Genomic DNA, 120,179 nt, shown 5'->3' on the forward strand with positions numbered 1-120,179 from the left:
AAGTCATTTAGTGGTTTCATATAAAATGGCTTATTGCAGAGAAAGTTACAGACTGGGAACCATGTGCCCATTATTATTATTATTATTATTATTATTATTATTATTATTTTTGTTGTTAAATTTGTTCTGGAATGTATAAATGTAGTATGTATGTAATGTTTGTATGTTTATAAAATAATATACAATATATATACATATATATATATATATATATATATATATATAAAAATAAGTGATACCATTATGTATCCTACATAGAACAAAAAAATTAAATAATGAAAACAATTTAATCACTAGAATTTTTGCTATAAATAATGTTATGTTTTAAAATTCCCTTAAAAATATTTAAAAATAAAAGATTTATTAAAAAAAAAAATGTAGGTAAAATTTAAAAATACGTATTATGCATCCTACATCTTGAGACATCTTGGGATGTTATTATTGCCAAGGCATCTTAAGATCTGTGTCTATAGACATGTCTCAAAGACGTCTTCATTTCTTAAGACATGCCTCAAGATGTCCTAAGACGTCTTCATAATGTGTCTTTAGACATGTCTTAAGACATCCCAAGACATGGTAATGGCTGGGTATGTGGTCCAACAAAATATAAGAGTGTGTGGCTTTTTATTGGCCAGGCAGTGTATACGTATTTAAGCCGGGGTTACGACTTTTACCCCGATTTTAGTCCCGATTCTCAGTCTGGTTGAGTCTGTCCAAATTGGCTGTAGACTGCAGATTTTTTGGTCAGTCTGAGTCAAGAGTTGGAGAGAGACATGAGTAGTGTGTGAGGGCCTCAGCCTCCCGATGGTGTTTCAGACCAGTCAGAGTTTATTGAACATGTTTGATTTTTCAACCCGACTCTGAGCCTCATCTAGTGTAACTGATCTTTGACTCAATCTGAACAGACTCCTATAGCAGCCAATGAAAACTGAGAGTGCGAAAGAAGAAAATACAGCAAGTAAACAAAGAAAAATAGTGAAAAGCCTCTCACGTGTGGAGCAAAGCTTTTTAATGAGCTGAGTTTAAGGCACAATCATGTTCACGTACGTTTAAAACTGTAAAACATACCACACTGATCACATCTTTAAAGCCATGATCCTCACTTAAACATGTTTACCTGCTGCTTCTTTACTGTGTCAGAGCAAACAGCAGCAGCCGCTACATGTTTATTTATTTGCGTCTCTGAGTAACGGGAGAACGTGAGAGTTAGTGTGAGTTCACGCGAGTTCAGTGAGTTTCATTTGGTTCAGCAACAGCTTAAAAGTTGAGCAGTGTGTGATCCCTTATCAGTCAGTGTGTGATCCCCAATATTTCCAATTCGCCCCAAAAAACTAGTCGGTGGTTGTGATAGTGTGAGACGCTCAGTCTCTTATAATCTGTTAAGACTTTAAAAGTCATGTAGTGAATCCAAGGCTTTAGATTGTCCCTACCTATTCCCAAGAATGTGCATCGAATATTGTAGTCCAGTTGGTGATGAGAGATAAAGGATCCAAAATAAAATTATATTAATGTGCTTACAAGCAAACAACTGTGGAATCATAATATATCTTATTTACCATAAAACACATTAAAAATACTGACAGTGTCAATAAGGATTTGCAGAATTTCACAGCTGAATAGATTGATATGTCCTTGACCCTGATTCTGTGTGTTTGTAGATAATTTGTAAAAAGCAAAACAAACTTTTCTTTTTTAATATATAATCATAAAGTACGGTAGTAATGAAATACATAAGCAACGATAAATAAAACAGTCCACAATACACACAAACACAGTTCCCTAGCTGGTGGGTGAGAAACTCCTGAGGCCACCTTAAACATGGGTGAAGGTTCCTCTCAGCTCCTTGTAGCTTTGCTGTAGTGGCACTCGAACGGTCAGTCCAGGCAGACTCGTAGCTGTGGCGTCAAGTCGCTCAAGTGGACAGATGGGGAGGCCTCATATGTGTGATGTAGCGTCACTTAAATGGTCAGCCCAGTAAAACCTCTTAGCAGTGATGTAGCATCACTCAAGCCGTCGGTCCAGGCAGCCTCGTCGCTCTGGTGTAGTGTCGCTAAAGCAGCCACTCCAGACAGCCACAGAGCTGCAGTGTTGCATCACTCAAGTCGCCAGTCTAGGCAGCCTCATAGCTTCGGTGTTGCATTGATCAAGCAACCAGCACCTATTTTATTAGAATGTTTATATATTATATACATTTATGCAATGATTTGTAGAGATGCATCAAGAAAAATCAAACTAATCAATATATTTAACATAGTAATACATGGAAAAGTTAGTTTAAACGTAGCTCACTGTGTCACCTCCTAAAGTGGCAGGCAAACACTTTCACTTTCATTTCCTGTTTGGAGTGCAGTGACGAAAATGGTAATTAAAACAAGACAGACTCTGTTTATCACTCATAAATGAGACGAATCACAGGATTGTGACATTGGATTTTTCACTTGTTATGCTTAAAAAGCTGCTTATCTGCTTTTTGTTTGTTTTCTTGCTTGTTTTTATTTTTATTTTCATTTCAGGTCTTCCTCTGACCCATCAACCTGCCACATCTAGCACTAATTGTCTATCCCAGACTTTGTTATTCACATATTCTGCTCTACATATGGATTATTATTGGTTTAATTCATCAGCTGGATGAGTTTATGTACCAACATTTCAGCGTGTTTAATCAGTTACCTAATCTTTATCTTGGTGCATCCCTATGTAAGTCTTCCTGGCTCTTTCCAGCTATCATTAATGTTACAATGCTGACATCTAGTGTTCAAATATACAATCACAGGTAACAATTTACCAAAACATGTGGCATTACAGGAAAAGCATACACTCATTTATTTATAAGGATGCAGAAGGTGGAATAATGTATTTCTGCAACCCAAATTGGGTGACACAGTTCTGATCATTGCTAAGGAGATATTTTAATTACACAAATTTGATTTATGGCCAAACCAGCTTCAAGTAAAGTAGATTGTAAATACATACATACAAGCCCACAGTGCACTTCACCACATATCTGGTTATGATTTTCCCCTGTTTTTATCTCAAAAGACAGGGCCGACATATCTTAGAAAGGTTGAACACATCACATTGTCAAGCAATTACTTTGCAAGTTTTATTAAATTTGTTCATCAATATTGTTTCACATTATTCTGAATTTCTGTTGTTGTTTCACAATTTTTTTTAAAACAGATTCAGATGGATTAATATTGTTACAGTCTAAGATTTTTTCTCTTATTATTGTCTAACTTATAAATAATAGACTGTTAATCAGTGAGAGCCAATTGGAAAAAGTGACGCAAGACAATCCAGATACAGGACAAAGTGAATTAAATGTGCTGCTGTGTCAGTCTGCATTGTGGATTCCCACCAAAACATAGTTTTCAGGTACAGTCATTCTTGTTCTCAACCACCAAATGCTGAGTTTAACTGTTTGCTGAACTGTAAATTCCCTCATTTGCAGATTCTGTATTTTAAGGTGATTTGAATATAATCATACAGTAACATGCAAATGTTTGGTGCCCTGGTAAAATCATATGATTAGTTGATTTTCTGAAAATAAGTTAAAACAAATTGAAAACACAGCTCTGCACATTTTGATACACAATTATGGTTTATTGGCTGAATGTAACATATCGCTGGTGTCAGAAGAAAACCTGGTATCTCTATTTTTATCATATTTTCAGTTTTAGATATAATTAGAAAATGCTTATTGCTGTTTACGTTGTGGTAAAATTTCATGATGAATGGATGAAAAGAAATGACTTGGAGAACGTCTGGTTCCATTGACTTACATTAAAAGTAAAGTAGGTTTTTTCCTTTCATGTAAAGTTACCATTTTGGAGATACGAGGTTTTGAACTGACAACAGCGAAATGTAAAACCAAATGTGTCCTGTTCCAAACCTATGGCACATTTTATTGTGCAGGAAAAATGTCATTAAATTTCTTTCTTGTGGAGGATTTTCACTTTGAAAATGATCAACTTCATCTTGAATTGAAAAAGATACGTCTTATTATCATATTAAACAAATACTGATGTGCAATTTACATCATCTGCAAAGATTTAATCATTTATGGTAGTGTGCAAAAGACAGAGACCCCCCCTTTAATTTTCTTTCTTTTTTTAATTTCCAGCGCAAATGGCCTTTTTTTTCAGAAAAAAGCAGAAAGCACATTTAACAGACATGTACACAGAAGCCTCATCGACTAAATCAGATATCAGATTAAATCAGGGTTCAGTGAGTCTCTCTTTCTCTTTATTCTAGCTGCCATTCTTTTCAGGAGACTCACTTTCAGTTTCTCAAAGAATCTGCAGACACACCTCCAAAGTTCAGTCTTAGAAGCTGGTTGTACTTTATACTCTTTCAAAGGACTCGCAATCATCACATTCATCCTCTGATGGTAGGGGTGCAACGCACTATAACTAATGCAAAAGCATATAAAGCATGACTGATGTGCTAAATGTTCTTCCACACTCTGCATGCAATTCCAAATCCACAAAATGTGCACAAAATGCTGAAAGTTTATTGTTGTTGTGATAAAGTATGTCACAATCTGCTTTTTTGACCACATCGGCTGATGGTGCAATGTTGAGTGTGAGTCTGCGTTTTTCATCGTAATCCTTGATGAAAATGAAAGAGTAACAAAGAACGAGTCTAAAAAAAAAAAAGCACAAGAAATAAGATGTTTAAGATAAAAGAAAACAAAAGACTGAGAAGATACAACCACAAACACTAAGCAAGGCCTGGAAACAACAATGCAAAGGCAAGACAAACCACCAGGGTATAAATACACTCAGAATGAACTAGAAACACCTGAGACTAATGAGTGGGTGGAGCTACAGTCTACACACAGATGGGAACACTAATGGGAAGTTGAGGGAGCAGCGCAGAGACAAGGCCAAAAGCTACAACAAGAGTGCATGATAGCCAATGACACAGTAACTGGCACAGCAGTTCTTGACAGATGCATCTTGTCAAACAAATACATCTCAGAAAAACTACATATTGTGATGAACATCGTGTTTCAGTAGTGACTGTTTCGGTAGTGACAATTGTAGCTCATTCTGTGCAGAACTCAAACACGAACAGCTGTACACACAAAACATCATAATATTCTTAATATCCTTCTCTAAACTTCTCCAGACCTCTGCTCTTTCTGATCTTACTAAGCTGTCCTCTCCTGAAGAATTTGTCACATGCTACAATAGCACTGTCTTTGAAATACTCAATACTCTTGCCTCCTCTCAAGACTAGATGTGTTCCTGCTACTCGTACCTGGTCCAGCACTGCTGTGTCTGATCCACTCAGACCAGCACAACACACACTAACACGCCACCACCACGTCAGTGATCCGCCACCCAAATAGTACCTGCTCTGTGAGGGTCCATGACCACCGAAGAACAGGGTATTTATAGTATGAGGAATATATATATATATAGTTGTGTGTATGGACGGGCAAAACTGCTCATGAATTGCCCTCTTTGGGATTAATAAATGAATCTGAAACCTGAACAATAAGGCTGTGTTAGGAAGGACCATCACAAAAGACTTTGATCGCTCACTGCACTCTTTCTTCAGTTTACTTCCATCAGGCTGGATGTATGTAGTCCTCATGTGTTTAAATCTGCTTTATTGATGGGTCTTGTTGTCTGTTCTTTATGTTGGTCTTGATGGTCTCATGTCCCAGAAAACATGTATGAGTAGCAAAAATGTCCTCTCTGGAGGACATAAAGAATCTAATCTAAATTATTTTTCTGCATCATTTGAGCTCAGAAGCTGTTCTTTACACTGCATGAAAGTTTCATGAAGAATAGACTGATACAGCTGCTTCAACACTGCTTGGAATAAAATCGTTTTACATTAACTCACATTAAAAGTTAAGAACTTTTTTGCTTTCTCCTGTAAAGTAACCATTTTGGAGATACTTACTTTTCTTTGGACAGTGATGAAATGAAGCAGCTTACTGACTTTAATTTCTGGATCATGTTTATACTGGAGATGAGAGAGCTGATCAAAATGGAGGTGGAGAGATCATACCAAAATTAATGTGGTTCCTGAACGTCAGTTAATTTTTGTTGACCATTATGTGTTTATATGAAGTTTTCTGAACTATAAAGGTTAATGTGCCATATTCTTTGTTTAATCTTGTGAAAATGTATTATGCATTTCCAGTATTTTGTAAGCAGCCTTCAGGGCTTAAGTCCTGCATGTCGCTGCTGTCGGAACAAAACTTTATATCTCCAAAATGGTAACTTTACTGGAGAAGAAAAAACCTACTTTACTCTTAATGTACGTCAATGGAACCAGATGTTTTTCCAAGTCATTTTGAGCCGTTTATTTTTGGTCCATTCCTCATGAAATTCACACACAATGTAAAGAGCAACAGGCATTTTCAAATTAGGCCAAAAACTGAAAAATGATAAAAATGGAGATACAATGTTTTGTTCAAAAAGCAGCGATATTTTGATGCCAGCCCTGAACAATTTGTCCAGCCCACAGTTATTAATGCATTTTTTTTTTTTCTAAACCGCCTTTTTTTAAAAAAATTACATTACATAACAGCAACCCAAGTAGTCGAGTCCTCACCCTTTCTAATGATGTATCCAAGAAACGTTTCCATGGGATGCATGTGACTAAGTCCTGAATCTGTTGGTTTAAATTATATCCTATATTCGGCACTAAGGGTCCACATGACATTGGAGATACATATGTTGGTATCACACAGCAAATTCCTTACATGTACTATCCTACATTTGTCTCTCCCAAATTGTAGCCAGTAAATATATGTGTATCATACACAGAGTCACACATGCTTAATCTTTGATCTGCTGTCCCCACTATGAACATAAAGTTGAGCTTGTGCAGTTTACTTCTGTGTTTTCTGTTCTTCAAATGTACAGAGTCTTACAGTGCATTCCCTTCTGTAAGAGCCAGATGTCGATTTCCGGGTACATGCATCCCATTTTCAGCTGAACCCCTCCAGTTCCCTCCTTTCCAACTAAGCCTGATCACATTTGAGGTAGACAAATTAGATACACTTTGTAGATGATCAACAAACTCTTAACTGAGTATCAGTAACACATCAACAACACACCAGTGAAGTAGCAGCAGTGAAGCATCTGAATACACTGAAGTAAATATCTTGTAGATGTTCTGTTGATACATTACTTACATTAAGTAGATGTGTTGTTAATATGTTGCTTGCAAGACCCAACTTTATCAACCTTACCCACAACCTAACTTTCACCCTGACCCTAATCCTAACCCTAAACTTAACCTCAACCCAAAACCTACTCTTAGCCCTAACCCTGGGCTGGGATTAGGTTAACAGTTTATTAATCATCTACAAATGACCACTCCACATACAGTATTAACATATAACTGTATGGGTGGCTGAGGATAAACCACAGAAGATTTTAGATAACAGGGTTTCTTATGGGAGAACCAAGATGCGTGGCCAACTAAGATAGTGTGGGACAATTCCATTATTTAGGATGGAGAAATGGCAAATGATTATGCAAATCTTCAGAATTTGGAGGAGGTTTGGGGGCAACAGAGCTAGAATACGAGTGAAGAGGAACTACCTGATAGTGTCTAGGCTTAACCCTCTACTGCACGCATTATAAGAGCAATTTAAAATATATATATATCCGATTCACTTTTCTTGCATAAAATTGACCTGATTATAGAATTCAATTTTTTAAAATAATAACCTGTGCAGGGTCCTTTTGGGATATGTTGCCTTGAGGCAAATTTGTGCGACAATTGGACGAAATGATAGAGATCCATGTTCCCTGAAGAGGTGAGAACTGGCTTGTGACTGGCTAAATCCACCCCACTGTTGCACAATGTTGCTTCTAGGCAAGAAAAATATTTCTGCAATTTCACATAACTGAGAAATGATACTGAATGTTAAACAGAGGTTTGAAAGTGCCCTCTAAGAGACAGTATGACCAAAAACGTGCTTTTTTACTGACTCACTCAAACTCTGCCCTTTCTTCTTAACCCTGTCAGTGTCCTTAAATATGTATAATGCTATTGTAAAGTGAGGAGAATGTTTGTTGTCGATTTATTGATTTTGAGTCATGCTGAACTGTAAAACATGAAGTACATCCACAGTTTCAGCATTGATGTGTGAAACCATGCATCAGCTTCTGGACAGAAGGTGTTAGCAGTGTAAGATAATGCTTCACTAACACAAGTAGATAGTTTGTCTATCATTGCTGACTATTTGACCCCTTATAATCCCAAGTCTATTACACACTAAGTTTAATTATGTAGTATTCAGTAACTACAAGGACTGACTGGCCGAGTTATTTTTGGGTAATAGAAGTTTAAATAAAACTTTGGGCCACTGTAAACACAGTAGAACTACATTTAAATGTCAATTCCAGAGAGAAAACCATAAAGAGGTCATTATTTTTACAATAGGAACTGGAGTTTTTGTTTTTGACTTGTAACAACAACCATAAAGAACCACACAGTTCTGCTAAGAATTTAGACATGGTTTCATTGTATACAGTGGTGCTTGGAAGTTTGTGGACCTTTTAGAATTTTCTACATTTCTGCAGATATTTGACCTAAAACTTTATCAGATCCTAAAAGTAGATAAAGAGAATCAAATTAAACAAATGAGACAAAATAGTATAAAATAGATCTATTTAGTTTACTTTTTTATGTTTGGAGAAAGGAAAGCACTGCATTCCAGCATAAAAACCTACCCTATCTGTGAAACATGGTGGTAGTAGTATCATAGTTTGCTGCATCTGGGCCTGGACAGCTTGCCAACACTGTTATACCAGCAAATTCTAAAAGGAAATGTCAGGACAGCTGACTGTGAGCTGAAACTCAAATTGTGGGTCATGCACCAAGCCGATGTGCAGGACTAATTAACAGTTATCAGAGAAATTTAGTTGCAGTTATTCCTGCACAAGTGGGTCACACCAGATACTGAAAACAAAGGTTCACACACTTTTGCCACTCACAGATACACTATACTGCATATATATGCAGACTGCTTCTACAAACATTAGTGAAAGAATGAGTCGCTCTCAGGAGCTCAGTGAATTCCAGCGTGGTACTGTGATAGGATGCCACCTGTGCAACAAGTCCAGTCGTGAAATTTCCTCACTACTAAATATTCCACAGTCAACTGTCAGTGGTATTATAACAAAGTCAGCCATGAAGTGGTCGGCCACGTAAAATGACAGAGCGTCAATCACTACAGAGAGAGTCAATCACTACAGACCTCCAAACTTCATGTGGCCTTCAGATTAGCTCAAGAACAGTGTAGAGAACTTCATGGAATGGGTTTCCAGGGCCGAGCAGCTCCATCCAAGTCTTACATCACCAAGCACAATGCAAAGTGTCGAATGCAGTGGTGTAAAGCGCCGCCACTGGACTCTAGAGCAGTGGAGACATGTTCTCTGGAATGATGAATCACACTTTTCCGTCTGGTAATCCGATGGATGAGTCAGGGTTAGGCGGTTGCCAGGAGAACGGTACTTGTCTGACTGCATTGTGTCAAGTGTAAAGTTTGGTGGAGGGAGGATTATGGTGTGGGTTGTTTTCAGGAGTTGGGTTCGGCCCCTTAGTTCCAGTGAAAGGAACTCTTAATGCTTCAGCAGACCAAGAGATTTTGGACAATTTCATGGGAAGAGTTTGGGGACGGCTCCTTCCTGCTCCAACATGACTGCACACCAGTGCACAAAGCAAAGTCCATAAAGACATGGATGAGCGAGTTTGGTATAGAAGAACTTGACTGGGCTGTACAGTGTCCTGACCTCCAGCAGACAGAACACCTTTGGGAGGAATTAGAGCCGAGAGTGCGAGCCAGGCCTTCTCGTCCAACATTTAACCTCACAAATGCGCTTCTGGAAGAATGGTGAAAAATTACCATAAACACTCCTAAAGCTTGTGCAATGCCTTCCCAGAAGAGTTGAAGCTATTATAGCTGCAAAGGGTGGGCCGACGTCATAATAAACGCTATGGATTAAGAATGGGATGTCACTCAAGTTCAGATGCGTGTGAAGGTAGACGAGCAAATACTTTTGGAAATATAGTGTATATACTGTATATATGTATATATATTTTGCAGCTTTCCCCGTCCATACACACAACTGTATTTACATACTGTATATATAGTTGTTTGTATGGACGGGGAAAGCTGAAAATGAATTGCCCTTTTTGGGATTAATAAAATACTCTGAATCTGAAACCTGAACAATAAGGCTATTTTAGGAAGGGCCATCACAATAGTACAAGACCCAGATCGCCCACTGTACTCTTTCTTCAATGTGTTATGCATTTCCAATATTTTATTTCTCACAACAGGTTTTGTAAGCGGCCTTCAGGGCCTACGTCCTGCACGTCGCTGCTGTCGGAACAAAACCTCCAAAATGGTAACTTTACAGGAGAAGAAAAAAACCTACTTTACTTTTAATGTACGTCAGTGGAACCAGATTTTTTTCCAAGTCATTTTGGGCCGTTTATTTTGGTCCATTCATCATGAAATTCACACACAATGTAAAGAGCAACAGGCATAAATTAGGCCAAAAACTGAAAAATGAAATGAATGGAGATACAATGTTTTGTTCAAACAGCAGTGATATTTTGATGCCAGCCCTGAACAATTTGTCCAGCCCACAGTTATTAATGTAATTTTTTTTTAAACCCCTTTTTTAAAATTACATTACATAACAGCAACCCAAGTAGACGAGTCCTCACCCTTTCCAATGATGTATCCATGAAATGTTTCCATGGGATGCGTGCGACTAACTCCCGAGTCTGTTGGTTTAAATTATATCCTATATTCAACACTAAGGGTCCACATGAAAGTCGAGAAACATATGTTGGTATCACACAGCAAATACTTTACATGTACTATTCTACATTTGTCTCTCCCAAACTGTAGCCAGTAAATATATGTGTATCATGCACAGAGTCACACATGCTTAATCTTTGATCTGCTGTCCCCGCTATGAACATAAAGTTGAGCTTGTGCAGTTTACTTCTGTGTTTTCTATTCTTCAAATGTGTCCACAGTCTTACAGTGCATTCCATTCTGTAAGAGCCAGATGTCGATTTCCGGGTACATGCATCCCATTTTCAGCTGAACCCCTCCAATTCCCTCCTTTCCAACTAAGCCTGATCATATTTGAGGTAGACACATTGGCAGCACTTTATTTGGAGGGGTCCTTTGTAGATGATCAACAGACTCTTAACTGAGCATCAGTAACACATCAACAACACACCAGTGAAGTAGCAGCAGTGAAGCATCTGAATACACTGAAGTAAATATCTTGTAGATGTTCTGTTGATACATTACTTACATTAAGAAGATGTGTTGATAATATGTTGCATGCAAAACCGAAAGTTACCAACCTTACCCACAACTTAACTTTCACCCTGGCCCTAATCCTAACCCTAAACTTAACCTCAACCCAAATACTAATCCTAATCCTCACCCTGGCCCTAATTCTAACCCTAACCTTAACCTCAAGCCAAAACCTACTCTTAGCCCTAACCCTGGGCTGGGATTAGGTTACCCGTTTATTAATCATCTACAAATGACCACTCCACATACAGTATTAACATATGACTGTATGGGTGGCTGAGGATAAACCCCAGAAGATTTTAGATAACAGGGTTGCTTATGGGAGAATAAGAGATTCAATAAGAGAGATTCATGGCCAACTAAGATAGTGTGGGACAATTCCATTATTTACAATGGTGTAATTATGCAAATCTTCACACTTTGGAAGAGGTTTGGGGGCAACAGAGCTAGCACACAAGTGAAGAGGAATTACCTGATCGTGACTAGGCTAGACCCTCTACTGCACGCATTATAAGAGCAATTTTAAAAATATGTATCCGATTCACTTTTCTTGCATAAAATTGACCTGATTATTGAATTCCCAACATTTATTAAATAAAAACCTGTGCAGGGGTCCTTTTGGGATATGCTGCCTTGAGGCAACATTGCGCAACAATTGGACGAAATGATACAGATCCATGTTCCCTCAAGTGGTGAGAACTGGCTTGTGACTGGCTAAATCCATCCCACTGTTGCACAATGTTGCTTCTAGGCAAGAAAAATATTTCTGCAATTTCACATAACTGAAAAATGATACTGTTACGACCCCTGGTTGTAATATACCTTTTATCTGCCTTGTGTTGGCATTTTGAGTTTTCCCCTGTTGTGTGTCCCCTTATGTGCAGGTACATGATTGGCCAGATGGGGGCGCACAAAGGTATAAGAGGTCGCCGAGCCACCATCTTGAGAGACGTTCAGGGCTCTTTCCCCTTTGACCCGACCTGGAAGAACACCTGTCCAGACCAGCCCGGCGTTCATCACTTCTGTCTGCTTTGCTTTGTGACTGTTTGATTATGCTTTGAGAGCTTGGGGAAAGTAGGGGACGGGTGCCATATTATTTTGGTTACCTTTTCTCCAGTTTAAGGTAGGGAGTTAGGGTAGCCTATATGTCTTTTGTTTCTTTTGTTTTTAGTTTAGTAAGTATGAAATCATTAGTTGTTTTGTTTGTTATTTTGGCGAGTGCTCGTCCCTGAAGCCACCACCTAAACTTGTCCAATCTTTGAAGAAAATAAACCTGTCATTTTCTGGTTTAAATGGTGTCCGGCGTCTGGTCTGGCAGCAGGTCTGGGGAGAGAGCCCACTCACTCTCTGTTACGGCCTGACCCTAGACTGGGTCGTAACAATACTGAATGTTAAAAGATGTGTGAAAGTGCCCTCTAAGAGATAGTATGACCAAAAACGTGACTCACTCAAACTCTGCCTTTTATTGCTAAACCTGTGTCCTTAAATATGTATAATGTTATTGTAAAGTGAGGAGAATGTTTGTTGCCCTGAGGCAACATTGTGCAATAGAGGGTTAATGGATGTATCAGACAGCTGATAAGACCCAAATGAATCATAAACTATAAAAGTGTGTGAAAGATTTCACTGATGGCCCAGAAGGACGTTTAAATTGGTCACTATGCTGTGTTAAGGACAGAAATGTAGGGCTTGGTATATCCTTTCACTACTCCTTCTCGAGGACATTTCATTTCTCAAGGAGTTGATTTATTGATGTTGAGTCATGCTGAACTGTAAAACATGGAGTACATCCACAGTTTCAGCATCGATGTGTGAAACCATGCATCGGCTTCTGTACAGAAGGTGTTAGCAGTGTCAGATAATGCTTCACCAACACAAATAAAGAGTTTGTCCATCATTGCTGACCATTTAACCCCTTATAATCCCAAGCCTATTACACACTAAGTCTAATTATGTAGTATTCAGTGATTACAAGGACTGACTGGCCGAGTTATTTTTGGGTAATAGAAGTTTAAATAAAACTTTGGGCCCAAATTTGACCTAAAACTTTATCAGAACTTTAAAGTAGATAAAGAGAACCAAATTAAACAAATGAGGCAAAATAGTATTAAATAGATTTTTTAGTTTACTTTTTTATGTTTGGAGAAAGGAAAGCACTGCATTCCAGCATAAAAACCTATCCTATCTGTGAAACACTGTGGTAGTAGTATCATAGTTTGCTGCATCTGGGCCTGGACAGCTTGCCAACTCTACTGTACCATCAAATTCTAAAGGGAAATGTCAGGACAGCTGACTGTGAGCTGAAACTCAAATTGTGGGTCATGCACCAAACCAATGTGCAGGACTAATCAACATTTACCAGAAACATTTAATTGCAGTTATTGCTGCACAAGTGGGTCACACCAGATACTGAAAACAAAGGGTCACATACTTTTGCCACTCACAGATACACTATACTGCCAAAATTATTTAGTCACTGATCCAAAGTGCAATGCAAAGCATTGAATGCAGTGGTGTAAAGCGCTGCCGCTGGACTCTAGAGCAGTGGAGACGTGTTCTCTGGAGTGAGGAATCACGCTTCTCCATCTACCAATCCGATGGATGAGTCTGGGTTTGGCGATTGCCAGGAGAACTGTACGTCTGACTGCATTGTTCCAAGTGTAAAGTTTGGTGGAGGGGGGATTATGGTGTGGGTTGTTTTTCAGGAGTTGGGCTCGGCCCCTTAGTTCCAGTGAAAGGAACTCTTAATGCTTCAGCAGACCAATTTCATGCTCCCAACTTTGTGGGAACAGTTTGGGGATGGCACCTTCCTGTTACAACATGACTGCACACCGGTGCACAAAGCAAGGTCCATAAAGACATGGATGAGCGAGTTTGATGTGGAAGGACTTGACTGGCTGGCACAGAGTCCTGATCTCAACCCAACAGAACACCTTTGGGAGGAATTAGAGCGGAGACTGTGAGCCAGGCCTTCTCGTCCAACATCTAGCCTCACAAATGCGCTTCTGGAAGAATGGTGAAAAATTCCCATAAACACTCCTGAACCTTGTGCAAAGCCTTCCCAGAAGAGTTAAAGCTATTATAGCTGCAAAGGGTGGGCCGATATCGTATTAAACCCTGAATCTAATGAAGCTTTAGGTCAAATTTATGCAGAAATATAGAAAATTTTCAAGGGTTTACAAACTTGAAGGCACCACTGCATAGTATTACAAGTGACAGCCTCATATCGTCTATCTGGACTATAAATATACCAAATTTTATCAATGCTAGATTTATTTTGTCTACATATAAACAATGCCTGTTGCTCTATTTCGTAGTATGAATTATTTTTATGCCTCCCAGAAAGTGAAGCTATCAAGGTGGCTCTTATTTAAGAGAAAATTTATATAAAGCTCCTTTGGCAAAATTAAGAACTCCATTAACACAATTACTGTCTACTTGATACTTATTAAAAATCCATTGCAAAAATTAAATACTACAACCTACTAACTATTTATTTTTGCTAAATTTATGAATAGTCATTGTTTGTGTAACAATTACTTTCAACATCAAAAATCCATTCTTGATCAGGAAAATATTCAGTTTTCGTTTAATTATTTGCATTATCTGGATTGCTACTGCATATGACAACTGGAGGGTCCCAACATGCTAAAAATGGGGGGCACTTAATTAGGTACGTGTTGGAAGGACGAGATAAATTATAATTAAAATGACTGCAACTATCATTAAAGTCAACATGAAGGTCATAAGACAGAGTATCTGAACAGTCTTCCATTGTTCCCTCTCAATTTCCTGAGGTACGCTGTTTGAAGAGGGTCCATCGTCATCAGACTGGACCTGCTTAGAATTGAATCATTTACATGTTAAGGGTTTAAGTTGGAATGTATACCTTCGTCAGACACCATCAGGAGTGCTGAGAAAAGTAACAAGTGATATAAAGATTACTCTGAACAGTATTTCCACTTACACCACAGTGCATGCGAGGACAGTTTACAGATCATAATCATAAAACCAATTTCTATATTGCCTAACTCAGCTCCTTGACTTGCAGCATATGCACTGCGATCCGAGTGTTTCCATATATGGTGTATAGAGTAACTCAGAATCTTATTGTCTCTATTCCTCATAAATAACCCTGTACAACCTTTTGCTACATATGCTGAACCTAATACTGATCTCACTGCCCAACCTGTCCTTAACTCAGTAGGTGTGAAACCTGTTGGTTTGTGTGGGGCCATCCTTGGTCTCATTAGGACTGCAGGTAACAATGATGTCCAGCTCTTACTCTGGAGTCAGATTTTTCTTCTGGTTGACATACCAGTCAAAACTCTATCATAACTCTCAATCACATCAATGCAGTTATCTTGGACTTTATTAGTCCCTTTGCCTTGGCCTTTTACATCAGGCATTCCATTATAACCATGTAGAGGAATTTACAATGCCATGGTTTCAGTCACCATTTGATTCCTTTTTTCAAATTTGGGTAATGATCATTATGTAAAAATCTGTAGGAAATAATTGGGTAGTTTTAATATTTTCAATCAAATTGCCAGTGTCCTTAAAAAGCTGGCTGTAAAGAACAGATATAAAGAACATTGCTGCCAGTCTGCTGTTTGCTAAAGATCACATGGACAAGCCAGAAGGCTATTGGAACAATGTTTTCTGGACAGATGTTGTATAGATCATTGATTTAATGAGAAATGTTATGTTTGGAGAAAGGGAAACACTGCATTCCAGCATAAAACCTTATACCATGTAACATGGTGGTGGTAGTTTTATGGTTCGGGCCTGTTTTGCTGCATCTGGGCCAGGACGGCTTGCCGTCACTGATGGAACAATGAACTCTGAAAAATACCACCAAATTCTAAAGGAAAATGTCAGGACATCTGACCGTGAGCTGAAACTCAAGAGAATGTGGGTCATGCAGCAATACAACGACCCTAAGCACACAAGTCGTTCTACCAAAGAATTGAGAAAGAAGAATAAAGTTAATGTTTTGGAGTGGACATTATATAGAAATTGGGCAGTTTTAATATTTTCAAACAAATTGCCAATGTCCTTAAAAAGCTGTCTGTAAAGAACAGATATAAAGTGGAAATGGAGAGTTTCATTTCAAATGAAAGCTCTCTATGTATGGATGGACCAACACTCAAGTTCCTTGGAGATCTACTGAAGAATCTTTAGCAAAACCTTATAGATTACAAGACTGATTGTTTACTGGAAATGGTAGGACAAATCATAATGTCTAACTCCCTGAGTATCTGGAGAAAAGTGGAGAGGTTTCTGGGTGTTCCACACCAAATCTGTTTACAGACTAGATGTGTTTACAGCAATAATTTCAAGAATTTTATTAGGGATAAACATCCTATAATCCTTTTTGGTCCTCTAAAGGTATAAATACAGTAGAGGACAGATGCGGCGATAGTGGCTTGCTGTCATTTCAGGAGCTGCAGATGCTTTTTAATCTTTCAGCTTCTTCATATTTTGTTTATTTACAACTTTGTTCTGCACTTTGAGCCTATGGAGTTTCCTGGGGCAGCACTCTCAGCTCTCACCCCTTACCAGACTGGATAAGGCCTTTGGACAATAAATGGGGCAGAGTATTGTTTATTTACAAAACTTTGGTAGACCACCATATAAAGCAACAACTGTGGGAGTGAGAGATTTCCTGTACTGGTCCTTCCTAGGATTGGAACACTATATGGGCTAATTTAAGTCAAAAATCTGTTTATCCATTCTAAAATACACCGATCAGGCATAACATTATGACCACCTCCTTGTTTCTACACTCATTGTCCATTTTATCAGCTCCACTTACTATTTAGGTGCACTTTGTTGTTCTACAGTTACAGACTGTAGTCCATCTGTTTCTCTGCCTACTTTGTTAGCCCCCTTTTACCCTGTTCTTCAGTGGTCAGGACCCCCACCACCACGTCAGTGTTACTGCAGTGCTGAGAATGACCCACCACCCAAATAGTACCTGCTCTGTGAGGGTCCATGGGGGTAAAATGATAAAATGGACAATGTTCTGGGAATCTAGCAGATATATGGACCTCTACAGTAGATATGTTACCTGAAGTACTTTATATCAGTTTTCCACCTTCGCCACATTTATGTCTTTTAAATGACTCAGCTCTTCAGTTTTCTTTGATTCAGCGAAGGATGGTGATGGCAGATTTTACAGCTACCACTTTGGATCACCCCACAGCTTTCAGTTATGAAATTCCAGATATCTAGTTTTCAAAGGCAAAACAGTCAACAAAAAGAAACTGGAGAATTTATATGGCTCTACTCAAGAATTTTAGTTTTCAATTAAATCATGTAATGTTGTTTAGTTGTGTCGTTGTTTATGTATTTTCTTAGTTTTATTGTTGATTTGTGTGAATTCCTAAAAATGCATGTCACCATCCTGCTTTTCCCCACCCCTTTACCTTTTCCCACGCTTGATGTAAAACGTAATAAAAAATGCAATAAAAAGTTTATCACCAAAAAAAGAAAGGGGAGTTTTCTGTTTCTTAACAACAACAACAACAAAAACAACAACAACAACAACAACAATAATCATAAGAAAAATGCATTTTACTAATGAGCTAAATAAATCGTTGGTTGAATATGTTGCTTAAATATTACAATGTTTATATTACATATAACCATTGACTGTGTTTATTCAACAGGACGTTTATTAGCCATGTCATTTCTTGGTTCATGCATCAAAAAAGGACTTGAATATAGATTAAATGTGTATGATTTTAATTGGATCTGTGTACATAATTTAGGATATACAAATCCCCTCACTGCCCCCACTCCTCCCAAAATCTGTCCATGCCACTGGTAAGGTCTATATATAAATGGATCCAGGGCTTTGTGGATTTGGTGTGGAGCCCACTGGAATTGCTTTTTGGGTGTTTGGCTTTGTTTAGTGTCAGGGGATGCATGTTTGCCAAAGCTCCTAAATCTGTTGGTTCAGCTTTTACTCTGTATTCAGTGCTAAGAGTACAGATGATGCTTAAATGCATCCTACAGGAATTAGAACAGACATTGGAGGAACATATTGTAGCACCACTGGGAAAGAAGAGGCAGAAGAAGCCACGATTTGCCACAGAAAACAGGAACAAAGCACTGAACAGGCAGGGGGTCATCGGTGTTGTGAAGCCTTATGTTAGTGGTGACCTCTCGCCTGTTCAATACTGTATGTTCCTGTTTTCTGATCTGTTTGATAAATTCACTGCGAAAACCCAAATGCCAGACACAGAATCACACATAAAACATGTACACATACCTAATCAATAGAACAAGCAACACTGACAAGACAAAACAACCCCCTCATGTCTTCCACAAGTCTCTGTGCTGCAGAACACCACTTTATGTTGGTATCATATAGAATATAGCAGAATGCCTTAAAGGTCAGCTGTCCAAGTGACACACATTGCCTAAGCAAAGTCTTCCAATTACACCAGAAGGCATTGCCACCGCCATGGTCTTCCTTGCAGCAGGGGTCTCAGAATGTCCACTGTCCTGGTCAGCACTGGCACCAGGGGGCGGGGTGTCCTTTGAACTTAGCAAACTCTAGCGCATACCTCCACTCTGCTCATCACTGTTGCCCTCCAAAACATTAATTTCCTGCCAGACGGTCATTCTTCGACCTTGTGTACGACCCTCAAGGATCAAACCAAAGGCTCTAGCACTGCATCTTCAGCTCCTCTAGTGCCAGAAGCTTCACCCACGAAAAGCCGTGGGACCCTCAACCTGACAGTCCACCACGTTGTGCACTTGGTTAAGACCTCCCAATACAATCAGGAGCTGCTTCCTCCCTCTCATGTCGCCTTGACGACTGGTAATGGAGCCGAGTTGGATGGTAGTAACCTCCCAGCCGTCCAGCCTCCCTCTCGTGGTGTACCTCTCATGCCCAGCTGCAGCAGAGAGATAGTTGAACCTGTGTCAGTGAGCACGGTGAGCCATTCACTGTCAATACTGCACTCTATCCTAAGTCCATCAGAGGCTGCCTTTCTCAGTGCCCATCAGTGCAGTACTGTCTGCATAATCTGCCTGTTTTAACATTTTACTCCTTATAGAATGTCTTACTGCACCTGTAGCACAAGCTGCTGCTAAAAAGACAGATGAACAATACAATAATACAAAGATACACTAAATTGACAAAAGTATTGGGTCACCTACACATTAAATCTACAGGAGCTTTTCTGACATCCCATTCTAAATCCATAGGCATTAATATGGAGTTGGTCCCTCTTTGCAGCTGTAACAGCTTCCACTCTTCTGGGAAGGTTTCTACAAGATTTTGGAGAGTGTCTGTGGGAATTTTTGGCCTTCATCCAGAAGAGTATTTGTGTTCAGAGTTCAATGCGGTTGAGTTCAGGGCTTCCTCAAACTGTTCCCACAAAGTTGGAAGTGTACAATTGTCTGAAATTCTCTTGACTGTAACTAAGGGTTCTAGACCAACCCCTGAAAAACAACCCCATATCATCATCCCTCCTCCACCAAACTTTACAGCTGGCTCAGTGCAGTCAGGCAGGGAACGTTCTCCTGGCAACCGCCAAACCCAGACTCGTCCATCAGACTGACAGATAGAGAAGCGTGACTCATCACTCCAAAGAAAATGTTTCCACTGCTCCAGAGTCCAGTGGCGGCGCTTTACTCCACTCCATCCAACGCTTGGCATTGTGCTGGTGATGTAAGGCTTGCATGCAGCTGCTCAGCCATGGAAACCCTGCCTTGAAGCTCCCAGCACACAGTATTTGTGCTGATGTTGAGGCCAGAGGAGGTTTGGAACTCTGTTACTGAGTCAGCAGTGTTGGTGACGTTTATGCTCTATGCTCTTCAGCGCTCGGCGACCTGCTCTGTAACTTTACGTGGTCTGACACTCCGTGGCTGAGTTGCTGTGATTCCTAAACCCTTCCACTTTTCAATAATACCACTCACAGTTGATCATGGAATTTCTGTAAGGGATGAAATTTCACAGTTTGTCTATCAGTCAGTCAAAATGGATGCGTGATGCCACACTTAGTCACAGAGTTCAGCTTCTGCAATCTTCTTTTTGTAAGTGTGAAGCCCTACTTCTGCATTTTCTTCTCCTGAAGTGTGTGTGTGTGTGTGTGTGTGTGTGTGTGTGTGTGTGTGTGTGTGTGTATCTGTGTGTGTGTGTGTGTGTGTGTGTGTGTGTGTGTTTGGCATCTCTGTGCATGTTCCACTATATAAGAATCAGATGCTGATCGTCTGTTACATTCACCCCATTTTCAACTGAACTCTTTCACTCTGCACACGTCTCAAATAAAACATCTCAGGATGAGGGTCAGTGTGGTTCTGCTTTGGTTCTGCTTGTCTTGTGTTCAGCTCCAGAGAGCTGATGACCAGCTCACAGTGGGGGATGAGCAGGGGGAACAGCTCGAAGTGGGGGACGAGCAGGAGGAGCAGATTGAGTTCACTCAAAGCCAGATTGAAGAGCTGAAGAAACAAAACACAGGTAAATCAAATGACTTGAAAGATCCCCAAACAACCTTTTTTCACAATTGTTTTGAATTGTTTTGCTTAAGACCGTAATCCTGAATGAACATCTATGAAGGTCAAACAATTCCACAAGTTTGGAAAATTGAATAAAATTGGTTTGAAAGATTCAGATAATTTTATTCTGCATTTTGTTGCTTGTTGTTCTACATTGTTTATGCTGTTTATAAAGTTTGTAATGACATAATGATCCACATACATTTGTACTATTTAAGTACGTTTTGCTTTAATATTGTTTGTTATTTTTATGTTACAGCCATAAAAACAGTGCTGAATTAAATTTGCTGCTGTGTCATTAGTTTTTAGCTTTTTACAAACAAACAAACAGTAAATGAGCAAGGAAGAATTATTATTTAAAGTGTGGGATGGGGGGGTTGTCTAGGGCATACTGCACAGCTCTGCATACTGCACCCCTAAAGCTCCTCTCCTGAGACTGAAGCCAGTGGCAGCTCCCACAATATATCAAGTTTAAGACTGTTTTCTAATGTTTTTTAATTCATTATTTTGCTAGGAAATACACAACTGAATAATGTATATAAAATATACATAGATATAATTAATAATAATAATAATAATAATAATAATAATAATAATAATAATAATAATAATAATTATAATAATATGCTGCTGGTATACATCTAGCAAAAAATATTTTATTTTTAAACCTACTCAAAATTTCAAAACTGGGCTTTGAGGTTGTTTGTTTAATTTTTCTGCTTCTGAATTGGGTTATAATTCACATGATAGATATTAAAGAGAACAGAACTGGAATAAATAACACAACTCTGTGTTTATTAAATGCCACCATTTAATTATTTATTTTCATGACCTGAAATCTTTCATCTTTGAAATGTATTTGAAATGCTAAAACAGCAAGTTATTCTCATGTATATATATATATATGTGTGTGTGTGTGTGTATATATATATATATACACATATATACATATATATATATATATATATATACTATATATATATATAGAGAGAGAGAGAGAGAGAGAGAGAAATTGGTCCATTTGGTGTAAAATCTGACTGTGTTGTTGGTTGGTTGGATTATTTTTGTGTGTTTCACAGTTGCGGAGGGGAGTGCGGACTCTGTGGAAGCAACAGGAGAGGAGAATTCAAGTAAGACTTAAATGTGAAAGAAATCATAAACATGTGATGTATGTAAATATAACAAACTGAGTTTGTAGTCAGGCTCCATGTGCAGAGTAGTTTTACTAAGGGCAGTCCAGCTCTGCCAAAGCACAAGAGGAGCTGAACATGCAGTGCTAGAGCCTTTGGTCGGATCCTTAAGGGTCGTACACAAGCAGCTCATCCGCCAACAAAGACGGCCTGGTGGGAATCCAATAGGTCATCACAGGCAGGGGTCAAAAATAGGCCAGCAGGTTTTCACAAGGAAAAAGGATTAGTGAAAATCAGGGGAACAGGCAAGAGTCACACATCAAGAGTCAGACTGTGTAAAGCCAAAGGCCAAACAAAGAAGTTTATATATGCGAAGAGGTAAATATCTCCATAAACTATCAGCAGGGGGGTGTAATGATGGAGGGGTGGAGCCAGGGAGGAGCAGGAGCTGGAATGAGCCATTTCAGACTGAGCAGGTCCAAAGGAAGTCTCCTCAAAAGGAGAGGGGGGGTGGGGGTGGAAGCATAATTACTGAGTGAGGAGAATAAAAACAGGCTTAAATCTGGTGTGTGTGCTGCTGTGAGTCACATTGTAAACTAATCTTAATCTTAAATTTAGTCGATATATCTAACATTCCCATTTTGAGATGGTTGTGCACTTATTATAAGATTATTTAGCTTATTTTCAGAAATATTTAGGTCATTTCATTGAGTAAAATGATCTCACTATACTGGCAGATGATTTTGTTGGTGTCAAGCACATTTCTAGAAACAAGCAAAATGATCTGCCACTATAGTGAGATCATTTTACCTGATAAGATACCACTTTTTGCAGTGATCAGGTCCACACCACAATGTATATCACTCTTATGGAAAAAGATCAAATTTGCCCTGAGACTGTACATGTTTCTGTTTGCAGTCAGGCGAAAGGTGGCGTTCTCATACGCTTTAGGCCTAAATGGCAATCTTGGGCCTCACAGCAATGGTGTTATAGTGCCTTTCCGCAGAAGAATCACAGATGTTGGAAAGACGTACAATACAGTCACAGGTAAATGTACAGTCAGTACAGAGACAGTGTCTGATGTCTGGTTTGGTTCTTCTCTCTGCTGGTGGTGTAGAGACTCTGATGTACTGATCCATCTGTTTCTCCTTCTGCAGGTGTTTTCACTGCTCCATTCAGAGGAGTCTATTACTTCAGGTTTAATTTACGTGGTTCCAGCTTTTTTTACAGTCTGGCTGTATGTTTGTACAAAAATCGTCAGAAAATCTTAGACGTGACCAAATCCCCAAGAGGATGGTATAAGTACGCCGTTGGTGGATCCACTCTGCTGCTGCGGAAAGGAGATCATGTGTATGTTGTGCTCAGAAGTGGCAGTCAGATTCATGACAACAGTGACAACCATTGCACTTTCACTGGTTTTCTGCTGTTTCCTATGTGAAGTGTTTTTACTGGTGAGGACAAATGTTGCATTCTAAGTTCTAAGACTATATTTCACAATATGCTGCCTTCGGCTTCTGTAGCTGATACTTTTTAGAATACATATAAAATGTGACCTGCATTTAAAACTTTCGAGAGATTATTAAACAATAAGTAACATATTAAGTGCCAGAAATCATTGAACAGGGCAAAAACAACCACTATAAGTATATCAGAATACAGAACAACTATGTAGCTTGATGCTTTCTTCTTTACTTGAAATATATTAATACTTTCTTTGCTTTAAGTTCCTCACCATTCCTTGCCATTTTCAGCATCGCAAAAAATGTGGTAAAAATGCTTCATAGATATAAAGAATCATTTTGTACTGCACAAGTGTGTTGTGTTTATTTCCTAAAGTGATGTCTGTCATTGAAAGCAAGTGGCACTAAGAACTTTCAGAGAGATCATGTGATCAAAATGGCTTCAGTCAGGTGATGTCATTAAATTGTGTGTAGTTATTTTAAGGAAACTGAACAGAACATACAAGGACATTTTACCCCTTTAATTCATTTGGTATAGTGTAGTTGGTAATATTACTGCCATTCTCATAGCAGACTGGGGTTTGATTCTCTGTCAGACCAAGCACACCATGCTATACCAATAAGAGGGAGATGTAGTTAATGTACACGTGCTCACTAGAAAAAGACTGAAGAATCAGGATGCATCTTAATTATCATGAAAACACATATCGCTGTTGATGATATTTCCAAAATGGTATTTTCACAGGAGAAGGAATTTATTTTCAATGTAAGTCAATGGAACCAGAGTTTGTTCTAAGTCATTTTGGCCCATTTCTTTAGGTTCATTTATCATGAAACAATGTAAAAGGCAACAGGCACCTTCAAATTATGTCAAAAACTCAAAAATGACAAAAATGGAGATACAACGTTTTGTTCCGACATCAAGCGTAGACAATTAGTAACAGTGTCAATAAATAATCACAGAATATCACTTATTAAAGCAGCTGAGAACATAAGCAACTGAAAGGCTTTTGATCCTGACCCTCATTCATTCATTCATCTTCTTAAACCGTTTGATCCAGCTAGGGTCACGATAAAAATAGAGAAAACAGGTCCCAGATGACAGAGAGTCCCCTGTAACTTCCTCCAGCTCATTCTGGGGGATCCTGAGCTGCTCCAAGGCCAACTTGGAGATATAATCCCTCCAGCAAGTCCTACGACGACCTCTCGTCCCAGTAAGCCATACTTAAACTAAACCAAAGGCAGGTGGCCAGGGGGGCATCCCAATCAGATGTCCGAATCACCTCAACGGTCTCCTCTCAATCTGGAGGAGTAGTGGCTCTACTTTAAGCTCCTCCTGGAAGACTGAGCTCCTCACCCCATCAAGTGGAATGTGGCCTTGATAAGCTAGTTCAATGTAGAATACTGTGTCACCTCCTACAATGGCATACACACACTTTAACTGTGAACTCCCGTTTGGTGTGTAGTGACAGAAATGATCATTAACATAAACACAGATTCTGTTTATCCATCATAAAGGAGATAAACTACTGGATTTGTTTTTGTTCCAGATCTTCCTGTTACCTGCCATATCTAGCACTACTTATCTTTCCAGGACACAAGTTGTGCTCTGCATATGCATTATCATTGGTTCAATTTGTCATTTGTTCATGCATAACCCAAAAATTTAATGTGTTTAATCATTTCCCTGATCATTATCTGATGCATCTTTGAGGTTTGGACAAGTGTTGCCGGCTTTTTCCAGCCATTATTAATGTTATAATACAGATGCCTGGTGTTCACATATACAATTACAGGTAGTATTTTACCCAAAACATGTAACATTACAAGAAGACAACACCTTTGTTTTCTTGGTTTTATGAAAATGCCGAAGATATGATAAATGGTTTAAGCAACTCAAAATGGGACACAGTGACACAAGACTGGTCATGCTAATGGTGTAAGGAGATGCTTAGGGCAAGTCCTGCCTAGAAGACTCCAATGCTGTCACTCATTCATTACTCAGACCAATCACTGATTGCCACCTGTCTTTACAATGACTCAACTTGCCTTGTACCTGTTCAGCTGTTTTCAGGTGACGACATGTCGACATTCCGTCATTTTGATACACGTAGCTGCTACGTCTCCAAGAGAGATTGCTGATATTCAAGTTTCTGATTCCGGCAGTGAGCTTGTTCCTCCGTCTCTGATGACTTCTTATGCATTGCAGTGCTCACATCCACAGCTGTGAGTCTTTATGGTCTTCTTGGCCTTCCAAGCTTTTGGGTGATAATGGCATTCCGGCTGCTAATTCTCTGAGCAGCCCCTCCATTCCTCCTGCAGACTTTCTCCTGCTTCTCCCGCAGCATCAGCTCAGCCAACGAAGGTTGGGAGGAAGTGTTTGGCAAAGTTATCCTCTCCTCACCCAGCAAAAAGTTCCTGTAAGCACCCTGCTCCTCTGCATTCTCCCCATCAGCTGCCCTGGATCTCTAACTGCCGTAAGTCATCCAGAGTCTCGCAGACTCTGCTGTAAATTCAGCCAGTTTAAAAGACAGTCTGACTCCACCCCTTGGTATGCTGTGCTGATCCATGATGCCCTGCTGTTCCTGCCCTGCCTGCTTTAGTAACTCCACTGCTCTACCTGCGCAAGCCTTGGGTAGGCCACTCATTCCTCCTCTAACTTTAATTAGGCCTCCTTGCTCGTCCATCCATCTTTCGTTTTTTCTTAAAATGTCTAATCCTAGGCTGCAGCACAATCTCTCCTTTGGGGAGTTCGTTGTCACGTTTGACATTTATGGAGATGTTTTGTTTCAAGTCTACCCCGAACATTGGGAGGAACTGGACCTGTACTTGACCATGATGGTTGACTTTAGCCAGTGATATGAGGGTACGCTGTTTATTGAATATCATAAATAATTTTTGGCCAAGTCTATCTTGCTGTTACACCACCCTCCGTTTCCACTGACACTACCTCCCAGCCTCCCTAATAGAACACCTCACCTGATCACATGACCTCTGATCTCCCTCACATGACTCTCCACAGGTCTGCTTCACCTGACTACTGATTCACCTCACCTGTTCCTTGTTTCTTGTGATCTGTTAGTTTAGTATATAAGCCCAGGCTTTAGCATGGATATTTGCAAAGTGTAGCCTTTATTTACAGAGCTTTACTGAGCCTTCTAGTTTGTTTGTTTGCTTGCTTCACCATTCATGACCATTGTCTTGTTTGTTTTTGACCTTGCCTTTTTGCCTAGCCCTCTCAGTATTGTTGTGATTTCTGGTTTGACCTTGTTTTCTGGATTTTGGACTTTTTGGAATCCGAGCCTGACTCTGGCTCATTACTCTCTACAATTCCAGACTGGACTGGTTGTTTATGGACACAGAATTTCAGGTTCATCACTTCAGCGGCCACCATGCTCTGGTCTGTGCCATGTGTAGCTCCCGCTGCCACTCCTCTGCCCGAGGGCCTACACTGGCAAAGCTGCATCTACTGTCCATGGTGCTGAACCTGTAGGTGCTTTTCAGGATAAGCATGGTGGACCTTTTGTCAGTTTTAATGTGAATGTTTTGTGCAATGATGCAATCATTTCCATGAATCTTTATGCACCTTTGCTAATTAAAATAATCTGCATATCTGTAGCTTTTTCAAGGACCCCCACACAAAATCCATTCGTCCTCATCACTGGATGAACCTGGTGTTGTTTCTGCTCTCTTGGCTAAAGAATTGAATAAAGATTATGTGGTTGGCCCACAGTCTCCACTCTCAATTTGCAGAGTGAGTAAAGCTTAAAATAATATCGTTAGCCCAACGCAAATTTATCAAAATTGACTGGAAACCCGCATAAAAAGCAACTTGATACTTGCCTGGTGCCTCTGCGAGAGACTGACCCTGAACGTCCAGTGTAAAGTCTTTACACTCTTTACTCGTATTAGTGCTGATCATGACGCTCAATAATGCTTTAATGAAAGTGATTCATTTCATCAATAATCTGATTCTGCGTTTAGCTGGTTGGATAGTTATTTATTTGTTGTGTTTGTCTCACAGCTTTGGAGGGGAGGGTGGTCTCTACTAAAGCGGGTGTGGGAGCACTGAGAGAGGAGAATGCTTTTTTTATAAGTTTTATCTCTGAGATAGAAATATCATTTTTCAAAAGCTTTATTAATAAAAAAGCTGAGCAACATGTACAATTCACCACATCAAAACAGTATCAAAAATTACTTATTAATTTATTTGTTTGTATATTAATTCATTCATTCATGCAGACAGACCAAAGGTGGCGTTTTCATCCGCTCCAGGCTTAAAAGGCCACCTCGGGCCTCTCAATGTGGACACCATACTGGTTTTCAGCAAAGAGATCACAAACATTGGAAACGCGTTCAGTCCAATCACAGGTAAACTCTCCACTCAGGAGTCTATTACTTCAGGTTTAATGTACTTGGTTCCAGCAGGTCACACATGCTGGCTGTATGTTTGTACAAAAATGAGAATCTTAGACGTGACTGAATTCCCGAAAGGATTGAATAAGTACTCCGTTGGTGGAGCCACTCTGCTGCTGCAGAAAGGAGATCATGTGTATGTTGCACTCAGAAGTAACAGTCAGATTAATAACAACAGTGAGAACTTATTGGTGTGATGGTGCAATACTGCCCCCTACTGGTTCCATTACCATTCTTTTCTGCAAATCTGCAGAATCTTTTAGCTTCTCAAAACATGTGTTAAGTATCCAAACGGAAGTAGAGACCACTTGCCAAGATCTTTTAAAACAGTGTTTCCATTTCCAGTAACATTTTTCAGTGAAAAAAAAAAACACCCACTTTCAGTAGCTTTTCTAATCAATAAAAACAGGACATCATAGCCATTTACATGTACAGTAACGCCACTCTTAATAATGATTTCTGATCAGACTGATAGTGCTTCCAAAATTCATGTTTCACTAAAATGTCAAATACCCACAATTCTGTCCTTTAAAGCACAAAATATAGTGAACAATTGAGTAATGATATTATTATTATTCTCAAAGACAGCTGTTCACTCAAATGATAAAAAACAGATACATTTGAAAACACCTTTTTCAACTCCTCCACACCTCATTGGCTGCAAGCAGAGCAAAGGGTCACCAAGACTGAGACTGGGAAACACTGCTCTGTTCTAAAGTGAAGATTTCTAATTACCATGTACTAAGAAGGTGTTAATTTCTAGTGATTTGGCTTTGTTTGAACATCAACTGTGCTTATTTACAGTTTCTAGTAGTGTTGTAGCATCTAGACCAGTCTTGAGATGGTAAATGAATGATCTCGTTCATTAAGATAAACTGGTAATTTGGTCAGCTGAGTTTGACGCCTCCATTTGACGTAACCAGAAGCTGACATTTTTGATCGCTTGTGAATATCGACAACACCTAGGTTCCAAGGTTTAAATTGGCTTCTATGGGTGGTTGATGTATTGTATTGATGTATAATGTAGTAGCTCCCAAATGATGGAATACCCGCCCCAGTTTATTCAGGATGCAACCTCTCTATCTTCATTTAACTCTCTGTTACAGACTTACTTGTTTCACTGTATTATTGTTTACCTTGAATGTTTACCTGTATTGCCCTCTTGTTTAATGTGTTGATGTTTAATGTGTTGATGTTCTTTGATTGTAAAGCGTCCTTGAGCACGCTATACAAATAAAAGTGATGAAGAAATAAAGTGATGATGACTCTCATCAGGTTTTCTTAGCGACTCACAGGTTAAATGTCTTTGTTTCAACAAAAAAATTGCTTGTGTGTTCGCTTTGTTTATGGTTTGCAATTTTGTACTTGTTGTTATTTGGACACACGCAATCAGCTAGACAGCTAGAAATACTACATATTGCTGTTGTTGAAACAAAATCTCTTATCTCCAAAACGGTAACTTTGCAGGAGAAGGAAAAAACCTACTTTACTTTTAATGTAAGTCAATGGAACCCGAATGTTTTTCTGAGCAATTTTGGGCTGTTTCCTTTGGTCCAGTCATCACGAAATCTACACATAATGTAAAGCACAACATGCATTTTCAAATTATGTCAAAAACTGAAAAACAAAAATGGACATACAAGGTTTTGTTCCATCAGCAGCGATAAACAATTAAACAATTACACTTCCTCCATCACCGTGTCACAGAGAGAAGAGCAGGAAGCCACCAAAAGTGTTAAAGTTGTTGTAGTCATCATAAACCTGATGGTTGGCTGTAAGTTTTATGAATACAACATCGCCCTTCTCCAGTGACAGACTGATGTCTCTACTGACAATCACATGGTTTCCATTGGGAAGGTCAGATATTGTAAACATTATATCTTCATTACGGAAAAACCTCATGCCCGTCCAGTGGTCACTGTACTTCCCAAAGATGGTGGCTGTGAAGTGGTAGACCCCTTTGACTGGTGCAGTGAAGACACCTGCAGAGGAAAAACAGCTCATCTCAACACTTTGGGGACAGAATACAGAACAGGATTGTCTTTGTTCAGTATATTAATGAGGAACTACCTGTGACTGGATTATAAGCGTTTCCATTATTTGTGAAGACTTTTTTGAAGCTCATTGTAACATCGGTTGTGAAGGGCCCGTAGAATCCATCCATTCCCAAAGCAGCTGAGAACGCTACTTTCATGTGGTCTGAAATCAAAAATGCACTGATTTCCACATAAACCCCTTAAACGTCTGCACTTGGGTCCACATTCATCACTCTCATAACTTCAGAACTTACACATTAGTAGCTACTAAATCATTTACACTATAGAACAGCTGCTTTTTTCTTTTCATTATTCACGTTGCATTGTAATTTCACACATTTACAAACATTTTCTCCAACACTGCTTTTCTAGAAAGGCACACTGATTACTTACCATCATGCGTTTTCTCAAATCCCTCAGTCAGGGGTGGATCCTGCTGCATCTGAGCAGCTTCTTCTAGCTGAACTTCATCCTCTGCTTTAAGCTGAAGAATCCCAACCCACACATACAGAAGCAGAGCTAGGGTTGCTACGGTGGCCTTCATTGTTGAGGATGTTGAACCACAAGCTCTCATTTTTCACTTTTATAACCGTAGCAGTTAAACATTACCTATGTAGGAGTACAGAATTACTGGCATCCCCTATGAAAACGGGCCAAAATCTATATATTAAGTAGGTCATAGTCAAACTCTAACTTAGTTTGATAAAGGTTCTGTCTGTGGGCCAATCAGCACTTCGAATACACACAAGAGGTTCTGCTTCATGTCATGTTGCTGCTCTGCTCAATGACTGCAGGAAAAAGTTTAGAAAATTGTATGAAACATGAAAACATGTCGCTGAAACTCCACCTATTGTCTTACAGATCTTTAAAAACTCTTATTGTCTTAAATTTCATAAATATTAAGCCTTAAATTTAATCAAATAGTGAACATTTGAATTGAATCTAAAACTGATCTGTGCACTGGACAAAATATTTAGCACTGACCTTTATACTTAGTCTGCAATGCTTTTTTGAATGAGAAAAAGATTATTTGTCCTAGGACAAGAAATAAATCTCATAAAAATAACTAATAAAAATAAGTGTCATAGAAAGCATTACATTAACTTTGAGATACATGTAATCACTCTGCTTCAACAGTAATTGGGATTTCAAAATCAACAGTATATCATAAAAACATTCAGAGAATCCAGAGAAATCTGTGTATGCAAAGGACAAATCTGAAAACCAGTACAGTATGGCCATAATTGTCAGGCCCTCAGACGGCATTGCATTAAAAACAGACATGATTCTGAAGTGGAAATGACTGCATGGAGTCAGAAACACTTCCGAAAACCACTGCTTGTGAACACAGTTTGTCGCTGCATTCACAAATGCAAGTTAAAACTCCACCATGCAAAGAAGAAACCATATATAAACAGGATCAAGAAACACCGCCGCCTTCGCTGGGTCCAAATTCTTTTTGGAAATCATGGACGCCGTGTCCTCCGTGGTAAAGAGGAGAAAGACCACCCAGCTTGTTATCAGGCACAGTTCAAAAGCCAGCGTCCATGGTGGTATGGAGGTGCATTAGTGTACATGGCATGGGTGAATTGCACATCTGTAAAGGCGGCATTAATGCTGAACGATATAAACAGGTTTCTGACAAACATAAGCTGCCATCCAGATGACGTCTTTTTCTGATAAGGCCTTGCTTATTTCAACAAGACAACACCAAACCACATTCTGCATGTATTACAACAGCATGGCTCTGTATTAAAAGAGTCTGGGTGCTAAATACAACAAAGAAGACCTCAAACTGTTGAGCAGCTGAAATCCGAAATCAAACAAGAATGGAAAAACATTTCACTTTCAAAACAACAGCACTTTATCTCCTCAGTTCCCAAACGCTTACAGAGTGTTGTTAAAAGAAGAGGTGATGCAACACAGTACCTGCCTCTTTGCCCCTTGATGTCCATAGTGCCCTTTTTGAATTTTTTTCCCTGCCCTTTAAGGAGGGTGTCAGTGATCGCCAGATCAGTTGCTGATGCACTTAAGTTAAGTAAGACTTTGCCCCCCAGGAGAATCCGACTATCTTCTTGTGCACACGTTACACAAGCATTTGGACACTATAGATTACATTTGCGATTTGAGTTGTTTCTATGTGTAAATAACGATTAATGTATAATTTCTTTAAGAGTAAACAGCAGAACAGGACCTAAGGTCAAACACAGAGTCTCACAGTGAAAGCTTAACATATGATATTAATATCTACATATCAATGGTTAACAATCATAATAATCAGTATTACTAAAATACTTAAAACGGTTCTTTAATTAAGTCTGGAGCAATAACACACTTACTATAAACTGTTCACATCTGACCATGTGACGCTGCAGTATTACCTTTGTCTCATCATTTTTGGACAAGTTGACTTTCATTTCTCTTTTAATGAGATCTTGGAGAAGTAATTTTCCAATGAGCTAAGTGATATCTAGCTAGGATAAATCTAGGGTGCCTAATGAAGTAACTTACAAACATGTATACACTCAACACAGCAGTTATTAGATGGAGTATCTGAATAATTGTCCATTGTTCTTTAATTTTCCTGAGAGATGCTGTTTGAAGAGGGTCCGTTGTGATCATTTTCAGACTGGAGCTGCAAAGAATCAAGTAATTTACTTATTATGTGTTTAAGTTGGGAACTTATGTCTCCACCAAACAACATTGAGACATGTGATGTTGTAGAGATTACTCTGAACTGACCTTCCCACAGTGACCACAGTGCATGAGATGACAGTTTACACATCAGAACCATTAAGCCAATCTCAGTCTTGTCTAACTTAGTTGCTTCACTTGCGCTGTCTAGTAGCAGCAGCAACAGATCCTGTCTGCTGATCCTGATCACTTGATACAGCAGCACTTTTAGCAGCCACATCTGTATGGGAGTTGCCTCTTGTTTCATATGAACTGTATGCTGTAGCATTAACATCACCCTTCACTGGAACTAAGGGGCCCAAACCCTGAAGAACAGCCTCAGCCCATCATCCCTCCTCCACCAAACTTTACTGTTGGCACTGTGCATTCAGGTAGCTAGAGTTCTCCTGGCATCCACCAAACCCAGATTCTTCCATCAGACTGCCAGATAGTGAAGCTGATTCATCAGTCCAGACAACACATTTCCACTGCTGCAGAGTCCAATGGCAGCATGCTTTACACCACTCCAGCCGACGCTTGGCATTGTGCAGAGTGATAGGCTTGTGTGTAGAAGCTCGGCCATGAACACTCCTTTAATGAAGCTCACAACTCTACATGTTTCAGCACTTGTTGTGAGTTCATGTGGTCTGTTGCTTTGTGGCTAAGCTGTTGTTGCTCCTAGACACTTCCATTTCACAATAATAAGATTTGCAATTGACCAGGGCAGATCTAGCAGGGCACAAATTTCGCAAACAGAATTGACAGTGCCACATTTGAAATCACCAGTTCTTCAGTGAAACCTATTGTACTGCCAATGCATGACTCTGTACTTGATTTTATCCACCTGAACTCAATACTTCTGGGCAATTTATTTATATCCTAAATTTTATTTATAATCCTAAATGTATCTCTCCTAACTTGTAGCCAGTAAATATATGTGTGTCATGCATAGAGTCACGTATGCTTAGTCTTTGATCAAACATTTTCTCCTAGTTTGGTCCGTTTTTGACATGTGAACACTCCACCCATATTCAGGACCATACCAAACAACTGAACTTTGAACCAGTGACCCCTGCTTGAGTGCACTGCTGGCGGGAATGCATTTTTACGATGGTCCACACCTAACGAGAGAACTGAACACCAAATACTGCCTTTTAACTTTTTACTTTTGCAGACGTCTTATAGTCACTGCAGCATGAGCTGCCACTCAGATACTCAACAGATAAGCAGTGAAATAAGCAAATATATGTTTTTAATTTTGGCGCCTGGATTGCAGAACATATTTTTGGCTAAGCATCACTGACCTCGTTGGTTGAATTCAACTTGGTAAACCAATCATAAAGAAGCAGAAATTATTTCATTATCCGTTTTTATGTATATTTTTACATTTTCATGGTGGTCAATGTGAGCACATGGTGAATCCTCACATCCCTGGAAAACTTCTGACCAACAACCAAACACCTGTTTGTCTGATTTGGTTCACTTTAGCCGTTGCGCTGTGAAACCAACCAAACCTAATGAGTAAGATTCAGTGTCACCTAACATCTCATAATGAGTTTAGAGAGGCATGTCATTAACATGTGTTACATCCTGAGGACGTATGTTTTCTGTCCTGCTTGTTTCTCTCCTGCTCTCTTTCTCTCTGTTTCTCTTTCACTTATTAGAAACCTGCTCACTCGTGTGTGCCATTGGCTGGAGTCCCATGACAATGTGTACATCTGAGTGGCTGGCTGCGAGTGCATGGGGTATTTCATCTGGACCAGGGTGTAGAAGTGGGTGCCATTTCTTTGAACTCAGTGTTTTCTCCTGTTTTTGGCCTAGTTAGGGAGTAAGGGAAGACTATGTATTGGTGTTTCTTTATTTTGGTGTAGGTAAGTTAGTTCTCTAAATTCTCTAGCTGGACTAGTTATGTTTGTTGTTTTGGCACATGCCCACTTTGTCCTGTGTTGGTGTACAAAAGAGCAGCAAAAGAAAAGAAAATAACACAACTTGATCTGTTTAAACGCTGAATGACTCTCTTTTGTCTTCTGTATTTTAGGTCCATCGTAAAACCCCTGGACAGGTTGTAACACATGACATGAACAGTAATTTTAGCTACTCAGTCAGTGGCCTAGTCGCATTTTGGGGTATTGAGACATGTGATGTTGTAGAGATTACTCTGAACTTACCTTCCCACTTAGACCGCAGTGCATGACATGACAGTTTACACATTAAAACCATAAAGCCAATCTCAGTCTTGCCTAACTTAGTTGCTTCACTTGCTTTGTTTTCTGGGTGTTTCCATATATAACGCTCTGTATCCTGAACTGAATAACTCAGAATCTTTCAGTATTGAATCAGGTCCTCATGAATCATTGCTGGCAAACTTGTTTGCATTTGCCTCTAATAGGTCATGTACATTTTTCTTAAAGTAGCAGCAGCAACAGATTCTATCTACTGATCCTGATCACTTGATAGAGCAGCACTTTTAGCAGCCACATCTGTATGGGAGTTGCCTCTGGTTTCATATGAACTGTATGCTGTAGCATTAACATCACCCTTCACTGGAACTAAGGGGCCCAAACCCTGAAGAACAGCCTCAGCCCATCATCCCTCCTCCACCAAACTTTACTGTTGGCACTGTGCATTCAGGTAGCTAGAGTTCTCCTGGCATCCACCAAACCCAGATTCTTCCATCAGACTGCCAGATAGTGAAGCTGATTCATCAGTCCAGACAACACATTTCCACTGCTGCAGAGTCCAATGGCAGCATGCTTTACACCACTCCAGCCGACGCTTGGCATTGTGCAGAGTGATAGGCTTGTGTGTAGAAGCTCGGCCATGAACACTCCTTTAATGAAGCTCACAACTCTACATGTTTCAGGACTTCGTGTGAGTTCATGTGGTCTACTGCTTCGTGGCTAAGCTGTTGTTGCTCCTAGACACTTCCATTTCACAATAATAAGATTTGCAATTGACCAGGCCAGATCTAGCAGGGCACAAATTTTGCAAACAGAATTGACAGTGCCACATTTGAAGTCACCAGTTCTTCAGTGAAACCTATTGTACTGCCAATGCATGACTCTGTACTTGATTTTATCCACCTGTTAGCAACAGTAGTGACTGAAACACCTGATCTCAATAACTAGGACGTGTCCACAAACTTCTGGCCAATTATTTACACCCTAAATTTTCATTTATAATCCTAAATGTATCTCTCCTAACTTGTAGCCAGTAAATATATGTGTGTCATGCATAGAGTAACATATGCTTAGTCTTTGATCTGCCACCAGGGTCACTGGAAACACCGGGGCGACAAACTACACAGAGCGATGGCCAACACAAACAAAGAGAATCAAACCCACTAGCAGAACCAATCACAATCTCCATTTCAGCTGGAGGGTGAGACATTTCCCAAACAGTGAAGCCTTTGCGAGTTGGAGTTCAGTGAGAGGAGCTGCAGCTCACTAATCCAGCAAAATGTTTTACTGCAATACACAAAGTAAAGCACTGGATCCAGCTTTGAATTTACTGTCAGTTTTAATATTTCTTACTGCTATCTTGCTTTACTAAGGTCGCTGTCACTGGTACCATGTTTGGTGTGGACCTGTTAAACATTTTCTCTTAGTTTGGTCCATTTTGACATGTGAACACTTCACCCATATTCAGGACCACACCAAACATGTGAACTTTCGAACCAGTGACCCCTGCTTGAGTGTGCAGCTGGTGGGAATGCATTTTTACAATGGTCCACACCAAATAAGAGAACTGAACACCAAATGCTGCTTTTCTCAGGGTGCTGTCTTCATTTTCTGCCTATTGGCCTAGTTAGGGGAGTAAGGGAAGACTATGTATTGGTGTTTCTTTATTTTGGTGTAGGTAAGTTAGTTCTCTAAATTCTCTAGCTAGACTAGTTATGTTTGTTGTTTTGGCGCCTGCCTACTTTGACATTGTCCTGTGTTGGTGTACAAAAGAGCAGCAAAAGAAAAGAAAATAACACAACTTGATCTGTTTAAACACTGAATGACTCTCTTTTGTCTTCTGTATTTTAGGCCCATCGTAAAACCCCTGGACAGGTTGTAACACATGACACGAACAGTAATTTTAGCTACTCAGTCAGTGGCCTAGTCGCATTATGTCACTCAGCCAGTCGTGTTGTTTTTTTTTTTTTTTTTTTCAAACCACAGATTTTGTCCTAATGCTTTTGAAGGTGTGGCGCCATCCCTGGTCACCACTATGAACCCAGAGCTCAGCTTCTGCAATCTACAATCTACTTCTGCATTTTGCTTGAAGTGTGTGTGTGTGTGTGTATCTGTGTGTGTGTGTGTGTGTGTGTGTGTGGCACATCTGTGCATGTTCCACTATATAAGAATCAGATGCTGATCGTCTGTTACATTCACCCCATTTTCAACTGAGCTCTTCCACTCTACACACGTCTCAAATAAAACATCTCAGGATGAGGGTCAGTGTGGTTCTGCTTTGTTTCTACTTGTGTTGTGTTCAGCTCCAGAGAGCTGATGACCAGCTTCTGCACAACAGTCATGTGGAACGATCAGAGCCAGACCAAACCAACGTCCAGCCTGATGTGCGGACCGAGCTGAGAGACGTGGTGGTGGAGCAGAGGGAGCAGCTTGAGTTCACTCAAAGCCAGATTGAACAGCTGAAGAAACAAAACACAGGTGAGTCAAATGATCTGAAATGAAAAAGTTCCAAACACATTTTTCACAAAATTTTAGAATATTTTGCTCAAGAAAAAAACCCTAAATGAACACCAATTAAAGTTAAACAACTCTGCAAATTTGCAGACTTCAACAAAATTAGAGAAAATTGGTGCATTTTTAATCTTCCATATTGTTCCACATTGTTTCAAGGTGTTTATGATGTTTGTAATGATTCACTGACACTCATACAGTATAAGACCATTTCACTGTAATGTTGTTTCTGGTGTCTCTATGTTAATGCCACAAATAAAACTGCAAAAATTGGTGTCTTGTCAAGGAAAATTATCTTAAATATAGATTAATCTCACATTTCTCCTGTTGAGATTGTTGTAAGCTTAATTTAAGATTATTTTCCTTATTCTAGACATTTTTACTTGTTTTCAGTAATTGTATTAAGTAAAATTGTCTCACTGCAGTGGAAGACATAGTGAGATAATTTTACTTAATAAAATGACTGAAAACAATTGAAAAATGTCTGGAAATATATTAGATAATAAGTGCACAACCATCACAAAATGGGAAATATTAGACATATCAACTAGATTTAAGATCATTTCACTAAACAAGATCCCATTTTTTGTAGTGCTAGAGTTGACAAGTGAATTCTGGTAGGAAAAAATCTTTTATATCAGAACCATAACTTTCTAAATCAAATCTTAACAACAGAGTTTAACTCATCAGTAAATGACAGACCTTAAATTTGACCTCTTTTGCTCAATCTATATGCTCCATAATGCTTCACATACATATTACAAGCATCTTGGTGAAGAAAAAGAAACAGGATCAGCCAAAATTTCTGCTGCGAGAAGAGCTCTTCATTACAGCTCTTTATATGCAGAAAAGACACAAACACAACAGCCCATTTGCAGAGAGGTCATTCTAGCCTTGCAACTCTACTTCATGGTAGACGCTTAACCCCCCCCCCCTTACTAAACCCACACCACGACAAAATAACACACATGCAACATATACACTCGCTTTAAACCGAAGAACAGGACATTCACAACATTGAATAACAACATTTCACATCCCTTTGTTTTTTGTTTGTGTTTGACAGCTTTGGAGGGGAGAGTGGTCTCTACTGAAGTGGGTGTGGAAGCACTGAGAGAGGAGAATTCATGTAAGACTTGCATGTGTGGCTCATCATCATTTCTCAAATACTTGAGCAACATGATGTTTCTGCATAAACCTCAAAAATAAACATATGCCAGTGTAATGAAATGGGTTTGTACTCAGGCTGCAAGTGCAGAGTAGTTTGATTAAGGCTTATAGTACATCACAGGCAGGGGTCAAAAGACAGACAGGAAGGTCCACACAAGGAAAATCTATTAGCAAAAATCAGCTAATGGTCAAACGTAGAAAAATACCATCACTAAAATTTCCAGTACTATGGAACACGGCTCAGAACTCGAAATGCACAGAGATTTCTCAAAGCCCAAGGCCAAATAAAGATGTTTATATACATTTTTCAAGAAATAATTTGTTATTATTGATAATAATTGATATAAACAAGTATTCCGCCAGAAAATTTAGTTCCTTTAGAGTTTAGTGTCTTTGCCAACCAACCATGGACAGCTGAATGAGGAGAACGTTTGGTCACCCATCGCTGTATATTGCGGTCATTTTATGAATGTTTTAACTTTTTGTCATATAACAAAAATTGGCTTTATTAGTACTTTTTGGTCAGTAAATTACCACCTTATTATTACCAGTCTTATTTATCACCAATCCAGCAGTGCTTCTGTTCATACATTGAATCTGGGCTGAATCTCAATTGTCCCCCTGCTCCCTACATAGTACACTACCTAAGGATTTAAATACTGGATCCTGCAGCCCAATGGTGCATAACGTAGCTAAGAAATAGTCAGCTGGGATTCAGCCACGTCCGCACTGGATACATGATGCACTATTGTGTTGTAGAGGCTAGAATTTCTAAACTTGCACACTATTTAGAGAATACAGGGCCGTTTGGGATTCAGTCTGGGTTAGACACTATTTCTGACTGAAACACGGGTGACTGAAGCATGTAATCCATTCAGGTGACATTTTTGACTTTTACACTGCCGTTTTACAGTTAATGAATCTGTAACTACATTAATTCAAGCCTGTGGTATTAATGATGGAGGTGTTTAGGCTGTTGGCTCTTTTAGCCTGTTAGCTGACTGACCAGCCTGGTTCTAGTTAAGAACATAAGTTGTCAGCCCCTCAGTTTAAACAAAAAACAGGTTCTTACTTCATCAGTACTCGCGGTGGTCCATGTGAGCAGCACTAGAGTCAAAGATTATTCCATTAAAGGCACAAGGGTTGTTTTGTGCTGTGGCACAATAATACACAATTCAGTTGTTGTGAAGTGGATGTTAAGTGATTAGGTGACCCTTATTAGTCCCACAATGGGGAAATTTCACCTCTGCATTTAACCCAACTGTGCAGTGAAACACTACATACACACTAGTGAATACACACACTAGGGGGCAGTGAGCACACTTGCCCGGAGCGGTGGGCAGCCCTATCCACAGCACTGAGGGAGCAGTTAGGTGTGCGTATATCGTGGATTTTACCACGGCTTCAAGCATAGCTCAGTCAATCAGATTTTAGGACCGGAACTATCCGTTTTATAAATGTCCATAAACTATCTGCAGGAGTGTGTAATGATGGAGGGATGGAGCCACAGAGTGGAAGGAGCTGCAATGAGTCATTTTCAGACTGGGCAGGAATAATCATTTAAATATCAGAGGCGTTGAGGCAGGAGTTTTTACACCACTTCGCATATCCTTACATATTAATGTCACATGCACAAACTCAAAAAGAAGGTGAGGCTCGATGTTTAGGTGTCAAAAGATCTCAATCAACATTATACTGATGAAGATACAATGACAACAGTAGATAATTCACTCTCATTCTCAGAAGTTGCTCCTTCAAGTTTTGACTTCAAGTTCTCTTTGAATTCTCTTTCAATCATCTGATTCTTCTACTCGGTGAAGGGGGCCAAAGCACAGCCCATGCTACAAAATGTTCTTACATGTTTCCATCATGTCTTCAAAATCCCCCAAACCCACATAGTCTGAGTCCTTTAATATATATATAAAAAAAGATCAGATTCAGCCTGACACTGTCCATGTTTCTGCTTGCAGACAGACCATGGGTGGCGTTCTCATTTGCTTCAGGCTTAACCAACAGTCTTGGGCCTCTCCCCATTGACACCATACTGGTTTTCCGCAAGAAAATCACAAATATTGGAAACGCTTTCAGTCCAATCACAGGTAAATGTACAGTCAGTACAGAGACAGTGTCCGATGTCTGGTTTGGTTCTTCTCTCTGGTGGTGTAGAGACTCTGTACTGATCCATCTGTTTCTCCTTCTGCAGGTGTTTTCACTGCTCCACTCAGAGGAGTCTATTACTTCAGGTTTAATGTACTTGGTTCCAGCAGGTCACACAGGCTGGCTGTATGTTTGTACAAAAATGAAAAGAAAATTTTAAACGTGGCTGAATTCCCGAAAGGATCACATGAGTACGCCGTTGGTGGAGCCACTCTGCTGCTGCAGGAAGGAGATCAAGTGTATGTGAAGCTCAGAAGAAACAGTCAGATTTATGATAACAATAACAACCATTGCACTTTCAGTGGTTTTCTGCTGTTCGCGATGTGAAATGCTTTTAGTGCTGAGGGAAAAGAGGAATTAGTACAGCGCTAAACATCTCATAATCATCATATAGAAATACATAGCATGTATTTTCATTTTTTACATGTTAAAAGTCTTTCATATATGTTGTGTTTCAATAAAAAATGCATTCCATGTTCTATTATAAATTATTTTTCATGACGTACTGCAAATGGACTGTGTACCAAATACTTAGACTAGATTTAAAACGTGATCTGCATTTTTAATATAGTCAAGATAATTTAACATTGGGTATCAAATTAAGTGTCAGAATTCATTTAACAGGGCAAAAACACTGTAAGTATTTCAGAATACAGAAAAAATTGTGCTTGTTTGATGCTTTCTTCTTTATTTGATCTATTTTGTGTCAATATTCTCTTTTGCTTTGCCATTCCTTGCCATTGTCACTGAATGTCACACACATATTTTGGACTGCTTATGTATATCGGGCCACGCTTTATTTGGATGGTCCCCTACAGATGCTCTACAGATACCTAAATCACTAACAAACTTTCTGGTTATATTCAGTTGATTATCGACAACAGTATGGTTATGGCTAGGGTTAGGAGTAGGTGTAGGTTCTGCCTTGAGGTTAAGGTGAGGGTTAGGTTTAGGGTTAGGAATAGATTTAATAAACGCTTTCAACTTGAAGTTCAGTTACATTTAATAGATATTTAGTTGAATTATACTTAAAGATTTACTGAGCATTTACAAAGTATCTACAGTGGAGCATGCAAATAAAGTGTTACCGTGTATTGTGTTTATTTCCTAAACGGATGTTTGTCATTCAAAGCTAGAAAACTTTCTGAGAGATCAGGTCATCAAATTGGCTTCATTCAGGTGATGTCATTAAAGTGTGTGCGTGGTTGATTTCAAAGAAAGGTGCACAATAAATACAAAGACACTTTACCCCTTTAATTCATTTGGTATAGTGTAGTTGGTAATAGGCAGCCTCATAGCTGCAGTGTTGCATCACTTAAGTAGCCAATCCAGACAGCCTTGTAGGGTTGCGCAAGCATACCACCCCAGGCAACCACAAAGCCGCAGTTTTGCATCATTCAAGTGGCCAGTCTAGGCAGCCTCATCGCTGCAGTGTTGCATCGCTTAAGCAAACAGCACCTATTTTATTAGAATGTTTATGTATTATATACATTTATGCAAGAATCTCTAGAAATGCATCAAGAAAAATCTAACAAATTGATCTATTTATTAGATCTATTTGGAAAAGTTAGTTAAAATGTAGCTTGCTGGGCCTCCTAAAGTGGCAGGCAAACACTTTCACTTTCATTTCCTGTTTGGAGTGCAGTGACGAAAATGGTAAATAAAACAAGACAGACTCTGTTTATCACTCATAAATGAGACAAATCACAGGATTGTGACATTGGATTTTTCACTTGTTAGGCTTAAAAAGCTGCTTATCTGCTTTTTATTTGTTTGCTTGCTTGTTTTTGTTTTTATTTTCATTTCAGGTCTTCCTCTGACCCACCAACCTGCCGCATCTAGCACTTATTGGCTTTCCTGGACTTTGTTATTCACAAATTGTGGTCTACATATGCAGTTTAATTGGTTTAATTCATCAGCTGGATGAGTTTATGCACCAACATTTCAGCGTGTTTAATCAGTTCCCTAATCTTTATCTTGGTGCATCCTTGTGTAAGTCTTCCTGGCTCTTTCCAGCTATCATTAATGTTACAATGCTGACATCTAGTGTTCAAATATACAATCACAGGTAACAATTTACCAAAACAGGTGGCATTACAGGAAAAGCATACACTCATTTTTTTTTTTTTATTATTTATAAAGATGCAGAAGGTGGAATAATGTATTTCTGCAGCCCAAATTGGGTGACACAATTCTGATCATTGATAAGGAGATATTTTAATTACACAAATTTGATTTATGGCCAAACTGGCTTCAAGTAACGTAGATTGTAAATACATACATACAAGCCCACAGTGCACTTCACCACATATCTGGTGATAATTTTCCCATTTTTATCTAGAAAGACAAGGCCGACACATCTTAGAAAGGTTGAACACATCACACTGTCACATCACAAGTTTTATTCAATTTGTTGAGCAAAATTATTCCACATTGTTCTGAATTTCTGTTATGTTTCACGATTTTTTAAAAAACAGATTCGGATGGATTAATATTGTTACAGTCTAAGATTGTTTCTCTTATTATTGTGTCTAACTTGTAAATGATAGACTGCTTGTGCTCGTGAGTATATTTTGGTTTGTCTATCTGAATTTACATGACCAAATCATAAGGCAACTTATTCAGTTGCATGAAATTGCATGAAATAAACGTATTTTTTTTTATTTTATTTATTGTAAAAGCTTCCTCAAATGAACAGAAGATGTGTTTTGATTATGAGACCCTTATTAGTCTCACAACAGGGAAATTTCAGCTCCACATTTAACCCATCCATGAAGTGAAACACTACATACACACTAGTGAACACACACACACACTAGGGGACAGTGAGCACACTTGCCCGGAGCAGTGGGCAGCCCTATCTGCAGCACCCGGGGAGCAGTTGGGGGTTAGGTGCCTTGCTCAAGGACACCTCAGTCATGTATTGTCGGCTCTGGGGATCGAACCGACAACCTTCCAGTCACAGGGCCGGTTCCCTAACCTTGTATTTTTTTATAAAATATAATTTTTACAGAGCAGATCACTGAAGAGGCGCCATCTGTTTATAGTTTATAGCCCAGATTTGTGGAAAAATGCTGTGAGTTCAGCTTCTTTTATTATAAGGGTTTAAAATTACATCACCCGTCTATTTGACTGGAGAGAAGACAGTTACAGCCTCATATGACCCCCACCTTTAGAATGTAGCTTATGAAATATGAACGTTATGAAGAATATGACAAAGTGTGTTTTGGAACCATCGGTTAGTCAGTGAGAGCCAATTGGAAAAACTGATGTAAGACAATTTAGACAGAGGACAAAGTGAATTAAATGTGCTGCTGTGTCAGTCTGCATTGTGGATTCCCACCAAAACATAGTTTTCAGGTACAGTCATTCTTGTTCTCAACCACCAAATGCTGAGTTTGCTGAACTGCAAATTTCCCTCATTTGCAGATTCTGTATTTTAAGGTGATTTGAATATAATCATACAGCAAATGTTTGGTGCCCTGGTAAAATCATATGATTAGTTGATTTTCTGAAAATAAGTTAACACAGATTGAAAACACAGCTCTGCACATTTTGATACACAAATATGGTTTATTGGCTGAATGTAACATATCGCTGGTGTCAGAAGAAAACCTGGTATCTCTATTTTTATCATATTTTCAGTTTTTGATATAATCAGAAAATGCCTGTTGCTCTTTACATTGTGTGTAAATTTCATGATGAATGGACTAAAAGAAATTACCTAAAATGACTTGGACATTAAAAGTAAAGTAGGTTTTTTTCCTTCTCCTGTAAAGTTACCATTTTGGAGATTTTGAACCGACGAGGTTTTGAACCAACAACAGCGACATGTAAAATAAAATCTGTCCTGTTCCAAACCTATGGCACATTTTATTGTACATGAGAAATGTCATTAAATTTCTTTCCTGTGGAGGATTTTCACTTAGAAAATGAAAATCTTGAATTGAAAAGGATATGTTTTATTAAAACATTACACAAATACTGACATGCAATTTAAATCACCTGCAAAGATCACTGTGCAAAAGATAGAGACCATAAAAAGCATATAAAGCATAACTGATGTTATGAATGTTCATGCAATTACAGATTTTCACCAGAGGGGTCCAAATCCACAAAACGTACACAGTGAAGTGTGATGTGCGCAAAATGATGAAATTTTATTGTTGTTGTGATAAAGTATGTCACAATATGCTTCTTTGACCACATAGGTCAAAGGTGCAATGTTGAGGGAGGCGAGGGGGGTAAGATGCAAGTGTGAGTCTGGGTTTTTCATTGTAATCCTTGATGAAAATAAAAGAAATCCACAAGAGTAACTAAGAACGAGACTAAAAAGGCACAAGAAATAAGATGTTTAACCTAAAAGGAAACAAAAGACTGAGAAGATACAACCACAAAAACTAAGCAAGGCCTGGAAACAACAACAACGCCGAGTGAAGGCAAGACAACCCACCAGGGTATAAATACACTCAGAATGAACTAGAAACACCTGAGACTAATGAGTGGGTGGAGCTACAGACTACACACAGATGGGAACACTAATGGGAAGTTGAGGGAGCAGCGCAGAGACAAGGACAGAAGCTACAACAAGAGTGCATGAAAGCCAATGACACAGTAAATGGCACAGCAGGTCCTGACAGTTGGAGCTTATCATACAATTAAATCTCACAAAAACTAGATATTGTGTTGAACATCGTGTTTCAGTAGTGACTGTTTTATATATATATATATATGATGTTGGCCCCCCTTTTGCAGCTTCAACAGCTTTCCATCACTATTATACCAGCAAATTCTAGAAGAAAATGTTAGGACAGCTGACTGTGAGCTGAAACTAAAAATGTTTGTCATGCACCAAGCCGATGTGCAGGACTAATCAACAGTTACCAGAAACATTTAGTTGCAGTTATTGCTGCACAAGTGGGTCACACCAGATACTGAAAACAAATGTTCACATAATTTTGCCACTCACAGATACACTATACTGCATATATATGCAGACTGCTTCTACAAACATTAGTGAAAGAATGGGTGCGAGCCAGGCCTTCTCATCCTACATCAGTGTCTGAACTCACAAATGCGCTTCTGGAAGAATGGTCAAAAATTCCCGTAAACACACTCCTAACCCTTGTGGAAGGCCTTCCCTGAAAGAGTTGAAGCTGTTATAGCTGCAAAGGGTGGGACGACATTAGCATTCCCCGTCCATACACACAACTGTATTTACATACTGTATATATAGTTGTTTGTATGGACGGGGAAAGCTGTAAATGAATTGCCCTTTTTGGGATTAATAAAATACTCTGAATCTGAAACCTGAACAATAAGGCTATTTTAGGAAGGACCATCACAATAGTACAAGACCCAGATCGCCCACTGCACTCTTTCTTCAATGTGTTATGCATTTCCAATCTTTTATTTCTTACCACCAGTTTTGTAAGCGGCCTTCAGGGCCTACGTCCTGCACGTCGCTGCTGTCGGAACAAAACATCCAAAATGGTAACTTTACAGGAGAAGAAAAAAACCTACTTTACTTTTAATGTACGTCAATGGAACCAGATTTTTTTCCAAGTCATTTTGGGCCGTTTATTTTGGTCCATTCATTATGAAATTCACACACAATGTAAAGAGCAACAGGCATTTTCAAATTAGGCCAAAAACTGAAAAATGAAATGAATAGAGATACAATGTTTTGTTCAAACAGCAGTGATATTTTGATGCCAGCCCTGAACAATTTGTCCAGGCCCACAGTTATTAATGCAATGTTTTTTTTTAAACCCCTTTTTTAAAATTAAATTACATAACAGCAACGCAAGTAGTCGAGTCCTCACCCTTTCCAATGATGTATCCATGAAATGTTTCCATGGGATGCATGCGACTAACTCCTGAGTCTGTTGGTTTAAATCATATCCCATATTCAACACTAAGGGTCCACATGACAGTGGAGAAACATATGTTGGTATCACACAGCAAATACCTTACATGTACTATCCTACATTTGTCTCTCCCAAATTGTAGCCAGTAAATATATGTGTATCAGACACAGAGTCACATATGCTTAATCTTTGATCTGCTGTCCCCGCTATGAACCCAAAGATGAGCTTGTGCAGTTTACTTCTGTGTTTTCTATTCTTCAAATGTACAGAGTCTTACAGTGCATTCCCTTCTGTAAGAGCCAGATGTCGATTTCCGGGTATGCATCCCATTTTCAGCTGAACCCCTCCAGTTCCCTCCTTTCCAACTAAGCCTGATCATATTTGAGGTAGACAAATTGGATACACTTTATTTGGAGGGGTCCTTTGTAGATGATCAACAAACTCTTAACTGAGTATCAGTAACACATCAACAACACACCAGTGAAGTAGCAGCAGTGAAGCATCTGAATACACTGAAGTAAATATCTTGTAGATGTTCTGTTGATACATTACTTACATTAAGTAGATGTGTTGTTAATATGATGCTTGCAAAACCCAACTTTACCAACCTTACCCACAACCTAACTTTCACCCTGGCCCTAATCCTAACCCTAAACTTAACCTCAACCCAAAACCTAAACCTAATCCTAACCCTAAACTTAACCTGAACCCAAAACCTAATCCTAATTAGGTGGGACAATTCCATTATTTAGGATGGAGAAATGGCAAATGATTATGCAAATATTCACACTTTGGAGGAGGTTTGGGGGCAACAGAGCTAGAATACGAGTGAAGAGGAACTACCTGATAGTGTCTAGGCTTAAATCTGTCTGGAAAGCAATATAAGAGCAATTTAAAAAATATGTATCCAATTCACTTTTCTTGCATAAAATTGTTTGACCTGATTATTGAATTCAAATCATTTTTTAAATAATAACCTGTGCAGGGGTCCTTTTGGGATGTGTTGCCTTGAGGCAACGTTGTGCAATAAAGGGGAAAAAATGATATAGATCCATGTTCCCTCAAGTGGTGAGAACTGGCTTGTGACTGGCTAAATCCATCCCACTGTTGCACAATGTTGCTTCTAGGCTAGAAAAATATTTCTGCAATTTCACATAACTGAAAAATGATACAGAATGTTAAAAGGATGTTTGAAAGTGCCCTCTAAGAGATAGTATGACCAAAAACGTGCTTTTTTACTGACTCACTCAAACTCTGCCCTTTATTGTTAACCCTGTCAGTGTCCTTAAATATGTATAATGCTATTGTAAAGTGAGGAGAATGTTTGTATGCAATAGAGGGTTAATGGACATGTCAGACAGCTGATAAGACCCAAATGTATCATAAACTATAAAAATGAGTGTGTGAAAGATTTCACTGATGGCCCAGAAGGACGTTTAAATTGGTCACTATGCACTATTCTTTTTTGCCGTTCCACACTTCAACAACCGATGTGTGAAACCATCCATCAGCTTCTGCACAGAAGGTGTTAGCAGTGTCAGATAATGCTTCACTAACACAAGTTTTTTGCCATCATTGCTGACTATTTAACCCCTTAAAACCCCAAGTCTATTACACACTAAGTCTAATTATGTAGTATTCAGTAACTACAAGGACTGACTGGCCGAGTTATCTTTGGGTAATAGAAGTTTAAATAAAACTTTGGGCCACTGTAAACACAGTAGAACTACATTTAAATGTCAATTCCAGAGAGAAAACCCTACAGAGGTCATTATTTTTACAATAGGAACTGGAGTTTTTGTTCTTGACTTGTAACTACAACAACCATAAAGAACCACACAGTTCTGCTAAGAATTTAGACATGGTTTCATTGTATACAGTGGTGCTTGGAAATTTGTGAACCATTTAGAATTTTCTACATTTCTGCAGATATTTGACCTAAAACTTTATCAGATCCTAAAAGTAAAAAAAGAGAACCAATTTGGACAAATGAGGCAAAATAGTATTAAATAGATCTTTTTAGTTTACTGTTTTATGCTTGGAGAAAGGAAAGCACTGCATTCCAGCAAAACATCTGTGAAACATGGTGGTGGTAGTATCGTAGTTTGCTGCATCTGGGCCTGGACAGCTTGCCAACACTATTATACCAGCAAATTCTAAAGGAAAATGTCAGGACAGCTGACTGTGAGCTGAAACTCAAATTGTGGGTCATGCACCAAGCCGATGTGCAGGACTAATCAACAGTTACCAGACACATTTAGCTGCAGTTATTGCTGCACAAGTGGGTCACACCAGATACTGAAAACAAAGGTTCACATACTTTTGCCACTCACAGATACACTATACTGCATATATATGCAGACTGCTTCTACAAACATTAGTGAAAGAATGGGTCACTCTCTCCTTCCTGGATCGGGGCCTTGACGTGGCGGAAGGGCTTGTGTGGTCTAGGGATCTTCAGTGCCAAGTTGTTGGGAGCAATATGCTTCTGGTAGGGTTTGCCAACCCAGTTTACATCTGTTTTGTGGACTTGGAGAATATCTTGTGGGAGGTCCTCTGGAAGTATAGGGTGCCAGGGCTGCTACTCTGGGCTATTCAATCTCTGTACCCCTGAAGTAAGAGCTGTGTTCGTGTACTCGGCATTAGGCCAGGCTTTTTCAGTGTTAGCGTTGGACTCCACCAGGTTTGTGCCGTGTCTCCACTCCTGTTTGTGATATTCATGGACAGGGTGTCAAGGCGTAGCCGAGGTCAGAAGGGCATTATGTGTGGAGGCCAAAGGGTGGCATCTATGCTATTTGCAGACGATGTTGTTCTTTTGGCTGGATTGCATGGATGCCTCCAGCGCTCACTGGAGTGGTTTGCAGCCAAGTGTGAAGCGGTTGGTATGCGAATCAGCACCTCCAAGTCTGATTCCACGGTCCTAGCCTGAAAAAGGATGCCATGCCCACTCCAGGTAAAGGGAAAGGACTTGCCCCAGGTGGAGAAGTTTAAGTATCTCAGGGTCTTGTTCACGAGTGACGGGAAGAAGGGATTGTGAGATCGACCACAGGCTGGGACAGGCGGCAGCAGTAATGCGGTCACTGTACTGGAGAAGAGGAAGCTGAGCCATAAGGCGAAGCTCTCTGTTTACCCGTCGGTCTACATCCCGACCCTCACCTATGGTCTTGAGATGTGGGTAATGACCGAATGAATGAGATTGCAAATAAAAATGGCGAAATAAGCTTTCTTCGCAGGGTGGCGGGCTACACTGTACTTAATAGGGGGAGTGGGAGTTAAGAGTATGTTGCTTCCATTATGCAAAACCCAACCTTACCAACCTTACCAAAACCTAACCCTCACCCTGGCCCTAATCCTAACCCTAAACTTAACCTCAACCCAAAACCTACTCCTAGCCCTAACCCTGGGCTGGGATTAGGTTAACAGTTTATAATCATCTACAAATGACCACTCCACATACAGTATTAACATATGACTGTATGAGTTGCTGAGGATAAACCACAGAAGACTTTAGATAGCAGGGTTTCTTATGGGAGAACCAAGATGCATGGCCAACTAAGATAATGTGGGACAGTTCCATTATTTAGGATGGAGAAATGGCAAATGATTATGCAAATCTTCACAATTTAGAGGAGGTTTGGGGGCAACAGAGCTAGAATACGAGTGAAGAGAAACTACCCGATAGTGTCTAGGCTTAAATCTGTCTTGCACGCATTATAAGAGCAATTTTAGAAATATGTATCCGATTCACTTTTCTTGCATAACATTGACCTGATTATTGAATTCAAATCATTTTAAAATAGTAATGTGTGCAGGAGTTTGTTTGGGATATATTGCCTTGAGGAAACATTGGTTGACAAAGGGACAAAATGATATAGATCCATGTTCCCTCAAGTGGTGAGAACTGGCTTGTGACTGGCTAAATCCATCCCACTGTTGCACAATGTTGCTACTAGGCATCAACAATATTTCTGCAATTTCACATAACTGAAAAATTATACAGAATGTTAAAAAGAGGTTTGAAAGTACCCTCTAAGAGATAGTATGACCAAAAACATGCTTTTTTACTGACTCACTCAAACTCTGCCCTTTATTGTTAACCCTTTCAGTGTCCTTAAATATGTATAATGTTATGGTAAAGTGAGGAGAATGTTTGTTGCCCTGAGGCAACATTGTGCAATAGGGGGTTAATGGACGTATCAGACAGCTGATAAGACCCAAATATATCATAAACTACAAAAGTGTGTGAAGGATTTCACTGATGGCCCAGAAGGACGTTTAAATTGTTCACTATGCACTATTCTTTTTTGCAGTTTCACACTTCAACAACCGATGTGTGAAACCATGCATCAGCTTCTGTACAGAAGGTGTTTGCAGTGTCAGATAATGCTTCACTAACACAAGTTAGAGAGTTTTGCCATCATTGCTGAACATATAACCCCTTAAAATCCCAAGTCTATTACACACTAAGTCTAATTATGTAGTATTCAGTAACTACAAGGACCGACTGGCTGAGTTATTTTGGGTAATAGAAGTTTAAATAAAACTTTGGGCCCACTGTAAACACAGTAGAACTACATTTAAATATTAATTCCAGAGAGAAAACCATAAAAAGGTTATTGTTTTTACAATAGGAACTGGAGTTTTTGTTCTTGACTTGGAACTACAACAACCATAAAGAACCACACAGTTCTGCTAAGAATTTAGACATGGTTTCATTGTATACAGTGGTGCTTGGAAATTTGTGGCCCTTTCGGAATTTTCTACATTTCTGCACAAATTTAAAACTTTATCAGATCCTAAAAGTAGATAAAGAGAAACAAATTAAACAAATGAGGCAAAATAGTATAAAATAGATTTTTTAGTTTACTTTCTTATGTTTGGAGAAAGGAAAGAACTGCATTCCAGCAAAAAAAAAAAACATCTGTGAAACACGGTGGTAGTAGTATCATAGTTTGCTGCATCTGGGCCTGGACAGCTTGCCAACACTATTGTACCAGCAGATTCTAAAGGAAAATGTCAGGACAGCTGACTGTGAGCTGTGCAGGACTAATTAACATTTACCAGAAACATTTAGTTGCAGTTATTGCTGCACAAGTGGGTCACACCAGATACTGAAAACAAAGGTTCACATACTTTTGCCACTGCGTCTACAAACATTTGTGACAGAATGGGTCGCTCTCAGGAGCTCAGTGAATTCCAGCATGGTAGCATGATAGGATGCGACCTGTGCAACAGACCTCCAAACTTCATGTGGCCTTCAGATTAGCTCGAGAACAGCGTAGAGAGCTTTATGGAATGGGAGCTTTATGGAACATCCAAGCCTTACATCACCATGCGCAATACAAAGTGTCGAATGCAGTGGTGTAAAGCGCCGCCACTGGACTCTAGAGCAGTGGAGCCGTGTTCTCTGGAGTGACTAATCACGCTTCTCCATCTGGCAATTCGATGGACAAGTCTGGGTTTGGCGGTTGCCAGAGGAACAGTACTTGTCTGACTGCATTGTGTCAAGTGTAAAGTTTGGTGGAGGGGGGATTATGGTGTGTGGGTTGTATTTCAGGAGTTGAGCTCGGCCCCTTAGTTCCAGTGAAAGGAACTCTTAATGCTTCAGCAGACCCAATTTCTTGACTGCGCACCAGTGCCATTCCCATAAACACACTCCTAAACCTTCTGGAAAGTCTTCCCAGAAGAGTTGAAGCTGTTATAGCTGCAAAGGGTGGGCAGACATCATATTAAACCCTATGAATTAAGAATGGGATGTCACTCAAGTTCATTTGTGTGTGAAGGCAGACGAGCGAATACTTTCGGCAATACAGTGTATGTAATATTGGATCATTTTATTTTCAACAATAATTAAATGACCAGGTCTAATATTTTTGTAGCATTTGTTTAATTTGTTCTTCATCTATTCTTAGGACGTGTGTAAAAATCTGATGAAGCTTTAGGTCAAATTTATGCAGAAATATAGAAAATTTTAAAGGGTTCAGAAAATTTCAAGCACCACTGAGAAACTCAATGCCTCATATCATCTACACCAAATTTTATCAATGGTAAATTTATTTTGTCTACATATAAACAAAGCTTAGTGTTCTATTTCCTAGTATGAATTATTTATATGTCTCCCAGAAAGGGAAGGTATCAAGGTGGCTCTTATTTAAGAGAAAATTTAAATAATGCTTCTTTTGGGAAAGGCAAAATTAAGAACTCTATTAACACAATTGCTGTCTTCTTGAAAATTTTTGAAATACTACGACCTACTAACTTTATTTATTTTATTCATATAATATTCAGTTTTTGTTTTATTTGCATTAGCAAACAGCATTTTTGCTACAGCATTTGCCAGCTGGAACGTCCCAACATGCTAACAATGGTGACACTAAATTAGGTAAATTAGGTGCTTAGAATTGAATCTTATACATGTTAAGTGTTTAAGTTGGAATATATGCCTTCATCAGACACCATCAGGAGTGTTGATAAAAAGATTACTCTGAACAGTCTTTCCACTTAGACCACAGTGCATGCGAGGACAGTTCACAGATCATAATCATAAAACCAATTTCTATATTGCCTAACTCAGCTCCTTGACTTGCAGCATATGCACTGCGATTTGAGTGAAGTTCATTCCATTACATCAGGCATTCCATTATAACCATGTAGGAGAATTTACATTGACATGGTTTCAGTCACCATTTGATTCCTTTTTTCAAATTTGGGAAAAAATCTGTAGGAAACAATTGAATATTTTGAATATTTTCAATCAAATTGTCAGTGTCCGTAAAAAGCTGGTTGTAAAGAATAGATATAAAGAACATTGCTGCCAGTCTGCTGTTTGCTAAAGATCACATGGACAAGCCAGAAGGCTATTGGAACAATCTTTTGTGGACAGATAATATATAGATGTTTGGTTTAAATGAGAAGTATTCTGTTTAGAGAAAGGAAAACACTGCATTCCAGCATAAAACCTTATACCATCTGTGAAACATGGTGGTGGTAGCATAATGGTTCAGGCCTGTTTTGCTGCATCTGGGCCAGGATGACTTGCCATCTCTGGTGGAACAGTGAACTCTGAATAATACCACCAAATTCTAAAGGAAAATGTCAGGACATCTGACCGTGAGCTGAAACTCAAGAGAATGTGGGTCATGCAGCAATACAACAACCCTAAGCACACAAGTCATTCTACCAAAGGATGGGGAAAGAAGAATAAAGTTAATGTTTTGGAGTGGATATTATATAAAAATTGGGTAGTTTTAATATTTTCAAACAAATTGCTAATGTCCTTAAAAAGCTGTCTGTAAAGAACAGATATAAAATGGAAATGGAGAGTTTCATTTCAAATGAAAGCTCTCTATGTATGGATGGACCAACACTCAAGTTCGTTGGAGATCTACTGAAGAATGTTTAGCAAAACCTCATAGATTACAGGACGTGTGCAGCGATAGTGGTTTGCTGTCATTTCAGGAGCTGCAGATGCTTTTTAGTCTTTCAGCTTCTTCATATTTTGTTTATTTACAACTTTGTTCTGCACTTTGAGCCCATGGAGATTCCTGGGGCAGCACTCTCAAATCTCACCCCTTACTAGACTGGATAAGGCCTTTGGACAATCAATGGGGCAGAGTATTGTTTATTTACAAAACTTTGGTAGACCAACGCATAAAGCAACAACTGTGGGAGTGAGAGATTTCCTGTACTGGTCCTTCCGAGGATTGGAACACTATATGGGTTAATTTAAGTCAAAAATCTGTTTATCCATTATAAAATACACCAATCAGGCATAACATTATGACCACCTCCTTGTTTCTACACTCATTGTCCATTTTATCAGCTCCACTTACTATATAGGTGCACTTTGAAGTTCTGATCGGTGCAGAATATAGCAGAATGCCACACAGTTGAACCTGTGTCAGTGAGCACGGTGAGCCATTCACTCTCAATACTGCACTCTATCCTAAGTCCATGGCGGTGGCTGCTCTTTCTGGCTGTTCGGGCAGTGTGGAGCGTTATTCTCTCAGGGGTGATCAGAGGCTGCCTTTCTCAGTGCCCATCAGTGCAGTACTGTCTGCATAATCTGCCTGTTTTAACATTTTCCTCCTTACAGAATGTCTTACTGCACCTGTAGCACAAGCTGCTGCTACAAAAGACAGATGAGCAATACAATAATATAAAGATACACTAAATGGACAAAAGTATTGGGTCACCTACACATTAAATCTACAGGAGCTTTTCTGACATCCCATTCTAAATCCATAGGCATTAATATGGAGTTGGGCCCCTCTTTGCAGCTGTAACAGCTTCCACTCTTCTGGGAAGCTTTCTACAAGATTTTGGAGAGTGTCTGTGGGAATTTTTGGCCTTCATCCAGAAGAGTATTTGTGTTCAGAGTTCAATGCGGTTGAGTTCAGGGCTTCCCCAAACTGTTCCCACAAAGTTGGAAGTGTACAATTGTCTGAAATTCCTATCTTCTCATTAAGTTTTCCCTTCACTGTAACTAAGAGTTCTAGCCCAACAGCTGAAAAACCCAATAGCATCATCATCCCTCCACCAAACTTTATAGCTGGCACAGTGCAGTCAGGCAGGTAACGTTCTCCTGGCATTCACCAAACCCAGACTTGTCCATCAGACTGACAGATATAGAAGTGTGACTCGTCACTCCAAACAAAATGTTTCCACTGCTCCAGAGTCCAGTGGCAGCGTTTTACTCCACTCCATCCAACGCTTGGCATTGTGCTTGGCGATGTAAGGCTTGCATGCAGCTGCTCAGCCATGGAAACCCATGCCTTGAAGATCCCAGCACACAGTATTTGTGCTGATGTTGAGGCCAGAGGACGTTTGGAACTCTGTTACTGAGTCAGCAGTGTTGGAGACTTTCATACTCTATGCTCTTCAGCGCTCGGCGACCTGCTCTGTAACTTTACGTGGTCTGACACTTCGTGGCTGAGTTGCTGTGATTCCTAAACCCTTCCAGTTTTCACTAATACACTCACAGCTGATCATGGAATTTCTATAAGGGAAGAAATTTCACAGTTTACCTCTCAGTCAGTCTATTTTTTTTAACTACTTATGGATGTGTGAAGCAACACTCAGTCACAGAGTTCAGCTTCTGCAATCTTCTTTTTGCAAGTGTGAAGCCACCACTACTTCTGCATTTTCTCCTCCTGAAGTGTGTGTGTGTGTGTGTGTGTGTGTGTGTGTGTGTGTGTGTGTCTGGTACATCTGTGCATGTTCCACTATATAAGAATCAGATGCTGATTGCCTGTTACATTCACCCCATTTTCAACTGAGCTCCTCCTCTGCACACAGCTCAAACTAAACATCTCAGGATGAGGGTCAGTGTGATTCTGCTTTGGTTCTGCTTGTCTAGTGTTCAACTCCAGAGAGCTGATGACCAGCTCATAATGGGGGACGTGCAGCTTCTGCACAACAGTCATGTGGAAAGATCAAAGCCAGACCAAACCAACGTCCAGCCCGATGTGTGGACCGAGCTGAGAGACATGGTGGTGGAGCAGAGGGAGCTGCTGAAGTTCTATCAAAACCAGATTGAAAAGCTGAAGAAAGAAAACACAGGTAAGTCAAATGATCTGAAATGAAAAAGTTCTCCCCAACACCCTTTTTCCCAAAACTTTGGAATGCTTTGCTCAAGATAAAAACCCTAAATGAACGTTGATTAAAGTTAAACGACTCTGCAAATTTGGAGGTTTTAATGAAATTATAAGAAAATTATAAAAAGCTTTTTTTTTATTTTTTATCTTCCATATCGTTCCACATTGTTTCATGCTATTTATAATATTTGTAAAGACATAATGATTCACAGACATTTATACTGTTTATGATCTTTTCACTTTAATATTGTTTCTGTTGTCTTCATGTTAAAGCCACAAACAAAAATTGCTCACTGCAAAAAATAGTTTTAGAATGCTACTTAATAAAATGACTGAAAACAAGTGAAAAATATCTAAAAATAAGCTAAATAACCTTATATTAAGCGCACAACCATCACAAAATGGGAAATGTTAGATACATCAACTAGATATAAGATCATTTCACTTAATACGATATCATTTCTTTGCTGTACTGAAGTTGACTCAAGTGAATTCTGATAGGAAAAACACATTGTACTGAACTAAATTTACTGCTGGGTCATTTGCTTTTAGCTTCTTATGAAAAAGAAATTAATAAATAAGCAAAACATTTTGTTTAATTTATACAACCTGCAAAACATTTCTCAGATCTTTTATATCAGAACCATAACTTTCTAAATCAAATCTTAACTACAGAGTTTAACTCATCAGTAAATGACAGACCTGAAATTCGACCTCTTTTGCTCAATCTATATGTTTCACAAAGCTTTACATACATAGTGAAGCATCTTGGTGCAGAAAATGACACAGGATAGGCCAAAAGTCTTCTTTATTACACCAGAGGAAAAGGCACATACACAACAGCCCATTTGTAGCCATGCAACTCTGCTTCATGGTAGACGCTTAACCCCCCCGTACTAAACCTGCACCATGACAAAATAACACACATTCAAAACATGCATACATTAAATCAAAGAACAAGACATTCAAAACATTGAATAACAACATTTCACATCCTGTTTTTTATTTGTTTGTATTTGACAGCTTTGGAGGGGAGAGCTCTCACTCTCAAATCATCATTTCTCAAATACTTGAGCAAGATGATGTTTCTGCATAAACCTCAAAAATAAACATATGCCAAAGTAACAAAAAGGTTTGTACCCAGGCTGCAAGTGCAGAGTAGAACATAGGCAAACATAGTACATCACAGACAGGGGTCAAATAACAGGCAGGAAGGTTCACACAAGGAAAATTGATTCAGGGGAACAGGTTAGAGTCAAACACAGAAAAATACCAACACTACAAATACCAGCACTTTGGATCACGGCTCAGAACTCAGAGACACTTCTCAAAGCCTGAGACCAAACAAACATGTTTATATATCACGGGGAAGGGTGTTGTTAGGCATAATGCAAATTGGAGATAAAATCACAGTAGCACACAGCCTCGAGTGGCTTATTGCTTTTATAAAATGGTGGCCAACATAAAATATGATAAAATACACATTTTTCAGAAAAGAATTTAAGCTATTATTGATAATATTTGATAGGAATCAATTAAAATTCCATTAGCTCCGTTTGGACAAGCAACCATGGACCACTGAATGAGGAGAACCTTCGGCCACCAATCGCTGTATATTGCGGTCATTGGCTTTATAACCACTTTTTGGTCAACAAATTACCACCCTGAGTCTTATTTAGCACCAATCCAGCAGTGCTCCTCTTCATACACTGGGGCTGAATCTCAAATGGCTCCCTGCTCCCTACATAGGGCACTATGTAGGAATTTAAACACTGGATCCTGCAGCCCAACAGAGCAAAATACAGCTAAGGAAATAGTCATTTGGGATTCAGACACATCCACACTGGATAAATGATGCACTGTTTGGCTGTAGAGGCTAAAATTTCTAAACTTTCATAGCTACAACACTATTTAGGGAGTACAGAGCCGTTTGGGATTCAGCCTGGGCTTGACACTATAAGTGACTGAAACACAAACATTTGAAACGTGCAATCCATTCAAATGACAATTTTTAGACTTTTATTCTGCCATTTTACTGTTAATCATACCACAAGTAAGATTAACTGTAATGTAATTCAAGCCTGTAACAATAATGATGGAGGTGTTTAGGCTGTTGGCTCTTTTAGCCTGTTAGCTGACTGACCAGCCTAGTTCTAGTTAAGAACATAAGTTGTCAGCCCCTCAGTTTAAACAAAAAACAGGTTTGTGCTTCATCAGTACTCTCTGTGGTCCATGTAAGCAGCATTAGAGTCAAAGATTATTCTATTATTCCATCCGTCGCATATCTTTATGTATTAACGGCACACACACAGACTCAAAAAGAAAGAAGGTGCGGCTCGATGTTTAGGTCTCAAATGATCTCATAATCAACATTATACTGATGAAGATACAATGACAACAGTAGATAATTCACTCTCATTCTCAGAAGATGCTCCTTTACCAAGTTTTGACTTCACGTTCTCTTTGAATTCTCTTTCAATCATCTGATTCTTCTACTCGGTGAAGGGGGCCAAAGCACAGCCCATGCTACAAAATGTTCTTACATGTTTCCATCATGTCTTCAAAATCCTTTAACATGGAGAAAGATCAGATTTAGCCTAAGAATATGCATGTTTCTTCTTGCAGACAGGGTGGCGTTCTCATTTGCTTCAGGCTTAAATGGGAATCATGGGCCTCTCCCCAAAGACAGCATTCTGGTTTTCCGCAAACAAATCACAAATATTGGAAACGCGTTCAGTAAAATAACAGGTAACTGTACAGTCGTTCCAGAGACACTGATTGGTTTGATGTCTGGTTTGGTTCTTCTCTCTGCTGGTGTAGAGATTCTGTACTGATCCATCTGTTTCTCCTTCTGCAGGTGTTTTCACTGCTCCACTCAGAGGAGTCTATTACTTCAGGTTTAATGTACTTGGTTCCAGCAGGTCACACAGGCTGGCTGTATGTTTGTTTAAAAATAAAGAGAAAATCTTAGACGTGGCTGAATACCCGAAAGGACAGTATGAGTACGCCGTTGGTGGAGCCACTCTGCTGCTGCAGAAAGGAGATCAAGTGTATGTTTTGCTCAGAAGTAACAGTCAGATAAGTGACAACAGTGACAACCATTGCAATTTCAGTGGTTTTCTGCTGTTTGAGATGGTAAATGCTTTTAGTGCTGAGGAAAAAGATGAATTAGTACAGCGCTAAAAATCTCATAATCATCATATGGAAATACACTGCATGTATTTTCATTTTGTACGTTAAATGACTTTCATATATGTTGTGTTTCAATCAAAAACGCATTCCAAGTTCTAAAATTGGAAATGGACTGTGTACCAAATACTTAGACTACATTTAAAACATGACCTGCATTTTTAATATAGGAGAAATAATTTAACATTGAGTAGCAAATTAAGTGTCAGAATTCATTTAACAGAACAAAAACACTGTAAGTATTTCAGAATACAGAAACGTTGTGCTTGTTTGCTGCTTTGTTCTTTATTTGATCTATTTTGTGTGAGTATTCTCTTTGCTCTGCCATTCCTTCCCATTGTCACTGATACAAAAATGAATGTCACATACATATTTTGGACTGCTTTGCGTTTATTTCCTAAACTGATGTTTGTCATTCAAAGCTAGAACAGATCATGTGATCAAATGGCTTCATTCAGGTGATGTCATTAAAGTGTGTGTGTGGTTGATTTCAAAGAAAGGTGCACAATAAATACAAAGACACTTTACCCCTTTAATTCATTTGGTATAGTGTAGTTGGTAATATGACTGCTCTCCTCTTAGCAGTCTGGGGTTTGATTCTCTGCCTGAGCAAATCACACCCTGCTATACCAATAAGGCTACATTTACACAGCAGGTAAAAGTGGCCCGAATCTGATTTTCTCACCAAATCCGATTTCTTTGTGTGGCTGTTCACATTATCTTTTAAATGTGATCTGTATGCGACTTCAGTCTGAACAGATCAGCTCCTAAACCGACCCGCAAAAGAACAATGAGTGTCAGGCTCATCCAGAGGTAAACAATCATGACGGCCAGCGAACGCCAGTCGCTCCCGGAGCTACAGTTTCATCTCCACCAACATCACAGGAGCAATTATGAAGTTCCAATTGTTGACAGCTGGGCTCATCACCCACAGTGTGTTTGAGTTCACCTTAAAAAAGCCACGTTATTCGCCCACTTCTTTGGTTCATGTCCTCGGATTCTTTAAACTGTTCTCTGACGCTGCAGCCTCGGTCTCCTCCGGCCTCGATCAGTCATTTCATTCGAAATCTCTTCGAACACGGAGCGGCTGCGATGCGTCTCTTTGAATTTTTTTTGGTACAGAAATATCAGCCTAATGTTTATTTCACGCTGATGAGACTCAATGACGAAGATCGAGATGGATTGACTTAAAAGTAGCATGAATTCCAATCTGGCTTTTCAGACTGAGCCGCATTGATCGGATACGTATCGGATTTCAGTACTACATATGAAAGCGTCTCAAATCGGCATTGAAAATGTCAGACTCAATGTGTTTTTTGCTGTTCACACATCTGTGTCACATATGAAGGATAAGATCGGATTTGGGTCACTTTTACCTGCTGTGTAAACAGAGCCTAAGAGTCCTTGGGCAAGACTCCTAACACTGCATCACCTCCCTCTGTAACATTGTTATATTTTAAGTTGCTCTGGATCAACGCATCAGACAAATGCATGCAAACTGTAGGTTTGGGTTTGTGCTCCAAATACTATGAATTAAGCCTATATAAAAATGTCACTGTTTGTATTTAAATAAGCAAATACATTAAGAGCCTTTGACTGGATAATTACTGCAGTGATTAATATGTTTCAACTGGCATCATTTCTTTTAACCCTAATAGATGCAGTATCTTCTTTTTTAAGCAATCATAATCAGATGTATCCCATGGTTGTGGAGAAGATTACTGTACAAAGAAAACAGCTAAGGAAGCTGCTAAAATTACTGATATTGGGTTAAGAATTGTCCAACGCATTATTAAAACCTAAAACAATAGCAGTGATCCGTCAACTATGTGGAAGAGACATCGTCAGAAAAAAATCTTGCATGACCACAATCAGAGATCGTTTAAACACCTGGTCAGCTCATAGCAAACCACTTGTTTTTGTTGGGGAGCATAAAGATTGGAGCATTGGAACAAGGTCATGTGATCTGATGAGTCCAGCCTTATCATGGGTGGGTCAGGGTAAGACTGGAAACACATGAATCAACGCACTCATCATGTATAGTGCCCACTGTACAAGCCTCTGGAGGCAGTGCTATGATCTGGGGTTGCTTAAATTGTTCCAACTGGCTCATTCCAGCTATCATTAATGTAACAATGCTGACATCTAGTGTTCAAATATACAATCACAGGTAACAATTTACCAAAACATGTGGCATTACAGGAAAAGCATTGACAACACTCATTTTTTTTTTCTTTTATAAAGATGCAGAAGGTGTAATAATGTGTTTATGCAACCCAAATTGGGTGACACAATACTGATCACTGATAAGGAGATATTTTAATTACACAAATTTGATTTATGGCCAAACCGGCTTCAAGTAAAGTAGATTGTACATACATAAATATAAGCCCACAGTGCACTTCACTGCATATCCGATGATGATTTTCCCCTGATTTTCCCCTGGAAAGGTTGAACAAATCACAATGTCAAGCAATTATTTTGCACATTTTATTCAATTTGTTCAAGGAGCAACATTGTTTCACATTGTTCTGAATTTCTGTTGCTGTGTAACAGTTTTTTAAAAACAGATTTGGATGGATTAATATTGTTACAGTCTAAGATTGTTTCTCTTATTGTTGTCTAACTTATAAATAATAGACTGCTTATGCTCGTGGCTTTATTTTGGTTTGTCCATCTGAATTTACGTGACCAAATTGGACGGCAAATTACTCAGTAACTGCATGAAATTAATGTGAATTATTATTTTATTTATTTTTTGTAAAAGTTCCCCTGAAATCAACAGAAAATGTTTTATTATCACACATATTGCTATATGCTTACAATTTACTGCTGAAAGCCAACAATCTTAGATGCTCTCTGTATTATTTTATAAAAATCATTTTTACAGAGCAGATCACTGAAGAGACGCCATCTGTTTATAATTTATAGCCCAGATTTGTGGAAAAATGGGTCGACTTTCAAAAAAACTGAGTTCAGCTTCTTTTATTATAAGGGTTTAAAATGACATCACCCATCTATTAGACTGGAAAGAAGACAGTTACAGCCTCATATGATGCCCACCTTTTGAATGTAGCTCATGAAATATGAACGTTATGAAGAATATGATGAAGTGCGTCCGGTGGTTCCAAGGAGTTTAAGAGGTTAATCAGTGAGAGCCAATTGGAACAACTGATGCAAGACAATCCAGATACAGGACAAAGTGAATTAAATGTGCTGCTGTGTCAGTCTGCATTGTGGATTCCCACCAAAACATAGTTTTCAGGTACAGTCATTCTTGTTCTCAACCACCAAATGCTGAGTTTGCTGAACTGCAAATTTCCCTCATTTGCAGATTCTGTATTTTAAGGTGATTTGAATATAATCATACAGTAACATGCAAATGTTTGGTGCCCTGGTAAAATCATATGATTAGCTGATTTTCTGAAAATAAGTTAACACAAATTGAAAACACAGCTCTGCACATTTTGATACACAATTATGGTTTATTGGCTGAATGTAACATATCGCTGGTGTCAGAAGAAAACCTGGTATCTCTATTTTTATCATATTTTCAGTTTTAGATATAATTAGAAAATGCTTATTGCTGTTTACGTTGTGGTAAAATTTCATGATGAATGGATGAAAAGAAATGACTTGGAGAACGTCTGGTTCCATTGGCTTACATTAAAAGTAAAGTAGGTTTTTTCCTTTCATGTAAAGTTACCATTTTGGAGATACGAGGTTTTGAACTGACAACAGCGAAATGTAAAACAAAATGTGTCCTGTTCCAAACCTATGGCACATTTTATTATGCAGGAAAAATGTCATTCAATTTCTTTCCTGTGGAGGATTTTCACTTAGAAAATGATCAACTTCATCTTGAATTGAAAAAAAATGTCTTATTAACATATTAAACAAATACTGATGTGCCATTTACATCATCTGCACATCATTTATGTCACTGTGCAAAAGATAGAGACCCCAAGGTACTTTTCTTTCTTTCTTATTTTTATTTCCAGTGCAAACTGCCTTTTTTTTCCAGACAAAAGCAGAAAGCACTTTTAACAGACATCTACACAGAAGCCTCATCGACTAAATCAAATATCAGATTAAATCAGTGTTCAGTGAGTCTCTCTTTCCCTTTATTCCAGCTGCCATTCTTTTCAGGAGACTCACTTTCAGCTTCTCAAAGAATCTGCAGACACACCTCCAAAGTTCAGTCTTAGAAGCTGGTTGTACTTTATACTCTTTTAAGGTACTCGCAATCATCACATTCGTCCCCCGATGGAAGTCGTCCAAAGCACTGAAACTAGTGCAAAAGCATTTAAAGCATAGCTGATGTCATAAATGTTCATGCAATTACACATTTTCACCAGAGGGGTCTCCAAATCCACAAAACGTACACAGTGAAATGTGATGTGCACAAAATGATGAGATTTGACCACATCAGCTGATGGTGCAATGTTGAGGGAGGCGAGGGGGTAAGATACAAGTGTGAGTCTGTGTTTTGATTGTAACCGTTGAGGAAAATGAAAGAAATCCACAAGAGTGACTAAGAAAAAGACTAAAAAAAGCACAAGAAATAAGATGTTCAACCTAAAAGGAAACAAAAGACTGAGAAGATACAACCACAAACACTAAGCAAGGCCTGGAAACAACAACAACACCGAGTGAAGGCAAGACAAACCACCAGGGTATAAATACACTCAGAATGAACTAGAAACACCTGAGAGTGGGTGGGTGGAGCTACAGTCTACACACAGATGGGAACACTAAAGGGGTGTTGAGGGAGCAGCGCAGAGACAAGGACCGAAGCAACAATAAGAGTGCATGAAAGTCCATTACACAGTAAATGGCACAGCAGTTCCTGACAGATGGATTTTATTATACAAATACATCTCACAAAAACTAGATATTGTGTTGAACATCGTGTTTTAGTCATGACTATATATATATATATATATATATATATATATATATATATATACATATATGAGCTGGAACTCAAATTGTGGGTCATGCACCAAGCCGATGTGCAGGACGAAGCATGAAGCAAAAACACCAATCAGGGCACAGCGCGTACTTTGTGTACACATATGCAGTTGTGACTGACGTGTCTTTTTTCTGAATTCATACAAACACTATTTCATTTTATAGTACATTTGTTTTGGCTAGTTTATGTTTATGAACAGATCATTTTAATAGACATCAGTATCAGACTAATTAATGACATTCTATTAAAATATTGCTTTACCAAGTGTGACACTAGAGCATTTTAATCTAAAATGAGTGAAGTAAAAATGAAGCAAGAGTCTTGTTACAAAAATGATAATAGGACATTAAAGTCATAATTAATCGTTCAGTACTTTTACTTTCGATACTTCAGTACAATTGAGGGTAAATACTTCTGTACTTTTACTCAAGTGGAGGTCTAAATATGGTCGCCATCAGGCAATTAGCAGTGCAGGACTAATCAACAGTTACCAGAAACATTTAGTTGCAGTTATTGCTGCACAAGTGGGTCACACCAGATACTGAAAACAAAGGTTCACATACTTTTGCCACCAGTGGTGGCCAGTAATGAATAAATGTAATTCGTTACTGTACTTAAGCAGTTTTTTCATGTTTCTGTACTTCACTGAAGTATCTCCATTTTGGATGACTTTTTACTTTCACTCCACTACATTTCAAAGTCTAATATCTTACTTTTTACTCCACATTATGCAAAATCTGTCATTCCTTTTGGCTTTTGTGTGTATAAAACCATAACATGTCATAGTCAGCTGTCCTGACATTTTCCTTTAGAATTTGCTGGTATAATAGTGATGGCAAGCTGTCCAGGCCCAGATGCAGCAAACTATGATACTACTACCACCATGTTTCACAGATAGGGTAGGTTTTTATGCTGGAATGCAGTGCTTTCCTTTCTCCAAACATAAAAAAGTAAACTAAATAGATCTATTTAATACTATTTTGCCTCATTTGTTTAATTTGGTTCTCTTTATCCACTTTTAGGATCTGATAAAGTTTTAGGTCAAATATCTGTAGAAATGTAGAAAATTCTAAATGGTCCACAAACTTCCAAGCACCACTGTATACAATGAAACCATGTCTAAATTCTTAGCAGAACTGTGTGGTTCTTTATGGTTGTTGTAGTTACAAGTGAAGAACAAAAACTCCAGTTCCTATTGTAAAAATAATAACCTCTGTAGGGTTTTCTCTCTGGAATTGACATTTAAATGTAGTTCTACTGTGTTTACAGTGGGCTCAAAGTTTTATTTAAACTTCTATTACCCAAAAATAACTCGGCCAGTCAGTCCTTGTAGTTACTGAATACTACATAATTAGACTTGGTGTGTAATAGGCTTGGGATTATAAGGGGTTAAATAGTCAGCAATGATAGACAAACTATCTACTTGTGTTAGTGAACTGATGCATGGTTTCACACATCGGTTGTTGAAGTGTGAAACTGCAATTAAAAGAAGGGGCAGAGTGGTAGGTGAAAGAAAAGTGAATCATGTATCTATCTATCTATCTATCTATCTATCTATATATAATTTATTTATTTTTTAAATTGCTCTTATAATGCCTGCCAGACAGATTTAAGCCTAGACACTATCAGGTAGTTCCTCTTCACTCGTATTCTAGCTCTGTTTCCCCCAAACCTCCTCCAAATTTTGAAGATTTGCATAATCATTTGCAATTACCTCAAGTCAAGTCAAGTCAAGTCAGCTTTTAATGTCAATACTACAATATGTACAGGACATACAGAGCATTGAAATTGCGTTACTCTCAGACCTCATGGTGTAGAGATAACATTACATAGATGGTAGACAGTGTGAATTCAAATAGACACTAAGTAAACACTAAAACACTAATCGTAAAAATAAACACAAATTGTAGAAAAATAGAATAATAAAAATAATAATATAGCCGCAAGCGGCAATCAGCAGGTTCAAGCACGCAACAGCAGTTTGGGTCCTTCCGCAGGTTTAGCCCATTAGGCCTAAAAAGGCCTCAAGCTGTTTTGTTCTTGTTTATAGGCAGAACTGAAAGGAAGTTCATCAAAAGGCCTTCAGTTGCCTTAAACAGTGAGCAGAGGTCTTTAAACACATTACAGGTTTACATTCATTTGTACTGATCTACACTGGTTTGTAGAATATCCAAGAGTTTGTCAACATAGCTGTCAAAACTACATGTCTATTGGCAGCATTTCTCACATAGTAGCACTTCCACAGTGGATTGGTTCTGTATTTAACCCTTTAATTTGATGTAGGCCACAGTGAGGCCCAATGCACTCATAAAGGGCCCTTTAGGTGTAGAGGAGCTCAGTGAAAGTGGGTCAGAATTTGTCAACAGGCCTCAATATGGTATCACTATTGATCAGGGACCATATCCAAAGACGTTCACCAAGTTTTGGTCAGAATGACCTTTTGACCTTTGTATAATAAGTCTTTGTATAGTTAAATCTTTGAATGAATAAGCCAAAATACCCGACAAACAGTACAATTTCTGACATAATATGTAATTAGCAAGTTGTTTATGTGAGTGACCTGAGTCGTATGGCATCATTTGTTTATCTGTGGACCTTGTACTAACATTGTAATAGCATTTTAATTGATTTTTAAGTGTTTTTGAGTGCTAAAGCGCCCCTTAAAGGTCAATCTGGACCAAAATTGGAATAGACCGTTAGAGTCCTAATTTGTAAAATTGTTGCAAATTTGGAGATGATCTGACCAATGACTGTTGAGTTATAGCAAATCAAGCAAGCAATGCCATGGATTGGCATTTAGGGGGCGCTTTAACACCCAAAAACACCTAAAAATGAATTAAAATGCTATTACAATGTTATTACAAGGTCGACAGATAAACAATTGGTGCGATATGACTCATGTGAATAACTTTCTATTTACATGTTATGTCGGAAAATGTACTGTTTGTCTGGTATTTTGGTTTATTCATTCAAAGACTACATTATACAAAGGCTTTTTATACAAAGGTCAAAAGGTCAATCTGACCAAAACTTGGTAAACATCTTTGGATATGGTCCCTGATGAAGAATCACCCATATTGTGGCCTTTTCACTAATTCTGACACACTTTCACTGAGCTCATACTTTACTCATATTTTTCAACTTTTCATCTTTTTCAACTTTACTCATATTTTTGCCTTTAACTTTTGATCAGCATGAGATAGAGAGAAAAATCCTTATTTCTGATGATTCCTTTGGACTACTGGACAGCTACACCTGGTCATTTTTAACCCCACCCACTTAGTTTTTGAGCTAATTTGCATAATGTGAAGAACCTATTCTTGCGAACTAGTCTCTGGATTTTTCAGCAATTTTCATCAAATTAGTACCCTAAGAGTCAGAAGACACTGATCCTCAAGAATTATCAAAAACATTTTGACTTTTCTACTCAGTGACGATCAATCAATTAATTACTGGAGCCATGGCATTGCTAGCTTGATTTGCTATAACTCAACAGTCATTGGTCAGATCATCTCCAAATTTGCAACAATTTTACAAATTAGGACTCTAACGGTCTATTCCAATTTTGGTCCAGATTGACCTTTAAGGGGCGCTTTAGCACTCAAAAACACTTAAAAATCAATTAAAATGCTATTACAATGTTAGTACAAGGTCCACAGATAAACAAATGATGCCATACGACTCAGGTCACTCACATAAACAACTTGCTAATTACATATTATGTCAGAAATTGTACTGTTTGTCGGGTATTTTGGCTTATTCATTCAAAGATTTAACTATACAAAGACTTATTATACAAAGGTCAAAAGGTCATTCTGACCAAAACTTGGTGAATGTCTTTGGATATGATCCCTGATCAATAGGCATACCATATTGAGGCCTGTTGACAAATTCTGACCCACTTTCACTGAGCTCCTCTACACCTAAAGGGCCCTTTATGAGTGCATTGGGCCTCACTGTGGCCTACATCAAATTAAAGGGTTAAATACAGAACCGATCCACTGTGGAAGTGCTACTATGTGAGAAATGCTGCCAATAGACATGTAGTTTTGACAGCTATGTTGACAAACTCTTGGATATTCTACAAACCAGTGTAGATCAGTACAAATGAATGTAAACCTGTAATGTGTTTAAAGACCTCTGCTCACTGTTTAAGGCAACTGAAGGCCTTTTGATGAACTTCCTTTCAGTTCTGCCTATAAACAAGAACAAAACAGCTTGAGGCCTTTTTAGGCCTCAAACTGGGCCTAGCTAAACCTGCGGAAGGACCCACACTGCTGTTGCGTGCTTGAACCTGCTGATTGCCGCTTGCGGCTATATTATTATTTTTATTATTCTATTTTTCTACAATTTGTGTTTATTTTTACGATTAGTGTTTTAGTGTTTACTTAGTGTCTATTTGAATTCACACTGTCTACCATCTATGTAATGTTATCACTACACCATGAGGTCTGAGAGTAACGCAATTTCAATGCTCTATATGTCCTGCACATATTGTAGTATTGACATTAAAAGCTGACTTGACTTGACTTGACTTGAGGTAATTGCAAATGATTATGCAAATCTTCAAAATTTGGAGGAGGTTTGGGGGCAACAGAGCTAGAATACGAGTGAAGAGGAACTACATGATAGTGTCTAGGCTTAAATCTGTCTGGCAGGCATTATAAGAGCAATTTAAAAAATAAATTAATTAATATATATATATATTATATATATATATATATATAGATAGATAGATAGATATACACACGATTCACTTTTCTTTCACCTACCACTCTGCCCCTTCTTTTAATTGCAAATTCACACTTCAACAACCGATGTGTGAAACCATTCATCAGCTTCTGTACAGAAGGTGTTAGCAGTGTCAGATAATGCTTCACCAACACAAGTTGATAGTTTGTCTATCATTGCTGACTATTTAACCCCTTATAATCCCAAGCCTATTACACACCAAGTCTAATTATGTAGTATTCAGTAACTACAAGGACTGACTGGCCGAGTTATTTTTTGGTAATAGAAATTTAAATAAATCTTTGGGCCACTGTAAACACAGTAGAACTACATTTAAATGTCAATTCCAGAGAGAAAACCATAAAGAGGTTATTATTTTTCCAATAGGAACTGGAGTTTTTGTTCTTGACTTGTAACTACAACAACCATAAAGAACCACACAGTTCTGCTAAGAATTTAGACATGGTTTCATTGTATACAGTGGCTAAATTTCTGCACAGATTTGACCTAAAACATTATCAGACCCTAAAAGTGGATAAAGAGAACCAAATTAAACAAATGATGCAAAATAGTATTAAATAGATCTTTTTAGTTTACTTTTTTATGTTTGGAGAAAGGAAAGCACTGCATTCCAGCATAAAAACCTACCCTATCTGTGAAACATGGTGGTGGTAGTATCATAGTTTGCTGCATCGGGGCCTGGACAGCTTGCCATCACTATTGTACCAGCAAATTCTAAAGGAAAATGTCAGGACAGCTGACTGTGAGCTGAAACTCAAATTGTGGGTCATGCACCAAACCAATGTGCAGGACTAATCAACAGTTACCGTAAACATTTAGTTGCAGTTATTGCTGCACAAGTGGGTCACACCAGATACTGAAAACAAAGGTTCACATACTTTTGCCACTCACAGATACACTATACTGCATATATATGCAGACTGCTTCTACAAACATTAGTGAAAGAATGAGTCGCTCTCAGGAGCTCAGTGAATTCCAGCGTGGTACCGTGATCGGATGCCACCTGTGCAACAAGTCCAGTCGTGAAATTTCCTCACTACTAAATATTCCACAGTCAACTGTCAGTGGTGTTATAACAAAGTGGAAGTGATTGAGACCGACAACAACTCAGCCATGAAGTGGTCGGCCATGTAAAATGACAGAGCGGGGTCAGCGGATGCTGAGGTCTATAGTGCGCACCGGTCACCGACTTTCTGCAGAGTCAATCGCTACAGACCTCCAAACTTCTTTTGGCCTTCAGATTCATGGAATGGGTTTCCATAGCCAAGCAGCTGCATCCAAGCCTTACATCACCATGCGCAATGCAAAGCGTCGAATGCAGTGGTGTTAAGCACGCCGCTAAACTTAACCTCAACCCAAAACCTACTCTTAGCCCTAACCCTGGGATACGATTAGGTTAACAGTTTATTAATCATCTACAAATGATCACTCCACATACAGTATTAACATATAACTGTATGGGTGGCTGAAGATAAACCACAGAAGATTGAAGATAGCAGGGTGTCTTATGGGAGAACCAAGATGCATGGCCAACTAAGATAATGTGGGACAATTCCATTATTTAGGATGGAGAAATGGCAAATGATTATGCAAATATTCACACTTTGGAGGAGGTTTGGGGGCAACAGAGCTAGAATACGAGTGAAGAGAACCTACATGATAGTGTCTAGACTTAAATCTGTCTGGCACGCATTAAAAGAGCAATTAAAATAATATATATATATATATACAATTCACCTGTCTTTTATAAAATTGACCTCATTATTGAATTCAAATAATTTTTAAAATAATAACATGTGCAGGGGTCCTTTTGGGATATTTTGCCTTGAGGCAACATTGTGCAACAATTGGATGACATGATATAGATCCATGTTCCCTCAAGTGGTGATAACTGGCTTGTGACTAGCTAAATCCATCCCACTGTTGCACAAATGTTGCTTCTAGGCAACAAAAACATTTTTGCAAGTTCACATAGCTGAAAAATTATACAGAATGTTAAAAGGATGTTTGAAAGTGCCCTCTAAGAGATAGTATGACCAAAAACATGCTATTTTACTGACTTACTCAAAATCTGCCCTTTATTGTTAACCCTGTCAGTGTCCTTAAATATGTATAATGTTATTGTAAAGTGAGGAGAATGTTTGTTGCCCTGAGGCAACATTGTGCAATAGAGGGTTAAGGGACGTATCAAACACCTGATAAGACCCAAATGTATCATAAACTATAAAAGTGTGTGAAAGATTTCACTGATGGCCCAGAAGGACATTTAAATTGGTCACTATGCTGTGTTAAGGACAGAAATGTAGGGCTTGGTATATCCTTTCACTACTCCTTCTCGAGGACATTTCATTTCTCAAGGAGTCGATTTATTGATTTTGAGTCATGCTGAACTGTAAACCACGGAGTACGTCTGCAGTTTCAGCATCTACCACTCTGCCCCTTCTTTTTATTGCAAATTCACACTTCACGAACCGATGTGTGGAACCATTCATCAGCTTCTGTACAGAAGGTGTTAGCAGTGTCAGATAATGCTTCACTAACACAAGTAGATAGTTTGTCTATCATTGCTGACTATTTAACCCCTTATAATCCCAAGCCTATTACACACCAAGTCTAAATATGTAGTATTCAGTAACTACAAGGACTGACTGGCCGAGTTATTTTTTGGTAATAGAAATTTAAATAAATCTTTGGGCCACTGTAAACACAGTAGAACTACATTTAAATGTCAATTCCAGAGAGAAAACCATAAAGAGGTCATTATTTTTTCAATAGGAACTGCAGTTTTTGTTCTTGACTTGTAACTACAACAACCATAAAGAACCACACAGTTCTGCTAGGAATTTAGACATGGTTTCATTGTATACAGTGGTGCTTGGAAGTTTGTGGACCTTGTAGAATTTTCTACATTTCTGCACAAATTTGACCTAAAACTTTATCAGACCCTAAAAGTGAATAAAGAGAACCAAATTAAACACATAAGGCAAAATAGTATTAATTAGATTTTTTTAGTTTACTTTTTATGTGTGGAGAAAGGAAAGCACTGCATTCCAGCATAAAAACCCATCCTATCTGTGAAACATGGTGGTAGTAGTATCATAGTTTGCTGCATCTGGGCCTGGACAGCTTGCCATCACTATTGTACCAGCAAATTCTAAACGAAAATGTCAGGACAGCTGACTGTGTGTATATATATATACACACACACACACACATACAAGTCACTTTTCTTGCATAAAATTGACCTGATTATTAAATTCAAATCATTTTTTAAATAATAACCTGTACAGGGGTCCTTTTGGGATATGTTGTGTGAAAGATGTCACTGATGGCCCAGAAGGACGTTTAAATTGTTAACTATGCTGTGTTAAGGACAGAAATGTAGGACTTGGTGTATCCTTTCACTACTCCTTCTCGAGGACATTTCATTTCTCAAGCAGAATGGTATGAATACAGTAGCGGACAATTGCGGCGATAGTGGTTTGCTGTCATTTCAGGAGCTGCAGATGCTTTTTAATCTTTCAGCTTCTTCATATTTTGTTTATTTACAACTTTTTTCCGCACTTTGAGCCTATGGAGATTCCTGGGGCAGCACTCTCAGCTCTCACCCCTTGCTAGACTGGATAAGGCCTTTGGACAATAAATGGGGCAGAGTATTGTTAATTTACAAAACTTTGGTAGACCAGAATATTTTAAGCAACAACTGTGGGAGTGAGAGATTTCCTGTACTGGTCCTTCCAAGGATTGGAACACTATATGGGCTAATTTAAGTCAAAGATCTGTTCATCCATTATAAAATACACTGATCAGGCATAACATTATGTCCTTGTTTCTATGCTCATTGTCCATTTTATCAGCTCCACTTACTATATAGGTGCACTTTGTAGTTCTACAGTTACAGACTGTAGTCCACTGTAGTCCATCTGACCTGACGTTGAGGCCAGAGGAGGTTTGGAACTCTGTTACTGAGTCAGCAGTGTTGGAGACTTTTATGCTCTATGCTCTTCAGCGCTCGGCGACCTGCTCTGTAACTTTACGTGGTCTGACACTTCATGGCTGAGTTGCTGTGATTCCTAAACCCTTCCAGTTTTCACTAATACACTCACAGTACATCATGGAATTTCTATAAGGGAAGAAATTTCACAGTTTACCTCTCAGTCAGCCTTTTTTTTTTTAACTACTTATTGAGGTATGATGCCACACTCACAGAGTCACACAGATCAGCTTCTGCAATCTTCTTTTTGCAAGTGTGAAACAACCACTACTTCTGCATTTTCTTCTCCAGATGTGTGTGTGTGTGTGTGTGTGTGTGGGTGTGTGTGGCACATCTGTGCATGTTCCACTATATAAGAATCAGATGCTGATCGTCTGTTACATTCACCCCATTTTCAACTGAGCTCCTCCACTCTGCACACATCTCAAATAAAACATCTCAGGATGAGGGTCAGTGTGGTTCTGCTTTGGTTCTGCTTGTCTTCTGTTCAACTCCAGAGAGCTGATGACCAGCTCATAATGGGGGACGAGCAGCTTCTGCACAACAATCATTTGGAAAGATCAAAGCCAGACCAAACCAACATCCAGCCCGATGTGTGGACCGAGCTGAGAGACATGGTGGTGGAGCAGAAGGAGCTGCTGCAGTTCTATCAAAGCCAGATTGAAGAGCTGAAGAAACAAAACAGAGGTAAGTCAAATGATCTGAAATGAAAAAGTTCCAAACGCATTTTTCACAAACTATGAAATGTCTTGCTCAAGATAAAAACCCTAAATGAACGTTGATTAAAGTTAAACGACTCTGCAAATTTGGAGATTTTAAGAAAATTTATTTGAACATTTTAGCTTTTTTTTTAATCTTCCGGTCCACATTGTTTCATGCTGTTTATAATGTTTGTAAAGACATAATGATTCACAGACATTTATACTGTTTATGATCTTTTCACTGTAGTATTGTTTCTGTTGTCTTAATGTTAAAGCCACAAACAAAAATTGCTCACTGCAAAAAATAGTTTTAGAATGTTACTTAATAAAATGACTGAAAACAAGTGAAAAATATCTAAAAATAAGCTAAATAATCTTATAATAAGTGCACAACCATCACAAAATGGGAAATGTTAGATACATCAACTAGATTTAAGATCATTTTACTTAACAAGATACCATTTTTTTTGCTGTTCTGAAGTTGAATCAAGTGAATTCTGGTAGGAAAAAAAAACATTGTACTGAACTAAATTTACTGCTGGGTCATTAGCTTTTAGCTTCTTATGAAAAAGAAATTAATACATAAGCAAAACATTTTGTTTAATTCATACAACCTGCAAAACATTTCTCAGATCTTTAATATCAGAACCATAACTTTCTAATCAAATCTAAACTACAGAGTTTAACTCATCAGTAAATGACAGACCTGAAATTTGACCTCTTTTGCTCAATCTATATGTTTCACAAAGCTTTACATACATAGTGAAGCATCTTGGTAAAGAAAAAGACACAGGATAGGCCAAAATGTCGTCTTTATTACACCATCGGAAATAGTACACACACAACAGCCTGTTTGCAGGGAAGGTCACTTCTAGCCATGCGACTCTGCTTCATGGTAGACACTTAACCCCCCCGTACTAAACCTGCACTATGACAAAATAACACACATTCAACACATGCATATATTAAATCAAAGAACAAGACATTCAGAACATTGAATAACAACATTTCACATCCTGTTTTTTATTTGTTTGTGTTTGACAGCTTTGGAGGGGAGAGTGGTCTCTACTGAAGTGGGTGTGGAAGCACTGAGAGAGGAGAACGCAAGTAAGACTTACATGTGTGGTTCATCATCATTTCTCAAATACTTGAGCAACATGATGTTTCTGCATAAACCTCAAAATAAACATATGCCAAAGTAACAAAAAGGTTTGTACTCAGCTTGCAGAGTAATTGTATTAAGGGCAAACATAGTACATCACAGACAGGGGTCAAATAACAGGCAGGAAGGTTCACACAAGGAAAATTGATTCAGGGGAACAGGTTAGAGTCAAACACAGAAAAATACCAACACTACAAATACCAGCACTTTGGATCACGGCTCAGAACTCAGAGATTTCTCAAAGCCTGAGACCAAACAAAGATGTTTATATATCACAGGGAAGGGTGTTGTTAGGCACAACGCAAAGCGGAGATAAAATCGCAGTAGCACACAGCCTCGAGTGGCTTATTGCTTTTATAAAACATGCCAACATAAAATACACATTTTTTCGAAAAGAATTTAAGTTATTATTGATCATAATTGATAGGAATCAATTAAAATTCCATTAGTTCCTTTACAGTTTGGTATGGTTGCCAAGCAACCATGGACCACTGAATGAGGAGAATGTTCAGCCGCCTATCGCTGTATATTGCGGTCATTTCATGAATTTTTTTTAACTTTTTGTCATATAACAATGAACATATGATAACAAAGCACTGTTTAATTCAACAACCTTGGCTTTATAACCACTTTTTGGTCAACAAATTACCACCCTGAGTCTTATTTAGCACCAATCCAGCAGTGCTCCTCTTCATACACTGGGGCTGAATCTCAAATGGCTCCCTGCTCCCTACATAGGGCACTACGTAGGAGTTTAAACACTGGATCCTGCAGCCCAACAGAGCAAAATACAGCTAAGGAAATAGTCATTTGGGATTCAGACACATCCACACTGGATAAATGATGCACTGTTTGGCTCTAGAGGCTAGAATTTCTAAACTTTCATAGCTACAACACTATTTAGGGAGTACAGAGCCGTTTGGGATTCAGCCTGGGCTTGACACTATAAGTGACTGAAACACAAACATTTGAAACGTGCAATCCATTCAAATGACAATTTTTAGACTTTTATTCTGCCATTTTACTGTTAATCATACCACAAGTAAGATTAACTGTAATGTAATTCAAGCCTGTAGCAATAATGATGGAGGTGTTTAGGCTGTTGGCTCTTTTAGCCTGTTAGCTAGCTGACCAGCCTGGTTCTAGTTCAGAACATAAGTTGTCAGCCCCTCAGTTTAAACAAAAAACAGGTTCGTACTTCATCAGTACTCTCGGTGGTCCATGTGAGCAGCATTAGAGTCAAAGATTATTCTATTATTCCATCCGTCGCACATCTTTATGTATTAACGGCACACACACAGACTCAAAAAGAAAGAAGGTGAGGCTCGATGTTTAGGTCTCAAATGATCTCATAATCAACATTATACTGATGAAGATACAATGACAACAGTAGATAATTCACTCTCATTCTCAGAAGATGCTCCTTTACCAAGTTTTGACTTCAAGTTCTCTTTGAATTCTCTTTCAATCATCTGATTCTTCTACTCGGTGAAGGGGGCCAAAGCACAGCCCATGCTACAAAATGTTCTTACATGTTTCCATCATGTCTTCAAAATCCTTTAACATGGAGAAAGATCAGATTTAGCCTAAGAATATGCATGTTTCTTCTTGCAGACACACCAAAGTTGGCGTTCTCATTTGCTTCAGGCTTAAATGGGAATCTTGGGCCTCTCCCCAACGACACCATACTGGTTTTCAAAAAAGAAATCACAAATTTTGGAAAAGCATACAGTAAAATAACAGGTAACTGTACAGTCGTTCCAGAGACACTGATTGGTTTGATGTCTGGTTTGGTTCTTCTCTCTGGTGGTGTAGAGACTCTGTACTGATCCATCTGTTTCTCCTTCTGCAGGTGTTTTCATTGCTCCACTCAGAGGAGTCTATTACTTCAGGTTTAATGTACTTGGTTCCAGCAGTTCACACATGCTGGCTGTATGTTTGTACAAAAATGAAGAGAAAGTTTTAGACGTGACTGAATACCCGAAAGGAACATATAAGTACGCCATTGGTGGAGCCACTCTGCTGCTGCAGAAAGGAGATCATGTGTATGTTATGCTCAGAAGTAACAGTCAGATTAATGACAACAGTGACAACCATTGCAATTTCAGTGGTTTTCTGCTGTTTGCGAAGTGAAATGCTTTTAGTGCTGAGGGAAAAGAGGAATTAGTACAGCGCTAAAATCTCATAATCATCATATGGAAATACACTGCATGTATTTTCATTTTTTACATGTTAAATGCCTTTCATATATGTTGTGTTTCAATAAAAAATGCATTCCAAGTTCTATTTTTTTTTCATGACATACTGCAAATGGACTGTGTACCAAATACTTAGAGTACATTTAAAACGTGACCTGCATTTTTAATGTAGTCGAGATAATTTAACATTGGGTAGCAAATTAAGTGTCAGAATTCATTTAACAGGGCAAAAACACTGTAAGTATTTCAGAATACAGGAAATTTGTACTTGTTTGATGCTTTCTTCTTGATCTATTTTGTGTCAATATTCTCTTTGCTTTGCCATTCCTTGCCATTGTCACTGATATAAAAATGAATGTGATATATACTGTATAGGTCACACTTTATTTGGATGGACAGATACCTAAATCACTAACAAACTTTCAGTTGATTATCAACAACCGTATGGTTATATTTGGGGTTAGGACTAGATGTAGGTTTTGTCTTGAGAAATAGATTTAATAAAATCTTTCATACTAACTTGAAGTTCAGTTACATTTAATAGATATTTAGTTGAATTTTACTTAAAGATATACTGAGCATTTACGAAGCATCTCCAGTGGACCATGCAAATAAAGTGTTACCGTGCATTGTGTTTATTTCCTAAATGAGATCAGGTGATCAAAATGGCTTCTTTGAGGTGATGTCATTAAAGTGTGTGTGTGTGTGTGGATGATTTCAAAGAAAGGTGGCAGGCACACACTTTCACTTTCATTTCCTGTTTGGAGTGCAGTGACAAAATGGTAATTAAAACAAGACAGACTCTGTTTATCACTCATAAATGAGACGAATCACAACATTGTGACGATGGATTTTTCACTTGTTATGCTTAAAAAGCTGCTCATCTGCTTTTTGTTTGTTTGTTTTCTTGCTTGTTTTTGTTTTTATTTTCATTTCAGGTCTTCCTCTGACCCATCAACCTGCCTACTTAGCACTACTTAGCTTTCTCGGGCTTTGTTATTCACAAATTGTGCTCTACATATGCATTATTATTGGTTTAATTCATCAGCTGGATGAGTTTATGCACCAACATTTCAGCGTGTTTAATCAGTTCCCTAATCTTTATCTTGGTGCATCCTTGTGTAAGTCTTGCTGGCTCTTTCCAGCTATTATTAATGTTACAATGCTGTCATCTAGTGTTCAAATATACAATCACAGGTAACAATTTAGCAAAACATGTGGCATTACAGGAAAAGCATACACTCATTTTTTTCACTTTATAAAGATGCAGAAGGTGTAATAATGTGCTTATGCAACCCAAAATGGGCAACACAATACTGATCACTGCTAAGGAGATATTTTAATTACACAAATTTGATTTATGGCCAAACCAGCTTCAAGTTTTAATAAATTTGTTGAGCAATATTGTTTCACATCGTTCTGAATTTCTGCTGTTGTTTCACAATCTTTTAAAAACAGATTCAGATGGATTAATATTGTTACAGTCTCTTATTTTTGTATTTAACTTATAAATAATAGACTGCTTATGCTCGTGGGTATATTTTGGTTTGTCCATCTGAATTTACATGACCAAATCATAAGTCAAATTATTCAGTAACTGCATGGAATAAATGTCATTAATGGGGATCCTCAGTCATGTACTGTCATGTACTGTGGTTCCCTAAACTCCAGCCCATGACTGCATATCCATAATCATCCACATATTGCTATATGCTTACAATTCACTGCTGAAAGCCAAAAATCTTAGATGCTCTTTGTATTATTTTATAAAAATAATTTTTACAGAGCAGATCACTGAAGAGACGCCATCTGTTTATAGTTTATAGCCCAGATTTGTGGAAAAAATGGGTCGACTTTCAGTAGAAAAAAAAACGTGAGTCCAGATTCTTTTATTATAAGGTTTTAAAATGACATCACCCATCTATTTGACTGGAAAGAAGACAGTTACAGCCTCATATGACCCCCACCTTTTGAATGTAGCTCATGAAATATGAACGTTATGAAGAATATGATGAAGTGCGTCCGGTGGTTTCCAAGGTGTTTAAGAGGTTAATCGGTGAAAGCCAATTGGAACAACTGATGTAAGACAATTTGGACAGAGGACAAAGTGAATTAAATGTGCTGCTGTGTCAGTCTGCACTGTGGATTCCCACCAAAACATAGTTTTCAGGTACAGTCATTCTTGTTCCCAACCACCAAATGCTGAGTTTGCTGAACTGCAAATTTCCCTCATTTGCAGATTCTATATTTTAAGGTGATTTGAATATAATCATACAGTAACATGCAAATGTTTGGTGCCCTGGTAAAATCATATGATTAGTTGATTTTCTGAAAATAAGTTAACACAGATTGAAAACACAGCTCTGCACATTTTGATACACAAATATGGTTTATTGGCTGAATGTAACATATCGCTGTTGTCAGAAGAAAACCTGGTATCTCTATTTTTATCATATTTTCAGTTTTTGATATAATTAGAAAATGCTTATTGCTGTTTACGTTGTGGTAAAATTTCATGATGAATGGATGAAAAGAAATGACTTGGAGAACGTCTGGTTCCATGGAGGACGTTCACTTAGAAAATGATCAACTTCATCTTGAATTGAAAAAAGATACGTCTTATAAACCTATTAAACAAATACTGATGTGCAATTTACATCATCTGCAAAGATTTAATCATTTATGGTACTGTGCAAAAGATAGAGACCCCCCTCCCCCCCTTCATTTTCTTTCTTCTTTTTTTTTATTTCCTGTGCGAACTGCCTTTTTTCAGAAAAAAGCAGAAAGCACATCTAACAGACATGTACACAGAAGCCTCATCGACTAAATCAGATATCAGATTAAATCAGTGTTCAGTGAGTCGCTCTCTCTCTTCATTCTAGCTGCCATTCTTTTCAGGAGACTCACTTTCAGCTTCTCAAAGAATCTGCAGACACACCTCCAAAGTTCAGTCTTAGAAGCTGGTTGTACTTTATACTCTTTCAAGGTACTCGCAATCATCACATTCGTCCCCCGATGGAAGGGGTCCAAAGCACTGTAACTAGTGCAAAAGCATTTAAAGCATAACTGATGCTATAAATGTTCATGCAATTACAGATTTTCACCAGAGGGGTCTCCAAATCCACAAAACGTACACAGTGAAGTGTGATGTGTGCAAAATGCTGAAAGTTTATTGTTGTTGTGATAAAGTATGTCACAATATGCTTTTTTGACCACATCGGCCGATGGTGCAATGTTGAGGGAGGCGAGGGGGTAAGATGCAAGTGTGAGTCTGGGTTTTTCATTGTAATCCTTGATGAAAATGAAAGAAATCCACAAGAGTAACTAAGAACGAGACTAAAAAGGCACAAGAAATAAGATGTTCAACCTAAAAGGAAACAAAAGACTGAGCAGATACAACCACAAACACTAAGCAAGGCCTGGAAACAACAACACCGAGCAAAGGCAAGACAAACCACCAGGGTATTAATACACTCAGAATGAACTAGAAACACCTGAGACTAATGAGTGGGTGGAGCTACAGACTACACACAGATGGGAACACTAATGGGAAGTTGAGGGAGCAGCGCAGAGACAAGGCCAAAAGCTACAATAAGAGTGCATGAAAGCCAATGACACAGTAAATGGCACAGCAGTTCTTGACAGATGGATCTTATTATACAAATATATCTCACAAAAACTAAATACTGTAATGAACATTGTGTTTCAGTAGTGACTGTTAACTAATATATATATATATATATATATATATATATATATATATATATATATATATAAATAAATAAAGCAGCTTACTGAATTTAATTTCTGGCTCATGTTTATACTGGAGATGAGAGAGATGATCAACACAACATGGAGGTGGAGAGTGAGACCATAAAAATTAATGTGGTTCCAGACCATCAGTTAATTTTTCTTTCAAATTTGCAGTAACTAAAACTTTGGTTGACCTTTGTGTTTATATGAAGTTTTATAGACTGTAGACAGATTTCCTGCCTGTCGCTGCTGTCAGAACAAAAACTTGTATCTCTAAAATGGTAACTTTACAGGAGAAGAAAAAACTATACTTTACTTTTAATGTAAGTCAATAGAACCAGATTTTTTTCTAAGCCATTTTGGGATGTTTATTTTGGTCCATTCATCATGAAATTCACACATAATGTAAAGAACAACAGGTATTTGATGATAAAAATGGAAATACAATGTTTTGTTCCAGCAGCAGTGATATTTTGATGCCAGTCCTGAACAATTTGTCCAGCCCACAGTTATTAATGTAATGTTAAACCACCTTTTTTAAAATTACATTACATAACAGCAACCCAAGTAGTCGAGTCCTCACCCTTTCCAATAATGTATCCATGAAATGTTTCCATGGGATGCGTGACTAACTCCCGAGTCTGTTGGTTTAAATTATATCCTATATTCGGCACTAAGGGTCCACATGACAGTGGAGAAACATATGTTGGTATCACACAGCAAATACCTTACATGTACTATCCTACATTTGTCTCTCCCAAATTGTAGCCAGTAAATATATATAAATATATATGTATCATGCACAGAGTCACACATGTTTAATCTTTGATCTGCTGTCCCCACTATGAACACAAAGATGAGCTTGTGCAGTTTACTTCTGTGTTTTCTATTCTTCAAATGTGTCCACAGTCTTACCCCTCCAATTCCGTCCTTTCCAAATAAGCCTGATCATATTTGAGGTAGACAAATTGGATACACTTTATTTGGAGTGGTCCTTTGTAGATGATCAACAAACTCTTAACTGAGTATCAGTAACACATCAACAACACACCAGTGAAGTAGCAGCAGTGAAGCATCTGAATACACTGAAGTAAATATCTTGTAGATGTTCTGTTGATACATTACTTACATTAAGTAGATGTGTTGATAATATGTTGCTTGCAAAACCCAACGTTACCAACCTTACCCACAACCTAACTTTCACCCTGGCCCTAATCCTAACCCTAAACTTAAACTCTACCCAAAACCTACTCTTAGCCCTAACCCTGGGCTGGGATTAGGTTAAAAGTTTATTAATCATCTACAAATGACCACTCCACATACAGTATTAACATATAACTGTATGGGTAGCTGAGGATAAACCACAGAAGGTTTTAGATAGCAGGGTTTCTTATGGGAGAAATCTTCACAATTTGGAAGAGATTTGGGGGCAACAGAGCTAGAATACAAGTGAAGAGGAACTACCTCATAGTGTCTAGGCTTAAATCTGCCTGGCATGCATTATAAGAGCAATTTAAAAAATATATATCTGATTCACTTTTCTTGCATAAAATTGACCTGATTATAGAATTCAAATCATTTTTTAAATGATAACCTGGGCAGGGGTCCTTTTGGGATATGTTGCCTTGAGGTAAAATTGCGCAACAATTGGATGAAATGATACAGATCCATGTTCCCTCAAGTGGTGAGAACTGGCTTGTGACTGGCTAAATCCATCCCACGGTTGCACAATGTTGCTTCTGGGCAACAAAATATTTCTGCAATTTCACATAACTGAGAAATGATACTGAATGTTAAACAGAGGATTGAAAGTGCTAGAACAGATCATGTGATCAAATGGCTTCATTCAGGTGATGTCATTAAAGTGTGTGTGTGGTTGATTTCACAGAAAAGTGCACAATAAATACAAGGACATTTTACCCCTTTAATTCATTTGGTATAGTGTAGTTGGTAATATGACTGCTCTCCTCTTAGCAGTCTGGGGTTTGATTCTCTGCCTGAGCAAATCACACCCTGCTATACCAATAAGGCTACATTTACACAGCAGGTAAAAGTGGCCCAAATCTGATTTTCTCACCAAATCCGATTTCTTTGTTTGGCTGTTCACATTATCTTTTAAATGTGATCTGTATGCGACTTCAGTCTGAACAGATCAGCTCCTAAACCGACCCACAAAAGAACAATGAGTGTCAGGCTCATCCAGAGGTAAACAATCATGACGGCCAGCGAACGCCAGTCGCTCCCGGAGCTACAGTTTCATCTCCACCAACATCACAGGACACACAGTTCCCTAGCTGGTGGGTGGGAAACTCCTCAGACCACCTTAACCATGGGGGAAGGTTCCTCTTAGCCCCTTGTAGCTGTGATGTAGTAGCACTCAAATGATCAGTCCAGTCAGACTCGTAGCTGCGGTGTCGCATCGCTTAAGGAACCAGCACCTATTTTATTAGAATGTTTATATATTATATACATTTATGCATCTCTACAAATCATTGCATCAGGAGAGTTCAAACAAATTGATCTATTTCACATAAATGTAACATTTCCTGTTTGGAGTGCAGTGACATAATGGTAATTAAAACAAGACAGACTCTGTTTATCACTCATAAACGAGACGAATCACTGGATTGTTACTTTGGATTTTTAACTTGTTATGCTTAAAAAGCTGCTTATCTGCTTTTTGTTTGTTTTCTTGCTTGTTTTTGTTTTTATTTTCATTTCAGGTCTTCCTCTGACCCATCAACCTGCCTACTTAGCACTACTTAGCTTTCTAGTGCTTTGTTATTCACAAATTGTGCTCTACATATGCATTATTATTGGTTTAATTCATCAGCTGGATGAGTTTATGCACCAACAATTCAGCGTGTTTAATCAGATCCCTAATCTTTATCTTGGTGCATCCTTGTGTAAGTCTTGCTGGCTCTTTCCAGCTATCAATAATGTTACAATGCTGACATCTAGTGTTCAAATATACAATCACAGGTAACAATTTACCAAAACATGTGGCAATACAGGAAAAGCATTGACAACACTCATTTTTGTATGTGTAATAATGTGTTTATACAACCCAAAATGGGTTGTACAATACTGATCATTGCTAAGGAGATATTTTAATTACACAATTTTGATTTATGGCCAAACCAGCTTCAAGTAAAGTAGATTGTTCACACATACATACAAGCCCACAGTGCACTTCACCACATATCTGGTTATGATTTTCCCGTTTTTATCTAAAAAGACAGGGCCGACACGTCTTGGAAGGGTTGAACACATCACATTGTCAAGAAATTATTTTGTATGTTTTATTTTAGCAGTATTTCACGTTGTTCTGAATTTCTGTTGTTTCACAATTTTTTAAAAACAGATTCAGATGGATTAATATTGTTACAGTCTAAGATTGTTTCTCTTATTTTTGTGTTTAACTTATAAATAATAGACTGCTTATGCTCATGGGTGTATTTCCATCTGAATTTACATGACCAAATCATAAGTCAAATTATTCAGTAACTGTATGAAATAAATATAATTTTTATTTTATTCATTTTTTGTAAAAGCTCCCCTCAAATTAACAGAAAATGTGTTCTACTATCACACATATTACTATATGCTTACAATTTACTGCTGAAAGCCAAAAATCTTAGACGCTCTGTATTTTTTTGTAAAAATAATGTTTACAGAGCAGATCACTGAAGAGACGCCATCTGTTTATAGTTTATAGCCCAGATTTGTGGAAAAATAGGTCGACTTTCAGTAGACTGAGTTCAGTTTCTTTTATTATAAGGGTTTAAAATGACATCACCCATCTATTTGACTGGAAAGAAGACAGTTACAGCCTCATATGACACCCACTTTTGAATGTAGCTCATGAAATATAAAGGTTATGAAGAATATGACGAAGTGCGTTTTGGAACCGGTGGTTCAAAGGAGTTTAAGAGGTTAATCATTGAGAGCCAATTGGAACAACTGATGCAAGACAATTCGGACAGTGAATTAAATGTGCTGCTGTGTCAGTCTGCATTGTGGATTCCCACCAAAACATAGTTTTCAGGAACAATCATTCTTGTTCCCAATCACCAAATGCTGAGTTTAATTGTTTGCTGAACTGCAAATTTCCCTCATTTGCAGATTCTGTATTTTAACGTAATTTGAATATAATCATACAGTAACATGCAAATGTTTGGTGCCCTGGTAAAATCATATGATTAGTTGATTTCTGAAAATAAGTTAACACAAATTGAAAACACAGCTCTGCACATTTTGATACACAATTGTGGTTTATTGGCTGAATGTAACATATCGCTGTTGTCCTGTGCCAAACCTATGGCACATTTTATTATGCAGGAAAAATGTAAATAAATGTCTTTCCTGTGGAGGACGTTCACTTAGAAAATAAACAACTTCATCTTGAATTCAGAAAAAAAAATCTTATTAACATATTAAATACTGATGTGCAATTTACATCATCTGTAACGATTTAATCATTTATGGCACTGTGCACAAGATAGAACTTTCTTTTTCTTTTTTTATTTCCTGTGCAAACTGTCTTTTTTTCAGACAAAAGCAGAAAGCACATTTAACAGACATGTACACAGAAGCCTCATCGACTAAATCGAATATCAGATTAAATCTGTGTTCAGTGAGTCGCTCTCTCTCTTCATTCTAGCTGCCGTTCTTTTCAGGAGACTCACTTTCAGCTTCTCAAAGAATCTGCAGACACACCTCCAAAGTTCTTAGAAGTCTTAGAAGCTGGTTGTACTTTATACTCTTTCAAGGTACTCACAATCATCACATTCGTCGCCCGATGGAAGGGGTCCAAAGCACTGTAACTAGTGCAAAAGCATTTAAAGCATAGCTGATGTTATAAATGTTCATGCAATTACAGATTTTCACCAGAGGGGTCTCCAAATCCACAAAAAGTACACAGTGAGGTGTGGTGTGCGCAAAATGATGAGATTTGACCACATCGGCCGATGGTGCAATGTTGAAGGAGGCGAGGGGGTAAGATGCAAGTGTGAGTCTGGGTTTTTCATTGTAATCCTTGATGAAAATGAAAGAATTCCACAAGAGTAACTAAGAACAAGACCAAAAAAAGCACAAGAAATAAGATGTTCAACCTAAAAGAAAATAAAAGACTGAGAAGATACAACCACAAACACTAAGCAAGGCCTGGAAAAAACAACACTGAGTGACGGCAAGACAAACCACCAGGGTAGAAATACACTCAGAATGAACTAGAAACACCTGAGACTATTGAGTGGGTGGAGCTACAGACTACACACAGATGGGAACACTAATGGGTAGTTGAGGCCCAGACAATTTATTTATTTATTTATTTTTTCCAAAAGTATTCACTCGTCTGCCTCGACACAGATATGAACTTGACTCTCATCCCATTCTTAATCCATAGTGTTTAATATGATGTTGGCCCACCCTTTGCAGCTATAACAGCTTGAACGGCTCTCCATCACTATTATACCAGCAAATTCTAAAAGAAAATGTTAGGACAGCTGACTGTGAGTCTCCATCTACAGACTCTATAGTCTTACTGGGAGACTTCAATGCTCATGTTGGCAATGACTGGGAGACCTGAAGAGGCGTGATTGGGAAGAACGGCCTGCCTGATCTAAACCCGAATGGTGAATTGTTATTGGACTTCTGTGACAGGCATGGATTGTCCATAATGAAGGACACAAGGATGTTCATAAGTGTACATGGTACCAGAGCTCCTTGGGTCAAAGGTCAATGATTGACTTTGTTGTTGTTTCATCTGACTTGGGACCATATGTTCTGGACACTCGGGTAAAGAGAGGTGCTGAGCTGTCAACTGATCACCATCTGGTGGTGAGTTGGATCAGATGGCATGGAAGACTGATGGTCAGAACCGGTAGGCCCAAGTGAATAGTGAGGGTGTGCTGGGAACGACTGTCGGAAGCCCCTGTTCGGAATGATTTTAACTCCCACCTCCAGGAGAGCTTTTCTCATGTCCCGGAGGAGGTAGGTGGCATGGAGTCTGAATGGACCCTGCTCAAAACCTCCATTGTGGAAGCTGCCAGGCATAGCTGTGGCCAAAAGCTTGTGGGTGTCTGTCAGGGCGGTAACCCAAGAACCCCCTGGTGGACACCGGTGGTGAGGGAGGCCGTCAAGTTGAAGAAAGAGGCCTTTAGGGACTGGATGGCCTGAAGGTCTCCCAACTCAGCAGATGGGTACCGACAGACAAAAAAAGGTGGCAGCGGCAATGGTGGTGGAAGCAAAATCCAGGGGGTGGGAGGAGTTTGGTGAGGCCACGGAAAAAGACATTCGGTCAGCCTCTTGGAGGTTGTGAATAACTGTCCGGTGACTCAGGAGCGGTCGAGGTGGCTTTGCCCAAGCTGTTTTCAGCAGGGGTGGAGAAACTCTGACTTCAAATGAGGATATTGTCGGTCGGTGGAAGGAGCACTTTGAGGAACTCCTTAATCTGGGAGACAGCCTCCCTCACGGGAGTCAGGGCCAGAGGATTCTGGCATGTCAAGCTCCATTTCCCTGGTGGAGGTCACTGAGGTAGTTGGCAAGCTCTTCAGTGGCAAGGTGCCGGGGGTGGATGGGATTCGTCAGGAGATGCTTAAGGCTCTGGATATTGTGGGGCTGTCATGGCTGATACACTCTACAATATTGCATAGACCTCGGGAAGAGTACCATTGGATTGGCCGACCGGGGTGGTGGTCCCTATTTTTAAGAGAGGGGAACGGAGGGTGTATCACACTGCTCAGCCTCCCTGGGAAAGTCTATGCCAAGGTGCTGGAAAGGAGACTTTGAACGATAGTTGAACCTCAGATTGAGGAGGAACAGTGTGGATTCCATCCTGGCTGTGGAGCAATGGACCCTCTCACAGATTGCTGAGGGGGCATGGGAGTTTGCCAACCCAGTTTACATGTGTTCTGTGGACTTGGAGAAGGCTTACGACCGTGTTCCCCGAGATATCTTGTGGGAGGTCCTCTGGGAGTATGGGGTGCCGGGACTACTACTCCGGGCTATTCAATCTCTGTTCTCCTGAATTGAGAGCTGTGTTCGCATACTCGGCATCAAGTCAGGCTCTTTCAGTGTTAGCGTTGGCCAGGGTTGTGCCTTGCCTCCACTCCTGTTTGTGATATTCATGGACAAGGTGTCAAGGTCAGGAGGGCGTTATGTGTGGAGGCCGGAGGGTGGCATGTCTGCTATTTGCAGACGATGTTGTTGTTTTGGCTGGATCGCATGGATGCCTCCAGCGCTCACTGGAGCAGTTTGCAGCCAAGTGTGAAGAGGTTGGTATGTGGATCAGCATCTCCAAATCTGACTCCATGGTCCTAGCCCGGAAAAGGATGGCATGCCCACTCCAGGTAAAGGGAAAAGACTTGCCCCAGGTGGAGGAGTTTAAGTATCTCAGGGTCTTGTTCACAAGTGATGGGAAGAGGGATTGTGAGAACAACTGCAGGCTGGGACAGGCGGCAGCAGTAATGCGGTCACTGTACCGGACTGTAGTGGGGAAGAGGGAGCTGAGCCATGAGGCAAATTTCTCTGTTTACAGGTCCGTCTACATCCCAACCCTCACCTATGGTCATGAGATGTGGGTAATGACCAAATGAATGAGATTGTGAAAACAAATGGTGGAAATGAGATTTCTTCGCAGGGTGGCAGGCTACACTCTACTTGATAGGGGCAGGAGCTCAGTCATCCGGGAGGAGGTCTGAGTAGAGCCACTACTCCTCCGCATTGAGAGGAGCCAGCTGAGGTGGTTCGGGCATCTGATCTGGGTTTCCATGGGATGCATGCAACTCCTGAGTCGGTTGGTTCAAATTATATCCTATATTCGGCACTAAGGGTCCACATGACAGTGGTGAAACTTATGTTGGTATCACACAGCAAATACCTTACAGGTACTATCCTACATTTGTCTCTCCCAAACTGTAGCCAGTAAATATATGTGTATCATACACAGAGTCACATATGCTTAATCCTTGATCTGCTGTTGAGCTTGTGCAGTTTACTTCTGTATTTTATATTCTTCAAATGTGTCCACAGTCTTACCCCTCCAATTCTGTCCTTTCCAACTAAGCCTGATCATATTTGAGGTAGACGCATTGGCAGCACTTTATTTGGAGGGGTCCTTTGTAGATGATCAACAAACTCTTAACTGAGTATCAGTAACACATCAACAACACACCAGTGAAGCAGCAGCAGTGAAGCATCTGAATACACTGAAGTAAATATCTTGTAGATGTTCTGTTGATACATTACTTACATTAAGTAGATGTGTTGTTAATATGTTGCTTGCAAAACCCAACGTTACCAACGTTACCCACAACCTAACTTTCACCCTGGTAATCTTAACCCTGGCCCTAATCATAACCCTAAACTGAACCTCAACCCAAAATCTACTCTTAGCCCTAACCCTGGGCTAGGATTAGGTTAACAGTTTATTAATCATCTACAAATGACCACTCCACATACAGTATTAACATATAACTCTATGGGTGGCTGAAGATAAACCACAGAAGACGTTAGATAGCAGGGTTTCTTATGGGAGAACCAACATGCATGGCCAACTAAAATAGTGTGGGACAGTTCCATTATTTAGGATGGAGAAATGGCAAATGATTATGCAAATCTTCAGAATTTGGGGGAGGTTTGGGGGCAACAGAGCTAGAATACAAGTGAAGAGAAACTACCTGATAGTGTCTAGGCTTAAATCTGTCTGGCAGACATTATAAGATTGATTTAATAATGTATATATCCAATTCACTTTTCTTGCATAAAATGGAGGCAACATTGCGCGACAATTGGATGAAATGATACAGATCCATGTTCCCTGAAGTGATGAGAACTGGCTTGTGACTGGCTTAATCCATCCCGCTGTTGCACAAATGTTGCTTCTAGGCAACAAAAATATTTTTGCAATTTCACATAGCTGAACAATTGTACAGAATGTCAAAAACAAATGTGTGAAAGTGCCCTCTAAGAGATAGTACGACCAAAAACATACTTTTTTACTGACTTACTCAAAATCTGCCCTTTATTGTTAACCCTGTCAGTGTCCTTACATATGTATAATGTTATTGTCAAGTGAGGAGAATGTGTCACTATGTCACTATGCTTTGTTAAGGACAGAAATGTAGGGCTTGGTATATCCTTTCACTACTCCTTCTCGAGGACATTTCATTTCTCAAGGAGTCGATTTATTGATTTTGAGTCATGCTGAACTGTAAAACATGGAGTACGTCGACATTTCACGACGTTTCAGCATCTACCACACTGCCCCTTCTTTTTATTGCAAATTCACACTTCACGAACCGATGTGTGGAACCATGCATCAGCTTCTGTACAGAAGGTGTTTGCAGTGTCAGATAATGCTTCACTAACACAAGTAGAGAGTTTGTCTATCATTGCTGACTATTTAACCCCTTATAATCTAATTATGTAGTATTCAGTAACTACAAGGACTGACTGGCCGAGTTATTTTTGGGTAATAGAAGTTTAAATAAAACTTTGGGCCACTGTAAACACAGTAGAACTACATTTAAATGTCAATTCCATTATTTTTCCAATATGAACTGGAGTTTTTGTTCTTGACTTGTAACTACAACAACCATAAAGAACCACACAGTTCTGCTAGGAATTTAGACATGGTTTCATTGTATACAGTGGTGCTTGGAAGTTTGTGGACCTTTTAAGAATTTTCTACATTTCTGCACAAATTTGACCTAAAACTTTATCAGACCCTAAAAGTATATAAAGAGAACCAAATTAAATAAATAGGGCAAAAAAAGTATTAAATAGATCTATTTAGTTTACTTTTTTATGTTTGGAGAAAGGAAAGCACTGCATTCCAGCATAAAAACCTATCCTATCTGTGAAACATGGTGGTGGTAGTATCATAGTTTGCTGCATCGTGGCCTGGACAGCTTGCCAACACTATTGTACCAGCAAATTCTAAAGGAAAATGTCAGGACAGCTGACTGTGAGCTGAAACTCAAATTGTGGGTCATGCACCAAGCCGATGTGCAGGACTAATCAACAGTTACCGTAAACATTTAGTTGCAGTTATTGCTGCACAAGTGGGTCACACCAGATACTGAAAACAAAGGTTCACACACTTTTGCCACTCACAGATACACTATACTGCATATATATGCAGACTGCTTCTACAAACATTAGTGAAAGAATGAGTCGCTCTCAGGAGCTCAGTGAATTCCAGCGTGGTACCGTGATAGGATGCCACCTGTGCAACAAGTCCAGTCGTGAAATTTCCTCACTACTAAATATTCCACAGTCAACTGTCAGTGGTGTTATAACAAAGTGGAAGTGACTGAGCACGACAACAACTCAGCCATGAAGTGGTCGGCCACGTAAAATGACCGAGCGGGGTCAGCGGATGCTGAGGCATATAGTGCGCACAGGTCACCGACTTTCTGCAGAGTCAATCACTACAGACCTCCAAACTTCTTTTGGCCTTCAGATTCATGGAATGGGTTTCCATAGCCAAGCAGCTGCATCCAAGCCTTACATCACCACGTGCAATGCAAAGCGTCGAATGCAGTGGTGTTAAGCACGCCGCTAAACTTAACCTCAACCCAAAACCTACTCTTAGCCCTAACCCTGGGATACGATTAGGATAACAGTTTATTAATCATCTACAAATGATCACTCCAAATACAGTATTAACAATATAACTGTATGGGTGGCTGAGGATAAACCACAGAAGATTTTAGATAGCAGGGTTTCTTATGGGAGAACCAAGATGCATGGCCAACTAAGATAATGTGGGACAATTCCATTATTTAGGATGTTATAATTGCAAATGATTATGCAAATTTTCACAATTTTGAAGAGGTTTGGGGGCAAAAGAGCTAGCATATGAGTGAAGAGAAACTACCTGATAGTGTCTAGAATGAAATCTGTCTGGCATGCATTAAAAGAGCAATATATATAACAAATATATATATATGTATGTATATATGTGTATATGTATATATACATACTATATATATCCAATTCACCTGTCTTTTATAAAATTGACCTCATTATTGAATTCAAATAATTTTTAAAATAATAACATGTGCAGGGGTCCTTTTGGGATATTTTGCCTTGAGGCAACATTGTGCAACAATTGGATGACATGATATAGATCCATGTTCCCTCAAGTGGTGATAACTGGCTTGTGACTAGCTAAATCCATCCCACTGTTGCACAAATGTTGCTTCTAGGCAACAAAAACATTTTTGCAAGTTCACATAGCTGAAAAATTATACAGAATGTTAAAAGATGTGTGAAAGTGCCCTCTAAGAGATAGTATGACCAAAAACATGCTTTTTTACTGACTTACTCAAAATCTGCCCTTTATTGTTAACCCTGTCAGTGTCCTTAAATATGTATAATGCTATTGTAAAGTGAGGAGAATGTTTGTTGCCCTGAGGCAACATTGTGCAACAGAGGGTTAATGGAGTATCAACAGCTGATAAGACCCAAATGTATCATAAACTATAAAAGTGTGTGAAAGATTTCACTGATGGCCCAGAAAGACTTTTAAATTGGTCACTATGCTGTGTTAAGGACAGAAATGTAGGGCTTGGTATATCCTTTCACTACTCCTTCTCGAGGACATTTCATTTCTCAAGGAGTCGATTTATTGATTTTGAGTCATGCTGAACTGTAAAACATGGAGTACGTCTGCAGTTTCAGCATCTACCACTCTGCCCCTTCTTTTTATTGCAAATTCACACTTCACGAACCGATGTGTGGAACCATGCATCAGCTTCTGTACAGAAGGTGTTTGCAGTGTCAGATAATGCTTCACTAACACAAATAGAGAGTTTGTCTATCATTGCTGACTATTTAACCCCTTATAATCCCAAGCCTATTACACACTAAGTCTAATTATGTAGTATTCAGTAACTACAAGGACTGACTGGCCGAGTTATTTTTGGGTAATAGAAGTTTAAATAAAACTTTGGCCCACTGTAAACACAGTAGAACTACATTTAAATGTCAATTCCAGAGAGAAAACCCTACAGAGGTTATTATTTTTACAATAGGAACTGGAGTTTTTGTTCTTGACTTGTAACTACAACAACCATAAAGAACCACACAGTTCTGCTAGGAATTTAGACATGGTTTCATTGTATACAGTGGTGCTTGGAAGTTTGTGGACCTTGTAGAATTTTCTACATTTCTGCAGATATTTGACCTAAAACTTTATCAGATCCTAAAAGTGAATAAAGAGAACCAAATTAAACAAATGAGGCAAAATAGTATTAAATAGATTCTTTTAGTTTACTTTTTTATGTGTGGAGAAAGGAAAGCACTGCATTCCAGCATAAAAACCTATCCTATCTGTGAAACATGGTGGTAGTAGTATCATAGTTTGCTGCATCTGGGCCTGGACAGCTTGCCATCACTATTGTACCAGCAAATTCTAAACGAAAATGTCAGGACAGCTGACTGTGTGTGTATATATATATATATATATATATATATATATATAATATATATATATATAACACACACACACACACACACACACACACACACTTTGTCTTGCATAAAATTGACCTGATTATTAAATTCAAATCATTTTTTAAATAATAACCTGTACAGGGGTCCTTTTGGGATATGTTGTGTGAAAGATGTCACTGATGGCCCAGAAGGACGTTTAAATTGGTAACTATGCTGTGTTAAGGACAGAAATGTAGGACTTGGTGTATCCTTTCACTACTCCTTCTCGAGGACATTTCATTTCTCAAGCAGAATGGTATGAATACAGTAGCGGACAAGTGTGGCGATAGTGGTTTGCTGTCATTTCAGGAGCTGCAGATGCTTTTTAATCTTTCAGCTTCTTCATATTTTGTTTATTTACAACTTTTTTCAATAGAAACTGCAGTTTTTGTTCTTGACTTGTAACTACAACAACCACAAAGAACCATACAGTTCTGCTAGGAATTATACATGGTTTCATTGTATACAGTGGCTACATTTCTGCACAAATTTGACCTAAAACTTTATCAGACCCTAACTGTGGATAAAGACAACCAAATTAAACAAATGATGCAAAATAGTATTAAATAGATCTATTTAGTTTACTTTTTTATGTACACATTTAGTTGCAGTTATTCCTGCACAAGTGGGTCACACCAGATACTGAAAACAAAGGTTCACATCCTTTTGCCACTCACAGATACACTATACTGCATATATATGCAGACTGCTTCTACAAACATTAGTGAAAGAATGAGTCGCTCTCAGGAGCTCAGTGAATTCCAGCGTGGTACCGTGATCGGATGCCACCTGTGCAACAAGTCCAGTCGTGAAATTTCCTCACTACTAAATATTCCACAGTCAACTGTCAGTGGTGTTATAACAAAGTGGAAGTGACTGAGAACACAACAACTCAGCCATGAAGTGGTCGGCCACGTAAAATGACAGAGCAAGGTCAGCGGATGCTGAGGTCTATAGTGCGCACAGGTCACCGACTTTCTGCAGAGTCAATCACTACAGACCTCCAAACTTCTTTTGGCCTTCAGATTCATGGAATGGGTTTCCATGGCCGAGCAGCTGCATCCAAGCCTTACATCACCACACGCAATGCAAAGCGTCGAATGCAGTGGTGTTAAGCACGCCGCCAAACTTAACCTCAACCCAAAACCTACTCTTAGCCCTAACCCTGGGATACGATTAGGATAACAGTTTATTAATCATCTACAAATGACCACTCCACATACAGTATTACATAAACTTAGGGTGGCGATAAACCACAGAAGATTTTAGATAGCAGGGTTTCTTATGGGAGAACCAAATGCATGGCCAACTAAGATAATGTGGGACAATTCCATTATTTAGGATGTTATAATTGCAAATGATTATGCAAATTTTTACAATTTTGAAGAGGTTTGGGGGCAAAAGAGCTAGAATACGAGTGAAGAGAAACTACCTGATAGTGTCTAGAATGAAATCTGTCTGGCACGCATTAAAAGAGCAATTAAAAAAAATAATATGTATGTATATATATATATATATATATATATATATATATATATATATATATATAAACATACATACATATATATCCAATTCACCTGTCTTTTAAAAAATTGACCTCATTATTGAATTCAAATAATTTTTAAAATAATAACATGTGCAGGGGTCCTTTTGGGATATTTTGCCTTGAGGCAACATTGTGCAACAATTGGATGACATGATATAGATCCATGTTCCCTCAAGTGGTGACAACTGGCTTGTGACTAGCTAAATCCATCCCACTGTTGCACAAATGTTGCTTCTAGGCAACAAAAACATTTTTGCAATTTCACATAGCTGAAAAATTATACAGAATGTTAAAAAGATGTGTGAAAGTGCCCTCTAAGAGATAGTATGACCAAAAACATGCTTTTTTACTGACTTACTCAAAATCTGCCCTTTATTGTTAACCCTGTCAGTGTCCTTAAATATGTATAATGCTATTGTAAAGTGAGGAGAATGTTTGTTGCCCTGAGGCAACATTGTGCAACAGAGGGTTAATGGATGTATCAGACAGCTGATAAGACTGAAATGTATCATAAACTATAAAAGTGTGTGAAAGATTTCACTGATGGCCCAGAAAGACTTTTAAATTGGTCACTATGCTGTGTTAAGGACAGAAATGTAGGGCTTGGTATATCCTTTCACTACTCCTTCTCGAGGACATTTCATTTCTCAAGGAGTTGATTTATTGATTTTGAGTCATGCTGAACTGTAAAACATGGAGTACGTCTGCAGTTTCAGCATCTACCACTCTGCCCCTTCTTTTTATTGCAAATTCACACTTCACGAACCGATGTGTTAAACCATTCATCAGCTTCTGTACAGAAGGTGTTTGCAGTGTCAGATAATGCTTCACTAACACAAATAGAGAGTTTGTCTATCATTGCTGACTATTTAACCCCTTATAATCCCAAGTCTATTACACACTAAGTCTAATTATGTAGTATTCAGTAACTACAAGGACTGACTGGCCGAGTTATTTTTGGGTAATAGAAGTTTAAATAAAACTTTGGGCCACTGTAAACACAGTAGAACTACATTTAAATGTCAATTCCAGAGAGAAAACCATAAAGAGGTTATTATTTTTACAATAGGAACTGGAGTTTTTGTTCTTGACTTGTAACTACAACAACCATAAAGAACCACACAGTTCTGCTAGGAATTTAGACATGGTTTCATTGTATACAGTGGTGCTTGGAAGTTTGTGGACCTTGTAGAATTTTCTACATTTCTGCAGATATTTGACCTAAAACTTTATCAGATCCTAAAAGTGAATAAAGAGAACCAAATTAAACACATAAGGCAAAATAGTATTAAATAGATTCTTTTAGTTTACTTTTTTATGTGTGGAGAAAGGAAAGCACTGCATTCCAGCATAAAAACCTATCCTATCTGTGAAACATGGTGGTAGTAGTATCATAGTTTGGTGCATCTGGGCCTGGCAAGCTTGCCATCACTATTGTACCAGCAAATTCTAAACGAAAATGTCAGGGCAGCTGACTGTGTGTGTATATATATATATACACACTTGTCTTGCATAAAATTGACCTGATTATTAAATTCAAATCATTTTTTAAATAATAACCTGTACAGGGGTCCTTTTGGGATACGTTGTGTGAAAGATGTCACTGATGGCCCAGAAGGATGTTTAAATTGGTAACTATGCTGTGTTAAGGACAGAAATGTAGGACTTGGTGTATCCTTTCACTACTCCTTCTCGAGGACATTTCATTTCTCAAGCAGAATGGTATGAATACAGTAGCGGACAAGTGTGGCAATAGTGGTTTGCTGTCATTTCAGGAGCTGCAGATGCTTTTTAATCTTTCAGCTTCTTCATATTTTGTTTATTTACAACTTTTTTCAATAGGAACTGCAGTTTTTGTTCTTGACTTGTAACTACAACAACCACAAAGAACCATACAGTTCTGCTAGGAATTTAGACATGGTTTCATTGTATACAGTGGCTACATTTCTGCACAAATTTGACCTAAAACTTTATCAGACCCTAAAAGTGGATAAAGAGAACCAAATTAAACAAATGATGCAAAATAGTATTAAATAGATCTATTTAGTTTACTTTTTTATGTACACATTTAGTTGCAGTTATTCCTGCACAAGTGGGTCACACCAGATACTGAAAACAAAGGTTCACATACTTTTGCCACTCACAGATACACTATACTGCATATATATGCAAACTGCTTCTACAAACATTAGTGAAAGAATGAGTCGCTCTCAGGAGCTCAGTGAATTCCAGCGTGGTACCGTGATCGGATGCCACCTGTGCAACAAGTCCAGTCGTGAAATTTCCTCACTACTAAATATTCCACAGTCAACTGTCAGTGGTATTATAACAAAGTGGAAGTGACTGAGAACGACAACAACTCAGCCATGAAGTGGTCAGCCATGTAAAATGACAGAGCAAGGTCAGCGGATGCTGAGGTCTATAGTGCGCACCGGTCACCGACTTTCTGCAGAGTCAATCACTACAGACCTCCAAACTTCTTTTGGCCTTCAGATTCATGGAATGGGTTTCTATGGCCGAGCAGCTGCATCCAAGCCTTACATCACCACGCGCAATGCAAAGCGCCGAATGCAGTGGTGTTAAGCACGCCGCTAAACTTAACCTCAACCCAAAACCTACTCTTAGCCCTAACCCTGGGATACGATTAGGATAACAGTTTATTAATCATCTACAAATGACCACTCCACATACAGTATTAACATATAAACCACAGAAGATTTTAGATAGCAGGGTGTCTTATGGGAGAACCAAATGCATGGCCAACTAAAATAATGTGGGACAATTCCATTATTTAGGATGTTATAATTGCAAATGATTATGCAAATTTTCACAATTTTGAAGAGGTTTGGGGGCGAAAGAGCTAGCATACGAGTGAAGAGAACCTACATGATAGTGTCTAGTGTAACGCGGGGTTTGCAGATCAGACACACGCGGATAAAAGGTAATCCGAAAGATTTATTCAAACGGGAATAAACAGGGTTAACACCAGACCAGGTCAACAACCAAACGAGGCAGACGAAATACAGGTGCATAGGCGAGAGCGGAGTAGAAAAAACAGGCGGGGGTCGTAACCAGGAAAAGAGCATACACCAAAACAACAAAGCCAAAACAGAAGCGAGAATCGAAAACGAGGTCAAACACGGAGTAACAATCAGAAAAACAAACGGCTCGGTATGCACAGACTAGGTAAGGGCAATACTTCGCAAAGATATGTTTCAAACAGACCGGTATATATACAGAGTACAACAGGTGATGATTAGTATTCCGGTGACTGTGATCTGTTAGGTGGTTGGTGATTGGTTGGAAGAGTCTTGCGACTGACTGAAGGATTCTGGGAAGTGGAGTTATTGGTGGTCTGAGAGTCCGAATGAGAACCAGGAAGCGTGACAGTACCCCCCCCCAAGGAGCCCGAGCCGACCTCGACGACGACCATCCACGCTCCTGGACGAGTCTCGGGCCACACCTCTGGAGCTGGCGCGGTGCTGGGTCGGGGCTCCACTCACGGAACGTCCTGTCCGACAGCCCAAGAAGGAACTGACTGGGCGACCTCTGCGGCGACCTCTGGGACGCAGTGCCGGGCGGTCCGGATGGCGCTGGTGAAACTCCTCCACCAACCCCGGGTCCAAGACATCCCTGGCAGGAACCCAGCTCCTCTTCTCAGGTCCATAGCCCTCCCAGTCGACCAGGTACTGGAGAACACCTCCTCTCCTCCGGGAATCCAGCAGCCTGTGCACAGCGTAGACCAGAGAGCCCTCGACCTCGACCGGAGGGGGCGGCCGAACGTCAGGCGAAGCCTCATCCAGCGGACCAGAGATCACAGGCTTCAGAAGGGAAACATGGAATGAATTACATACTCGGTATTGCCGTGGTAACTCAAGCTGATAAGTAACCTCATTGACTTGTTTAATAACTTTGAATGGACCAATGTATTTTGGAAACAGTTTTTTACTCCCCTCTGAGAACCTGAAGTCCCTGGTCGAAAGCCACACTCGATCCCCCGGGGAATATACTGGGGTTTCCCCACGGCGATGATTGGCCTGACGTTTCTGACAACGCAGTGCTCTCTCGATATGCTGGTGAGTTTGTTCCCAGACTTGTTCACTACGGTGCATCCAATCATCGACCGCGGGAACATCCGAAGGAAGGGCTGACCAGGGTGACAAGGGAGGCTGATAACCGTAGATACACTGAAAGGGGGTGAGACCTGTAGAAGAACTGATAAGAGAGTTTTGCGCAATCTCTGCCCAAGGTAAGTAACGTGCCCAGTCAGATTGGTTTTCGTGACTATACAGTCTCAGAAACTTGTTCAACTCCTGATTAACTCTCTCGCATTGACCATTCGATTGTGGGTGGTAACCTGATGTTAAGCTGACAGATACACCCAGTCTTTCAAAAAAAGCTGACCAAACTTGGGAGGTAAACTGAGGACCACGGTCAGACACAATATCCTCAGGGATGCCAAAAAGACAAAACACATATTGAAATAATGCCTCAGCTGTTTGGAAAGCATTAGGAATACCTGGGAATGGAATGAATCTGACTCCTTTAGAAAAACGGTCTACGACAGTAAAAATTGTAGTGTATTCCTCCGATTTGGGTAAAACAGTAACAAAGTCTATTGCTATATGTGACCAGGGATGTGTAGGAATGGGCAATGGTAGAAGTTTTCCTGCCGGAAGGGACTTAGGGACCTTACACTGTGAACATGTGGAGCATGATGCTATGAACCTATGAATGTCATTTAACATGTTCTCCCACCAATACCGGTTTGATATGAGTTGTTGAGTGCGAGTCTCCCCAGGGTGTCCTGACGAAAGGGATGAATGAGCCCAGGTAATAATGCGATCTCGGAACTGGTCAGGTACATATTTCTTGTTTGGGGGACATTGTTCAGGAACATCAACAGTCGCTAAGGCCTGATCCATCTCCTCATCTACCGCCCAACGGATGGGGGCTATGATTATTTCAGGAGGCAAGACATTTTCTAGGTTAGCATTCATCTGATTCTCCTCATTAAAAGCCCTGGACAAAGCATCTGCCTTGGTATTACGAGTGCCGGGTCTATATGTGATAGAGAATCGGAACCTATTGAAAAAGAGGGTCCAACGTGCCTGGCGGGGGTTGAGTCTTTTGGCTGACCGGAGGTATTCTAAATTTTTGTGATCCATTAGCACAAGAAAAGGATGTTCAGCACCCTCTAACCAATGACGCCACTCTTCAAAAGCAAACTTCATAGCTAGAAGTTCCCTATCACCAATTCCATAGTTGCGCTCAGTTGGGGTGAGTTTATGGGAGTAAAATGCTACCGGGTGTAACTTGGGTGGTGAGCCCACACGCTGAGAAAGAACAGCTCCTACCCCTACATCAGAGGCATCAACCTCAACCACAAAGGGCTGGGTAGGATCAGGGTGTTTTAAAACAGGAGCAGACGTGAAGGCAGACTTCAACAAGTTAAAAGCTTTCTCAGCTTGGGGGTTCCAGGCTAGCTTTTTAGCATTGCCCTTCAGAAGGGCCATCAAGGGTGCTGAAATAGAACTATACCCACGAATAAATCTGCAGTAAAAATTGGCGAATCCAAGAAAACGCTGTAAACCCCTGATAGAAGTGGGGATGGGCCAGTTCAGTACTGCGTCTACTTTAGAGACATCCATGGTGACTCCTTCGGAACTGATTATGTATCCTAGAAAGGATGTGGACTGCAAATGGAATTGACATTTCTCCCCTTTTACAAACTATTGATTCGCTAGTAACCGGGCCAAGACCTGACGGACATGACTAATGTGTGTGGAAAGATCTGGGGAGTAAATCAAGATATCGTCAATGTAGGCGATGACAAATTTACCTAACATGTCTCTTAGCACATCATTAATGAAGGCTTGGAAGACGGAAGGTGCGTTGGAAAGACCAAAAGGCATAACTAAATATTCGTAGTGCCCCCTGGTGGTGATAAATGCAGTCTTCCATTCATCTCCCTCTTTGATTCTGACAAGATTATAGGCACTGCGTAAATCTAGCTTGGTAAAAATAGTAGCACCTCTGAGCTGTTCCAAGGCTATGGGCACGAGTGGCAACGGATAAGGGTAAGACTTGGTAATAAGATTAAGTCCTCGATAGTCTATGCACGGTCTCAGTCCTCCGTCCTTCTTCTTCACAAAAAAGAACCCCGCTGCTGCAGGTGAAGTGGAAGGACAGATGAACCCCTGAGACAAGGCCTCCTGAATATACTCCTCCATCGCTCTATCCTCCTCCTGAGTTAGGGGGTAGACCCTAGATTTAGGTGGAACAGCACCCTCTATGAGTTCGATAGCACAGTCATATTCACGATGAGGAGGGAGTTCAGTGGCCTTGTGCTTGCTAAAAACTGTTTTCAGGTCATCATAATCGGGGGGAATGACTAAAGGTTCGTCGGAATTCGGACTTTCAATGGACGTGGAGTTCAAATTCAGACTGGGAAGTTCTAGACATTGTTCGTGACAGAAGGGGGACCAGCTACAGATCTCACGTTCAGACCAGGAAATGTTTGGGTTGTGTTTGTGCAGCCAGGGTAAACCTAAAATCACTGAATAGGCTGAAGTGTTCAATACAAAAAAGCTGATCGCCTCTTTATGAAGAGCGCTGGTGTACATAATAACAGGCCTTGTGAGAGTGTCGATGACACTCTCTCCAACTGGGTCTCCATCCACCGCTGATAATAGTAGAGATGCTTGAAGGGTCTCAACAGGAAGCTAAAGTTGTTCTACGAGGGATCGGTGGATGAAGTTTCCCTCTGCTCCAGAGTCAATTAGGGCTGAAAAAACATAAACAGAATTGAGGCAGCACAAAGTCACAGGCAGCTGAAACGACTTCGTAACCAACCCCCTTGTGGGAACACTCACCACATTAGCGCCTGCGGCCAGACTGCAGTGGCCCATTCCAGGGCTCGACCAGTAAGACGTGAAATCAAAAATGAAATACGCGCGGTGTCTGAACTGGGAGCCGAGTTACTAAAAAAAATCGAACACTGAAGCAGAAAACCGCGACACTGGTCGGGCGAACCATCAAACTTGTCGGGCTTACTAACAGGGAAAACACTAGTTGGAGTAGGTTGAGAAACAACAGGACTAGGATTAGTTTCACTAGATCCGCTAGCATTCATGCTCTGCAGCTGAGATGTGATCTCCTTTAGGCTATTCGCTATGGATGCTAACTGTTGTTGCTGCTCACTCTGCTGTTGTGTGAGGGAGCCGACAGAGTGAGTAAGAGACTCAAATAACTGATTATGCTGGTTTAAAATAGCACCCTGGTTACTCACAACCGAGATGATCTCCTTTATATCCGCTGTCTGCATGTTGGCGAAGTATTCTGTAACGCAGGGTTTGCAGATCAGACACACGCGGATAAAAGTTAATCCGGAAGATTTATTCTGACGGGAGTAAACAGGGTTAACACCAGACCAGGCCAATAACCAGAACAAGCAGACAAAATACAGGGGCATAGGCGAAAGCGAAGTCGAAAAAACAGGCGAGGGTCGTAACCAGAAATAGCACATAAACCAAAACAACAAAGCCAAGACAGAGACGAGAATCGAAAACGAAAAAACAAGCGAGGTCAAACACGGAGTAGCACTCAGAAAAACAAACGGCTCGGTATGCACAGACTAGGTAAGGGCAATACTTCGCAAAGATATGTTTCAAACAGACCGGTATATATACAGAGTACAACAGGTGATGATGATTAGTATTCCGGTGACTGTGATCTGTTAGGTGGTTGGTGATTGGTTGGAAGAGTCTCGTGACTGACTGATTCTGGGAAGTGGAGTTCTTGGTGGTCTGAGAGTCCGAATGAGAACCAGGAAGCGTTACATCTAGACTTAAATCTGTCTGGCACGCATTAAAAGAGCAATTAAAAAAAATAAATTATATATATATATATATATATATATATATATATATATATATATATATATATATATATATGTATATATCCAATTCACCTGTCTTTTATAAAATTTACCTGATTATTGAATTCAAATAATTTTTTAAATAATAACATGTGCAGGGGTCCTTTTGGGATATTTTGCCTTGAGGCAACATTGTTGAACAATTGGATGACATGATATAGATCCATGTTCCCTCAAGTGGTGACAACTGGCTTGTGACTAGCTAAATCCATCCCACTGTTGCACAAATGTTGCTTCTAGGCAACAAAAACATTTTTGCAATATCACATAACTGAAAAATTATACAGAATGTTAAAAGGATGTTTGAAAGTGCCCTCTAAGAGATAGTATGACCAAAAACATGCTTTTTTACTGACTTACTCAAACTCTGCCCTTTCTTCTAAACCCTTTCAGTGTCCTTGAATATGTATAATGTTATTGTGAAGTGAGGAGAATGTTTGTTGCCCTGAGGCAACATTGTGCAATAGAGGGTTAATGGATGTATCAGACAGCTGATAAGACCCAAATGTATCATAAACTATAAAAGTGTGTGAAAGATTTCACTGATGGCCCAGAAAGACGTTTAAATTGGTCACTATGCTGTGTTAAGGACAGAAATGTAGGACTTGGTATATCCTTTCACTACTCCTTCTCGAGGACATTTCATTTCTCAAGGAGTCGATTTATTGATTTTGAGTCATGCTGAACTGTAAAACACGGAGTACGTCTGCAGTTTCAGCATCTACCACTCTGCCCCTTCTTTTTATTGCAAATTCACACTTCACGAACCGATGTGTGGAACCATGCATCAGCTTCTGGACAGAAGGTGTTTGCAGTGTCAGATAATGCTTCACTAACACAAGTAGAGAGTTTGTCTATCATTGCTGACTATTTAACCCCTTATAATCCCAAGCCTATTACACACCAAGTCTAATTATGTAGTATTCAGTAACTACAAGGACTGACTGGCCGAGTTATCTTTGGGTAATAGAAGTTTAAATAAAACTTTGGCCCACTGTAAACACAGTAGAACTACATTTAAATGTCAATTCCAGAGAGAAAACCATAAAGAGGTTATTATTTTTACAATAGAAACTGGAGTTTTTGTTCTTGACTTGTAACTACAACAACCATAAAGAACCATACAGTTCTGCTAGGAATTTAGACATGGTTTCATTGTATACAGTGGTGCTTGGAAGTTTGTGGACCTTGTAGAATTTTCTACATTTCTGCAGATATTTGACCTAAAACTTTATCAGACCCTAAAAGTAGATAAAGAGAGTCAAATTAAACAAATGAGGCAAAATAGTATTAAATAGATTCTTTTAGTTTACTTTTTTATGTTTGGAGAAAGGAAAGCACTGCATTCCAGCATACAAACCTACCCTATCTGTGAAACATGGTGGTGGTAGTATCATAGTTTGGTGCATCTGGGCCTGGACAGCTTGCCATCACTATTATACCAGCAAATTCTAAAGGAAAATGTCAGGACAGCTGACTGTGTGTGTATATATATATATATATATATATATATATATATATATATATATATATGTATATATATTTATACACACACACACACACACACACACACACACACTTTTCTTGCATAAAATTGACCTGATTATTAAATTCAAATCATTTTTTAAATAATAACCTGTACAGGGGTCCTTTTGGGATATGTTGTGTGAAAGATGTCACTGATGGCCCAGAAGGACGTTTAAATTGGTAACTATGCTGTGTTAAGGACAGAAATGTAGGACTTGGTGTATCCTTTCACTACTCCTTCTCGAGGACATTTCATTTCTCAAGCAGAATGGTATGAATACAGTAGCAGACAAGTGTGGCGATAGTGGTTTGCTGTTATTTCAGGAGCTGCAGATGCTTTTTAATCTTTCAGCTTCTTCATATTTTGTTTATTTACAACTTTTTTCAACAGGAACTGCAGTTTTTGTTTTTGACTTGTAACTACAACAACCACAAAGAACCACACAGTTCTGCTAGGAATTATACATGGTTTCATTGTATACAGTGGCTACATTTCTGCACAAATTTGACCTAAAACTTTATCAGACCCTAACCGTGGATAAAGAGAACCAAATTGAACAAATGAGGCAAAATAGTATTAAATAGATCTATTTAGTTTACTTTTTTATGTTTGGAGAAAGGAAAGCACTGCATTCCAGCATAAAAACCTACCCTATCTGTGAAACACGGTGGTAGTAGTATCATAGTTTGCTGCATCGGGGCCTGGACAGCTTGCCAACACTATTGTACCAGCAAATTCTAAAGGGAAATGTCAGGACAGCTGACTGTGAGCTGAAACTCAAATTGTGGGTCATGCACCAAGCCGATGTGCAGGACTAATTAACATTTACCAGAAACATTTAGTTGCAGTTATTGCTACACAAGTGGGTCACACCAGATACTGAAAACAAAGGTTCACATACTTTTGCCACTAACAGATACACTATACTGCATATATATGCAGACTGCTTCTACAAACATTAGTGAAAGAATGAGTCGCTCTCAGGAGCTCAGTGAATTCCAGCGTGGTACCGTGATAGGATGCCACCTGTGCAACAAGTCCAGTCGTGAAATTTCCTCACTACTAAATATTCCACAGTCAACTGTCAGTAGTATTATAACAAAGTGTAAGCGATTGAGACCGACAACAACTCAGCCATGAAGTGGTCAGCCATGTAAAATGACAGAGCGGGGTCAGTGGATGCTGAGGTCTATAGTGCGCACCGGTCACCGACTTTCTGCAGAGTCAATCGCTACAGACCTCCAAACTTCTTTTGGCCTTCAGATTCATGGAATGGGTTTCCATAGCCAAGCAGCTGCATCCAAGCCTTACATCACCATGCGCAATGCAAAGCGTCGAATGCAGTGGTGTTAAGCACGCCGCCAAACTGAACCTCAACCCAAAACCTACTCTTAGCCCTAACCCTGGGATACGATTAGGTTAACAGTTTATTAATCATCTACAAATGATCACTCCACATACAGTATTCACATATCACTGTATGGGTAGCTGACGATAAACCACAGAAGATTGAAGATAGCAGGGTGTCTTATGGGAGAACCAAGATGCATGGCCAACTAAAATAATGTGGGACAATTCCATTATTTAGGATGTTATAATTGCAAATGATTATGCAAATTTTCACAATTTTGAAGAGGTTTGGGGGCAACAGAGCTAGAATACGAGTGAAGAGAACCTACATGATAGTGTCTAGACTTAAATCTGTCTGGCACGCATTAAAAGAGCAATTAAAAAAAAAATAATAATATATATATATATATGCAATTCACCTGTCTTTTATAAAATTGATCTGATTATTGAATTCAAATAATTTTTAAAATAATAACATGTGCAGGGGTCCTTTTGGGATATTTTGCCTTGAGGCAACATTGTGCAACAATTGGATGACATGATATAGATCCATGTTCCCTCAAGTGGTGAGAACTGGCTTGTGACTAGCTAAATCCATCCCACTGTTGCACAAATGTTGCTTCTAGGCAACAAAAACATTTTTGCAAGTTCACATAGCTGAAAAATTATACAGAATGTTAAAAGGATGTTTGAAAGCGCCCTCTAAGAGACAGTATGACCAAAAACATGCTTTTTTACTGACTTACTCAAAATCTGCCCTTTATTGTTAACCCTGTCAGTGTCCTTAAATATGTATAATGTTATTGTAAAGTGAGGAGAATGTTTGTTGCCCTGAGGCAACATTGTGCAACAGAGGGTTAATGGATGTATCAGACAGCTGATAAGACTGAAATGTATCATAAACTATAAAAGTGTGTGAAAGATTTCGCTGATGGCCCAGAAGGACATTTAAATTGGTCACTATGCTGTGTTAAGGACAGAAATGTAGGGCTTGGTATATCCTTTCACTACTCCTTCTCGAGGACATTTCATTTCTCAAGGAGTTGATTTATTGATTTTGAGTCATGCTGAACTGTAAAACATGGAGTACGTCTGCAGTTTCAGCATCTACCACTCTGCCCCTTCTTTTTATTGCAAATTCACACTTCACGAACCGATGTGTGGAACCATGCATCAGCTTCTGGACAGAAGGTGTTTGCAGTGTCAGATAATGCTTCACTAACACAAGTAGAGAGTTTGTCTATCATTGCTGACTATTTAACCCCTTATAATCCCAAGTCTATTACACTCTAAGTCTAATTATGTAGTATTCAGTAACTACAAGGACTGACTGGCCGAGTTATTTTTGGGTAATAGAAGTTTAAATAAATCTTTGGGCCACTGTAAACACAGTAGAACTACATTTAAATGTCAATTCCAGAGAGAAAACCCTACAGAGGTTATTATTTTTACAATAGGAACTGGAGTTTTTGTTCTTGACTTGTAACTACAACAACCATAAAGAACCACACAGTTCTGCTAAGAATTTAGACATGGTTTCATTGTATACAGTGGTGCTTGGAAGTTTGTGGACCTTGTAGAATTTTCTACATTTCTGCAGATATTTGACCTAAAACTTTATCAGACCCTAAAAGTGAATAAAGAGAACCAAATTAAACACATAAGGCAAAATAGTATTAAATAGATTCTTTTAGTTTACTTTTTTATGTTTGGAGAAAGGAAAGAACTGCATTCCAGCATAAAAACCTATCCTATCTGTGAAACACGGTGGTAGTAGTATCATAGTTTGCTGCATCTGGGCCTGGACAGCTTGCCAACACTATTGTACCAGCAAATTCTAAAGGGAAATGTCAGGACAGCTGACTGTGAGCTGAAACTCAAATTGTGGGTCATGCACCAAGCCGATGTGCAGGACTAATTAACATTTACCAGAAACATTTAGTTGCAGTTATTGCTGCACAAGTGGGTCACACCAGATACTGAAAACAAAGGTTCACATACTTTTGCCACTAACAGATACACTATACTGCATATATATGCAGACTGCTTCTACAAACATTAGTGAAAGAATGAGTCGCTCTCAGGAGCTCAGTGAATTCCAGCGTGGTACCGTGATAGGATGCCACCTGTGCAACAAGTCCAGTCGTGAAATTTCCTCACTACTAAATATTCCACAGTCAACTGTCAGTAGTATTATAACAAAGTGTAAGCGATTGAGACCGACAACAACTCAGCCATGAAGTGGTCAGCCATGTAAAATGACAGAGCGGGGTCAGTGGATGCTGAGGTCTATAGTGCGCACCGGTCACCGACTTTCTGCAGAGTCAATCGCTACAGACCTCCAAACTTCTTTTGGCCTTCAGATTCATGGAATGGGTTTCCATAGCCAAGCAGCTGCATCCAAGCCTTACATCACCATGCGCAATGCAAAGCGTCGAATGCAGTGGTGTTAAGCACGCCGCCAAACTGAACCTCAACCCAAAACCTACTCTTAGCCCTAACCCTGGGATACGATTAGGTTAACAGTTTATTAATCATCTACAAATGATCACTCCACATACAGTATTCACATATCACTGTATGGGTAGCTGACGATAAACCACAGAAGATTGAAGATAGCAGGGTGTCTTATGGGAGAACCAAGATGCATGGCCAACTAAAATAATGTGGGACAATTCCATTATTTAGGATGTTATAATTGCAAATGATTATGCAAATTTTCACAATTTTGAAGAGGTTTGGGGGCAACAGAGCTAGAATACGAGTGAAGAGAACCTACATGATAGTGTCTAGACTTAAATCTGTCTGGCACGCATTAAAAGAGCAATTAAAAAAAAAATAATAATATATATATATATATGCAATTCACCTGTCTTTTATAAAATTGATCTGATTATTGAATTCAAATAATTTTTAAAATAATAACATGTGCAGGGGTCCTTTTGGGATATTTTGCCTTGAGGCAACATTGTGCAACAATTGGATGACATGATATAGATCCATGTTCCCTCAAGTGGTGAGAACTGGCTTGTGACTAGCTAAATCCATCCCACTGTTGCACAAATGTTGCTTCTAGGCAACAAAAACATTTTTGCAAGTTCACATAGCTGAAAAATTATACAGAATGTTAAAAGGATGTTTGAAAGCGCCCTCTAAGAGACAGTATGACCAAAAACATGCTTTTTTACTGACTTACTCAAAATCTGCCCTTTATTGTTAACCCTGTCAGTGTCCTTAAATATGTATAATGTTATTGTAAAGTGAGGAGAATGTTTGTTGCCCTGAGGCAACATTGTGCAACAGAGGGTTAATGGATGTATCAGACAGCTGATAAGACTGAAATGTATCATAAACTATAAAAGTGTGTGAAAGATTTCGCTGATGGCCCAGAAGGACATTTAAATTGGTCACTATGCTGTGTTAAGGACAGAAATGTAGGGCTTGGTATATCCTTTCACTACTCCTTCTCGAGGACATTTCATTTCTCAAGGAGTTGATTTATTGATTTTGAGTCATGCTGAACTGTAAAACATGGAGTACGTCTGCAGTTTCAGCATCTACCACTCTGCCCCTTCTTTTTATTGCAAATTCACACTTCACGAACCGATGTGTGGAACCATGCATCAGCTTCTGGACAGAAGGTGTTTGCAGTGTCAGATAATGCTTCACTAACACAAGTAGAGAGTTTGTCTATCATTGCTGACTATTTAACCCCTTATAATCCCAAGTCTATTACACTCTAAGTCTAATTATGTAGTATTCAGTAACTACAAGGACTGACTGGCCGAGTTATTTTTGGGTAATAGAAGTTTAAATAAATCTTTGGGCCACTGTAAACACAGTAGAACTACATTTAAATGTCAATTCCAGAGAGAAAACCCTACAGAGGTTATTATTTTTACAATAGGAACTGGAGTTTTTGTTCTTGACTTGTAACTACAACAACCATAAAGAACCACACAGTTCTGCTAAGAATTTAGACATGGTTTCATTGTATACAGTGGTGCTTGGAAGTTTGTGGACCTTGTAGAATTTTCTACATTTCTGCAGATATTTGACCTAAAACTTTATCAGACCCTAAAAGTGAATAAAGAGAACCAAATTAAACACATAAGGCAAAATAGTATTAAATAGATTCTTTTAGTTTACTTTTTTATGTTTGGAGAAAGGAAAGCACTGCATTCCAGCATAAAAACCTATCCTATCTGTGAAACACGGTGGTAGTAGTATCATAGTTTGCTGCATCTGGGCCTGGACAGCTTGCCATCACTATTGTACCAGCAAATTCTAAACGAAAATGTCAGGACAGCTGACTGTGTGTGTGTGTATATATATATATATATATATATATATATATATATATATATATATATACACATACACCCACACTTGTCTTGCATAAAATTGACCTGATTATTAAATTCAAATCATTTTTTAAATAATAACCTGTACAGGGGTCCTTTTGGGATATGTTGTGTGAAAGATGTCACTGATGGCCCAGAAGGACGTTTAAATTGGTAACTATGCTGTGTTAAGGACTGAAATGTAGGACTTGGTGTATCCTTTCACTACTCCTTCTCGAGGACATTTCATTTCTCAAGCAGAATGGTATGAATACAGTAGCGGACAAGTGTGGCAATAGTGGTTTGCTGTCATTTCAGGAGCTGCAGATGCTTTTTAATCTTTCAGCTTCTTCATATTTTGTTTATTTACAACTTTTTTCAATAGGAACTGCAGTTTTTGTTCTTGACTTGTAACTACAACAACCACAAAGAACCATACAGTTCTGCTAGGAATTTAGACATGGTTTCATTGTATACAGTGGCTACATTTCTGCACAAATTTGACCTAAAACTTTATCAGACCCTAAAAGTGGATAAAGAGAACCAAATTAAACAAATGATGCAAAATAGTATTAAATAGATCTATTTAGTTTACTTTTTTATGTACACATTTAGTTGCAGTTATTCCTGCACAAGTGGGTCACACCAGATACTGAAAACAAAGGTTCACATACTTTTGCCACTCACAGATACACTATACTGCATATATATGCAAACTGCTTCTACAAACATTAGTGAAAGAATGAGTCGCTCTCAGGAGCTCAGTGAATTCCAGCGTGGTACCGTGATCGGATGCCACCTGTGCAACAAGTCCAGTCGTGAAATTTCCTCACTACTAAATATTCCACAGTCAACTGTCAGTGGTATTATAACAAAGTGGAAGTGACTGAGAACGACAACAACTCAGCCATGAAGTGGTCAGCCATGTAAAATGACAGAGCAAGGTCAGCGGATGCTGAGGTCTATAGTGCGCACCGGTCACCGACTTTCTGCAGAGTCAATCACTACAGACCTCCAAACTTCTTTTGGCCTTCAGATTCATGGAATGGGTTTCTATGGCCGAGCAGCTGCATCCAAGCCTTACATCACCACGCGCAATGCAAAGCGCCGAATGCAGTGGTGTTAAGCACGCCGCTAAACTTAACCTCAACCCAAAACCTACTCTTAGCCCTAACCCTGGGATACGATTAGGATAACAGTTTATTAATCATCTACAAATGACCACTCCACATACAGTATTAACATATAAACCACAGAAGATTTTAGATAGCAGGGTGTCTTATGGGAGAACCAAATGCATGGCCAACTAAAATAATGTGGGACAATTCCATTATTTAGGATGTTATAACTGCAAATGATTATGCAAATTTTCACAATTTTGAAGAGGTTTGGGGGCGAAAGAGCTAGCATACGAGTGAAGAGAACCTACATGATAGTGTCTAGTGTAACGCGGGGTTTGCAGATCAGACACACGCGGATAAAAGGTAATCCGAAAGATTTATTCAAACGGGAATAAACAGGGTTAACACCAGACCAGGTCAACAACCAAACGAGGCAGACGAAATACAGGGGCATAGGCGAGAGCGGAGTAGAAAAAACAGGCGGGGGTCGTAACCAGGAAAAGAGCATACACCAAAACAACAAAGCCAAAACAGAAGCGAGAATCGAAAATGAGGTCAAACACGGAGTAACAATCAGAAAAACAAACGGCTCGGTATGCACAGACTAGGTAAGGGCAATACTTCGCAAAGATATGTTTCAAACAGACCGGTATATATACAGAGTACAACAGGTGATGATGATTAGTATTCCGGTGACTGTGATCTGTTAGGTGGTTGGTGATTGGTTGGAAGAGTCTTGTGACTGACTGAAGGATTCTGGGAAGTGGAGTTATTGGTGGTCTGAGAGTCCGAATGAGAACCAGGAAGCGTGACAGTACCCCCCCCCAAGGAGCCCGAGCCGACCTCGACGACGACCATCCACGCTCCTGGACGAGTCTCGGGCCACACCTCCGGAGCTGGCGCGGCGCTGGGTCGGGGCTCCACTCACGGAACGTCCTGTCCGACAGCCCAAGAAGGAACTGACTGGGCGACCTCTGCGGCGACCTCTGGGACGCGGTGCCGGGCGGTCCGGATGGCGCTGGTGAAACTCCTCCACCAACCCCGGGTCCAAGACATCCCTGGCAGGAACCCAGCTCCTCTTCTCAGGTCCATAGCCCTCCCAGTCGACCAGGTACTGGAGAACACCTCCTCTCCTCCGGGAATCCAGCAGCCTGTGCACAGCGTAGACCGGAGAGCCCTCGACCTCGACCGGAGGGGGCGGCCGAACGTCGGGCGAAGCCTCATCCAGCGGACCAGAGATCACAGGCTTCAGAAGGGAAACATGGAATGAATTACATACTCGGTATTGCCGTGGTAACTCAAGCTGATAAGTAACCTCATTGACTTGTTTAATAACTTTGAATGGACCAATGTATTTTGGAAACAGTTTTTTACTCCCCTCTGAGAACCTGAAGTCCCTGGTCGAAAGCCACACTCGATCCCCCGGGGAATATACTGGGGTTTCCCCACGGCGATGATTGGCCTGACGTTTCTGACAACGCAGTGCTCTCTCGATATGCTGGTGAGTTTGTTCCCAGACTTGTTCACTACGGTGCATCCAATCATCGACCGCGGGAACATCCGAAGGAAGGGCTGACCAGGGTGACAAGGGAGGCTGATAACCGTAGATACACTGAAAGGGGGTGAGACCTGTAGAAGAACTGATAAGAGAGTTTTGCGCAATCTCTGCCCAAGGTAAGTAACGTGCCCAGTCAGATTGGTTTTCGTGACTATACAGTCTCAGAAACTTGTTCAACTCCTGATTAACTCTCTCGCATTGACCATTCGATTGTGGGTGGTAACCTGATGTTAAGCTGACAGATACACCCAGTCTTTCAAAAAAAGCTGAACAAACTTGGGAGGTAAACTGAGGACCACGGTCAGACACAATATCCTCAGGGATGCCAAAAAGACAAAACACATATTGAAATAATGCCTCAGCTGTTTGGAAAGCATTAGGAATACCTGGGAATGGAATGAATCTGACTCCTTTAGAAAAACGGTCTACGACAGTAAAAATTGTAGTGTATTCCTCCGATTTGGGTAAAACAGTAACAAAGTCTATTGCTATATGTGACCAGGGATGTGTAGGAATGGGCAATGGTAGAAGTTTTCCTGCCGGAAGGGACTTAGGGACCTTACACTGTGAACATGTGGAGCATGATGCTATGAACCTATGAATGTCATTTAACATGTTCTCCCACCAATACCGGTTTGATATGAGTTGTTGAGTGCGAGTCTCCCCAGGGTGTCCTGACGAAAGGGATGAATGAGCCCAGGTAATAATGCGATCTCGGAACTGGTCAGGTACATATTTCTTGTTTGGGGGACATTGTTCAGGAACATCAACAGTCGCTAAGGCCTGATCCATCTCCTCATCTACCGCCCAACGGATGGGGGCTATGATTATTTCAGGAGGCAAGACATTTTCTAGGTTAGCATTCATCTGATTCTCCTCATTAAAAGCCCTGGACAAAGCATCTGCCTTGGTATTACGAGTGCCGGGTCTATATGTGATAGAGAATCGGAACCTATTGAAAAAGAGGGTCCAACGTGCCTGGCGGGGGTTGAGTCTTTTGGCTGACCGGAGGTATTCTAAATTTTTGTGATCCATTAGCACAAGAAAAGGATGTTCAGCACCCTCTAACCAATGACGCCACTCTTCAAAAGCAAACTTCATAGCTAGAAGTTCCCTATCACCAATTCCATAGTTGCGCTCAGTTGGGGTGAGTTTATGGGAGTAAAATGCTACCGGGTGTAACTTGGGTGGTGAGCCCACACGCTGAGAAAGAACAGCTCCTACCCCTACGTCAGAGGCATCAACCTCAACCACAAAGGGCTGGGTAGGATCAGGGTGTTTTAAAACAGGAGCAGACGTGAAGGCAGACTTCAACAAGTTAAAAGCTTTCTCAGCTTGGGGGTTCCAGGCTAGCTTTTTAGCGTTGCCCTTCAGAAGGGCCATCAAGGGTGCTGAAATAGAACTATACCCACGAATAAATCTGCAGTAAAAATTGGCAAATCCAAGAAAACGCTGTAAACCTCTGATAGAAGTGGGGATGGGCCAGTTCAGTACTGCGTCTACTTTAGAGACATCCATGGTGACTCCTTCGGAACTGATTATGTATCCTAGAAAGGATGTGGACTGCAAATGGAATTGACATTTCTCCCCTTTTACAAACTACTGATTCGCTAGTAACCGGGCCAAGACCTGAAGGACATGACTAATGTGTGTGGAAAGATCTGGGGAGTAAATCAAGATATCGTCAATGCAGGCGATGACAAATTTACCTAACATGTCTCTTAGCACATGATTAATGAAGGCTTGGAAGACGGAAGGTGCGTTGGAAAGACCAAAAGGCATAACTAAATATTCGTAGTGCCCCCTGGTGGTGATAAACGCAGTCTTCCATTCATCTCCCTCTTTGATTCTGACAAGATTATAGGCACTGCGTAAATCTAGCTTGGTAAGAATAGTAGCACCTCTGAGCTGTTCCAAGGCTATGGGCACGAGTGGCAACGGATAAGGGTAAGACTTGGTAATAAGATTAAGTCCTCGATAGTCTATGCACGGTCTCAGTCCACCGTCCTTCTTCTTCACAAAAAAGAACCCCGCTGCTGCAGGTGAAGTGGAAGGACAGATGAACCCCTGAGACAAGGCCTCCTGAATATACTCCTCCATCGCTCTATCCTCCTCCTGAGTTAGGGGGTAGACCCTAGATTTAGGTGGAACAGCACCCTCTATGAGTTCGATAGCACAGTCATATTCACGATGAGGAGGGAGTTCAGTGGCCTTGTGCTTGCTAAAAACTGTTTTCAGGTCATCATAATCAGGGGGAATGACTAAAGGTTGGTCGGAATTCGGACTTTCAATGGACGTGGAGTTCAAATTCAGACTGGGAAGTTCTAGACATTGTTCGTGACAGAAGGGGGACCAGCTACAGATCTCACGTTCAGACCAGGAAATGTTTGGGTTGTGTTTGTGCAGCCAGGGTAAACCTAAAAATCACTGAATAGGCTGAAGTGTTCAATACAAAAAAGCTGATCGCCTCTTTATGAAGAGCGCTGGTGTACATAATAACAGGCCTTGTGAGAGTGTCGATGACACCCTCTCCAACTGGGTCTCCATCCACCGCTGATAATCGTAGAGATGCTTGAAGGGTCTCAACAGGAAGCTGAAGTTGTTCTACGAGGGATCGGTGGATGAAGTCTCCCTCTGCTCCAGAGTCAATTAGGGCTGAAAAAACATAAACAGAATTGAGGCAGCACAAAGTCACAGGCAGCTGAAACGACTTCGTAACCAACCCCCTCGTGGGAACACTCACCACATTAGCGCCTGCGGCCAGATTGCAGTGGCCCATTCCAGGGCTCGACCAGTAAGACGTGAAATCAAAAATGAAATACGCGCGGTGTCTGAACTGGGAGCCGAGTTACTAAAAAAAATCGAACACTGAAGTAGAAAACCGCGACACTGGTCGGGCGAACCATCAAACTTGTCGGGCTTACTAACAGGGAAAACACTAGTTGGAGTAGGTTGAGAAACAACAGGACTAGGATTAGTTTCACTAGATCCGCTAGCATTCATGTTCTGCAGCTGAGATGTGATCTCCTTTAGGCTATTCGCTATGGATGCTAACTGTTGTTGCTGCTCACTCTGCTGTTGTGTGAGGGAGCCGACAGAGTGAGTAAGAGACTCAAATAACTGATTATGCTGGTTTAAAATAGCACCCTGGTTACTCACAGCCGAGATGATCTCCTTTATATCCGCTGTCTGCATGTCGGCGAAGTATTCTGTAACGCAGGGTTTGCAGATCAGACACACGCGGATAAAAGTTAATCCGGAAGATTTATTCTGACGGGAGTAAACGGGGTTAACACCAGACCAGGCCAATAACCAGAACAAGCAGACAAAATACAGGGGCACAGGCGAAAGCGAAGTCGAAAAAACAGGCGAGGGTCGTAACCAGAAATAGCACATAAACCAAAACAACAAAGCCAAGACAGAGACGAGAATCGAAAACAAAAAAACAAGCGAGGTCAAACACGGAGTAGCAATCAGAAAAACAAACGGCTCGGTATGCACAGACTAGGTAAGGGCAATACTTCGCAAAGATATGTTTCAAACAGACCGGTATATATACAGAGTACAACAGGTGATGATGATTAGTATTCCGGTGACTGTGATCTGTTAGGTGGTTGGTGATTGGTTGGAAGAGTCTCGTGACTGACTGATTCTGGGAAGTGGAGTTCTTGGTGGTCTGAGAGTCCGAATGAGAACCAGGAAGCGTTACATCTAGACTTAAATCTGTCTGGCACGCATTAAAAGAGCAATTAAAAAAAAATTATATATATATATATATACATATATATATATATATATATATATATATATATGTATATATCCAATTCACCTGTCTTTTATAAAATTTACCTGATTATTGAATTCAAATAATTTTTTAAATAATAACATGTGCAGGGGTCCTTTTGGGATATTTTGCCTTGAGGCAACATTGTTGAACAATTGGATGACGTGATATAGATCCATGTTCCCTCAAGTGGTGACAACTGGCTTGTGACTAGCTAAATCCATCCCACTGTTGCACAAATGTTGCTTCTAGGCAACAAAAACATTTTTGCAAGTTCACATAGCTGAAAAATGATACTGAATGTTAAAAGATGTGTGAAAGTGCCCTCTAAGAGATAGTATGACCAAAAACATGCTTTTTTACTGACTTACTCAAACTCTGCCCTTTCTTCTAAACCCTTTCAGTGTCCTTGAATATGTATAATGTTATTGTGAAGTGAGGAGAATGTTTGTTGCCCTGAGGCAACATTGTGCAATAGAGGGTTAATGGATGTATCAGACAGCTGATAAGACCCAAATGTATCATAAACTATAAAAGTGTGTGAAAGATTTCACTGATGGCCCAGAAAGACGTTTAAATTGGTCACTATGCTGTGTTAAGGACAGAAATGTAGGGCTTGGTATATCCTTTCACTACTCCTTCTCGAGGACATTTCATTTCTCAAGAAGTCGATTTATTGATTTTGAGTCATGCTGAACTGTAAACCACGGAGTACGTCTGCAGTTTCAGCATCTACCACACTGCCCCTTCTTTTTATTGCAAATTCACAATTCACGAACCGATGTGTGGAACCATTCATCAGCTTCTGGACAGAAGGTGTTAGCAGTGTCAGATAATGCTTCACCAACACAAGTAGATAGTTTGTCTATCATTGCTGACTATTTAACCCCTTATAATCCCAAGCCTATTACACACCAAGTCTAATTATGTAGTATTCAGTAACTACAAGGACTGACTGGCCGAGTTATCTTTGGGTAATAGAAGTTTAAATAAAACTTTGGCCCACTGTAAACACAGTAGAACTACATTTAAATGTCAATTCCAGAGAGAAAACCCATAAAGAGGTTATTATTTTTACAATAGGAAATGGAGTTTTTGTTCTTGACTTGTAACTACAACAACCATAAAGAACCATACAGTTCTGCTAGGAATTTAGACATGGTTTCATTGTATACAGTGGTGCTTGGAAGTTTGTGGACCTTGTAGAATTTTCTACATTTCTGCAGATACTTGACCTAAAACTTTATCAGACCCTAAAAGTAGATAAAGAGAGTCAAATTAAACAAATGAGGCAAAATAGTATTAAATAGATTCTTTTAGTTTACTTTTTTATGTTTGGAGAAAGGAAAGCACTGCATTCCAGCATACAAACCTACCCTATCTGTGAAACATGGTGTGGTAGTATCATAGTTTACTGTGTGATATATATATATATATATATATATATATATTTATATCATATCATATATCACACACACACACACACACACACACACTTTTCTTGCATACAATTGACCTGATTATTAAATTCAAATCATTTTTTAAATAATAACCTGTACAGGGGTCCTTTTGGGATATGTTGTGTGAAAGATGTCACTGATGGCCCAGAAGGACGTTTAAATTGGTAACTATGCTGTGTTAAGGACAGAAATGTAGGACTTGGTGTATCCTTTCACTACTCCTTCTCGAGGACATTTCATTTCTCAAGCAGAATGGTATGAATACAGTAGCGGACAAGTGTGGCGATAGTGGTTTGCTGTTATTTCAGGAGCTGCAGATGCTTTTTAATCTTTCAGCTTCTTCATATTTTGTTTATTTACAACTTTTTTCAATAGGAACTGCAGTTTTTGTTTTTGACTTGTAACTACAACAACCACAAAGAACCATACAGTTCTGCTAGGAATTATACATGGTTTCATTGTATACAGTGGCTACATTTCTGCACAAATTTGACCTAAAACTTTATCAGACCCTAACCGTGGATAAAGAGAACCAAATTGAACAAATGAGGCAAAATAGTATTAAATAGATCTATTTAGTTTACTTTTTTATGTTTGGAGAAAGGAAAGCACTGCATTCCAGCATAAAAACCTACCCTATCTGTGAAACACGGTGGTAGTAGTATCATAGTTTGCTGCATCGGGGCCTGGACAGCTTGCCAACACTATTGTACCAGCAAATTCTAAAGGGAAATGTCAGGACAGCTGACTGTGAGCTGAAACTCAAATTGTGGGTCATGCACCAAGCCGATGTGCAGGACTAATTAACATTTACCAGAAACATTTAGTTGCAGTTATTGCTACACAAGTGGGTCACACCAGATACTGAAAACAAAGGTTCACATACTTTTGCCACTCACAGATACACTATACTGCATATATATGCAGACTGCTTCTACAAACATTAGTGAAAGAATGAGTCGCTCTCAGGAGCTCAGTGAATTCCAGCGTGGTACCGTGATCGGATGCCACCTGTGCAACAAGTCCAGTCGTGAAATTTCCTCACTACTAAATATTCCACAGTCAACTGTCAGTAGTATTATAACAAAGTGGAAGCGATTGAGACCGACAACAACTCAGCCATGAAGTGGTCAGCCATGTAAAATGACAGAGCGGGGTCAGCGGATGCTGAGGTCTATAGTGCGCACCGGTCACCGACTTTCTGCAGAGTCAATCGCTACAGACCTCCAAACTTCTTTTGGCCTTCAGATTCATGGAATGGGTTTCCATAGCCAAGCAGCTGCATCCAAGCCTTACATCACCATGCGCAATGCAAAGCGTCGAATGCAGTGGTGTTAAGCACGCCGCCAAACTGAACCTCAACCCAAAACCTACTCTTAGCCCTAACCCTGGGATACGATTAGGTTAACAGTTTATTAATCATCTACAAATGATCACTCCACATACAGTATTAACATATAACTGTATGGGTGGCTGACGATAAACCACAGAAGATTGAAGATAGCAGGGTGTCTTATGGGAGAACCAAGATGCATGGCCAACTAAAATAATGTGGGACAATTCCATTATTTAGGATGTTATAATTGCAAATGATTATGCAAATTTTCACAATTTTGAAGAGGTTTGGGGGCAACAGAGCTAGAATACGAGTGAAGAGAACCTACATGATAGTGTCTAGACTTAAATCTGTCTGGCACGCATTAAAAGAGCAATTAAAAAAAAATAATATATATATATATATATACAATTCACCTGTCTTTTATAAAATTGACCTCATTATTGAATTCAAATAATTTTTAAAATAATAACATGTGCAGGGGTCCTTTTGGGATATTTTGCCTTGAGGCAACATTGTGCAACAATTGGATGACATGATATAGATCCATGTTCCCTCAAGTGGTGATAACTGGCTTGTGACTAGCTAAATCCATCCCACTGTTGCACAAATGTTGCTTCTAGGCAACAAAAACATTTTTGCAAGTTCACATAGCTGAAAAATTATACAGAATGTTAAAAGGATGTTTGAAAGTGCCCTCTAAGAGATAGTATGACCAAAAACATGCTATTTTACTGACTTACTCAAAATCTGCCCTTTATTGTTAACCCTGTCAGTGTCCTTAAATATGTATAATGTTATTGTAAAGTGAGGAGAATGTTTGTTGCCCTGAGGCAACATTGTGCAATAGAGGGTTAAGGGATGTATCAGACACCTGATAAGACCCAAATGTATCATAAACTATAAAAGTGTGTGAAAGATTTCACTGATGGCCCAGAAGGACAT

The 120,179-nt window shown here is 39.3% G+C and overlaps 4 protein-coding genes across 5 annotated transcripts; 3 read left to right on the forward strand and 1 right to left on the reverse strand.

Moving 5' to 3' along the window:
- The first annotated feature begins 20,580 nt into the window (after positions 1-20,580).
- Positions 20,581-23,719, forward strand: LOC118824962 (complement C1q-like protein 2). Its single transcript, XM_036595454.1, has 4 exons — positions 20,581-20,804; positions 21,922-21,972; positions 22,891-23,019; positions 23,130-23,719. The coding sequence occupies exons 1-4, from the start codon at positions 20,627-20,629 to the stop codon at positions 23,408-23,410; spliced, it is 639 nt and encodes a 212-aa protein (XP_036451347.1). The 5' UTR covers positions 20,581-20,626; the 3' UTR covers positions 23,411-23,719.
- A 5,461-nt stretch (positions 23,720-29,180) lies between these two features.
- LOC118824867 (complement C1q-like protein 3) lies at positions 29,181-30,461 on the reverse strand. Its single transcript, XM_036595307.1, has 3 exons — positions 30,278-30,461; positions 29,919-30,047; positions 29,181-29,830 (listed from the first exon to the last, which is right to left on the reverse strand). The coding sequence occupies exons 1-3, from the start codon at positions 30,456-30,458 to the stop codon at positions 29,550-29,552; spliced, it is 591 nt and encodes a 196-aa protein (XP_036451200.1). The 5' UTR covers positions 30,459-30,461; the 3' UTR covers positions 29,181-29,549.
- A 5,804-nt stretch (positions 30,462-36,265) lies between these two features.
- On the forward strand, positions 36,266-77,159 carry LOC118825282 (complement C1q-like protein 2). 2 transcript variants are annotated; one of them, XM_036595897.1, is made up of 6 exons: positions 36,266-36,415; positions 36,589-36,612; positions 36,724-37,215; positions 74,697-74,759; positions 76,429-76,557; positions 76,667-77,159. In XM_036595897.1, exons 3-6 carry the CDS (start codon positions 36,993-36,995, stop codon positions 76,945-76,947), a joined length of 696 nt encoding a protein of 231 aa, XP_036451790.1. In that variant the 5' UTR covers positions 36,266-36,415; positions 36,589-36,612; positions 36,724-36,992; the 3' UTR covers positions 76,948-77,159. The 2 variants fall into 2 exon arrangements, 1 of the variants encoding a protein (XP_036451790.1); XR_005008647.1 differs by lacking the exons at positions 74,697-74,759; positions 76,429-76,557; positions 76,667-77,159 and adding an exon at positions 38,315-38,417.
- LOC118825283 (complement C1q-like protein 3) lies at positions 55,666-59,501 on the forward strand. The gene is made up of 3 exons (XM_036595898.1): positions 55,666-56,006; positions 58,667-58,789; positions 58,899-59,501. The coding sequence occupies exons 1-3, from the start codon at positions 55,763-55,765 to the stop codon at positions 59,222-59,224; spliced, it is 693 nt and encodes a 230-aa protein (XP_036451791.1). The 5' UTR covers positions 55,666-55,762; the 3' UTR covers positions 59,225-59,501.
- Positions 77,160-120,179: the final 43,020 nt, after the last annotated feature.

The sequence above is a fragment of the Colossoma macropomum genome, unplaced genomic scaffold (genome assembly GCF_904425465.1).
Source record: "Colossoma macropomum unplaced genomic scaffold, Colossoma_macropomum, whole genome shotgun sequence".
Classification (NCBI taxonomy): domain Eukaryota; kingdom Metazoa; phylum Chordata; class Actinopteri; order Characiformes; family Serrasalmidae; genus Colossoma; species Colossoma macropomum.

Bases quoted from the DNA above. Each gene is read 5' to 3' on its own strand.
- LOC118824867 (XM_036595307.1), bottom strand. From the start codon at position 30,458: ATGAGAGCTTGTGGTTCAACATCCTCAACAATGAAGGCCACCGTAGCA. The intron at 30,048-30,277 runs GTAAGTAATCAG...TTTTGATTTCAG, and splicing joins ATTTGAGAAAACGCATGATG to ACCACATGAAAGTAGCGTTC. The intron at 29,831-29,918 runs GTAGTTCCTCAT...TTTCCTCTGCAG, and splicing joins CGCTTATAATCCAGTCACAG to GTGTCTTCACTGCACCAGTC.
- LOC118824962 (XM_036595454.1), top strand. From the start codon at position 20,627: ATGAGGGTCAGTGTGGTTCTGCTTTGGTTCTGCTTGTCTTGTGTTCAG. The intron at 20,805-21,921 runs GTAAATCAAATG...TGTGTTTCACAG, and splicing joins GCTGAAGAAACAAAACACAG to TTGCGGAGGGGAGTGCGGAC. The intron at 21,973-22,890 runs GTAAGACTTAAA...TTCTGTTTGCAG, and splicing joins AACAGGAGAGGAGAATTCAA to TCAGGCGAAAGGTGGCGTTC.
- LOC118825283 (XM_036595898.1), top strand. From the start codon at position 55,763: ATGAGGGTCAGTGTGATTCTGCTTTGGTTCTGCTTGTCTAGTGTTCAA. The intron at 56,007-58,666 runs GTAAGTCAAATG...TTCTTCTTGCAG, and splicing joins GCTGAAGAAAGAAAACACAG to ACAGGGTGGCGTTCTCATTT. The intron at 58,790-58,898 runs GTAACTGTACAG...CTCCTTCTGCAG, and splicing joins CGCGTTCAGTAAAATAACAG to GTGTTTTCACTGCTCCACTC.
- LOC118825282 (XM_036595897.1), top strand. From the start codon at position 36,993: ATGAGGGTCAGTGTGGTTCTGCTTTGTTTCTACTTGTGTTGTGTTCAG. The intron at 74,760-76,428 runs GTAAGACTTACA...TTCTTCTTGCAG, and splicing joins ACTGAGAGAGGAGAACGCAA to ACACACCAAAGTTGGCGTTC. The intron at 76,558-76,666 runs GTAACTGTACAG...CTCCTTCTGCAG, and splicing joins AGCATACAGTAAAATAACAG to GTGTTTTCATTGCTCCACTC.